The sequence below is a fragment of the Vanellus vanellus genome, assembly GCF_965231255.1.
Source record: "Vanellus vanellus genome assembly, chromosome: Z".
Taxonomy (NCBI): Eukaryota; Metazoa; Chordata; class Aves; order Charadriiformes; family Charadriidae; genus Vanellus; species Vanellus vanellus.
In genome coordinates, this window is record NC_138908.1 from 37,354,485 (window position 1) to 37,498,663 (window position 144,179).

Consider the following 144,179-nt stretch of genomic DNA (forward strand, 5'->3'; position numbering starts at 1 on the left):
AATTGTCTAAGGCAACAAAACTGAAGCAGAAAAAGGCAAGTAGGGATGCAACATTATTCTGATTTTTCCCACTGCTGCCCACCTGAGAGGTGATGTGACAGCTGTTACTGAACTAGGACAGAGCTTTCAAAGTGCTCATCCTCTGCAGCATTTGGCAAGACTCCCATTCACAGTATGCATGTTAGTGCTTTGTGCAGCTACTACTATCTTCAGGTGAAATGCCCTCAGGGAAACAGAACAGTTGAACTCACAGCACATCTGAGCCCCATGCTGTCGAGAACCCATGTTGCCACCAGACCAAATGGGATCGAGATGAGGAGGTACACTATTGAGAGCCAGTTGACCATCTCCAGGGAAATGTGGAAGTACGCAGCTGTCTTATCAGCCACAGGAGCAAATGTCAGCCACAGCTGCAGAGCAGAGAGAAAAGATGGGTAAGCATTAATACCAGAACTGAAATTCAGGATCCCCTCAAACAGTCTGAGTTGTGAAGGGGCTGGCTATCTAAGTCTCTCCTTGAAATTAGGATTGTAATAAAAATTCAAACCCCCAATGTCTGCAGTTACTCATGCTAGGACTATTTTACCACTGATACAATTATCTTGGCCCAGACCATCCCATCCATTTCACTACCTCATCCCCAATCCCCTAGTCCTGCTGCTGGGAGCTGGTAGAAGCAGAGGTCAGTACCTTTTTCTGTCCCCAGGTTGAACATGTTGGCCCCTGATGCACCTACTTACCTGATGTTAACCACAAGCAATCTTTCCAAACAAAACAGAGACTGCCATCTCCTCTCTGCAACTAAGAGCCTCTTAAACCCAGCCTAGTAATTATGGTTGCATTGGTAACCCCTAGATGTGGCCTTGTAAGAACAACTTTGCTATGTGTCAGCCAAGAGAGACATTATTCCATGCTACCGTAGACATACACTCAACGGCTAGGAAAGGGCCTAGAAATTTGCATTACTCAATATATCAGAACACATAACAGGGAAACACAAGAGGTACTTTAACAACTATCCATCTTTTCCTTCCAGTGCTGTATCTGAAAATAAACCTTGGTTTAAGCACTGGTTTCATAAGGCTGCTGTCTGCTTTTGGTTTCTTCTGGGAATGACAAGGCCTGCTTTGATCCTCAAATCAGGTCCTGACATCATGCCCACAAAAAAGAAATGAGGGTACTGCCCTGAAGTTAAGGATGTTTCTGTGGATTCTCTGTGAAGATGCCCTCTCTGATGCCTTTCAAAAAGACTAGCCTAAGCTGAGAACAGATTTCAATAATGTGGATATAAGCTACTCCACTGTTAGAAGATGATCTTGCAACTGGTGAATACTCAAGATGATCAAGTTTGCAGAAATGTGAACAAAAACTTCAGCTATAGCTTCAATTTTGGCTATAGCTTCCTACAGAACTCCAGCCACAGTTTCTTTCCAGGTACCCCCCCCTGCCATCACAAGCTTCCTGTTCACAGCCTGCATCCTGCCCACAGCATGAGCTGCCATGTTACTGTACTACTGAAAAAGGACTTGGGTAACCTCAGAGGAAGGTGTGTCCCTACACTCTGCTACTCCTTATTTCCAGTGTTCATATTTACTTCTTACATGCTGGACATCATAAAAACTACATTAAACGGAAGCAGAAGGGGAGATCAGCTTTTCTGCTTTCTAAATGTCCCTGTGCGAGTACAGCCACATGCAAATCATGGTTTACCTAAGCTTTTCTGCTAGCAGGGATGCAATGAGTAAATGGCAGTAACAGAGATGTTTTGAATGTATTATGCGTGTCCTAGCAAGGACTCCTAACATCAGCCCTTTCCTTTTCTGTGAAAGGAGCTGACATGCCAAATCTCCTGCATTCAACACAAAGCTCACATGGCCATGCTGGGCTCAGACACACCCATGTGGGATCAGCCAAAGGTCTGGCAGGGGGTGGATTTGGTGTTTACTCAGCTTCTACAATCAGGCGCATGAAGATACTGAGTGCTGAAGGAAATTGTACTTGTTAGACAACAAGGAAGCTATTACAGGTCACTGGAAGACTGGCAGTAGACTTCTAATAAAATAAGCTTTCAAAAAATTCCTTGAAATAATATATGTAGAATGATGTTACTGTCTTAACTCAGGAAGAAATTTCACCCACCTTTGTTTTTCCAAAACTGATCTCAGTCAGATTGGGATGAGAATTTAAATGTTTAATGCTAATGCACAGTTTAAATGTTACAAGCATCACTAAAGCATGAGCATTAGTTTGACTATGGGATGCTAAACTGCTGCTAAACAAAATGTAGCTGTGCATTTCCAGCAACAGTGATTCCCAGTTCCTCACTGCCTTCCAGATGGGGGTGCTGGTGATGAAACACTGTACCAGGAAACAGTGTAATTAAAGAGATGATACATCTTGTAAGCCAGCTTCAGGTACATTCTTGCCCCTTCTGTTCCTCCACACAAGATGCTCACCTATGCATGACATCATTAGGAGAATGACGCTACAAGCCAGAGCACAGCATTTTGTGTTTAGTGGCAGTACACATCTAGGCAAGGTGGGATCAAGCACTCTGGCGTGTTCCCATTAGACCTAGTAAAATCATTCCTTGCTGAAAACCAAGCATTTGGGCTGCCCTGTACTTCTATCCTGAGCAAGAGCTCCAGTTCTAGCATAAGGGTGTGAGAGCACAGAAGATGCGAAGTTGCAGGCTGTCCAAGCCTGAGTTTTTTCTTGAAAATAGGAAGTGGGTTTCTTTATGGGTCTGGAGAGAAAAAAGTATGTTTCTGCCTCCATTCTGCCTCAGTGTCAGGTGAAGAAGGCATCAAGGGGAGTCTGTGTTACACACTGCACTGCTACATTCATGTCCACATATGCTCCTCTGAAGGCAGCTCAATGGATGTCACAACAGCAGAACTGAGAGAGTACAGCCCCTTATCAATGTCTCTTCCTGCCTTGCAATGGTGACAAGAATTTCCATTCACCCATTATGACTTATGTCCTTTCTGAGTCCTGTCATGACTACAATTAACCAAAACCTTTTAGCAAACTTTGACAAATTTCCCAGCTTGGCACCCCACAGATAATGAATGCCTTGTCTCTGAGGCTTCAAATACACCCAGCTCAGAGCTCCGCACCCTGACCGCTCAACAACTACCCTGTGCAGTCCCCACAGCAGAACACACATGGGCTGCTTAACAAGTTGGATTGGATGACGTTGGAGGTCAGCAGGAGTCCACTGTCATAGGTCAAGTCATTTACACAGAAGCCCACTCAGAGTCACTCAAGCATAGGGACTCTTGCCTTTGAAAGCCAACCAACCACAACGGGTTTGAGCCCAACTCCCTAACACTTGGCAAAACTCACTTCCCATCATTACCTCACAGATTTTGCATTATTTGTTCTCAAATGACAGCTCCTGCAGTAGTATAATGCTATATCATTGGCCATGATCAGTCATGTTGTAGACCGTGGTATTTGATCCTTCAACTTTTGGGATGGACTTTTCCCTCCCTTCAGATATGCATCTAGCAGGATGTTCAAATAGCCACCGTAATAATATACACCATTTCTTCTCCAAATGCAGGAATTATAGTTCCCCCACTCGTCTCCTGAGCTCAGGCCTTAGAAGCATGTTATCTCACTGTGATTTCTTAATTTAGGGACAGCAAAAGCTCCAGTGCACGCTAGTCTGGACAGGAAGTCATACCTCAGCATAGACTCAGGCTATAAACCTGTGCTCTACACAGTGGGCACAGCAACTGATGAAGAGGACTTCTGGTCCCCTGAAGACTCTCAAGCCTGTTCTGGCTTGTACTGGAGTACAGCTGCAGTTCCCACTGCTTTCAGCATGCAGCTGGCTGATTGGGCAGCCATACCCCATCACCGAAAGAAAAGGACAAAAATGTTTTCCACCCAGAGCCTATTTATATCCTCAGTTACAGCACAGTGCCCTCCCCACCTCCTTTAACAATGGAGCACGTGGGAGCACCAGGGAAAGCAAGTGCACTGAAACTCAAACCATCTGACTGGTACTGATGTTTGAGGGGTACTGGCTCCACTTTCATCTCTCCCTCCCTTTGCTTTAACTTTCTCATAGCTGATGCTTTGTTTTCTCCTCTGCACCTCCCAGAGACAGCCTGCTCCCTTCCCCATTAATTGCAGGCCTGCTGGGGCACTCCTGTAACCCAGAACAGGTTACAGCTGTTCTCACCCTGCCCCCGTTTCTAAGCTTCTTTGTTGCTCTTTCTGATACCCTTGTAAACCCTTAACTGATTCTCAGACATGGATTCAGCCCTCTTCCTCGCAGAATCAGCCTAAACCCTTTAGTTTTCCTCCTGCTCTCATTCCCCTTCCACCTCCATCTTCTCCAGGTTCAGATCTTCTGCCCTATTGTCTTTACTGTTTTCACTCCCACACAGACTCTCCAGGACCTATTTCACCTGCAGAACCCAGTTTCCCCTCTGCCCATTCCAAGGGAGCCCAATATTTGCCCTCCCTCCCACTTCTGGAGGAGGTTACTGGTGGGCTGTGAGCCACCAATTCTCTGTCTGCAATGGTAGAAAGGTGACTGCGAAAGGATTCCATGCAGCATAAATAAACACAGCCCCAGGATTTTCAGGGCTCCAAGAGCAGTAATGATATATTGAGGCATCACAGGTATAACCAGGCACAGCCCTGCCAGAAGCAGTACTGAAAAATGTTTTTCATGAAAGGCAAGCTATTAACCAATGTCTACCTTCCTCACCACGAAATCAAGATTCTAAAAGTGAAAAGCAAAATAATTTGCAGAATGGCAAGCACATGCAACCAGGCAGGGTGGAAATAAAGCCATTTTGCCATGTCAGTGGTGGTATCAGATAGCAAACACGTCTGTATGGAACACTCTCCACTGTCTGGCATACGGTATAGCTGTGCACAATGTAGCAATGCCCCTGTAATACCTTTTATGTACAGCTTAAAAAGGAGGAGCCAAGGGGGAAGACTTACATGAGATGGGACCTTCTGCTTTGTAACAGGCACGTGCACAACTCGCCAATACCCAGGCAGGCACTGCCTGCAGCAGCTCTCCCAGTCCCAGCATGCTCTCTCCCATGCACCCAGACACTGCTTTGAAGGTGATGTAGCGTATCTTTCTTAGACATGCAGGCTGCCTTCCCCTCCCCTGGGACCAGGCTACAAAGCCCTTACACCAGACTTCTCATCTTCAAGATCAAAAGGGGCACACAGTCTGGAAGCAAACAGCCCCTGGTCTCAACTGAAGGCACCCATACTGACACAGCAGCCTAGGAAATAAGGACAGAGGTGTGATCTTCAGTAAGGTCCGATCCCTGCCTAGATGTCACTTCTGGCCTCTACAGGTCTCAGGAGGACTAGCAGGACAGAACAGCCAGGCAGCAGCAGCTGTGTGTGCATGCGTATCTACGGGGACACTGCTGGAGCAGCCAGGCGTGAGGGAGAAGTGTGCGCACCCTGCCCTGGAGCATGCCAGTCTCCACCTGTGCAGCTCTCCTTCCTCTCCCAAGTACACTAAGCAGTGGTGGAAGTCCTCCAGGCTTGATGAGTCAGGAACCACCCAGCCAAGTGTGAGCCAGCTCCAATCCTCTGATCTCCTCCTCCTCCCCAGCTTGCTCACACTGACAAGCACAGAACAGGGAAGGAAACACTCTTGGTTTCATTCTTCCATGCATTTCTGTCCCCAGCACTAAAGCAAGGAAAAGTTCCTTGTGAAAAATGAAGTTCCCAGCTGTTCAGCTTCACAGGAAGAAGGCAATGAGGAGGGAAGTATTTGCCTCAGGAGTTTACTGCTGACAGCTGTCAGCACACCGTGAATACTTTTAAACATTACGTTTTCAGAATAAAAACCCCACACACTCAAAACCACAGCATGTTTGACTAAACAAATCTGGGGAGCAACCACAGGCATAGTTATGTCACCCCTCACCAGGAGTGTTGCAAGAGACAGCTGGGGATCAATCATCTAAGCTTAGCTATAGTCAGAACAGCCTCTCTGCTCAGGACTTCAGGCAGCAAGCGAATTATACTGATGCCTACTTACGGCCTTAAGATAATGCAAGGGTTTCATTGTCAGCTAGGAATTTCCAGAATAGCCATATTTAGGAAATGAGAACCAATCTCGGGTAAAATAGTACCCACTTTGTACAGCAGGGAGAGACAGAGGCTTTTAAACTCAGGTCAGTAACAGAGATTCAGATACGGTGCTATTTACCGTTGGTGTAAAAGCCTCCCTTATATCATATTTACCCCACTGTGCTCTGGTTACATAAAGGATTTCACATGATGATGTGGACCAGGAGGAAGCAGGGAACAGTGCCCCTTTCATCACCACATGGTCTGGCCTGGCTTTGCTCAATCACAAGCCTAAAACAGACTGAACTAAGAAATACTCGATTCTCAGCCTGCCTTTGCTGCATGACCAAGTGTGCTTTCCTGCAGTGAAGTTGCTTCTACCTTGTCTTCCTGACACTGACATTCTCTCCTTCTCAGGACTGTCTTCCACTTTTCAGTGATGCTAAAGGCTACTAATAGAAAACTGCACATGTGCCTGGGTAAGAGCAGGGAATACAAGGCACCATCGTGGAAGCTTGGTCGAGCACATGAGGTGAGCTGTTCTTTCCAAGTCAGACAATTCAAAAGTCATGTGTCCTCACTATATGCATTTTGCAGATAGCCTGACATAGTAATACACAGAACAAAGTGCTGCATGCAACATTTGCACAGGAATTGAGGACACATCTTAACTTGCAAGGCAACTTTCATACCAGAGAACTGGTAAATTAATCTTTCCATCTGGAACTTTTAAACAGCAACCAACCAGTCTGATTTCATGGCCAGTCAACTACTCCCTCCATTTTAATGTGATTTTTATCAGGAACATTTAGGAGAAACTTTAGCATCAGGAACTGTTTCATTACAACTTTGTATGTCGGCATACTTGCCATTCCAGACCTTTGCAGTGGCTTAGAAACAATATTTCCACCCTAGGATATTTATTAAGCACCCAGTTTTGAAGTGGTGAAGGCTTAAGTTCTGGCTTAAGTTCATACTGTGGGAAAATAATACTGTGGACAGTCAGGAAGTTGGCAAGAGACAACAGTACAATCTTTCAGAGCTACCAAGTTTTCCAAAACATGACTCAGGACACAGCTGTAGTTGCAGATGCGTTGAAAGGACCTTTTTAAGTAACCCTCCAGTTTAAGGTTTCAGCAAAGTCAGTTCGACAAGACATCCTGGAAAGGTTTTTTACAGCTTCCTTCACCCACACTGTCACTATCCACTTCTAGCAGGGTGGTTTTTTTTCTTGCTACATAATGTTCTTGTGCTGTGTCAATTTAACTGCAAGCAAACAACATAGCTTCACATGGCTTTTCTCCAGGACACTTTTTTACACTTTTAAAGGATACGTTGGTTTTCCCGTGAGAATGCACATTCATTTATTATTTTCCATATACAGCCAAATTCTCACTATGTTTTTCCATTTCTCTACTCCAGCACTCTTGCATCATGGAATACCTACTCTTCCTTCCCAGCATTTAAATATTTGCAGGTTGCAGTGCCTGATCTTGGCTGCCAGACAGCCTGCATTCGCAGCATGATAATCCTCAAGCACATGAATAATTCTACATCAGTCTGATAATTATCAACAATGTCCTCAATGACTTGGTGAGCAACGATTTGGGCTTCCATCTTGCATTCTAAGACTTGGTAAGGGGAAATTTTATGCGTTTATATCAATAATGACTAACCTATTTTTAATCTGTTCAACAGGTGGGGCGTGATCTGGCATCCCTTTTTTCCCCAGGTCTTTCAGAATGAAGTACCTTTACACAATAAGTTCACATACCGGTATGTTTAGTGCAGAATCACTCCTATACTGTTCTGGATGTGCAACAGACCCCAAAAGGAAACCTACTTGCTCCTTTTTCTGGCCAGATAAATCTGCTCTCATAGGCCAGCAATAAGGCAGGGCAAACCCCTGCTCCTCTACCGAAGGAGTTTCAACACTGTTCTCTTATTCTTAGGTTTGAAACATGGGACTCTCACAGACACTGAATACTTTCTATTCCTCCCCGTGGCCTACGATGTGGACTCGGCAGCAATTTCAGCTGTGCTCCAGAACACATTTTGCTTCATCCCAACCTAGCTTTACACTGCGGTACTTCCTTCTGTGCTCTTCGAGATCACACACACCCGCCCCATCCTGCCCTTCCCCCATCACCACCCCTCTATGCCCCGGATCCCACCGGTTAGAAAGGGATCCGCGCAGGCCGAAGTTGTAACAGGAGAAACAAAGTTCAAAAGGAAAAAGCCCCTTATTGGGTCCCTAAGGCATGGCCAGTCTTAGGCTTCTCTGCGCTGTGCGAGTACAGCTGAGTCCCGATGTTCCAAGGATGAGGGGGTGGATCTGAGACAGGGCACTGAGGCAGAGCCTTGAAGATTGCCTGGTTGCTTCTAGGAAGAGACAAGAGGTAGTTTTGGCTCCGGCGAGCCCTGTCACCTCATCCTCCCTCGGAAGCACCAGCAGCGAGTTGTTCTCCAGAGCTCCGGCACAGGCAAGGCAGGAGAGGGGGCTGTTGGTCCTGCCTGCTCTGCGCTTCCTCCTGCGCTCAGGGCTGCTCGGGCACCCCGGGGCTGCCGGCGGCCGCCCCTTTTCCCCGGCAGCGCGGGGCCGCTCTCGCCCCTCCGGAGGAGCGTCCCCGCTGCACTGCGCGGAGGCGCACAACGCCCCCCCCCCCCCCCGCCGTCCCCACCACTTTCCCCCGGCTGCGGGGGCTCCGCCAGCCGCGCAGCGGGAGCCGCTCCCCGCGGCGAGGGAAGGCGGGCGGCCGGCGGGTCTCGGCCGGGCCGGTGCCGCCCCCGCGTCGCACTCACCATGGCGTTGGAGCAGTTCAGCAGGCACACGGCGGCCAGTAGGAACCACCGCCGCCGGTAGGTCTTGAACTGGGCCAGCCGCCCCAGGCCGTGCTCCCCCAGCAGACTCGCCGCCTCGGCACCCTCCATCGCGGCACAGTGCGGCGCGGCGCGGCACCGCCCGGCCCTGCCCCGCCCCGCCGCGCTCGCCGGCCTCCCCGAGGGCGGCCCCGGCGGAGCCACCGCCTGCCGCCCGGCACGGCCCAGCACGGCCCGGCCCGGCCCGGCCCGCAGCGTGGGGCAGCGGTGCGGGGGCGCCCTGTGGAGCCGCGCCAAGCCGGGCCACAGCTATTCCCCGCGGGTGCTGGGCCCGGCCCGGAGCTGGCTGCGCTCGCTGCCCGGGGAGCCGGGTTTGCCCTGTCGCGCTTGGCAGAAGGGAAGAGCCCGGTGCTCCGAAACGGTACTGCTAAGGCGCTCGGGGGAGAAAACTCCTGTCTTTCCCCGTATGTCGTTGAAACAACGACAGCAACATCTCTAATGCCCGTTGATAGCTCCACGTTATCCTAAGAGTCGTCGTTAACTCTTGCCTCAGGGCAGCGCCAGAGCGGCAGCTTCAGTGGTTTAGGGGTGCTGGTGTAGGAAAGAGAAGCCTTGTGGGAGCAGCCTTACCCGAGGGTGATCACTTACTGGAGTAGAAAAAGGACTAGAGGAGAATAAAGGGAGAATGCTGAGACCCACAGGGGTCTATCAGTCACGTGATGTACAGTTTGGTTATGGGTTTATATGACTGATTGTACCGCAGGCAGCAGTATTTTCTTCCCTCAGTGCAGAGACACCCACACTAGCTGTTACCTTCATCTCAAAAACTGACCAAGGAAAAAAAACTGACCAAGGAAAAAAGCCAAAGTGCGAAGCAAAAGCCTCCTCCACTCCTAAATAAGACTTGTGACTTCAGGTTGGTTGGATATTGATAGTGCCTGGATGTCTTTCTCCCAATCCTGAGATTTGATCACCTTCTCACACCCACCAACCCCCCAAACCTCAGCCTCAGGAATGCCCAATGGATTCCAGAAGAGACTCCAAGGCACTGTCATCCACCATGTCACCTCTTGCTCAGCCTTTTGAAACTCTTGTGCCATTCCTCACTGCAACTGTTAAGAGCACAGCACCCTCTCAGTCACAGGCTGCGCTCATTTACTGTGAGAAGGACTTTATTTCAAATGCTTTGGATATATTTGGAGGAGTGGATAAGGAGGGTTGTACTGCATGCAAGTATTCTCTCATGAACAATTTTAGCTGAAATTTTCAACGCTGGGGGTGGGGAAAGGAGAGAGATAGTGGAAGGAGGGAGAAGAAATCATTTCAACCCCAAGTCAAGCTTGTTGTTGCAGGGTAGAGAGATGCATGGGTTGTTTGTGCTAGTGAGCAAGCTTTACTGACTGGTAGATTACGCCTTCCAGTCTCCCTCAGCTGGAATTGAAGGTTGACATTGAGTAATAGCAAGTGGGACTGTTAAGTAATATTAACGATTGACCTGTTCCTATGTCTACAAGTGCCTGACTTGGTTTGCCTGGCTTATGAGCTGCTGAAAAAAGACCACTGCTATTCATATGCTGTAGGCTGAGGCACAGCAACTTCTGCCCTGCTCTGAAGAGACATGCTGTGACCTGGGTTGTGTGCATGACTTAACTGCCCTCCTGACCCGTCAGTGCTGACACATGGGGAGAAACTTGTACATCAATGTGCTAGAAAGAGGCCCAGGTACATGGGACAGCAGGAAAACCCAGCGGTCAGTGGTCACCAGGAGAACCATCATTTCCTCCTCTCCCCAGTCTCCTGTTGGCAGGCAAGACCTGTATGAAAATGAACTTCTCTGAGACCCTGCCCACATGATCTGTCCACCGTGTCCATTCCTTTTTCAGCTCAAAAATCTGTGTTATCATCAAAGAAGTCTGAATAATGCTGGCAGAAACCAGGATCCCATGTGAAATACCTTTACTGCTTCTGCTCTCTGCTGTCCATTTTTTTCAGTAAAATATATTAAAAGCTCAAATTGCACATATTTGTAGCACAGACCAGAATCAAGGCTGCTCTGTTTAGCCCCTTTCTGCATTATTTTTGATGTCAAGATAATATGGTGTGCTGTTTTCTACTTGAAATAGAATCCAGGGGTGAGTTGTAGCTGGACAGTGAAGGAGATGCTGTCTATGAAAACTCTCTCACCTTGGCTGCAGACATCAGAAAGTATGTATCAAGCAAGGCCACAGAAAGGGACAACTGCTGGAGGGAACTGCTTTGCTGTTTGGACCAGAAGTATCAGGAATCTCTACACAGATGTAAGTGATGCACAGTCACGTCTGCGAGGAAATGAATGTTTTTCCCCTAGTGCTTCTCCTAGATGTATTGCCTTGCTGTATGTACCCTGTGAGGACTAGTCTGGGGCTGCAGGGAGCTAAGAGCACTCAGAGTAGCTCTGCAACTTCGTTACTCTGCTTCATACTATGTCTTCCTTGAACAGGAGCACCACTTGTTACTACTGGCAGCATACCAAGGTCACCAGTAGGATTAGTGTTGAAGAACAGCCCCATCTGCCCAGCATCTCCTCATTCTTCCCTAGTGCTCTGCTTCTGCCTGATACATCTCCATCAGTCCCTTTGTCCTCAGTGTCACTCTCTCTTCCCCACACCCCAGCACATCCTATACCCTCTTTTCATGCTGTCTTCTGTTTTCAGGAAATGACAGCTTAAGCCAGATGTCACAGGTGCTTCTCAGTTAAGCAGTTTTTTGTTTTGTAGGTACTTGTACTGAGGTACCTGTCATCTCTATGTCTGAGTATATGTGATATACACTGAACAGACCCAGCTACACAACCTGTACACTGAACAGTCCCTGCTATAAAAAAAACAACCAACCAAACAAACAAACAACCCCCCCCCCCAAAAAAAAAAAAAAAAAACAAAAAACACAACAAACCAACAAAATACCCAAACCAAACAAAAACAAGTTTGTTTTCTGTCAGGGAGGGAAGCACTGAGACAGTAGGTACGTGAAAGATTTTCAGCAATGGGATTGTTGAAGTCCCTGTACCTTGGTTGTAAAATGGGTGTGTTGGGAGAGGATTATGCATCGAAAGCAGCTTCCCAGTATTGAGCATTCATGGTAGGAATTACAGGAACATTCAGGTTGGAAGAGACCTCAGGAGGTCTCTAGTCCAACCTCCTGTTCAAAGCAGGGTCAGCAATGAAGTCAGACCAGTTTGCTTAGGGTTCAATCTGGTCTTTAAAACATCCATTGATGGAAACTGCACAATCTCTCTGGGCAACCCATTCTACTGTTGGACCGGTCCTAGGATAGGTGCCACAGTACAGCCTTCAGATAGAGTGCAACTCATTAACCAAAACTCTGACCCAGTCCAACTAGTACTTAACCCATCCAGTTGGCTACTCGCCCAGACCATAATTTCCTAACTTAGATACAAGAACACTTTGGGAGACAGTGTTGAAAATGTTGCTAAACTCATAGTAAATGACATCCACTGCTCTCCCCCATCCACAAATCGCATTCTTTTATCAAAAAAGGCAATCAGGCAGGTTTACCAGGTATGATTTATCCTCGGCGAACCCATGCTGATTATTCCCAATTGCATACTTCTCCTTCATGTGTCCAGAAATACCATCCAAGAGAACCCAGTCCATGTTTCTTCCAGTGACTGACATGAGACTGGGCAACCTGCAGTTGTCCTTTGCGTGCTTTTTGAATGCAGCTACAACATTGCTCCAGTTGGCCTCTTAAAAGTGATCGAAAGTGCCCTTGGTGAGGCATCAGCCACGTCTCTCAGTATTTTTGGACACAGTCCTTCCGGCTCCATGGCCTTGTATGAATCGATTTCTCCAGCAATCTCTGACTCATCAACTAATGGTCATCCTTCCTCTCTGTGAATCCCAGGCCTTGAGGCCTGGGAGACCTTGCTGGTGAAGATTAAGGTAAAGAAGGCAGTGAGTTCTTCAGGTTTGTCTGTGTTCACTCTCACTAAATCACCCGGTCTGTTCAGTAACCATCTGCCATTTTCGTTGTTCAGCCTTTCACCACTAATTTAGCAGCTGAAGCTCTTCTTGTTACTCTTGACATGCAAGTTGAAGCTTTGGCTTTCCTGACACCATCCCTACATGCCCAGACAATGTTTCTAAATTCCTCCTGTGTAGCCCTTCCCTGCTTCCACCTCCTGTATGCATTCTTTTGCATTGGATTTCTGCCATGATTTCCTGCTTACCCAAGCTGGTCTGCTGATACATATCCTTTTTTCCTGAATACTAACTGACATGGCCTGTTCTTGCACTTGGTTGAAGCTTCAGAGACATCGTCACTGCTGGAGACAGTGAAAGGCTGCTTCTTCCCGTGCTGTGCACTGAAATAGATGACAAGATGTCCTGAGCTGCACAACAAAGACGACAGATATCTTAGGGGTGCACCTTTGGGTTGACTAGCATTGAGTAAGTTGAAACCTTTCATCATGGTTGGGGCATTAGTAATATCCCCCTACTGCACAGATTATCTGCTTGCTGTTGACACCACAGGTTTTCTATGCTGGGCTGCTAATAGGTTCTTTGCTCTCTTCAGCCACAGATTTTCATGAAACTGGAGAAACTTTTCTGGTTTTGAGAAGGCTGTCCCTCTGTCAAGTTCCATGAAAACTCACTAACATAAAAAAAAAAAAAAAAAAAAAAGGAAGGAGAAGGGAAAGGAAACAGGCAGACTTACTAGTTTTGTGTTGTGCTTTCCTTACTAAGGAGCCAGATTAAAATGGTATCTGAAAGTGTAATTAAAGATCATGCAGGCTTATTAGTTGCAGAGTGTGTGTATGGGTGTGGAGGTGGAATTAGGATTGCTCAAACAATTTTTATTCTACCATTTCCTAATGTTGAATAATTTTAATTCCACAAAAATATAGAGAAAAGTGCTGTTGTTACATAAATGGATCCATCATCCACTGCTGTTATATCTCGGCCTGGTATTAAAAGCATGAGACTTCCACAGGAATCATGGATTTTGGTTAATCTGTACCTTTTAATGCTAATTAAAGTCTGTATTTGTATGGTTTGTGGCAGAGAGGGCTCTGAAGACTCACTCTGCGTACCTGGCAGCCAGCATTCTGTTTGTTTACACAGTGCACACTGGAAAGTGAACTGGAAGAAACCAGCAAAATCTTCATTTCCAAGACTATCATGATGCAAGTCTAAGATCCTTCATGGAACAGCATATCATACATTAAAAAAAGAAGAAAAGGAAAGGAAAGGAAAGGAAAGGAAAGGAAAGGAAAGGAAAGGAAAGGAAAAAGGAAAGGAAAGGAAAGGAAAGGAAAGGAAAGGAAAGGAAAGGAAAGGAAAGGAAAGGAAAGGAAAGGAAAGAAAGGAAAGGAAAGGAAAGGAAAGGGAAAGGAAAGGAAAGGAAAGGAAAGGAAAAGGAAAGGAAAGGAAAGGAAAGGGAAGGAAAGGAAAGGAAAAGGAAAGGAAAAAAGAAAAGAAAAAGAAAAGAAAAGAAAAGAAAAGAAAGAAAAGAAAAGAAAAGAAAAGAAAAGAAAAGAAAAGAAAAGAAAAGAAAAGAAAAGAAAAGAAAAGAAAAGAAAAGAAAAGAAAAGAAAAAAAGAAAAGAAAAGGAGACCAAGTGTTAAGTGCACAGAGCAAACCAGTGAAAAGGATCTCCCAGACTGCAGGAGACTATTGCATATGCAAGTTTGGCATTACTGACAGATATGGAGAGGAAACAGGAATGCAGAAGTTACCACACTGGTACGTTTGCAGACTGCTGAAACAGACGCTTTCCTCCAGACGTAAAGATTAGTTGCTAACTTGGCCCAACGGAGGAAAACAGGCCAGTCAAATATGAAAAGTATCTTAGGAAACAGCAAAATGCATGTCCGACACTGGGTAGCAAACCAGTTGTCCAGGGGCTCACAGCAAGGCAAGTCCTGGGTATGGTTAAGAGTAACCAATATGTTCCCTGAGAGAACTGCAAGCAGACTAGTCCATTATGCAGTCTTATCTCTGAATATGCTTCTACAGAATGCAGTTTTAAAGATTTGTCTATACTTTGGCTTGCTTCTCCTTGTGAGGATGTTCCTTTTCTAAGGCAAAGTACAGATTTGTTGTCCTAGCTGTAACCATTCCTGCAAATGGGTGGAGCCAACCCAGTAACAGAACTTTTCTGGCTAAAATAAATTACATGTGCCTTAGAAAGTTTTGCTTGTGGACTCTATGAATGTGAAATAAAATACACTCCTGATTGCCGTATTTGTGCTGCCAATCTTTTCTGAAGCCGAAGATCACTCAATGAAGGACTTAAAACATGACCTGGTATTTTAAAGTGTTTTCTTATTTTGGTATTTAGTTGTCCTTCAGCCATTTTTTTTCCATTTATGTCTATACCAAACTTACCCACTCACATAAGACAAGTGAGTGGAATTATCAGTATGTCTACATAAAAATCAATAGTTTGTGCTCTGACAGCTCCTTTAGTGCCTTGTAGGATGAATCGTTCAAGGAGAGAAATTGAAATTATTTTATTTTATTTTATTTTATTATTTATTTTTATTTTCCCCATGGAAAACATAATCAATTTCATGGCTTTGCAAACATGAGTAGCTGAAGCTGTTATAGAATCATTATATCTGGCCACATTTCATGCTCCCTTCAAAATAAGTGAGTGCAAAATCAAAACAAAGTAGGTGTCCAATTTACATTTCAAAGTAAATGGAAATTTTAACAATTAGCTTTCCTGGTGCAGCATTGTCTTTTTTCTTATTTTTTAAATATTTCTTCTGCAGCACAAGCATGGCTCTCTGAATCAGCAGCATCTCCCGCTCGTGGTGTGGCCCTTGCCCCTCTGCAAGGCCGGTGACACCCCACACCACTCTGCCTGCCGCAGCTGCCATCAGGGTCCTGGCAAAGCAACCCAGCCAGCCCCCAGCAGAGGCAGACATGGACAGCACGACGAGTTTTACAGCAGCATCGGTGTGGTGCTTGCGCCGTGTCCCCCTGTGTCCACACCCCACTTGGGCCCCACAGAAGCAGCCTACAGAGAGGTTTTAGCTAGTAAGAAGGCATGAGGCTGGTGTGACACCGATAGCAACAGGCACTACTGGAGCACGCTTCTCCCCTGCCACACAGTTGGCTTTGCTCTGTACCACGGATCTCTCTTGTTTAGGTCATTCTAACCACAAAGCTTTCCTAGCTTCCTCCTTTCTTTTTCTTTTTCCTATTTTTTTTTTTTCTGTTGTAAGCTTTTAAAAATAGTTTCCTCTTAAATATTAGCAATCAGTGCTCTAGCATTACTGTATTTTCACAGTTCTTGCTCATTCTTACTTGCTATGCTGGTGCACAACTGCATCTAATTAGTACAACATTGAGTCACCTTTGCTTGATCCCTCGTACAATGGTGGTGTCCCATTCCAAAGTCTCCAGAGATGTCCTCAACACACAAGCAGCTGCTGCTGTCTTACAGGCACAGTGCTAATGAGATAAGCGAAGACAGTCTTTTTCTCAAAAATTTTCTCAGATTTATCCTCTGTTTGCTGCACAAATAAATGTGTGATATGGGAGCTAAAGAATGGAGTAAGGATCAACGTACCACTTCAGATGTAGAAAGCAGCTACAACTCCTGCATGAGGAGTATATAGGCTGATAGAGGATTCTAGACAAGTCTGTGCAAAGGACTATAAGCACATTTCTCTCTCTTCTGTTTTGCCTCTATCTCTGCATGCTGAAAATCCCCAGCAGGGGACTTCTTAATCCCTCTGCAGGAGAACACACAGGACAGACAGAATGTTCACACACCCACACCCCACAACACATGGAGGCATGCATGTTTACTTTACTCCTGGCCTTCTGCTGTCACTTTGTGTAATTGCAAAAGAGCAACTCAGTGTTTTTATTACATAGTGGCTGCAGGAAGCGGCATGTGAAAACTTCAGAGAAGTCCAGAAGTAATTTTCCTGTTCAAGAGTAGTCTCAGTCTGTCTTTTGTTTCTGAAATAGTTGTTGACTGGAACTGACCAGTAAACATGAAACAGGAACCAACTAGGTCCTAAACTAGCCCAGAAGGATCAGAAATGGCATAGTGACTATATTTGTCGTGCATATATTCAACACTACAGAAAATAAGAGCTAGCAAGTATTTGGGAAAGAATCACAATTTCCCTCATGCTGCACTAGAAGACCCTACCCTTTGCCAAGGGAAAAATCCGTGATCTATATGAGTAATTCTTGAGTGGCTATTTACTGATAACTCTACCAGAGTGCACCTCTGGGACCAGTGTTGTGCAGAGAGGGGGCCAAACAGGACACTTGGGACACAAATCTATTACTTAAGGTCAGAATGAAATTGAACTCAGTTTGTACTATTTCCCTACAGAATTATGAAAAAATTCTTTACATAGGAGGGTTTTGGGGGAAAAGTTGCACTTCATTTTGCAAACTTTGCACACTCCTGTTGTATTTAAATTTACTATTTTTGATTTAGTATTTCCTTAATATAACATAAGGTTATTCAGAGGAAAGAATCATTCAAGGTTCTTCTCTTGTTGTTCCCCGCCATCCCTCCAACTTATTTCATTGTGCGTTTTTTTTATACTACTACTTCCCTCTTTCCCATCCACTTCTTTTTTTTCCCCATCAGGCACATGTATTTTTCAGTGCTGACTGTAAAGCATAAGGAGCTACAGTTCTGTTTAGCTGGAAACTGCATGCTTTGTCCTGAGTATGTGCTGTCCCTTTGTCATGTGTTTTTTTTTTTTTTTTTTATAATGTGAGATTTTACTGCAAATTACACTCTGCTTATTTTTTTTCTTTTCATTGCTAACGGAGTGGTCTCTTCAGCATTTTAATATTTTTGCATGAGAGGCTGTCCTGAGCCTTTTTAGAACAGTTTGCTTTGGAAAAGGCGGTTATGCGTTCATGCTGTCTGCATGTATCCATTTACTTAGTCCCTCTCTGATAACTTTCATATCTGCTGGCCAGCTTCAGTCATGCTGGATGGAAGGGTGGAAATCCCAATGACTTTGATGTCTTACAAATTTTGTATAACTTGGTAGCTAGAAAGACAGACCACTGATACTGTGTGTAAGGGAAGGCACAGGGAAGTCAGGTATTCTCTCTTCTAGGCATTTCCCCAAAAGCGCGGAATCACAGAATCACAGAATCACAGAAGCAGGGGTAAGCTGGGCAGTTGGCACCCTGACTCCTATTCCAAGCCAGCCATGGCACATGCTGCCTCTTGACCCCCTGTCCACTCAACCAAAAAAGAGCTCAAAGTCATGGAAGGCACGCTAGGTGTTAGAAGGAGCCCAAAAGAAGAAATTAATGTGGCAGAGTGGATACTGGACAGAAACCTATGGAAAATACAGTTTCTGAGAAAGAACAATTTGTTTGGGCTTTTATTACACCAGACCAGAAAGTAAAAACCAGTTCATTAAAAAACATATCTATTTTCGTGGTGCTTTTTTCAGTCTTAATGATTCTTGGTTCACAGGATCACAGACTTGCTAAGAAAAAAGTAAGACCTATAGTCTAGGCCTTACTTTAAATCTATTAGACTAGAATCGGTTTTCACAAAGTACCTTTTTTGTAATATCATGCTGAACTTCACAGTTGCTTCTTACTTTAAGCAAATACCTATTTCTTGTTTCAATATTTAATTAACAGATCTGAAGGCAGAAATATTTTATAGAGATCCCAATTGTTGTAATTTGAAATTCCCTTTCTGGCCCTGCAGAATCATTGAGGTTTCTCTTGATGCTGTAGAGCTAAACTTACTTCAGAAATTAACCACCCAGAGGCTGATTTGTTTTCTATTCCATGCTGTCACACATACTAGTGTAGCTGAAAATGCAATCACACCATTTAAATGTTCTTAATGGCACAAGTTTTTAAAATCAGAATTTTTACAGCTAATTTTGAATATTTTTAGGGACTAATTAGCATCTGTATAAATGATGGGGTTTTTTACATCCTGTGGCTTCAGACTAGGAAGCTGGAATAATCATTTCACTTTTAGAAAACCTGATAGACTGCATAGACAGCAAAACTTCTAAGTGACAGATCTGAACGCATTTTTTATTCCAGCAGAAATCTCATTCAGATGTAACTGTCATTATGGCCTTTACATGTGCTCAGGAGACACATTATGGAGGTACACAGAGACAGCATAAGGAGTTGTTCATACAAATAGCATGGGATAAACTTCATAGCACAGAGGCTAGTAAACATAATCCATGTAGAACCGATTGCTTGTAAAACAAAAGTAAACTGTGACAGCAAAGCCAATGTAGTCAGCCATTCAGGCTGATGTTGCAATGTATTATGCCAACTCATTACTAATGCAAAGAAAAAGTACCAAAAATAATTTACTAAAATTTTACTACATTAATACTCTAAAATTCCACTGTGCCTTTCCATATGGAACACACTATCAATTGCATTTTTAGATGGGCTCCCTTGCTGACTGAAAGGTTTCCAAATAAGAACCTATATTTTTAATGTAAATGTGGAAGGGTGCATGCTCATTTCATAAAGTGACATTGCTTACTTTTCACCTACACACTCAGAAAATGAACAATGCTGTTGGAAAAAAGGTGTGCCCTTATCTTTCTTAAGTCAGAAGTACTGTGATTTACAGCAGAAGCTCCTGTTGCCTCCTGAGACACCAGATTCCCACAGTAGAAGAGGTGGCTTCCTGCTTACAATAAATCAAGCTGCTCTCCTCTGCTTTGTCTCCAAGTACAGTCAGCATGAGCTCCAAAGTAAAACTATTCAGTCTGCCTAGTTACTGAACAGTTAACAGGGCACAAGGAGTTTTGTTTTTCAATGTCAGCTAGTTTCAGTGTCTATCTAGAAAGAGGCCCGACAAAAAAGAATGAGTGGACAAGGCTGCATCTTATAATTAATTTTCTCCTCCATGACTTCCTTAATTTCTTGCCCCCACCTAGGGCAGAGATGATGTCTGCAATGGGCTGTAAATTACTGCTTTCTACAAGAGGCTTAGAGACTCCCTGAGACTACTCTTCACCACAGTGTGCTCACAAGCTTTCCTTGCAGTCAGCCTCTGTATGCTCATCAGTTCTGACACTGGAACACTTTATTTAGATCCCAAGGCTGGGGTTAAGACCCTAGCTTCTGATATCCTTTTTTTAATACATATAGGCCAGCTGGATGGGGTGGGGGCAGGAAATCCCAGCTTAGGAGCGGGCTGGGGCTTACTGGGTCCAGTCGATGAACGGTGGAACAGTACTCATGGTTTGTACATTCCTTCATTGGTGGTGGTGTTTTCCTCTTTCCTTTGCTGTTCTGTTAAAATGCCTTTATCTCAACCTGTGAGTTTTGCTGTTTTCTTCCGACTCTCCCCAAGAGCCCGGGGGGTGAGTGAGTGGCCAAGTGGTTCTTTGTTGCCAGCTGAGGCAAAACTGCGACAGTCACCCTGGTTGCAGTTAGGGTGGAGGTTGTCTACACTGTAACCCACCCAAAACCAAACAAAACTAACATTGGTGCCATCTTTTTAAGTAAGTAAAAGCAGACTTGTCATCAAAATGTTAAAAAAAAAATCCAGGAAACTTTAAGACAGAAGATACCTTTTGTTTCTTCAAAAGGGAGAAAATACTGTGGAAAAAACCCAAACCTGTCTACAAACTGTATAAATATAAACATATTGCAGTGATTGGAGGTGTCAGTGGAAGCAACACATCATGAAAATAACCAAATTATGACAATGGCTGCAGTGGCCATTCTGTCAGCTGTGATTGCCCCTTTGTGAGGGCACTGCATTCAAACACCTTTAGGCCTGAGCAAAGAGACTCAGGAAGCAGGACAGATACAGGATGAAAGTCAACAGCAATTATACCCTGGGACTACAGAAAACCTTCTTGTGCCTCATGCCTTTCTGAAATAGTGATTTATTGTCTTCCTACCTCCAGAGCCTCCAGAGCTGTTGTCAACTTCTCCCCTTCATCTACACCTCTCTTTGGATCAAGTTTGTCACAAGGACTCATGGCCTACCAGTGAAAACAAACTGTAATTTAGCTTTCTGGAGGTCTTTGAGGCTCAAGAAATTCAGAGGAGCATAAAGCAGCAGCTGGCATGTCCAGGTTCTTCTCGATACTCTGCAATCTTAAATAAAATAAACACCAAAAGGAACTAGTGCTTTAAACTCCCCAGGGAATTTTTTTCACATTTAAAACAAGGGGCTCTACTCACAGCTGCAATGTGTTTGCACAAGTTCCTGCTTTGCAGGCAGCTCCCTCAGTAATCCTGGCTCAAGTCAGGTGGTATAGGATGGAAGAAAATATATCCCAAACCACATGTGCTACAAAATGGGAACAACACTAGATTTCTTGTGAGGTTTTGGGAAAAGCAGCTCTGCTTCATCCTGTCCATTCTGCCTTTCTTCTCAATTTTAAAAAGAGATCCGCTCTAGTTTCTGCTCCCTCCAAAAAACCCAACCTCTCCCTGCTCCCTGCTCAAAAGCTGCTCTTTGTGAGCTAAAATGCCCCTTGCTCTCTTTGACATCCTTCCTTGTAATGAGAAATCTAGGCAGAACCACTTAAAATCACCAAAGCTTCACTTTAACCTCACTACTACTACTACTACTACTGCTACCGCCACCACCACCACTAATACTCCCCACTGTACCCCTCTTTTAAGATCTTTTATCTTCCTTTTTCTTTTCTTCTTTCTTCCTTTTCTTCCTGTAGCCAGGCTTTTTCAATCACAGCCAAGGAACAATGGCTCTGGCATTGGCAAAGACATGGTGTCCAGATCTGTTATTGCTGGGGATGGCTCAGCTGTGAGGAGGCTGGACTGAAGATGTCCTGTCAGCAGCACATCTGTGATTCCACTTTCCTGCGTGGGACTCAGCTGCAGAAAACAAGTGTGTGGTTGTTGCACTGAGTCTGTACCCTGAGTCTCCTTTAGTAACTCAACCATCACGGGCCCCAGACTTCTAGGATCTCTCTTTGCAGCTTGCGAATGATGCCAAGCAGTTCCAGCAGCTGACACACCACAAGTCCAATGCAGGGTGTCTCGTTGCACCTGCCCCACCATCAGGTATGAAACTTTCTAGGGCATGTTTAGATGGGCCAGGGTCTGGGCACTTTTGGGTCCAGTGACATCCCGCAAGGGTCCTCGTGTCTTGCACCCTCCGTGGCATCTCACCATACAGGGATCTGTAACACAGTTAGGGAGTTGTGTAACCAAAGGAAAGGTTGGTGCTACCCATGAATTACAAATGTGCTAATCAGGATATCATTAATATCAGTTTTTCTTAACTGCACATATAAGCGTACTTATCTACTGTAACACAAACAGTAGTCAAGACCTTTGTAGCACTGTGATGGGATATCCCAACACATTTTGTGGCTGAGTAGGTGAACTATGTAATCAGCAAAGGGGCCAGGATGGGTGGCAGGCACCTCCTGTGGCCAAAGCAGCAGCCCCTCTGTTTGGCTAGGTAGCCCTGGTGTGTCCCTGCTTCTCCTCCCCCTCCCTGCCCTGCCCAGCACTTTTCATCCCCATGGCCCTTACTTGCCCACAGCGAGGGCAGGCAGCACTTCCCACATGTTCCGCCTTAGTGCCTTCCATTTGCACCAAGAGCACAGACTACACACCCCCTGCACCACCCCATTGATCCCCTGGGTTGTGTCAGGGATGGGGGATGCTGTGCAGCTGAGGGAGCTCATCCCCAGCCTCCCCCAAAATGAGTGCCATGACACCTTGCTTGGAGGAAGAAGACTTACATAAATTTGAGCAAGTTACACATCCAAAAAAACAGTTGTAGCGTAAGCATCCGTGCCTAAGCCTATCACTCCATCACTCCGCAGCAATTTCAAGACCTTGTGGTAGCTGCCCTTCCTGTGGGCCACACAGAGCTTCCCAAAGGCTCTTGTTAAGACAAGGGCACTGCTGTCCCCAGCCAGAAAGCAGGAGGACAGCTACCTCCAGTGGCTGGCGGTGAGTACAGCTACGTGAACTGCAATATCTGTGAATCTGTGCCCGCTGCTGAATGCCTTCATTTTCAAAGATATTTTTAAAAACTCCAAACCTGAAACAAGAAAAGATGGCCAAAACTATGGTCCATGCTATACTACTGTGGGGAGGTGAGGAGACCAGAGGGAGGAGGAAAAGAGGAGAAGTTTTCGTACAGCTTCTCTCCAATCAGCACAACTGGCTGCAGGAACAGGGATCCCAGCCATGTCCCAGTGGGCTCTGTCCGAATGATCTCTCCTGCAGGGAGATGTGATCACGTATCAAATTTATGGAAAATTCTACAGAACCTGCCAGGTAATTGTAAAACTCTATGGCCATTGTGACCCTGTTTTGTGGAAAAGCAGCACACCACAGTGTTGAAAACGGTCCTCTCAGACCATCCCCCTTGAAGTCCAGGGAAGACAGCTGTTGCACATGCTCTTTTAGCAGAAAGACCACATTAAAATACTGAAATCATCAATAAGATGGAGGGACTTCAAGCTTAAGCAGAGTTACACGTGGGACAAATCCACTCCTTCAGACTCTGCTGCTCTTTGCAGTGCTTTTAAGTCAAAGACTAAACATCTACCCTAATGCCCCTTTTCTGCCTCTACAGGAACTCTGTACTGATTGCTCTAGTGCAGGGGACTGAATTAAGCTTTTGTAGTGGAAAGTTTCCCTGGCTCTGCAAGAAACCACAGCTTTTAATCACTGCTTGTAACCTGCCTCCCTGTACGCACAAAGCTTTGCCAGGCTGCTCTCAGCAATTCCCATCTGTTGCACACTGCTAAGAGAAGACTGATACCTCATCTGCAAAAGCCAAAACCTCCAATTACTTAGAATTAGCTAATCCAAAATGAAAAGAAGGCCAACTCTTTTGGGGTTTGGCAGGAATGCCCAGCTCTCCAACACATTGCCCTTCCAGGTTGCAAAGCCTGGCAAGAAGACTGATGATGCTGCAGTTTATGAAGCCATGCCGTGCCCAAAGACCCAGGAGGCTCTGGAGCACTCATGCTGATCGGGCCCTACAGCAGCCTTTGCTCTGCCTTGCTCCAGGGCTCACATCAGACTATGCTGCAGCTCATGGCAGTGGTCATTTCAGAAGGAGATACAGGCAAAAGGTCCAGGGCAGCTGGAGGGCGACTGGGGTAGTCCCCTCCAGTCTCTAGGCACCTGCACCTTTGCCCTCCCAGAAGGATCTTTTCCCTCCCTTCCAAACCCCCAGTTCATTCCATGCTGTCCTCCACAAAGGGGAGTTCCAAAAGCCATATGACCAGAGTTTCCTAGACCTAACAGCATATGGTCATGACCCCTGTGAAGCAGCAAGGTGCTTCTGCAGTACAGTCAATCACTGCTAGCCCTTCCTGGGATGCATCTGCAAGGAGACATAGGTATGGGTTATCAGGGTTGGTGCGAGGAGCCCAGGAGGGCAGGAAACCACAGCTAGGGCAGGCTATGGGTGTGTTCAGAGGATGGTGTTTGAGAGCTCTGAAGCAGTTTTGGATGATGTGGGGACCCTGGGACAGGTTTTGGTGACCAGTGACAGGGTTGGGCATCTCTGGAGGCACTTGGGCATCGTTTGGGATCTTTGCAGGGCCTGGGATATGATGTGGATGGGTTTGGGGGAAGTCTCCAGGGGCTGTGAAACAGGGTTGGATATTTGGGGGTTTGGGAGCAGGTTTGGGGTGTTTTGTGTCTCTTGTGAAGGGTTTGCCAGTGTTTGAGGGCCCTGGGGCAGTAGGAGCCACTTGGACTAGATTAGGGAGTGTTTGGAGAGCTCTGGGGAAGGATTTGGAGCTCATTGGTGGCAGTTGGGCAGTCTAGAGACTGATGACTGAGGTTTCTGAAGCAAGTTAGCAGGGTGTTTCAGGACCCTGATGCCAGATTGGTAGGGGTTGTGGGTATTTGGGCAGGGTGTGTGGGGGCGTTTGGGAGCCCTGGGGCAGGGTGTGAGTTGGGTTGCAGGAGGGCTTTAGGGGACCTGAAACTGGGTCTGGACCTATTTAGGGGCACTTGGGCCAGGTTTGTGGGTGGTTTGTGGCTCTGGGGCAGAGTCTGTGACTCTTTGGGGTAGGGAAGCTTAGAAGAAGGGTTTGTGTTGTGGGCTGGGAGTAGGTTTTTGGGGATTGTGGGGGCACACAGTCAGGGTTTGGGGGTGTCCATGGTCAGATGACAGCTCTGAGAGAGGGTTTCAGGTCTTTGAGTGTCCTGAAGCAGGTTTTGGTGATGGTTTGGAGCCCTTGGGCAGGACCTGGGACACTGGGAATATCTGGACACTGTTTAGAGCAAATGGGGTACTTGAAGCACAGTTTGGCAGTGTTTTGGGGAAGTCTTACAGTGACATGAAGCAGGGTGCAGGGATCTTTGGGAGAACTTGCACAAGGTTTGGTGGGACTGGGAATGCTGGCACAGGGTTTGGGAGTGTTTGGGAGGGATCCTAGGAGCCTGTGAAAGTTTTGTTAGTGAGGGTTTTTTTTTTGTTTGTTTGTTTTGTTTGTGTTTTTTTTTCCCCAGCACTGGGCCAGGTTTTAGGGTCCTTGGGGCATTTTGGCAGGCTTTGGGGGAACGTGGCACAGGATTTTTGGGGCTGGAAAACATCTCTGGAGGACCCAAAGCAGGATTTGGGGTGTTTGTGCAGGTTTGGAGATCTTTGGGGACTATTGGTAAGGGTTTGAGTGTCTTCAGTAGCCCTGGTCATGGGTTTGGGGTGCTTAACTAAAGGTATTTTTGGGTTTCTGGTGTACACTTTGGGGGTTTTGGAGCATGAGACGGGTTTGGAATCATTAAGGTCACTGGGGAGGGTGTGGAGCCTTCAGCACTGCTAGGAGATTTTGTGGCAGCATTTGGGGTCCTGTGGTAGGGTTTTGGGGATGTTTCTGAGTGTCTAGAAGCAGGGCAAGGTTTGCTTGGGAGCCCGGGTTCTTTGTGGAAAATTGTATAGGGTTGGGGGTCTCTTGGAGCCAGCAAGAATGTTTGGGGTTTGGTGGGAGCTTCAGGACAGTGTTTGGACCCTTTGACATGGCCTGGAAGAGGTTTGAGAAGCTTGGAAGCCAGGTTTAGGGTGTTTGGGGCCACTTGGGCCATTTTAGGTGAGTCTTTGGGGGCACCTGGATTTGATTTGAGATGTTTTGCTGGCTGAAGAGCAAGGTTTCAGGCTGTTTGGGGGAAGTCTTTAGGGACCTGGAGGCAGGGTTTGGGGACCCTAGGACAAGTTTGGGGTTGTTTGGTGGCTCCTGGGAAGGACCTGTGGATGTTTTGTGGCTTAGAAGAAAGGTTTTTGGGGTCTTTGGGGAAAATTAGGGTCTGGGGGTCTTTGGAGGACTTCCAGGGAGTGGGATTTTTGGGGGCTGTGAAGAAGGTTTGGGCAACTTTGGGGTGTACTTGGGTAGAGTTTGCAGGTATTCATGACACCTGTATTACATTCTCTGAGGAGCACTTGGTGGTATTTGGGGACCTCAAAACAGGTTTTGGGAGTGTACTGTGACAGGATTAGAGAATGCTGGGGATACTCAGGTAGGACATAGGGGAAAACAGCGGCACCCTGGAACAGGGTTTAGGGTGCTGTGGGCTGCTGGCATAGGAATGGGGGTGTTTGGGGGCATTTAGGCAGGGTGTGGGGCAGTGAGGGGGAGCCAAGAGCTGTTAAGGAAGGTTTGGAGGGGGACCTAAAGCAGCTCTGGGGATGTTTTGGGGGCCTGGAGCAACTTTGGGGTCTTTGGGGTTAGTCAGGGAGGAATTTAGGACCCTGAAACTGAGCCTTTGGGGCCTCAAGCACAGCTTTGGGTGTTTGAGGCCCTGGAACTGGTTTGGGTTTTTCTGGCAGCAACCGAGCTGGTTTGGATGTGTTTGGGGACGGCTGAGTACCCTGTGGCAGGTATAGGCGTCTTTAAACTAAAAGTATTTTTTAATTAAAAGTAAGCATGGGAACTGGCTGGCTCAGTGCTGCTAGGACATGTTCTGGGCTCAGCTCAGCCCACTCCCCCGCAGAAGACACCCCGACGCCGGCGGCCACCGGAAGGGCGGCGCCCGCCTCACCAGCGCCCCGCTGCCCCCGCCTGAACCCGCCCCCGCCCGCCGACCGTCCGGCCCCGCTGCTCCGCTACCGCCACCGCGCCCGCGCCGGCTGTGGGGGCGCGCGGGAGCCACCGGACACGGCTCCTGAAGCTGCGCACTTCCGCGGGGCGGGTGGGCCTCCGCGAGCCGGAGCTTACACAGAGGAGCTGCAGTGCGCAGTGGCCCTGTCCCTCCCCTGCAGGCTAGTGGCTGCAGAACGGCAGACGTGGTGCGCGGGCACCGCGGAGCAGCTCCGGGCTATGCTCACTCCTCACTGACACCGATCCGCAGCAATGCTGTGCTGCCTGCCAGCCGCGGCAGCGGTCACTGTTTTTGTTAACAGAGGCGCGGGAAAGCAGGAAACACTCTCAGTAGCAGCGGGCACGCTTAAGGGGCACCCAGCTGTGCTGCAGCTGTTCCCGCGTGAGAAGGCCTGCTTGGGTGCGCGTTCCCACGCTGCGTCTGCGCAGCGCTGTTCCCGCGGGCGGGGGGAGCAGTGCGCATGCGCTAGACTGTGGACGCAGTGCTGCGGGGAAGGGGGACTGCGCATGCGCGTGCATCTGCCCGCAGTACTGCGGTTGACTGCAAGGGGCAGTGCGCGTGCGCATGGGCCTGCTAGCGGTGCTGACGGCAAGATGAGCGCATGCGTATAGCTCTGCATGCAGTGTCTGAGGGCCAGAGGATAGTTCGCATGCACGTAACTCTGCCTGCAGGCTGAGGGCGGTGTAGCAGTTCGCATGCGTGAGGCGGCGGCAGCGTCCGCGCAGCGGGAGCAGGGGGGCGGGCAGGCAGTGGGTCCGGGCTTAGGGTGGCGGGCGGCCGGGAGGAAGCACGGAGCGAGGGGGAAGCACTGCCCCGGGGCAGGAACACCCAACGGGTAGCAGGCGAGAATAAGAGGGCGAGAGGGATCAGGGGAGTGGGAAATACGGGTGGAGGGAAGACACTGGCACCGAGAGTGGGAGGGACCAGGAGAAGTAAAAGGGATGGTGAGACAAAAAGTGGGGTAGCGAGAACAAAATAGGGACAAGGAATGGAGGAGGGCTGGGGAGGACAAAAGGGAGACGGGGATAGAGAAAGATGAGTGGTGTCAGATGCATAGGAATGTGAAGCCAAACAAAAGGGTAAAGAAACAAAGTCAGAGGGTTAGAGAAAAAAAATTGGGATGCAACCAGAACAGGGGCAGGCAGAGAAAACCAGGAGTAGGACAGAGATTGCAAAGAAAATGGATGGAGAGCAGGGAGGAGGGACAGGGGAATGGACACTGAGATGGGGAAAGAAGTGTAGAGGTGGGCAACAGGACATAGGGAGAGGAGACCCCCCAGTCCTGGGGTCTCTGTGGAGCGCATGCTTCAGGGCTGTGTCCTGGGGTTCACCATGCATTTCCCCTCCAAACCAGGGAAAGGACTCCCCTCCTCATCACCCCACACAGGCATCAGGTGAAGCTGTTGGCGCAGCTGCCCTTGGCAGGTGAGGCCAGGAGAGAGGTGTGGAGCTTCGGGTCAGCACAGCTGCAGCAGAAGACAGTGATGCTGCATCTCGGACAGTGTGTCCCTCTCCCACAGGTCAACAGAGAGCAGGGATGGGTTTTGGGCCCTGCCACGTGGGCAGAACAGCCTGGGCTGACTCCACACAGGAGCACAGCCTGCATCTTGGCCAAGCACTCACTGCATGGACCTCTGTCCCCAGAGAGCTAGCAGTGCTCCCTTAACAGCTGTGTTTCCACCAGTGGCACAGACGCTGGCACCTTGGCCTCCTACTCCCTCTGCTGCTTGCTGATGTCCACAGGGCTTGGTTGGATGAGTACTTCCATCACCAGGGGAGTTCCCCACTGCCACGTGCACTCCCTGGGCCCATGTGGCATAGCCGCCCTATTTGCAGCTCCTCTAACACATGGAGGACTTTTCTCATCCCCCACAAGGAGGCCGTATCTCAAGACTCTCATCTTCAGGAGCAGAGGCAGATGTGCCTGGAGCACATAGTGAAAATGTTACATGTTGTGACTCTAAACCTGGAAGGAAAATAATGCTCCAGGGCTGTGTTTTTTTTTTTCTCTCGCTGTGGCTTGAGGATACCTACCCATGGGTCAGGATGATGATAAGGCTCTTCTCTTCCTGCCACAGGGAGCAATTGCAGCTGCCTTTTCCTCTTCTGCTCTGCCTGAAGCGCTCATCCCCTCTGGGAGAGCTCTGGAACCCAAATTAACGTAGTGTCTGCCCAACTACCCTCCTCCGTTGTAGCCCAAGACCTCTTAGGAGGCTAGAGGTACAAGCTGATTGACAGCTAATTGCATGTAATTGAGAAACCAGTAAACTGCTTTGATTCTGGCTAGTTTTAAGCCATATGATTTGAGCACTGTTCCCCTGTGACAGCAGAGGAATCAGAATTAGCAAGCAGTTCTGGGGAGAGACAGCAGTTCAATTAGCATCGTTTCATGGGGCAGTGTTAGAGGATGTGGTTACCCCAGGGAGAACATGTGCCCTGGTCCCTAACCATGTTTGTGCCCACTTTGGTTTGTCTTGGGGGACACATCATCCTGTTGCTACATAGTACCACTCTTGGTAAAAGAAGCCCTTGAAGATTTGGGTTTGTGTCCAGGTATGGGCCTGTTTCTAGCATCCACAAGCTATAAACACTCAAGGACCAGGGCTGACGCCTTCATGCACAAGTAACCCTTCACATTTCACAATAGTTGTCTCCTAAAGGTGCATCACCCTAGGCTGCTCGTTAAAACTCGTGGCCTTCTGTCCAGGGATGCAAAGTTACTGAAAAAGGAACAGATGAGGAAGCCCAGATCAAAACGGGTGACATAATTAGCTGGGAGTAGCTGAAAGCATAGTTTTTCAACAATTCATTGCTCTGGCAAAATAATTTAAGTGTTTAAATAAGCCATGGATCCATGTCACCAGCAGGAAACATCCCCCTGCCTCCATGGGAGACAATGTGCTGCAGATTTACGCCACCTACAGCATGCAGCAACTTAAAGGTCAAGGGAAGAAAGAGATTTGGCCTTGTTCAAAGCTGTAGTAGAAGTCAAATACACTTGGGGAGTCTTGACTGGATGAACAGAGCAGGGTGTCTCTCTTGGTGTAGCAAAAATCCTTTTTCTTCCAGCTCCATTAGCAGTGTTGGGATTGCTCAGCATGTCATGTTGCAAAGGAATCCCTTCACTCCAGATATTGATGTGGGTAAAAATGCACTGTGATCCATTCAGCCATTAGTCTGAATGTGTAATTTTGGTGTTCTTGATTTTTTCATCTGAAGGTTCAGAAGAAGTCTTGGTAGTCTGCAGTCCTATGGTCTTATCTCTCTCTGGACCTGACCCCCCAAACATGGTGTTTTCTTCCCCTTCTAAAGAGTTGCTGCAAGCTGCAGCACAAGGCCTTTGTCCAGAGTGCGTGGTTACTCTTGCTCTGGTACTATTGTGTAACAGTCAGCATGGCTTCACCATGGGCAAATCGTGCCTGACTAATCTGGTCACCTTTACGGTGGAGCAACTGCATCACGATCCCATACAACATTCTTGCCTCTAAATTAGAGAGATATAGATTTGATGGGTGGCCTGTCAGATGGATAAGGCTGGATGACCACATCCAAAGAGTTGCAGTCAATGGCTTAATGTCCAAGTGGAGATCAGTAATACGTGAGGTCCCTCAGGGGTCTGCACTGGAACCCATACTGTTCAATACGTTTATTAGTAGCATGGACAGTGGGATTGGGTACACCCAGAGCAAGTTTGTGGATGACACCAAGCTGAGTGGTGCAGTTGATTGATAGGCTAGAGGGAAAGGATGCCATCCAGAGGCACCATGACAGGCTTGAGGAGTGGGCCAGTGTGAACCTTGTGAAGTACTACAAGGCCAAGTGCAAGGTCCTGTGACTGGGGGCAATCCCCACTGTCAATACAGCCTGGGGGATGAAAGGATTGAGAGCAGCCCTGTGGAGAAGGACTTGGGGGTATTGGTACATGAAAAATTAGATATGAGTCAGCAATGCGTGCTTGCAAGCCAGAAAGCCAATTGTACCCTGGGTTGCCTAAAAAGAAGCATGTCCGGCAGATCAAGGGAGGTGATTCTCCCCATCTACTTTGCTCTCGTGAGACGCCACCTGGAGTACTTTGTCCAGCTCTGTGTCCCCCAGTACAAGAAAGACATATGCCCATTGGAGCGGGTCCAGAGGAGGGCTACAAAAATGATCAGAGGGTTGGAAGACCTCTCTTCTGGAGAAAGGCTGAGAGAGTTGGGGTTGTTGAGCCTGAAGAAGAAAAGGCTCTAGCGAGACATTACTGTGGCCTTTCGATGTATAAAAGTGAGCTTATAAGAAAGATGGAGAGAGACTTTTTACCAGCGCCTGTATTGACAGGACAAGGGGCAATGGTTTTAAACTAAAAGAAGGTATATTTAGATTAGATGTATGGAAGATCTTTTTTTACAATGCAGGTGGAGAGACACAGTAACAGGTTGTCCAGAGCAGTTGTGGATACCCCGTCACTGGGAGTCTTCAGGGCCAGGTTGGATGGGGCTTTGAGCAATCTGATCTAGTGAAAAATGTCCCTGCCTACAGGAAGGGGCTAGGAGTGGATGATATTTGAACTTCCCTTCCAACCCAACCATTCTATGATTTGGGAGATGGAGATGTGGGTGTTGGGGGGGAAGTGCTCAGGGACCAGCTGCCAGTGAGATGGGTGTCTCAGAGTCAAGGACTTCCTCTTCTGTTTCATGTTACAGGAATCAAGCCCTTTACCTCACCACTGTGTTCAGCTGGCAGCATCGCCTTGTAGTTTTTCACCCAAATGTCACTGGGTAGTGGTTTATCTTTCAAAAACTGCATAGAGTGTCCCTCTGCAGGACTTGCTTATGACTTCAGAGGACACAGATTGTGTTCTACCATGCTTTCTACTTGAAAGCCAGTTCTGCCACTTGAAAGGCATCATCAGGCACAACTGGTGGCCAGATCCACATCAAAGCAGGCTCTGTGTGCTGAGAACAGAGTACTCAGGGCTCTGGTTTTCAGTACTGTCATCTTCTGTAGGAAAGCCCTTCTCTCATTCTGCAACATCCCCAACTCAGGGGCTTGGAGGAAATAGTATAGAATGTAGGGGAGGAAAAATACACTGTTTCCATTGCCACATAAACACACGGCAGCACTGTCACAACAGGAAGATCTGTAAGCAATACTGTAGCATCAGCAAAAAGACAAAACCAGACCATAGTCCATCACAATGGCAAATACTTTCCTAGGCCTCTGACTGAAAACTGCCCCATCTTCACCTGAAACTTAGAGCCAAAGACATGCTTTTCAGCCTGTTCACTCACAGAGAGACCAAAGAAATCATTCAGGCTTGTATAAATCAAATACATACGCAGTTTTCTGGTTTACAATTGTGTTTGTCCTTTGGAAACCTTTGGTGTCATGCAAATACAGTTTCTACAGGTTGTATTGTCAGTTGGGAAAACTGAAATGGAAAGTTTGTTTTCCTTCATCCCCTTCCAAATAAGCAGTTCACCATGCTGACTCATGCTGACTCATTCCCCAGTGGTCCTGGGTTTGCTGTGCCTTTACTTGATACTTGTGATGTGGTTGTTTTCATAACACCCACCATTGGTCAGCAGCTTCTTTAAACGAGTATTCTTTTTGGTATTTCTCATTTCTACCATTTTTCATGTTTGTCTTGTTAGTGTAGGTCAAGGCTGGCTATCTGCATGCTCAGATACACTGGTATGTCACATACACAGACCTTCCAGCACCATATACTTCCACTCTTCTCCCCAAACCTTGCTCTTCAGCAGAACAATGTCCCTCATGTTGCAGCATGGCTGAGTCACCCTGCACAGAGGTTTCATGTATGTGGCTATGCCTCGTTGCAGATCTCTACACAGCCTATTTATAGGGTGTTACACTGGAGGAAGGAGAAGATCAAGGAGTTAAAACATGCAAAACTCTGTAGTGTTCAGGATGCAGTAGTTCAGTGCCAATCCTACCTAGGAAGAAAGGTGGAAACATTTCAGAGAACCGTCAGTCCAGGAATGTAAGGGGCAATGGTTTTAAACTAAAAGATGGTAGGTTTAGATTAGATATAAGGAAAAAAAAAAATTATGATGAGGGTAGAGAGACACTGGAACACGTTGCCCAGAGAATTTGTGGATGCCTCACATCCCTGGACCTCTTTAAATGTCCCTTCCAACTCAAACTTTTCTATGATTCTGTGGTGCTGTGAACTGGAGAGCCTGCTACATGTTGTAAGCTGGTTTTAAATACTCATATGAATAAGCAAGGCTGCCTATCTGGTGCACTTGCCTGCAGGCAGAGTGGATGTCCTCCTCTGTCCTGACTCTTGCACTTCATCAGCATTTTGAGTTTGGCTGCTGCTTGCATATACATAGAAGTAGAGACTAAAACTAAGCAGGGGCTGTCAAAGCATGTGACTCAGCTTCAAAGGAGGCAATTAAACCATAGGAATTAGTCAAAGTACAATTTCCTAGTTATGGCTTTTGGAAATGTTTGTATGGAAAACCAACAGCCTTTCAGCTGCTCCATCAGCCCTTCATTTGGCCTGTTTATTTGTCTTCCACCTTGCAACTTACAGATTATCCAGACTGTTGTAACTGCTGAGAACTGAGAAGTGGGCCACATTACAGTGTCTTGCAGACAAGGTGTCTTGCCCAAGGGCAGGGGAAGTGACAGGATGTCTCTGAACTAGACTCAGTAGAAAAAGGGAAGCAAGTTTCTGAAGATCATAAGGTGGTTTACAATTAACAATAATCCTCACTGTGTTCACATCAAAAATATGCAAAGGAACTAGAACCCAAGCCTTCAGTGGGTAAAAAAAGCCTGGGAATGAACCAGCGGGAAGCAATTAGTGCCTCCCAGCTTTACTGATGCAATATTTTGGATTTGCTTTACCATGTAACCTGAGGGGATCAACAGTGATCTTGAGGTCAATGGGTATTGTCTTCAACTTTTTGTTTGTGTTTTTATGGCAACTTTCTGTGTGGTTTACAGAACTGGTGATATTGTAATTGACCTACTGGATAAAACTAGATAAAACTTAATACATTGCATTTGTTTTGAGAAATACACATTACCCATGTCTTTGTGCCAAGGTCTTTCTTTCCTAAGGAATTTTAGTTAGTAAGGAAGCATGCGATTCCCTGGAAACACATCTCTTCTGTCACTCCTTCACTAAGAGTTGGGGAGGCCCCACACAGGGTCGGCACTGACAGCTGCTCCTGAGGCGTAGCTGCACAGAGTCTCATCACAGTCAGTTTCTAAGCTTGTGCTAGTGCCACTGAGCATTTACTGCTGTACAAAGCTGTGCCCAGAGCAAATACAACTTACAGTACACTGATATCTACAGTTCTTCAGTGCCAAATGCCTGTTCTGTAATCCCTTTACAGAACTGGTCCTAAATCACTATCCCTGCACCCTGCTCAGCCTTGAATGTCAAGCAAGTGTCGGAAAGCCCAGCCCCAGGCAGCAGAATGCTCTGCCTGACAGACTACATTTACTGTCTCCTCGCTACTAGCTCAGCTTGCTTTAGAGAGCAGGGAACAGCGCCTGTACATGCACAGTTTCTAGTGCACCGTTGCAGTCCTGGCTCTGAGCATCAGCGTATAGTGAAAGGCTGTGGTTTCCTCTTGCTCTAAAAGTGTTTTGCTACACAGTCTTTTTCAAAGCAATACATTTGTGGGGAAGGAGGAGGTGGCTTTCCCAGGCTGGAGGCACTGTGAGGCCTGGGGTCTCACATGGAGCAATAGAAATAAATAGAAGAGAACAGAACACCCTTGAAGCATCATGAGGCCTGTCCCACTGCTCATGCAGAGCCTCTTTGCCCTGATTTGGGCATGATGGCCTCATGGGGCCCCTTTCCCATGTGCAGGCTGCCATGGGGCCTGGCCCTGTGGTCCTGCAGGCCCCCTTTGCCCTGATCTGATTACCATGGAGACAAACCACCTGGCCCTGCTGGCCTCCTCCATGGGGCCTAGCCCACTGCTCAGGCAGGGCCTCTTTGTCCTGCCTTGGCCACCATGGGGCCTGGCAAGTCACTCCGAGCAGGACAGAGGCCATGAACAACCCAGGCCAGGCTCCATGGTGCTCAGCTCTATGAAAGAGACAGTGACAGAGCAGAGGGTCAGGCCCCATGGGGCTCAGCTCAGAGCAAAGAGGCCCTGCACAAGACAAGAAGGATGACCATGCTGCTGCTCTCAGATACAGGCTTTCTTTCCACTCTCCCATCCCCAGCGTTGGTACTGGCATTTCTTCTCCCCCACTTGGAAAGAACCCCTCTTTAGCAGATGGGCACTGTCACTTCCCCAGCGCCCCTTGCCACCACTCATTGCATGGTCTCTGTGGGACTTCACCCAGCGCAGGCCCTCTCTGCTGCAAGTGAACCCTGCAAGAAATGGCAGTGTATCTTCCCCGTGCTCTCCTGGGCCCCTTGCCCTCTTCTCATACACCACTCTGTAAGCCCTTCTGCAGCCAAGCTGGCCATGGAAGATAAGGGGAGAGAAAGAAGGTGGCCACTGGGTTTGGCACCAAGAGCTGCTGCTAGGCTCCAAATCAAGACCGGGGTTCCAATGCCAGGCCCACAAGTGGAGAGAAGCGGAGTGGGGTGAGGCTCTGCGGGCAGGCAGGCAGAAAGCAGCAAGAGCAGGCCAGACCCCATTGCTCTGGGGCTGCACTAAAAGTCAGAGGTCTGCCCTGGGAGGAGAACTCAGCTGCAAGACATAGGTTCTCTCTGGAGACCATACGATGCATGAGAGCAGCCACCTTCAGGGGGGGTCTCATGGGGTCTTACTACATTCCTCAGGCTCGGGAAGAATTCGTATTCACTCTCATGCAATTGGCTATAGCAGTCTGACACAAATCAGTGACTTCTTTTGAAGACTTTTTCTCCCTCTTTATTCTCTTTATTTCCCTCTGGTTTTTTTTTGTTTGTTTGTTTATTTGTTTGTTTGTTTGTTTGGTTGGTTGGTTTGTTGGTGTTTTTTTTTTATTGTTTTTTAGTGTCTATACCCCTTTGCCCTCTCAATTTCCTTCTCAATTTCATGGCAAAAATCAAGATAATGCCAGTCAGCTACCAAATGATGGCAAAATTCAACCTGGATCACTTTGACTTCTACCACTTTTCCTCTTTCAAATCTGGGTAGTCTGCCAAATGTATTTTCTGGCAGCAGAAATTTGTTTAGAAAGCAAAACAGAACAAGCAAATAGTCAACCACACCACACTCCCTTCCCTCCCCCTCCCCCCCCACCCCGGTTCGGGGAGAAAGAGAAGAAATCTCTGAGAGCAAGCCAAATGCTGCCTTTGACCCTGCATGGAGCATCATAGCAATGAACAGATTAGACTAGGCTAGGCTAGGCTAGACTAGACTGGACTAGACTAGACTAGAGTAGAATAGTTCAGTTGGAAGAGACCGACAATGATCACCTAGTTCAATTGCTTGACTACTTCAGGACTAACTGAAAGTTAAAGCATGTTATTAATGGCATTGTCCAAATGCCTCTTAAACACTGACAGGCTTGGGGCATTAACTACCTCTCTAGGAAGCCTATTCCAGTGTTTGGCCACACTCTTGGTAAAGAAATGTTTCCTAATGTCAAGTCTGAACCTCCCCTGGCGCAGGTTTGAACCATTCCCATGCATCCTGTTGCTGAATCCCAGGGAGAAGAGCTCAGCACCTCCCTCTCCACTTCCCGTCCTCAGGAGGCTGTAGAGAGTAATCAGGTTGCCTCTCAGCCTTCTATTCTCCAAACTAGACAAACGCAGCATGTTTAGCTGCTCCTCACAGGACATGCCTTCCAGCCATTCAACCAGCTTTGTTGTCTTCCTCTTGACACATTGAAGTTCCTTAACATCCTTCTTAAATTGTGGGGCCCAGACATGCACACAGTATTCAAGGCGAGGCTGCACCATTGCTAAATACAGTGGGATAATCACCTCTTTTGATGGGCTGGCTTTGCTGTATTAGATGCATTGCTGCCAGGCCACACCGCTGACTCATATTGAGCCTGCTGTTGACCAGCACCCCCAGATCCCTTTCTGTGGGGCTTGTGTCCAGCCACTCCTCTCCCAATTTATATTTGTGTCTGGCGTTCCTCTGCCCCAGGTGCAGAATCAAGCATTTGGACTTGTTAAATTTTGTCGCATTAATCATTGTCCAATGCTCCAATCTATCTAGATCCCTCTGCAAGACCTTTTATTGCTCGAGAGAGTCAGCAGCACCTCCCGGTTTAGTATCATCAGCAAAACTTGCTAATGGTGTATTCATCTTCTGCCTCCAGATCATTAATAAAAGTATTGAATAGGGCTGGCCCTTGAACTGGGCCCTGAGGAACACCACTGATGACTGGTCACCAGCCAGGTGTAGCCTCATTCACTGCAGCTGTGTGAGCCCTGCTCTTCAGCCAGTTCTTCACCCAGCGCACTGTGTATCTGCTCACCTCACAGCTTGACAGCTTGTCCAGAAGGATGCTGTGAGGGACAGTATCAAAAGCCTTACTAAAATTAAGAAAAAAAACCTGTATCCATTGCCTTCCCTTCATCCCCTAGGTGAGTGGCAATATCATAGAAGGATATCAAGTTTATTAAAGAAGTGTCCTGTCAGTAGGGACCTCTCCAGACTCCCAAGATGTTTGGTAGATGATTGAGAGGGGTCCTGCTGTAACATCCTGTAGCTCCTTCCGTACTCTGGGGTGAATCCCATCTGGCCCCATGGACTTATGAACATTCAACTGATACAACTGCTCCCCTACAATTTCAGTGTCCACAAATGGAAAGTCACTGTTACCACAGTTGTGGTCCTCCAACTCACAGGACCAGGCAGCCCAAGGTCTATCAGTATTATTATTATCAGCATTCACCCCATCACCCTGCAGACTCCAACCAGGAGGTGCTGGGCTCCATCTAGCCTCACATCTGAGCTGGGGCCCAAGCACTACGTCTACCCTGGCCCAAGGGGCGGCAGGAGCTGAACACAAAAACCCATCTGGAGAAGCCATTGCATCCTTTGGTGTCTCCATCGGGGGTGATGGGTGCAACCACCTTCGGCAAATGGACACCTAGAGCTTGGAGTTGGAGGTGTTGGTTTAATGGCTCTACAAGTAGGAGGAAATCCCTGAAAGCAAGCCAAGTGCTGCCTTTGATCTCCCATGGGAGGAAGCAGGGGATCCCAGAGGGCCGGTCAGCAGTGCTGGGATGTGGGGAGAGCCTGTGGGACTTTGTCCTGCACCTTCCAGGGAGGTATGAGGAGTTATTGAATAAGCCTTCTTGGCACATGTGCCTGGAGATGTCTGCTACAGCCAGAGTGACCTGATGCGGCCCTGGAAAGACACTGCTGAGGCCTCAGTGACTGGCATGAAACGCCAATGCCAAGCACGAGACAAGTGATGGGATGGAGAGGGCAGTGGCGTTGTGGTAACCCCAAATGCGTGTGCTTGGGCTGCTCCGCCACCAGGGGGAGCGCAGCAGGCGAGCACGGCCCGTTGAGAAGTGCCTGCGTGATGGACGGTGACGTCACCGAGCGATGGGTTCTGATGTTAGTGAAGGGTGGACTCGCAGATGTTACACATCTCCAAGTGATGGACTGCGATGCCCCTGCGTAGTGGATTGTGACCACGCATCCCTCGCTGCTGATATCTGGGTGCCAAGTCTCACCCAGCTGGCTCTGGCCTGCACTCCAGCTGAGCACGTATGTGAGGTTTGGAGTGTCATGCAACACTGCTGTTGGAGCTGAGGTCATGCCCAGGAAGTTGTTGAGTGCAGATCTCAGTGCTTGACCCCAGAGTGATCAGATGATTTTCCCCAGCCCTGCCTGGTTCAGGCAGCTGGGGCACACAGGAGGCACGCTCGCAGCAGCGGAGGTGAGCTGTGCAGGGAAGCCTCACACTGGGGAGCTGCTAAGATTTCCTTCTTGAGGGACCTGGGCATTTCTTTCACCCCTCATTGGGTCAGACAACAATTGTGGCCTCTCGCTTTTCTAGCATGACACCTGCTGCTGCAGCAGCAGTGAGAGGAGGTGGCTCGAGATTCCCAGCTCTCCCCAGCCCACCACAGCACATGGAGAGGATGACCATGGAGCTGGAGAACTGCTGTCCAGTATGCCTGAGCAGCAGGGAGGAGGCCAGTTACATGATGCCATGCCTCCACCAATTCTGTTACACCTGCATCCTGTGGTGGGCAGAGGGGCCCAAGTGCTCCCTCTGCAAAAGGAGGGTGATATCAGTCTTGCACTTGGTAGGGGAGGACGGTGACTTTGAGGAGCACATCATCCCACCACCTGCAGCACCATCAGTTGCTGTCCACCTGACAGGAGGAGCTCCCAGATACCAAGCTGCTCATAGCCTCCACCCTGCAGCAATGTGGCCAGCAGCTGCCAGGCTGCTACTCTGGGCTCCTTCAATGCCTGTGTCTGGGCATCCCTCTTCCACTTTTACCCCACTGTCCTCCAGCTGCTACTGCCCTGGCTGCATCAGGAGCTGGGGTAGCTCTTTGAGGATGCCCAGGAAGCAGCAGAAGTGTAGATCCTCATCACATCCAGCCTGCGATCCTTTGGCCTGGATGACAACACTCTGATCCAGCTGCTGCAGACCTCCCTGGGCAGGTGCATAAGCAGCTTCGTCCACCGACTGATTGACACCATCTAGCGCCAGTGCAGGGGGGAGGCCCAATGTCAGTTGGGCCTGGGGAACAGCCATGCTGCCAGGGTGTGGGAGGACAACCCCGTGGCTGCCCCCAGCCCTGCTGCCTCCTGAGGGTGTGGTCCAGCCCTTTGTGGGGGTCCCAGCAGCCCCCCCCTCTGGCCCCATTCCCACCTGTGAGGAGCAATAAGTGGCCCAGGAGGACCCAGAGGAGGCTGTACCAGGGCCCTCCATCTGCAACTGGGGCAGCAAACGCTCACTTGGGGGTCCCCGGTGATCCCCAAAGTGGAGGGCTAGCAGGACACTTCGCAGCCACCCTGGAAGCCATGCTGTCTTTGGTGACGTTGGGAGGGTGCCTCAGAGGCTGGCTAAACTTGGGCTGGGCTGCAGCTAGGGCACACACCAGCCCCTTGTGGTCCTGGATCCCCAAACCCATTTAGCATTTAATAAAAGAAAATAAAATTATGAAAACTGCAGAAAAAGTCTCAGTGGCATTGCCAGTGGCATTGCTATCACCACCTATGCTGCTTTTCCCCCCTTTTCCTGGTGCCATGGCCACCATTTCCTCACGTGTCTGCTGGGCCCTGTGGCCACTGGGGTCAGCCTGGTGGGAGAGGGTGCACAATAATGCAGCCTTTGGCTAGGAGGGATGGGATTTTGGTGCTGACGTATGCCAGGTACTATTTTGTTGTTCCCCCAGATGATAAGTTCTGCCCAGCTCCAGGTCTGTATCTCTTCATCTGGTTCCAGACTAGGTGTTTCCAGCTGGGGACTCTCCATGGCCAGCCCATGCCCCAGGCCTGTCCTCCTCCCCACACTCTCTGCTCCCATGTCCCAGGGCTCTACTTTTCTACCAGCCTGCACTACCTGGTACAGCCTTGATACAGTGGTGCGCGAATCCCTCCTGCACAGAGTCACAGCTTGGTACTGCTCTCTGCATCAACCTAGTGTTGTACCCCTGCCACGGCAGGAGCCCCAAGAGCCCCAAGCAGTTCAACAAGACGAAGTGCAAACTCCCGCACCTGTTTTCAGTGAAAGTGGGTGAGTGTATAGAACAGGCAAAAGAGTAAAAGAAGGCCCAAATGATGAATGTCATTAAATGTATTCAGGTCTTTGCCTTGCCTTGCAAGCAGCAGTGGGCAGCTGGGGAAGAGGGCACTTAGGGCAGTTCCCTGCCTCTGGTGGAAGGGATTGCAGGAATGAGTGCATCAAAAAGGACAGGAGACTGGCTAGGTTTACCTTCCCCGGCTTCTGCACTGTTGAATCTCCTCAGCCACCTCTGCTGGGAGAAAGGCCAGGAATATGGCAGAGGGACTATGCCACAGGTGCTTGCTGCAAGTTACGCTGGCTGCTGAGAGAGACAGCAGTAAGGGACACAAACTCATTTAGCTTGCATACAGCTCTAGAGGCACTCGAGTGCAAGCAGTGGAAGTGCTGCAGACATGCTGTCTCGAGTTAGGTACAATCTGCGGGGATGTGGAAAGCATCTCCCAGGCAGCCTGCTTCCCCTCCTTGCTGCACGCTCACAGCTGTGTGCAGGGATTGGTAACATTTGCTTCTGACCAAGAAAAGGCTCAGAGTGCCTGGGAATGTGAGTCCCAAGCAAAGTAGCCAGCCCCTTTGTGTTTGGATTTACTGACCCGGCACTGAGCTGATTTGGCTCCTGGGGACTGGAGAAGCACACGACCAAATGCATTTCTCTCTCCTGGTGGGAAGCTGGTTTAATGCCTTATTACTGTAATTGCCAAATCCATCAGTCATTGCAGGCTGTCTTGAAGACTTCATCCTCTTTCACCCTCTGCTCAGGAAGCCAGATAGCCAGCCTATTCTGACAATGCTCACAGAAAAGTGCTTGGGATTTGTTTATTCTGGACTATATCTCTGGGCATCCTTGTTCCTGTCTTTCTTTAAAGGTAAGCTCATCTGTCATTGTCCAGTTTTGGGGGGTTTTGTTTGTTTGTTTTTCTTTTATTTTTTTCTAAACTCTAGTCACATCCTACCCCAACTCTATTTTCAGAAGGTCTTTTATCTGCTTGTAGATTAAACTTTGTTAGAGTCCAGTGCTGGTCCCACTCAGTTTTGTAATCAGTTTGAATAAGTTTGTGGATCTTACAGTGCTGGACACCTTCTTTTAAGAAAGAAAAAGGTGTGTTTTTTTTTTTTTTTTTTAATGAAAAGTGAGTAATTTTCACTTTCAGAAATGAATTGAAATGATTGTGTTTAAAAAGGAATATGTTCTTCCTTTCCTTTAAAAATTTAACCCGTCCATGTTTTTTGGGGAATGGAAAACTATAGCTCCAGGCTGGACGGGATAGCTGTGAGAACCATGTAGGTGTGAGGGTGAAATGTTATTGTTCCACAAAGAAAAATGACCAGAAGAAAATTCTTAACTGTTTACTTTCTGTACATCATTTGGGAAGATTTATAGCTGCCTAAATACATAAATTTACTACTTCTGGTTTGTTTTTCTCTTCTAACTCTTAGTATGTTTAATAAGAATACTTCCAGACAGTGATGGGAGTAAGTTGGAAACATCTAATAAAAATAACAGTAGGCTTCCGTAGTCTAAGGTGTCACCTGTGACCAAGCTATCTTGTGAAGTTTCAGCATGTTATGAAGAAAAGTAGAGACTGTGTGATTCTTCCAAAACATGGAGGATTGCAAGGCTAACAATAAAGAATTTTGGAATGAGAAGAGAGGGTGAAATAGCCACTGTCCTGAAAGATGTTCAGAATTCTACATAAAACGTGCTTTTATTGCTCCCTAACAGCTCTCATACATGCCTGCAGCAACTATAAATTCTAAAACTGAGTATTCCAGGTGTGAGGGACCATGTCATGTTATTCATGATTTATGCATAGAGAAAGGACGATTGTCTTTTTAAAGCTAAGTGGTCTACATATTTCAAAAGTGCAGGGGCATGGGAAACTTATGTATATGTGATGTTGCACTGGGATATTCATGCCACACAGATAATTTCTCACTAGTTTATCTGAATCTGCAAAATATCCATGCATTTCATTATAACAGCTCCACATTTCAGCTGCCTAATGTAGCAGTTGTATCGCAGAAAAAATGTTTCCCCACCTTGCTAAATTAAGAACCTTGCTGTCTTTGTAAGCTCTTTATGTGCTACTTCAGGAGCTGAACTAACAGGCAGGTGATGGCAGCTAGTCAATTCGTGTGCAGTCCCATTTTGAGCAGTTGTGTATCATGTAAATACTGCCTTTTAAATACTAAGTAATCACTGATTCATTGGGGAGGATGCTTAGTTTCTCTGAGTGGCACATGAAGACACAAACTGCTTTTATAAATAATTGGGTGGATTTTTTGTTAGGTGCTTTTACTCACAGTTTACAAGTTTGCACTTTTACAGAGAACCGCTAAAGCAGAATAAAATGAACCTCTGATTAAGGTGGTCTGTATTTGACCTCTGCTGTGGATAGTTTTTTTTTTTTTTTCTTTTTAAAGAAAAGGGGTGGGGGGAAGCCCTGGGAATTGTGTAGTTGGGGCAGAAGAGAAAAAAGCCAAGATTATCTTAGCATATTACTAGTAGCAGAGTCTTTTAACAGTAAGCTCCAAATGAACTTCCCCAGGATTCCTCAGTGCACCCACATGGAAGTCACAGCAAGTCCATCATAGCTAACATCACTCACTGAGTTGTTTCAACAGAATTCATAACAATTTCTCAACTACTGAAAACTTCTGCAGGGCTGTTTTACAGGAAAGTTGTGACAAGGACTAGGTAAAAAACAAAACAAAACAAAACAGGAAGAACTTGGCATTTTTTTTAGTCCTTTCTACAACTTTGTGCTTCAACTTAACACTGCTTGCACTACTGCTAGGAGCCCTGATAGAAATGTCATTCATGTTAGGTCATTGCAGACCTCCGTCCCAAAAAGCCTGGAGCTAGTGATGCTTTCCTGGGACATGGTCCCTACGGAAAATCTGGAAACTTGTTCTTAGCATCCCTGGATCACAGATGAAATCCCTCAGAGCCAGACATCCCTTCCAGGCCAAGTGCAATCCTTGAAGAAGCACCCAGAGGATGGAAGGACCCTGTGAGTCCCAGCAGCTACATAACCACCTCAGGTGGAAGGACTTGAAAACCCTGCTCCAGGGAGAGTTAGGAAGGTAGGGATCAGACCCATTCCTGATCCTTTCTCTAAGCATGGCTCAGTCTGGGAGCCAGAGTGCAGATGACCCTGCATGGAGTTCTCCTGGGTAACCACATGGGCACCTAAGCCTCTCTGAAGAGCATTACCTTCAGCTCAGTGCAAAGGCACCCGCTGGATTTGAACATCCAGGGAAGTTAAACATGCACTTTGCTAGTCAACCTAGGCATTGTGATTACTGTGCTTTTATGTCCTTTTTTTAAAGTGAGGTCACGAAAGTGCCACACATGCCACACAGAGCAAAGTCAGACCTCTTAGTTTCTTTGCACTGTGCAGCCTGACATCACGGTCATACTCTGGCCATGTGGCTAAAGGCAAAGGCAAGCTGAGGACAGAGCCTCTCCTCTGCAGTCCAGTGGGAATGTTAAGTGCTCAGCACTATGGGACAAATCCTATGGCAGGGGATGCTGCAAGCAAGCTAACCAGCTAAAAGATGTAAATTATGAAGTATTAACTCAGCCTGACTTGGTGAATCCAGCCACTGCAAAGCCACTTTTCTTTGGCTCACAGTACAGAATTGAATTCCTGTGCAACGCCCATTTAATGCTTTCTCACAGCTTTGCTGATTTGAATGAGCTATAGTGATCACATCAGAACACAATTTCTGACCTCTAGGAGAAAAACCTCACAAAGATATTGTTGTTGGTTCACTCCCATGCAAGCAGGTGCTGTTTCTGCAGCAGCAGTAGCATTGGCAAAACAGTCTCAAGGCCAGATTCTGCTGCCAAGCTACAATTTCTCTCGTGTGAGCTGGTTAGACTGAGGTGACGTGAGTTTAGAGATCTGTGTAGCAGGAAGAACCAAGGCTGGTACTCTAAATACCTATATATGGAGTCTAAACTTCAGGCATCAGCTGAGTAGGACTGATGGAACTGCAGTGAGCTGTATTAAAACTGGTTTACTTCAAAGAGTCACTGTTGAATAGATGTGAGAAGTCCTGTGCCTTAATAGAGTACAATGTAATGTCATTGGTAATTGAGGAGGTTGGCAAAGGATTTCTGCTTTTAGATCTCATAAATGTTACCAGACTAGAACCAGGTGTTAAAGTCAGATCATTTAGAATCTTTCATACTCTTAATTTGAGGCCTGAAGGTTGCATTCTCCTCAGTTCCCCACATTCTCTATGTTGATGTTCTGCATTGTATCGCCCAACTGAGTGAATCACAGTTTCAAAGATAATAATGCAGCTGATGCAAGTTTAAAATAGAAAAGATATAAGGAGGACCTTTGCTTCTAGGTATTTTCTTCCATATTGGCTAAAAAAGATGCCACATGTGCACCTTGCAGAGATGGGAAATTACTGCCATTACTATAATATCTGGGAGCACAGACACCAGAGTCTGGTCACTCTGGATGCTGAATACATGCTAAGACATCACGTACACATGGAGTTAGACAGGACTGAATGTACTTGTCATAGCACATGTCTGTTTCTAGATGTCACTCTGCTCTGTGATCAAGAACACTAGTGCAGAAACATGTGTCAACACATTCAAGACAGGCAGGCAGAGTCCTAGGCAAATCTCTGAGATTATTTCCTGTTAGTGTATGCTACAGTAACATGCTGTACATGCTTACCTCTTGAGATTGTCTTTTCAGTTCAATGAACTTCATGTGCGTCACTAATCTTCTATGTGCTTTCACTGGCACAGCTCTAAGGCTGCTCTGTATTATCAGAGGCACAGCTGCCACTGTGGAGCTCGCCCAAGCTTGTGATAAGTTGCCAGGCTCGAGGAAAGTTGGAAGTATTTTCATGCACATTTGCTGATAGTCTTCCCACCTGGGGCTTGTAATTAAATCAGTAAATTGCAATAGAAAGAGAACTTGTAGTCAGCATGAGTACTTAGCGTGTCAACAGTGAGGTGCAGGTGACCATGTCCTGCCTTGCTATCAATTGGTTTTGCTCAGTTAGAGAAGCTGTAGTTACCAGAGCACTGAAAAGGAGATCTGCAATCCTTATGACCTTTCAGAAATTGATATCTTCAGTACTTGCTGCATTCCAGAACATTGCAGAGAACGCCACCGTCCTCATTTCTGTCTTTAATGCAACATATATTTGGACAGAAAAAAGACGTACAGAGAAAGGTTAGGCTTGAGGAGATCTCATTTCGCATTGAGGACTCCAACAGCCTAAAGCCAGTTTGCAGATTGGGCTGACAAGACTGTACACTGTGTTCCCTGAAGCTCAGCTGTGGCTACATGGAAAAGAATCTCTGGTCAGTTAGATCTCCGCCATGCCAAGAGAGAAAATTAAGTTGTAAATTGGAAGAGATATGTCTGTGGTAGCTAAGGTGAGAGGCGATCTGGTCTGTACATACTCATGGACTGGTAGAATAACTTGGCTGGAAGAGACCTCCAGAGGTTGCCCAGTCAAACCCCTCTTTTCAGAGCAGGTACAGCTCTATTGGGATGCTTCTTGGGCAGTCAAGCTGGGAAGATCCCCAAGGATGGTGGTCTCCCTTATGGTGAATACCTTTCAGAGAAAAAAAAGGCTCCCCTGATACACTGGCAACGCCCCATGATGGAACTTCTATCTGATCAGTGCTGTCCCTGTGCACGTCCCAGAAGAGTCTGGCTCCTTCATCATACAGTCCTTCCTCACGGCAGCTGAATGCAGCCAATAGAGCTCCCCCTTGCTTTCTCATCCTCAAGGTGATCAAAGGCATGTTTCTCCACGTCTTATCAGATGTGCTGTGCTCCAGCAGAACGTTATCTTAGTGGCCTCCACTCAGCTCACTCCAAAGGGTCAGTGTATACCTTGTGCTGCCCTGAGGAGGCTTTATTAGGCACAGAGCTAACTGTGTGTCATGCAGTGGGTCTCACTGATGTTGAATATAGGCTGGCTGTAGAGGAGGATTCGTGTTTTCATCACCTCTGAGTCAGTAGGTTTGGGGGAAAAAACAAAATTAGGAAGTCATATAATGATGCACAAAATGCATTCCATAATTCTTAGACATCTTGTGCTCTTCTTGAAGAAATTCCTCATCTTGATTCTGCAAAGTGGCAGAGCAGATCATGACAGATGATGGAGTACATTCCCTTGAATATTGTGTCATTTTAGAAAAGCCATCAGCAAACTGAAATCTAGCTTAAGCAGCTGTAACAATAGGAATAGGAGATAAAAAGAAGGAATAAATAGTTCTTAGATGGTTTGCAGTTGTCACTGTTTCAAGTGGCAAATGGGCAACAACTTTGAATTGCGCACATTCTTGTTCAGGTTTCACACACAGTTCATAAAAGATAACTTGACAGCTTCAAGAGCTCTAAGCAAAAATCTTACCTTTCTAATACAGCCAAACCTGCAGCAGACTCTCTCTAGCAGTGTTTCATTCAGGGTCTAAGCCTTAGTCTCCAAAGATATTAGGGTCCCCAGTTTCCATTTACTTTATAATTCAAATTTGTTGGATTGGTATCTCAGCCCAAGCACTTCAGCATTCCTGCAATCATCAGATCTACTTACGTGTAGTAGCCTGACAATGACGAAGAAGGCAGAATGGTAGAGAAAGGATAGACTGAATGGGTCTGAGGATAAAGAGAGGAGACATCCTTCTCCAGAGGAGGCATCTTCCCAAGTGTGCAAATAATTTCCCCTTTGGGTCAAAATGCTCTAGCAGATTCAGGAAATCTGTATGCTGGGGAATACAAGAGGACAGGCCAGACATCACAGGATCACTTTCTGCTTTTCAGGCTAGTTTTGATCTCTCTCAGAGACCAGCATCCCAAATCTGCAGGCATTGCTACTGTATCACAACATGACAGTCATACTCCGCCTGGACACATAGAGCACCAATTTTGTTTTAATTTTGTTTTGTTTGCACTGACATAATGCAGGAGCATTAGATTGAAGTTACCAAAGCTTTAAATCAATGGAGTAAAGTTAAGACAAAATCAGGCTCAACAGATCATCATTGTCTGCAAGTACCTCATTTTCACTGTAGTTCATTTCTGCTCTTAGTCAGGATCAGTGACTCAGCCAATGCAGGTTTGGATGGCGGGGTGCAGCAAGAAGAGCCACATATTTCATGTCCCTGCTAATCCCAACAAAAACGGGACCTGAAGACAAGACAATAGCATCTGGCATTCCAAAAACAAACAGATCAAGGCTAACCAATGCTCAACTGTCACTGAGGCCTTGTGAAATTCAGAGTCTGGGGGGGGGGGGGGAACCAAAACAGCTGTAAACTTCATGATACAGACCGTACTCAGCCACTTTATATGCACATAAGCAGATCTGGGCTGAATCAGCCAAAACAAAGCACTTCTTACAATTTCAAGTGTTCTAGGTCAGATCTCCGCAGACCTTGTTTGATTGGTCACAAGTCTAATTTGCTCAGAGCCAGTCATTTACCTCATCAAGACAGTATTAGAAGCAGCTTTTTACTTCAGTGTCAAATACATTCAGACTCCCCGCTGAGAATTTTCATTCCTCTATTTACTATTTACAGCTTCGTTTTTCTTTGAATACCTGTACCACCAAAGACTTGGACTTCTTTCCCTTGGAAAAAATCCCTTGATAGTAGCCAATTCTGCTGCCAAAATCTCCAAACTATCACCAGCCAGCTAGCAGCACAGCATCTTTCACATAGACAGGCAGCAAGTGTAGCCTGACACAGTGAAATCTCAGCAGTGCTTCTTAAAACAGGGCTGAGTGTGATGTATAGACATTTTATGTAAGTTTTGCTTCAGAAATAGGAAACTTTCATATATGGGAAATTGTATGTCCATATTTCCCAGTTCAGGTACTAAGCACTGAGAAGGAGGATGAATAAGCAGCCATTCAAGATGCAGTCAAAATTTCCATCAGGATAGCCCGCATCCCTTTCATGGGAGTCTAACATGATGTGTCACATCATAGAGTCATAGAATCATCCAGCATTTGAGTTTCTAATTTTGGAAAGACAAGCTTGCAACCTTCCCTGCATTCCCAGATGCATGTTCACTTTGGACATTTATGCCTTGCATGTACCTTGCAGCCAGCATATCTCTCACTTTACTCACAGGCAACAAGCTTGAGCAATGTGGGAAGAAGGCAAGAGGAGCCCTCACTAGCCTTACATATTGCATCATATGTACATATTACCTTTGCTGCCTAGCATTGCTATGCAAGTACAGCTGGCAGACTGGCAAGGCAAAAGTTCATTGTTCAGGAAACTAGCCATCTCTGGGATCATAACCATTGCCACTCACCAGCTCTGCAGAAGGGGAAGGGGAAAGAATCACTGCAACATCTTTAGACACACTGAATGGTTCATTTCCACAATATTACTGTCTGTAACATTTCCACTCCAAGCTGTCCTCTGCATTGCCCAGAGAAGTTATACAATATCACTGCTGCTTCAGTAACAACACACTGAGGCAATGGTTTTGAGGCAAGATCCCTCCCTCACCTCTGAACTGTGAAAAAAGGAACAAACTTTCTCTGCCTAGTAAAGGCATGTCTGTGACTAAGGAATAATACTTGGGAGAACTAAGTTTGATTTTTTATCTTTGCTCTCTTCATGTCTTGGAGACAAAATGACTTATCTTTCTCTTCCTGGGAGGTTAACTTACCTTCTTCCTCTTTCCAGGGTCCTGTTGGTCCTGGTGTGGGCTTCTTTCTAATTAGTTTGTGACATTATTAGGGTGGGCAGTGGAGCCTGAAGAACTGTGTTGCACAGTAAACTGAACATTTCATTGCAGTCTCTATCACTGCTATTATTCATTTGGTTTAGGAAAATAAAACTCATTCTACCTATTGTTTTCTCAGACCTAACCAGACTTGCCTATCTGTATCCACTGAAATCATTATTACACCTGTCTGTTCACATATGGCTTTCCCAAATCCAAGCTCTCTACATGTGCCTTGCATGGTGTTGAGTGGACTTTTGGTGGGGATATGCAAATTACCTGTGACCCTCTTCAATGCCATCTGTGAATGCTGTGCAGATTGCCATGGTTACTTCATTGGCAACACTTGGTCAGTGAAATTCATAGTGCTTTCCCAAGAAGGGCTTTCCGTTGGTTTACTGCTTTTGGTGCTGCTCTGCAAGCTAATGGGAGCAGGGAGTCCAGAATCCCAGTGTAGTACACTGATGACAGCATCACTGGTATCCCACTTTTATTATATGATTTTGTTTCTTTCCATTGGCTTCCATTACTGCTCTTCCTGCCAAATCCCGAGATGGCTGGCAAGAGTCAACTTCAGACAGCCACAACTCTCTGTAATATCTAGCAAGGGAAGTCCCCCTCTTCACCAGTGTTCCAACTCCCTCTTCCTGTGTTCCCTTCACCTTCACATCTAGAATTGTAGTAATTACAGTTATATTGCATGGAGCTGAAGTAAACTAGCATTACACTAGAAATGCAGTTTTTTCTCTTCCTGCCTGTAACCAGTTATGTTTCTGACCTGGAGCAATGAGGCAGTTTAGATAACTATCGTACATTTGAGAGGTACTTCACAGTTAATATCTTAATGTGTCTCTTGACCTTACACATATATTTCAACCTTTGAAAAGTCTACACCAAGCCAGCAGAACCAAAAATATAATCCTATCCTTTCATTATGTAATGGCCTATATTCTCTTTTTAGCATGTTATCATGTGCCTAAAGTCTTTGGAGATGAAACCTTTCCTAGCATACTCTTTAATACCCATCTCTGCTGGGAGCTCTTTATCTGCTATGAAAAAACAGAAATGACCAACATCAGGAAGATTAGGTCCTTTTTGCCTAGGAAAACACGACGCTTCTCTCATTCCTCTGGGTATCTAATGAGTTTTGTGTGTAAGATGCAGAAACAATCTGCAAAGTGAGAGCCAAAGATTAGAGTCAAAGATTACCCAGAAGGGAAGTAGATTAAAAAGAGGTTTTAAATGAGAGGCGTTCAAATACACAGCACGCTAACACACATACACACACAGACACACACAGGGTTGAGGCAGCTGATGAGATTCCATTGTTTCTTATGTGAGTACTCTTCCCTGAAGGTGTGATGGCATGCATTTTAAATCAAAGGACATTGAAAGAAAGAATGCATTTGCAGCCACAGATAAAAGCAACAATGCTACACATAAGAACAAAAGCATATGGGACACATCTGTGTCTCTGGGGATTAAGTAACATATGGCAGTGACATGCTATACATTTTCAGAAATCTGCATAATATACAAAATAAGGTGAGTGCTTTTTTTACACCTACCAAAGCAGTAGAACATGCCACACTTTTGTAAGTGCTGTTGCCATTCCAATTCTTTATGTTGATGAAGTTGCTTGTGAAACAACTTGGTTTTTTTTTCTGATACTGCTCCTGTTACTTCCCCCATAATTCACAATTGCATATAGTCCATTCGTGTGTCTTTGTGTGTGTCTTCCTGTGATCATTGTATTTGCATTCCCAAAGAGATAGCTAAGAATCCCTGTAAGAGTACAGTGATAAAAAAAAAGAAAATAAATAATAGAAGATGAACTACGGCAGAAGAGTCTGCAGGTTGTTAGGAAAATACTTGGAAGTTCTAGGATTTAGCTCTGATACACATGGGTTTTCCTAATGGCTTTTTGCTCTGTAAATGATCCTATAATAACAAGATTGTATACAATCATTACACAACAAAATATAACAGTACTTCTCCATATAATGACACTGTTTTTCGAAAAAAGTCCAGAAGTCCACTCCTTTTCTTTTAGAAAACAGTAAAACAAACAAACCAACCAACCAAAACAGAGGGAATGTGGCAAAGTAACAATACATAGAAAAAAAATGACATAGATGTGTTGAAATACCTGCAGAAGGTACAAGAGGAGCGAATAAATACCACAACCACAATATTGCTGCAGTTTAGGACTTTTTAAGAAGTAGCTGGGGACAAAATATTTAAAAGCATCAATGTGATGGATGAGAAATATGCAAATGATTTTAATTTACTGTGCTCTGTGAAAAGGTTGTGTATGCAAATGATTATAGGACATTTTTGAGAAGGGAAAAAATGGGCATGTTTTGTATTTCAGAGACATGTTAACATGCATATATATGAATATAAGGTGATATGAGAAGAATATGATATTTGGTCTGAAAAGCTTTGGTCCTTTAGGTACCAATAACTCCCATAATCTTGTCTGAATAAAATAATAACTTGTGTGTAAGGCTTAGGCCTCTACCAAAAGAAATGAGCAACAGCTAGAAAGCATTCAGCTAGCAGCTGGCCCAACAAAAAGTTCAAAGATTATGAAAATAAAACCAAGGAACACTATGAACCAAAGGTCAATAAATACAGGTACTGTGGCTGAAAACCTCGTGGAATCCATGTCCTTCCACCTACCCTCTTGTTATTATTTCATTATTTTTTCTTTATTGTGCACAGCAAGCCATTAATGTGGCCCACACCAGGGATGCTCAGTCAAGGACTTTTTGGAACAGACCTGGGGAACTGGCCAGGGCTGGACTCTTATCTTATAGCCATACGTGACAGCACAGCTCCTAGGAGAGAAGGAAGCGTCTGGCTTTCCTGGGGATGGCGTATGGATAGTCTGGTAGACTGGCCAGAGCTAGCTGCAATTTTGACAGCCATTCCTACCAGACATCACTGAGCAGCCTTCAGTCACAACAAACACTTCCCCATATCTGAACCCAAACCCACAGAAGAAACAAGGAGCATTATGGTGCTCCAGTGGGGACAATGGGATGACAATCAAGCATGGAAGAGGTAATCCATGCCCAGAGGATCCCATTCAGTCAGAGAAGGTGGAAAAGGTTTGTTGACAGCTTGCAGCTATACACCTACAACCCTATGTCTCCTCAACAGGGCAAGTAAAATTGTAAAGGAACAAACTATTGCAACCAGTGAAACTATACACAGCACATAAGGAAGGAGGAAAGGTTATGGTAGTTTTAGTGAGGATTTTATTTTTCTCTTTTTTCTTCCTTTTTTTCTTTTCCTTTTCCTTTTTCTCTCCTTTTTCTTTTTCTTTTTCTTTTTCTTTTTCTTTTTCTTTTTCTTTTTCTTTTTTCTTTTTCTTCTTTTTCTTTTTCTTTTTCTTTTTCTTTTTCTTTTTCTTTTTCTTTTTCTTTTTTCTTTTTCTTTTTCTTCTTCTTCTTTTCCTTTTTCTTTTTCTTTTTCTTCTTTTTCTTTTTCTTTTTCTTTTTCTTTTTCTTTTTCTTTTTCTTTTTCTTTTTTCTTTTTCTTTTTCTTCTTCTTCTTTTCCTTTTTCTTTTTCTTTTTCTTTTTCTTTTTCTTTTTCTTTTTCTTTTTCTTTTTCTTTTTCTTTTTCTTTTTCTTTTTCTTTTTCTTTTTCTTTTTCTTTTTCTTTTTCTTTTTCTTTTTCTTTTTCTTTTTCTTTTTTCTTTTTCTTCTTTTTCTTTTTCTTTTTCTTTTTCTTTTTCTTTTTCTTTTTCTTTTTCTTTTTCTTTTTCTTTTTCTTTTTCTTTTTCTTTTTCTTTTTCTTTTTCTTTTTCTTTTTCTTTTTCTTTTTCTTTTTCTTTTTTCTTTTTCTTTTTCTTCTTCTTCTTTTCCTTTTTCTTTTTCTTTTTCTTTTTCTTTTTCTTTTTCTTTTTCTTTTTCTTTTTCTTTTTCTTTTTCTTTTTCTTTTTCTTTTTCTTTTTCTTTTTCTTTTTCTTTTTCTTTTTCTTTTTCTTTTTCTTTTTCTTTTTCTTTTTCTTTTTCTTTTTCTTTTTCTTTTTTCTTCTTCTTCTTCTTCTTCTTCTTCTTCTTTTATTTCCTTGTTTATTTTTTCCTCTTTCTTTTTCTCTTTCATTTTTTTCCCTACCCGGAGATTTGGGGTAGGTGTTTTATTTTTAGCTTGGCAGCTAGAACAGATATCTGAGTTACACCAAGATCAGCATGTCTTAGGTCACCATAAAACACGCAGGCCAGTTGAGGCAGCTGTCCTTGCCATCACTGGCAACAGGACATGAGTTCAGTCTGAGCTTGAGCTTGGGCATGTACAGCTGCTGACTTGGAGCTGACATCAGCTAGTAGCAGCTTGATCTAATTTAATTACAGTGTCTCAGAGAATTCAAACCCCTTTATAGATACCATGAAGGCTCACAGTCAGTATGAGACACCATCTGTACAAGCCTCATCAGAGCGGCCTCTTTCCCTCCAGCTATGAATCCACACTTCATCCAAATACATGGATGCAGTTATTAACTTATTTCTAGGCTTGCTCTGAGGAGTTCTCTCCACATTTTTTTTTTTTTTTAGTATACAATTATCCCATGTTTCAGTCCTACCATGTCTGGGACGTTTCAACGTGTCTGCTTTTAATAAAGAGGATGATATCTCACATGCAGACCATGCATGTGGAAGGAAAGACTCAGAAGCTCAGATTGTAAGCTAACAGCAAGATGACTTGCTTTATTTCCTGCTGAAATAATTCAAGGCAAGCATGTTGTAGGGGAACAAAATAAGCAAAAGACAGCTTCTCAGATACATTTCAGAAATAAGCCCACAGGGAAGCTGCAATCTTCTGTTTCCTTGCTACAGGTTCTTCTTTCACATCATAGGATTCCCTAATCCAGCACTGAGGGTACCACACAGTACCACCCTACCTGTGGAGTTCCTTTGTCTTACAGTAACACATTTGGAGGGAGCCACGTTTTCTTGTATCTTCTGTTAGAGGAGGTAGTAGCATTCTGCAATAGAGAAATAGCTCCTATGCAGGTTACCTTGCTGTGCAATTCTCTGCAGTTCCATCCTAGAAAGAAAGATGAAATTCAGCTATAGCATTTATTCCCAAGAGATTGGTAGCAGTTTATAGGTTGTGTAGATCAATCAGTGGGTTTCCTGCAGACTTCTTTGCACAAGCAGAAGCATGGGAGGAGATTTGGAGAGGTATTTACGAGTTGAATGTAGTCCACAAAACCATCAGGGGATTGGTTGCCCTGTGCCTCCCAATTGCCTGCAAATTCCAGGATCTGTTTAGGGGACCACTTCAGATTATTCAGAGAGTAAAGCTTGAGGGAGAATCTAGTCCTTAGTCTGGTAACTTCGTGTCTCCTTTCTCCTGAGGAGCCCAGAACTGGACCCAGCAGTCCAGGTGTGTCTCATCAGTGCTGAGTAGAGAGGAAGGATCACTTCAGTTGACTTAATGGTGAGGCTCTGCCTGATGCAGCTCAGGGTGTTGGGGCCTTTGCTATAAGGTATCTATAAAGACCCCCAGGGCTTTTCTGCTGACCTGTTCTCCAGCCAGTGGGCACCCAGCCTGTCCTGGTGCCTGGGGTTACTCCTCCTCAGGTGCAGGACTTTGCACTTCCTTTCATTGAACTTCATGAGGTTCCTGTTAGCCATTTCTTCAGTTTTTTCGAGGTCTTTCTGAATGGCAGCAAAGCCATGTGCTGTATCAGCCACCACTCCCAGTTTTGTACTATCTGAAAACTTGCTGCAGGTGCACTCTGTCCCATCATTCATAACGATGTTAAACAGCATTGGTCCCAGTATACACCACTGGCTGGCCTTCAGCTGGACTTTGTGCTGCTGACTACAACCCTCTGAGCCGGACAGTTCAGCCACTTTTTATCCACCTCACTGTTCACTTATGTAGCCTGTAAGGCATAGACAAATGTCTATGTGGTGTCAAAAAGTCTGGCTGAACTTGAGATGAACATCATACATGGGTCTTCCCTCTAATTTTAATGAGCTAGTATGTTTTCCTACTGCTTCACATATAATTCAGAAATGAAGGGGACACTGACTGAGGAAATGGGACATAAGACTCTCTGTTGCTCAAAGATCTTTTGTCTAGAAAGTGTCATGCCCTTTGCAAGTTACTTGTGCTTTCCTGTAACATACATAGGCAAGTAAGTCTAGCATTGCTTTTGGGAGACTGACCTGGCAACCTTAATGACATCCATCTTCTAGCCTAATTTAAAAGATGAAACAGTGCCACTGCTTTTGGTTAGGCTTCTGTGACTGAGGGGTAGGCAGTGGTAAAGCTTAGTCCACCTCTGCTCCTGAGAGATGTGCAAACTTCCCTACCACCAGCAAACACTCCCTTTAGCACACAGAGATGTCGTGTCACAATGCATTAGCGCAAGCATTAGAGGGGAAAAAAAGGAGAAATCTCTCTGGAGTATGAAACGTTCAGTATTTGAAGATTACAATTTAAAGAAAAAGTTTATGCAAATGCAAGTCTGACTTGTCACCCACCTCAGTTCCTTCTCCAAAACAGCTGTAGCAGAGGGATATCAGTGTGATTAGACTAGCCAGGTCTTTGTTGTACCAACAGCTGCCATGGCTATTTGCCAGGACACCCCAAAGGCTCCCTTACTTATGAATCTGTGTAATTTTGTAAGCAAAACCATGCAGCACACAAACATGTGGTCACCAATGCCAACTCAGCAGGCTTAGAATAGATCAGCTAAGGCTATGTTAACAATTTCTGATACAAGGGTTTGCGAAGTAATAGGCTTACATTACAGAGGGAAGAGTTGAAGAAAGGATGAAAAACCAGGTACAAAATTACAGTACTGGGCTATTTCAGCTCATTAACAGGGAAAGGGGCCTGGCTTCAGCATGATTGGAGCACATAGCACAAAGACAACTTCCTGAAGCACACAGCAAAGGGTTATGCTCAGATGTGTCCAAGTCAGACCTCCCTTGGGGACCTGCTTTAATGCACCATGACAGTGATGGTACTAGGGCACTCTAGCTGCCCAGCTGAATTCCAGAGACTGGTGAAGGGCACTTTTCCCTTGTAAAAGCTGAGACAGCCCATTTAAAAGGAAGATTAAAGGCAAATATTATATAAGTACTCAAGATGAGAGCAATAGTGCAGGCAGTCATTTCTCCCCTAAAGCACAGGAGCATGATGGGGACAGGGGGAGGTTAGTGAAAGGAGACCAAATTTGTTCAAAACACAGAGTGTCTGTCCATAGAACGATGTGTAGTGTTTTTCACTGGTTTGCTTTCTACAGAAGGATCTTACAAGGGAGTCGGGGTCTGCTGAGGATGTAACAGAGGACCTAAATCAATACCTTGCAGGGAAGCTTACTTAAGCTGGTGAAGGAGAGATACTGTGGCCAGAGCTTGTCTTTCCTGATGGTGAAAACACAACATACAATACTGACATGTCAGCAAGGGCTATTGGAGTAGTGCTTACAGCTCCTCTGGATCTCCGTGATCACATAATGTATTATGCAAGAGCAGAGAGGGCCCATTAAGATGGTGTAACATACCAAAATAAAGAAAAATATTCTTCCTCCACCAGGCACTACCATACTGGAAAGCTACAAAGTTCCCTTCAGTATCAGGAAAACTGAAGAGAACAGAAAGTAAACAGACTTACAAACTATGTTTAGTGTTAGCTTTAAAAGGCATGGCTGCTGTGTTGAAGAGCAGCTCGTTCCATGATTGCAAGGTTTGCTGAGCACAGTAAGAGTCTGGGGAAGGCAGAACTGGTTGTTATGGTTTGTTTACATTGTCAGAAATATATTCATCATAACCACTGTGACAGGAGTCCTGGTCTCAATGTGCAGAGCTCTGCTCAAGAGTTAAAAAAAGTCACACAGGAAAACAAGAAACTGCAGTGGATAAAAAATACTTCAGTCCAAAGTACTACTACTACTACTACTACTAATAATAATAATAATTTAGATTCTCTGACAGGGACTGGATTTATACAGTTCAGGGAATATGCAGTCATGCTGACAGGACTGGTTTGGCCTCAGGGAACCTGCAGCCCATGACCCTCTGTTAGATGCAGCTCTTAGGCAGAGCTCAGGCTGCCACTGGCCAGACCACTAACACCTACACTGTTCTGGGGGACCCAAGCTCCTGGGCAGTGTGTCCCAGCAAGCGCTCACCTTCCCGTGGGAAGAGACCCAAGCCATCACTGCTACCCTGCCCCATCCATGGTTGTTGTGGCAAGGAAACCTGATCACACAGATTAGATGGATGCTCTCCACACCCACCCCAAAGCCGGGAACAGGGCCATCTTGCAATTTAAGCATAGACTGAAAATCTGCTAGTCTTTAACATGCTCATATGTTTGCATGACAGCTTCTGTGTCGAGGGTGTTCCCAGTGGAAGTTGAGTTAAGCATGTAACACCAGAAATTCAATATCATTATACATGCCTGTCAAACTCTAGCCTTACCACCACCTCAGGTGTTAACAAAGTGTGCTGCCATCAGAAGGAAAAAGGGCAATGGAAATAACCCAAAGCCTGGAAAGACTACCACATAAAACTGCAGAGGTTATGAAGAAGGCTTGTTACTGTTTCCCGAGCACAAAAAAGGGCCTGATGCATCAGCTCCAATAAATAAAAACACCTGTTAATTATGCTGGGTAAACAGACAGTATGTCCAAGTAATTCTAGTGCTGGCTTACAGCAGCCGATCTCTAGGAAATAAGAACAAGCCAATAAAAGCACACTGACTGCCTTCCAGGAAGCTGTCTGGTGGTTTTGGAGCTACATCCCCACTGACCATCAGGAGGAGGGGCACTAAGGGAGGGGGCCATTTACTCAGAGCCCAAAAAGCTGTTCAGTAGTTTCAGAGTGTTGGCAATGAGTTAGAGTGTTGGTAGTATTTTTTTTTTAAAAGCTCATTAGTCAGGTATGCAGAAAAGCTGTGTCTGTCACAGCCATGTGCAGAATTTTGGGGATTTTTTGAGGAACTACTTTCAAATTACAAACCTATTAAGAAGGGTTTTTCAACAAAACAGACAAACAATGGGGACAGTGTGACCAGCCCAAATGACAGATGCCTTCTTTCTTTTCCCCTAGTCTCTCAGCCAGGCGAAAGCCAGAGACGCTTATACAGAGAACTGCTGAGAAACTACAATCGTCTTGAACGACCAGTAGTGAATGACTCTCAACCCCTTGTAGTCGAGCTCCAGCTTTCTTTGCTGCAGATAATTGACGTGGTAAGTTACTTGCTGTTCTGTTCTCTGTGGCACCCATTCAGCATAACAAATCTGATCTCTCATGTTGGGACCATACTTTTCTCTTAATCAGGTTATCAGAGATGAAAGCAGACTGTCTTTGGCTAAGTATCCTCCCTAAATGCTGGACTACATGCTTTTACACTTTGGAGGAGTGAATACCCTCCTAAAAGCACAGCGACTTCTGATACAACATGAGCTGCAAGGAGATTAATTATGTAGCTTTTTCCCATTCATTTTAAACAGAAAAATGAATTCAATAAATTAGAAGCCATGTGTTACTACAAATTATTAATGATATGTTCGGCTCAGAGGTATGCAGAATGCAATAACTAAAGACCATGTGCAGAGTTCAAAGGTAATATCGCTTCTCTTACTTACACTTTTTCATTAGACACTATAATGGCATTGGCCTCTTCTCCCATAATTTCTTTACCATGCACTGCAGGAGCCTGCCCTGAGATGAGGTTAGAAACATATAAAAGCTAAACCTGGAGGCACAGCCCTCTAATTCTCTTGACGGCAACATTCTTTTTCAGAATTGGAGATTTGAACCATGGAAAATTTTAACATAATAATCCAAATCCCTTTCTTCGTCATAAAGAAGGTTCTGTGTGACAAACCATGATATACAGAGAGAATTTCAGGGAAAAAAAAAACAAGTCAGGAGAACAATTTTGACCACCTTCATCCTGTCAACACAGCAAACAGCTGTGCTCCTTTCTTCATCCTACCCTTTCCATAGTCAGCATTATGGGCTGGTTTCCAATATGCTGTTGCTGTCATGGATGGAACAAGAAGTAGAGAGAGAGAGAGGTGCAAACCTCTATGCATTTGCAAACAAATTTGTCAGAGGTCTCAAATATTTAAACTTTTTAAAGGTCTCACAATCTTTCTGAAAATGCGTAGTGCACCAGGTGGTCACCCTGTAGGCATAAGCAGGCCCCTGAAAGTCTGCCCCCCCAGCATTGTACAGGTCCAGCCAGTTATGGTGTATCTGAAGGCAGGCAGCAACCACTGAGGCAGGGTAAGCAGCTTTCTGTTTTGATATGTTAGCAACTGCATTGAGCTGGAAGAAAGAAGAGATCAGTACTCACAACTAAAGTCACTCATATATGGAGGAAGCTCACAGCCCTCTTCATGAATGAAAGAGCAGAGGAATCCTCCAGCTAATTTCATGTAAATTTCAGCAAACAATTCCAGGTTTAGCAGAGGCATCTTAGCTCCAAAGATCTTGCCCCAGCCCTTCTTTTCCTAATGGTATTTTCATTCAGTACTTTGAAGTTTGTGAGTGGTAAAGGGGACTTTTTAGCCTTAGGGCTGTGACTGTACATTTTAAGGGGACTTTTTAGCCTTAGGGCTGTGACTGTACATTTTCAAAGTCAGTTAGTCATGAGGAGTTACATAAAACCTTTTTTTGAGTTGGGTTTGACATTCATGTGTGAAACCCGTCCTTTCAGGAAATCAGCATTTCTTTAAGCACTTTATCTACATTATGTCAATGTCCATTGCATCACATTTAATTCCTGTCTATAATAGGAATCATAAACTCATAGAATGGTTAGAGTTGGAAGTTCCAACTCCTCTGCCATGGGCAGGGACACCTTCCACTACACCAGGTTGCTCAAAGTGCCATCCAACACTTGAACACTTCCAGGGATGGGGCATCCGCAACTTCTCTGGGCAATCTGTTCCAGTGTCTCACCACACTCACAGTAAATAATTTCTTTCTAATAGCTAATCTAAATCTACCATCTTTCAGTTTAAAACTGTTACCCCTCGTCCTATCACTACACTCCCTGATAAACAGTCCCTCACCATCTTTCCTGTATGTCCCCTTTAACTACTGCAAAGCTGCTATAATGTCTCCCAGGAGCCTTCTCTTCTGCAGGCTGAACAACCCCAGCTCTTTCAGCCTGTCTTCATAGGAGAGGTGCTCCAGCCCTCTGACCATCTTTATGGTCCTCCCCTGGACTCATTCCAACAGGTCCACATCATTTTTGTGTTGCTGCATGCAGTACTCCAGGTGGAGTCTCATGAGAGTGGAGCAGAGGGGCAGAATCACCTCCCTTGACCTGCTGACCATGCATCTTTTGATGAAGCCCAGGATACAGTTGGCTTTGTGGGCTCCAAGCGCACATTGCTGGGTCATGTTGAGCTTCTCATCCACCAACACCCCCAAGTCCTTCTCCTCAAGGCTGCTCTCAATCCATTCTCTGCACAGCCTGTATTTGTCCTTGGGATTGCCCTGACCCAGGTGCAGGACATAGCACTTTGCGTCATTGAACTTCATGAGGTTGGCACGGCCCCACACCTCAAGCCTGTTCAGGTCCCTCTGGATGACATCTGTGTTGACTGCTCCACACAGCTTTATGTTGTCAGCAAACTTGCAGGGGGTGCACTCAATTCCCCTGTCCATGTCACCAACAAAGATGTTAAACAGCACCGGTCACAGTACTGAGCCCTGAAGAACACCACTCATCTGCACTTGGACATTGAGCCATTGACTGCAACTCTTTGAGTGTGGCCAATCAGCCAATTCCTTATCCACCAAGTCATTCATCCGTCAAATGCATGTCACTCCAATTTAGAGACAAGGATGTCGTGTGGGACACTGTCAAATGCTTTGCACAAGTCCAGGTAGATGATGACAGTTGCTCTTCCCTTACCCAGCAATGCTGTAACCCTGTTGTAGAAGACCACCAAATTTGTCGGGTGTGATTTGCCCTTTATGAAGACATGTTGGCTGTCCCTGATCACCTCCTTATTTTCCACGTGCCCTAGTATAGTTCCCAGGAGGAACCATGATCTTGCCGGGCACAGAAGTGAGACCGACTGGCCTGTAGTTCCCCGGGTCTTCCTTTTTTCCCTTTTTCAAAATGGGGGTTATGTTTCTCCTATTTTGTTCAGCGGGAACTTCCCTGGACTGCAACAACTTCTCAGATATTATGCATAGTGTCTTAGCAACTTCATCTGCCCGTTCCCTCAGGACCCACGAATGCATGTCATCAGGACCCACGGATGTGTACGCCTTCAGGTTCCTTAGATGGTGTCAAACCTGGTCTTCTACAGTGGGTGATACCTCATTCTCCCAGTCCCTGCCTTTGCCTTGTGCGAGTTGGGTGGTATGCTTAGAAAACTTGCCAGTGAAGACTGAGGCAAGGAAGTCGCTGAGGACCTCAGCCTTCTCCATATCCTGGGTAAGCAGGTCTCCTGTGTCCTTCCAGAGAAGGCCCACATTTTCCCTCATCTTCCTTTTATGACTGACATACATGTAGGAGGTTTTCTTGTTGCCCCTTTCCTCACCTGATCCATGGCTGCTCGGACAATTTCTCTCTGTTCCTCCCAGGCTACCTGTCCTTGCTTCCACCCTCTATAGGCTTCCTTTTTCTGTTTGAATTTGTCGAGGACCTCCTTGTTCATCCATGCAGGCCTCCTGGCGTTTTTTGCTTGGCTTCCTCTTACTTGGCATACATCATTCCTGAGCTTGGAGAAGGTGATCCTTGAATACTAACCAGATTTCTTGGGCCCCTGCTACCTCCAGGACTTTATCCCATGGTACTCTGCCAAGCAGATCCCTGAGGAGGCTAACATCTGCTTGCCTGAAGTCCAGGGCAGTGAGCTTGCTGTGCGCCCTCCTCGCTGCCCTGAGGATCTTGAACTCTACCATTTCATGGTCCCTGCAGCCAAAGTTGCCCTTGAGCTTCATATTCCCTGCCTGCCCCTCCTTGTTGCTGAGAACACAGTCCAGTGTGGCACCCCTCCTCATTAGCTTCTCTATCACTCAGAGAAGGAAGTTATCATCAACAAATTCCAGGAACCTCCTGGATTGCTTATGCCCTGCTGTGTTTTCCCTCCAACAGATATCTGTGTGGTTGAACTCCCCCTCTCTGAGAACCAGGGCTTGTGAATGTGAGGCTGTGCCTGTCTGTCCGTAGAGGGCCTCATCTGCTCCGTCTTCCTGGTTGGGTGGCCTGTAGCAGATCCCTACTGTAACATCACCTATCCCTGCCCTCCCTTTGATCCTGACCCCTAAGCTCTCTGTAGACTCCTCATCCATCCCCAGGAAAAGGTCCATGCACTCCAGCTGGTCATTGACATAGAAGGTGACACCCCTCTTTGTTTTCCCTGCCTGTCCTCCCTGAAGAGCTTGTATCCTTCTATTCCAACGCTCCAGTCATAGGAGACATCCCACCATGTCTCTGTGGTGCCAATAAGATCATAGCCCTGCAGGTGTGTGCACATCTCCGAGCTTCTCCTGTTTATTCCCCATGCTTACATGCATTCATATTGAGGCGTTTAAATTGGGCCCCCAATAAAGTTTCTTACTCTCTGGAGTGGCTGGAATTCCTTTGTGCTGCACTCCAAGTGCTCTCCTGCTGACCTGTGATCCTCCTCCAGGTTCTGGGCATCTATTGATGACATCGGCATCACACTGGTAGGAGTGAGAAGGATTGTGATTCTGCTCTCCCAGCAACTTTAGTTTAAAGCCCTCTTCACCAGCTTGAGAAGCCTTAGTCTGAAGATGCTCTTCTTCTCTGAGAGATGGATCCCATCAGCCCCCGGCAGACCTTGTTTTCTTAGCAAGTCTCATAGTAGACTAGTAGTCGAACCCCTGATTGTAGCACCAGTCCTGTAACTGTTTGTTGATTCGCCAGATCTGATGGGCCCTTTCAAACCCCCTTCCCTTTGATTGGGAGGACTGATGAAAAACTACCTGCACTACAGAGTCCTTTACTGCTGCTCCCAGGGACCTATAATTCTTCTTGATACTCATCAGACAGCTCCTGGTGCTATCACTGGTGCCCATGTGAAACAACAGCAGCAGATAATAGTCAGAGGACTGTACAAGGCTTGGTAGTCTCTCAGTGACATCCCTGATATGAATCCCCAGTAAGCAGCACACCTCTGTAGAGGGTGTGTCAAGTTGGCAAATGGGTGCATTCACACCTTTCAGAACAGAGTCACCTTCTACTATCACCTGTTGCTTGGCACAAGACAAAGCAACTGATGCACTGTTGCTTCTCACTCAGGGGACGAGATAGCAGCATCTATCACAGTCTTGGCAATGATGTATGCACTAACAGAGTGCAAATCTGTTCTTTCTGAGGACTTGTGTGTCCAGCATGCTACATTACCAAAACAGAGCAGGGTGCTAGGCAAGGTACCGGCCTGAGGGTAATTCATGCACTATGCTCCCTGGGGAGGAAACAAGGACTCCAAGCTCAGGGGAGTCTGGTGTGCCAAGGCATATACAACAGTACAGCTACACTCACTGGGGTGCTTTGCAAGTGGTCACTGCAACAAATGTGAGGCAGTTGATCCTGGACTGGTTTCCTTGTGGGAGAAGAGAATGCAAAGAAGATGAAAGCAAGTCTTCTGCTTTATTGTTACATGGAAGGAAGAAGGTGTCTGCTACTGATACTCACAAAAACTCACTCCTCACCCTTGCTAAGCCTGGCACATCTAATGCACAGGTTCCATGACATGCCTCTATAAGTCTGTTTCCAACATATACTGTATTATAATGTAATCAAATTTAATTTCATCTCCTGCAGCCAGATTGCTGAGAACAGCATTAATGACAATCTAGATTCACTTTGCTACATAGAGAGGAAAGACAGCTCTGAGGTCCCTCTGGTTTGCCCAATACTAGTGACAAGTCACTTGACTTAAAATCTCAGCTCAATTAGGTTTCCTGCTCCTACCAGCTTGTATTTACCTACACAGGATCTCTGTGGCTTTTAGCACTGAAAGACAGCCATCGTACTCAAAGCCAACTGTGCTTGTTACAGTTGTGGTAGACAAATGCAAATGAAGGATTTCTCTTCGTTAGGGTTAGAAGTTTTTCCAAAATTATATTATTTCAAAAATACAGCCAAGACAGGCCTCTTACATCCAAGAAAAAATGAGCAGAAATACGGCAGTTATAATGCCTGTTTAGCAGCAGGGCTCCGTTCAGTGTGCCTTGTCCTCTATGTGGAAGAATAACTTCATGCTGAGCTGTCTCACACGTATGCAGTTTATCAGGGTCAGTTTTGCTTGGAGCCTGCCCACCACCCTTCCCTGGCAGAAGTCAGGTGTTCCCTGTGCATCACTAGGGCATTTGGCTGGTGATCTCTCCCACAGAACACTGTCAGGCTCTGCCAGCCCAAACAAGTATAGATCACAGCCAAGAGTACCTGGAAGAAGAATTCTCTTCTTATTTTGTCTAAGAGCCCAGCCAGCTCTCCAGGCTAAAGCAATTAAGAAAAGAGGCATGACAACTAGAAAAATGACAACTAGGCAAAGACAGTGCCTCAAAATCCCCTTCCAAAAGCAAACACACCTCTGAGGTTTCCAGTAACTGTAGAGTTGTCACCTTCCAGAGGTTGTACACTGCTAAGCACACTCATTATCCTTGTTCAAGAAGGAGGGCCTAGCCACTATCACAGAATCACTATGCTGTCCCTGACAATGTTGTCTTCTGCAGAGCGACACCAGGGGTCTGGCTGTTTGGCTCCCTGTGTATGGCAAAGTCCAACAGTACTTTCTCCTCCATGTTCACCCTTCCAGCTGCCACTGACCCAGAAAACTACCCCATCAGCTGACAGGTTGTCCGAGTATGTAATGCCCCATGGTTGTTCAAGTGCTCTTGTGGAAATTTCATCCTGTTTCAGAAGGCATAATGACAAGAAAAAGGGACTGTGAGTGCCCATTGGGAAGCCACAAAAATACTGAAAAAAAAAACTCCTAACCAACCATAAGTCATTTTGCACTTCTAGAAGCTGAAAAATGCATCATTTTACTGTATTGTGGGCTGCAAAGCCCCCAGAAATCCTGTATCTAGAAAATTTAGTATGTACTATTTTGATTTGATTGAACAATGTGTAAAATGATTGTATATCCTAGAGACTGCAGGATCATCCCAAACCTGATCATGTGCCTGCTCACTTAAACTACAGCTTTTGTTGCTGAAGGGTGTCAAAGCTCTTGACATGTTTGGAAAGCAGCAAGACAAGATAAGAGAAGTTTAGGTGGGCAACAAAGAACAAAGATTCAGGTTTTCTCCTGCAAACTGGGTGTGTGCCTTGCTGTGCAGGGAAACCAAGGGAAAAGATCTGCACGTACTTTCCTTGAGTGCTCAGATACAGTCATTACCACTATAAGCAGCATTCTAGCTTAGCAGCACAGCAGCTTTTATCTTCTCTACCAGGAATTCATTAAGCTGTTGGGACTAGTTTCCACCAAATCAGAGACTGCAGCCCTGAAGGGATTTATGTTTTTTTTGATTTTGTGATTTTGGGTTGTTTTTGGTTTTGTTTTTGTTTTTTTTTTTAGGAAGTGTTTGATGAGAGAACAACTTTTAAATGCAGGCATCTCTTCACATCAGAGATGCCCTCATCAATCTGCTCAGTTCCTAGGTGATCTGCTCCTCAATTAGCGGAAAGCTCAAACTCAGTATCCAAGAGCTGGTGTGCATCAAGCTCTTTGCTAGAGAGTTCTCCATTTGAGTGAGAATTGCCAAAGCTAGAGGCTGCCTGTCAGTAGACTCCGTGCCATCAAGTGAGGGTGAGAAGACAGGACAGAGGCGATGCCCATCCTGTGGTACCTTCTGTCTGCCACAGCCCTCGTCGTATCAGTTTCTTCACATAATTTCTGTAAGATCTGAATGCCTTTAGCAGTTTTCCGTGGTTCTAAGTGCTTTTGTTTCATAAGCTGCAAGATAGAAAAGGGCCTTGTTAAACTGTGCTTTGTCATCTGAAGATGTGCTTATTCACTCCACCAACCATCAATGCAGCACAGGCACTCTTTCCAGATTTGAGAACTGTGGCTGGAGTCTAGAAGTGCTGCAGGGCTGCAAGGTGGCCAGTGACAGTAGTGGTCCTGGCAGCGGGGCTGAGGAGGGTGGCAGCCATCCATCCTATCTTTGGGTGCTGCCACAGGGGCAAGCCAGGCCATCAGCCTCCTAGCCATCCTGTCCTCTAGGACAGAGGCTTTCTAAGGCGGGTTCTGCAGGTGAAGTTAATGGCCAGAAAGTTCAAGGGTTAAATTTCTAGCTTTAATTCACTTCTCCCTTCCTAAACTGACTTTACAGCAGCTAGGTCATCCCCTCCCACCCTTCATCCCAGCATCATCACATGTCCAAATCTCTCTGCTGTATGTTATGTAGCAAACCCAGATCAAAAGGCAAGTGATTCAAGGAAACAAGTGTAAATATGCCAGTACACATAAGCACGTGCTCACATATTATTCCCAGTAGAGTATTAGTGTTCACTAGATTAAACCATAATCCTCATAGTACATCCCCTACAAATCTTTTTTTGGATAGATAACTTCAACGATGTAAGCGTGGCCACTCAAGACTAAAACACAGTGTATATGAAAGAGAGAGAAATAAGGAAAGGATTATGAGCAGGTATTCTGAATTTTATTTAATTACAAAGCATTGATAAGTGCTAGAGAGAGAAACTGACTCTTTCAACCTTTCTAGCTTAAAGTGTCTTTCTTTTTCCTCTCCTAGAGGGAACTTTGCATTTATTTGCGGGCTTCCTACATAGCCTTTGAGAGCTATGTTTACTCTCTTTCTCCTTGTATAGACCTACTCTACCAAACCACGTATCTTTCCAGAAAACTTTTTTCTCCACCAGAAGTTTCAGTCTCATCTTGTAAGACCAAATTCAGTGAGACCAGAGCAGAGAGACTGATGCAAAACAGTGTAACTGAGAAGGAAGACAGACTGGACATCATTATAAAAGCTGAAAATCAGTAATTAGTGATCATGAATAGTAGTCATTAAAATTCCAGGCAGAAAAATTACAGAAAACTTGCTAGACCAACAGATTCATTGAAGTTAAATCCCAAACTCTGTCTCTTGGTCATAAAGCTCAGTTAGTGTAACCAGTTTTGAACTCTGGCAATAAAAACAATAAATAAATTGGCCTCTTCATTAGCATAGAAGGAGCTTGAAAAGTGGGAAAGTCAGGGCTAATTGAACCATGAATTATTATTTTGGCTGCCTTCTAAGTACCAGACATTATCAAAATCTCAGTCCCACTAAACCAATCAAACACATGATATGTAAGTTTGCGAGCACAATTAAGTTAGGCACTGATTTCCTTCTGGGGTCCTTTCTGTTATGGTCATCCAAGTTGGGCATTTCCCAATCACTAACCAATTTTCTGCCTGCCTGTGAAAAGACTGTTTGAAGATGTGGGAATTTAGATCTTGAAGCTGTGGATATTCCTTAATCTTGGGTAACTAACTTAAGCCATGAAGGATTTTTGAGAGACTTATACATCAGCTGCCCAAAGTGCACAGAGGCAAAATTTATTTAAAGTGCAATTTTCCTGTTTATCACTCAGGAACTTAACAGAGTGGTAGGAAAAGTCATCCTTTAAAGAAGCACCAAGCTGCTTAAAATGGAAAACATTTCCCACCTCTTACAGGAAATGCAGCAGGGTCCCTAGAAATCACAGACTTCTCCTGGCCATGCCTTGCTGTTGCCAGGGGGCATTGGAAGCTGGCATGGGGCAGGGGCACTGCACAAATGGTCATCTTTCTAAAGCCACCAGTTGCAATAAAGCAGTTAAAGCAAAGTTGTTGGTGTGACCTTTAATTTAGTATTTCTTAGTTTCTCAGTGTTTGGAAAGTTAGTATTTTAACACTGTGTTCTCCAGGTATAATTCCTGAGAGACAGTGACTTCAGCTCCACAGTAAAAACCATTGTCCTCATTTTCCACCTGAGTCACAGGCTTTATGAGCTCACCTGAGTTTTGGAACAGGCAGGCCTATGCACTTTGCTGTGCTTTCATAGCAGTGTGCAAATACAGGAAGAAAATGCAAAGGCAGCCTTGCAGACAGCCTGAGTGTGTCTCAGGTTTGGCCTATTTGGGACCTTTCTCTACCCTTCTCCCAATGCTTTCCCTGTGACTTCAAATGCTGAAAAAAAGCAATGAATAATAAATAGCTTGGAACAATGATTCGTGTTTAGTCCGGTTTATTGAAACACCTGCTGGCTTTGCACAAAACACATGGAGGGCTATTTCAGGATGAGGTATTCACCCTGGAGAAAATACAAACCAACTACATGCTACGTGTAGATGACTCAGGGTTTTAATGGAGGACTGACTGCTTTTGGATGGTGACATAACATTCTTTCCCCAGGATCCAAGCATGTACATCAGTTCATCCAAGCAGACAGAGAGCAGTGCTGTGCTGGAAAGCCATGTGAAGCCTCTGACACAGCTACTGGGGTTTCCATAAGCATCTGTTAAATAGTGGGACAAAGCTGGTGGCTTCTCTCTCCCCAGACAGGGACTACCTGGAATTTGCTGGTCTTTGTTGAAGGATTTGTGGTCAAACAGTCTCAAAACCAGTCTATAATGTGACACACTTCTTAGCAGTCCTGACCTTCAGGCACTGCTGAGAAGCTGCATCTTGGAAAAATTAAATTCGTTTCCTAAGGCAGGTACCCACAGACCCAGACTGTAGTTGAATGTCACGTCACATATTCAGGACTGTCACATGTGCAGAACAAATTTGCCTTTTTTTCACCACAGCGGCAGTCTAAATTGGAAAATGTGGGAAAAAAAGGCAGGGAAAGCACAAATCTGTAGGCTTGGACCACTCTCAGTCGGCAATTGTATGCGTGAGTGGGAGGGTTGCCTCCTCTGATGCCCTGGCTGGAAGCAGAAACTGTCATTTCTTCTCTTGTTCCTTCCTTCTGCTCTCACCTTTGGGGGACTGCTCAGGTTCAGTACTTCCTGCAGTAGCTTTTGAGTCCAGGTCTTTGCATTTAACATCCATACCAAAGCAACTGCTTGGTCTCTGATGTATGGCGAGCCCAGGCCTTCACAAGGAACACATTTCACAGGCTTTGTTGGCCATGCATTATGTTTCCTGAGGAACACGGCTGGCATCCCTGTGTTTGCAACCTGTTCTCACACAGCCCTGTTTGAATGCTGTGCCTCTACCAGTACAGGGTTCTCTTGATCTCTCTGCACTCACCACAAGTATTTGCTCCTGGCTTCAGGGATTTGCAAGGGGAGGAGTGTGTTCTCACAGTGGCCAAACTCTCCAGCATGTAAAGCTACTACTATGAAAGCAAGTGTGTGCATGGCTGCTGTAAGCACCAGGTAGAGGTGCAGTAATACTCCCCCCAGAACCCACAGAAGAACAGTGTGGGTTGTTAGAAGCAGTGGGACCAGGCAGCTTCATGCTGCTTCCCAGTGCAAAGACCAAAGGCAGATTGGGCTGCTTCCCCACAGTGAAGGGACACGTGCCTCTACAAGGTAGCAGAGGGATCAAGAAAAGCATGACTTTAAGGAGAAGCCAGTGGCAACGTGGCTAAACCTCAGGTGAAATACACTTATCATCATCTCTAACAATTCATAGGAGAAAAGGCCCGAGTAACAAAATAAGAAAAGCACAGGAGAGCGTGGGTCTTCGGCTATTAGCTCTTAATGATATCCTCCTTGGCTTGACAACACTGGCCCAGCTGCTTCTTCATGCTGATAGGCAAAGAAATTCTCAGCAGGTGTCTGTGGATGTTTCTTCAACATTTGTTATTCTGGTGTACTTTTGTATTTCTCCCCAACATTTCACCTTGACTCTGGGCCATCCATTCTGATTTCTGTCTTTCTCCTGGGGGTACTTTGTTAAAGGCATTGAGGCTAAATACTTAAACATCAGGTATCTCTTCAAAGTTGGTGTTACCATGGCAACATTTATTCCAACCTTTTAATGAGACCTCTGAAATATAAAGACTGTCCAGTAATGCTTACTGAATGTTGCCAGGGCAACCCGTGTTTTCCTCAAACTGTCTGGTTTTGTGGGACTTCAACCATGCAATGCATTTAAGCTCAGTTTTAGTTAATCAGATGAAGGTTGTGGGCAGATGCACCCATCTGCATTTCAGCAACAGACACAATGCCTGCTGCAGTCCTAGACTGAGTGTACAAACATTCAAAAGTCTCATCAATTCCTTTTGATACTCTTGATCAAAATCCCATGTGGAGGTCAATGCCTCTGCTAACAAAACTTTCCAAGTCTCCATGTCAATGTCTACATTTATCTTGACAATATCCATCCTCATATTCAGGCACATAAACACTGTAAAAAAAAAGAAAGAAAGAGAGACAAGTGGTAATATGATGTGACTACTAAACCAGGAAGGGCTTTGGTATTTTTGTCCTAAACTATGCCAATGTGCTATGACCCGGGTAATTATGTGGCTGAGGGCAGTTACATTTTACCTAGATGTTGGCCTGGCAAGGGAGAATCTGTTCACAGTCGGCAGTGCAAATGTCAGGCAGGCCTGCATACATCGTAAGCTTTTGCTTGAGAGCAGGGAAAAGAAAACCAGCCTAAAATATTCACATGTCGCAGCATATGCACTGGAGCAAACCAAACTAATGCTTTCACTCTCCATGGGTCAAAGGTGGCTGTAGGAATAAGCAGATATTCAGGGCAGAGGATTAACTGGGGTCAGGCTGGAGATAGAAAGCAGAGAAAGTGACCCAGATAAAGAAAGGAAGGATTTAGAGGACAACGGTTGCACTATCTGGTGGCCACAGCATTAGCTTTTCTATCATTTTTGAATACCAGAAGCAAACAGATTTGTCTGAGCTGATCGTTTGCAACCCAGGGGACCTGCCAGGGGAGTGCTGGAAAAGCATCTCTGGGGGCTAGTGATCTGCAGCCTCACCTGGGATCTTAGCAGGGTTGCTTTGCAGCAGGGAGAGCCAGGAAGGAAGGCCGTGTTTGTGCTGACAGTACCCAGTGAGACAGAAACCTTACACAGGAAAACAAGTGTGATGGATTACTCAAATTTTCTCATGAGAGGAAAAGCGTCATCACAACCAACCTCAAATCCCTCTTCACAAACCAATGACACACCGTGAGGAAACCACCTCCAGTACTGCCCAAGTTCAAGAATTAGGTATTACTTAGGCAAAACAGCACCAGCCAGTGACCTCTTGGGACAGAGTAAGGCACGCATACTCTCATGGTTGTCCGTCAGTATCTTTGTAACATAAAAATATGGTCCCACCTGTGCCCAGGTATCTCAGACGTGAACACAGTCCACAGGTCATGATGAAGCAGCAGAAGCTGTGATTCCTCCACAGCTCTGGAAAGGCAAGGCAACCAGTCCACTCCAAAGGCCAAACTATTTCCTTATAGGATGCAAAGCTACATGGCTCAGTGAACCACTACACCTGCAAATATGGAAAGTTCCATAAACACCTCTGCCCTTAAAAGCCTCTTGCTCTAACAGGGGTTGGAGTCAGACTCTAGACTGCCACAGCCCTCACCTCCTGGGCAGCCCCAGCAGGCACTCTTCCCTTGTCCAGGCTCCTCTGTGTCCTTCTCTAGAAGGGAGTTAGCAAGAGACCTACACCTGTATAAATCCCTGCACAGTGTAAAGTGAACTTTGGTACTCCTGCAAATCAGGAACTTCTGGCAAGGAGCTTCCTTGTTTGGAAAACTTGCTGTTCCATCCTGAGATAAGAAGGACCCATCAGGCTGCATCTGTTGATCAGTGCTGAATATGGAAATAACATTTTCCATGTTTTGCTGGCCATAAAGCCAAACGCCACTTGGAAGCTCAGCAGCCTGAAGGCAAGGCTGAGCCTAGACTCTAAATGGCCATGAAAATACCCTGAAGTGACATTTTTTCCACCCAAGCTAAGAGAGATGTAAGTAGCCTAAAGCCCTGGTTACACTTTGTGCTTTTGCTGACTGCTGTTATCAAAAGGCGAGATGAGGAAGACCATGCTGAGTGTAGTTACACTGTAGATAAACCTGTGAGAACTCAAATAGACAAGCTTTCCTTCGACTGCAAAATAAATCTGAGAAGCAGGACAAACATGGTGACCACAGTAGACTTGTGAAAAGGAGGCAAAGTGTAGCCAAGATAATAAATTCAACGCTACCTGAAATACCTGGCTAATGAATTGCTTGGATTCATAGCTCATTACCAAGGTCGTTAGCATCTGACTTTGAACAAGGAGCTCACAGAGGTGTGATGGGGACCTGGTAAGAGCAACTGACTGTTTTGTGAAATACAGAAGTCAGCTCTAAATGTTGTCTTTTGCAATCTGACAAGTATAAACATACTATGTCAGGTAAATCCAGAGCCACAAATGAAAGGTTCCTCCTGACAGGGGGCATCGCCACATGCAGGACATGCACAGCTCTTAATCAGGAGAGAGCCTGAGCCTGGACCCATGGGTACGCAGTGGATATTCTCCTTAGGCATTTATTAGGACAACATATCTTGCATGTTGGTGAAGCTCCCTGGCTGGCTGTTACAGAACACTTGCCATGAGTGTTTGTATTCTGTTGGTGCCTCCACGTTCCCACACTTCTGCATTGTACCCTGAGGTTTGATTGCTGCAGTCCAGCACAGGGCTTGCTGCAGCGTTTCCTAGCAACTTTGTCTGATGCTAAAATATATTTCTGTCCTTCAGAGATATCCTTATCTTTCTTGTAATTTAGCTAATCTTTAGTCTATACCTGAGTCCTGTGTTTCTTCTCGGCTGTGGAAGAAAGGGAAGGAAACAACCAAATAAAAATTTTACTTCTAACTAAAGAAGAGTAGTGGTCCAAATCATAATTTATTTCAACTTATCTATAGGGAGGGAAGTCAAATCAATGCATCATAGGGTGGCAATTCGGGAGAAAATGGGTTGAAGGTATTTACACTTTGCTGTGGACAAGTGAGTCACCTGGGGCAGGCCATAGTTGTGCCTTGCACCAAGTGCCTAAGAGAGCTGAGCGAAACTGTTGCTTCCTGGTATGCCTTTTGGCGAAGAATGTGGTTTTCTTGGAAAGCGTCTGCATTGGTCATCACGGCCTCCAGCTGCAGCATCAAAACTAAGCTTCAGGATGCACCTCAGTCAAAGCTGTAGTGCACTCTGGAGAGATAACACAGGTTATGCTCTGAGGGGGAAGAAACACCTCGCCGTGGTGTAGGGACACCTGGCCATACAGTAAGCCAGCCCAACTGAGTACCCCAACCTCAGCTCCTGGGAAACGCAGGGCATGCCTGTGCCAGGCAGGGTTGTGGATCTGGGTATCTGCGCCACAGTAACCCTGCTTCTCCATCCCCACTGTGGCTGTAGCGCCGCGTGGTACTGCACCTGCAGGCTAACTGCAGCAAGCTGGGCACTCTGTGGCTCACCAGAGCATTTGAAGACCAGCTTAGTGAGGGCTACTTTGTTTCTGTTATGAGTCAAAGCTGCTTCCCCATGGCCTCTGTGTAAATCCAAACCTAGGGACTCTTCTGTGGCAGCACTGCATGAGCTCCCTCTCAGACAGCATTTGTGTCCTTTTGCCATGTTCTAGCTTTTGCCCAAGGGCAGCCCTTTCTTCCCTTTCATCTTGAGCTAAGCCACGTAACACCGGAACTCCGAAGGAAGAGCACTTCATCATGGTTTCACCATTGTTTTGCAGCAGCAGCAAATGCAATGTAAGATCTCTCCAACTGCTGCATTCTGTGTGGTACTGAAAATCATCTTGTTTTGACCAAATAGCTAGGAGGAAAAACTTATGCTTTTGGTAAGCAGTCTGATTGTCAACAGCAAAATAGAGCAATTTTCTATTATTTTTGCTTCTGTTGTTGATCGGTTATGATAAATGCATGAGGTCTGTAGGTTTAAAAGATAGAAAAGAGCAATTATTGTTTGGGCCATACAATGCAGTTCAGTGGTTTTGCACTGAGCTCACAATCTACTCCATAAAGTTTATGTGTATTTACCCCAAGAGTCTGGATTTTCTGAAAGAAACGGAAACTCTTCCACCTCTCATCAAACTGTACTTTGTCTCTCACCTCTTTTTCTCTTCTCTTCTCTTCCCTTTTCTTCCCCTTTTGTTCAAAGGACGAGAAGAATCAGGTGTTGATCACAAATGTTTGGTTGCAGATGGTGAGTAACCTGTGTCAAAAAACAAAAAAAACCTTTCCAATAGCAAACTACTGAATGTGATTTCTTATCTGACAAGCAAGATTGCTGTCTTGTAACTTGTCTATAATATGAAATAAGCAGGCGTTTTGAGTCCTTTGAAATTTCTCTATGGCTCCTTTTAGCATTGAAAACGAAATGCAGGAGACTACCTTAATCCTTTGGGCAGACCTGTTGACTGTTGAAGGGTGAAAACAACTGTGTTACTAGGCAGTGGTGTAGCGATCTAGTAACAAAGAGCCCAAAGCTATGGGTCCCGCCACAGCTGAAGGAGAGATTCTTCAAGGGGCTCAAGGTCCTCTCCAAGGCCACTGATTATGACTTGTTGTGAAGGAGCCAGAGACACAGTAAGACTGGGGCATGCTGCACTCATGGCTTCTGGGCAAATCCCCACCTCTGTCTGAAACACGGAGCCAGGGGTGCCCCTGTGAAGGGCAGGGCACAGAGATGCCCAGCACATGCCCCTGAACACAGAAATGTTGCAGGAACACTGGACCATGCAGAGACTGCTCAGGTGGGGTGGGGTGGTAGCCAAGGACCACAGGCAGCCCCATGCTGAAGAATAAGCAAACTTATCTTCACTGAGGGCTTTGGGGGAGTGAGTTTCCCATCAGATCTGCAGCAGGCCGTGCACAACAAGAGCTGTAGTCTTTTGTTTTGTTATTACATGTAAACCGATCTCCTTTATGGCTTGTGCTCAGTCAAGATGAAGCTATGGAGGGAAAAGCCTGTGGGAGACTTGAATTATTGAATTAATTTTGCTTTGACTTTAGCTGCCAAATAGTATCTTATGTTAATGAGCGCAACTGAACTGGCTGTTTCTTCCTCAGCTACCTGCTGGGATTTATAGTAGAAATGATTTGTTTTCTACTCCAAAAACTAACCCAGACCAACAGGATTGTTAGGTGAGAACTTTTGGGTGTCCTGTCCCTTGCAGAGGTGTTCTTCAGTTATAGCACTGATAACTGTTTCTCTGGCTGGTCTCCCACAGAGTTTTGTGTAAGCCGTAAATTTCAGCACAAAAGCCATGACTGTACTTTTCTTGAATTAATTGTTTGTGTTGCGTGGAGGAGAGAGGATCAGAAACAACCCCTTGGAATTTAAAGTTCATTTGCCTACCTCTTATAGCAAGGTAGTTATTAACAGAACTACCCAACTTTGTAACAGATTAAGTTATTTCCAGCAAAGAGGGACTGTTAGACTGTGGTCAATGTACTGACGATACCCAAGTCATTCAAACCACCTCAGCTCAAAAGCAGCATGCCACATAGACAGGCCTACTGCTAGTGTTTCTGAGAGCCCACCAGCAAAAGTGTTGGATGCCTGGCTTCAGGCCACAAATTGGAGAGGTTAGACACTAAATTAAAACACATCTCACAGCATTCAATCATCACACTGTGGATTCCTTAGTATATATGCTGGCCTTTCTTAATAATTAAAACTGAAGATTAAATGGTAATTGTACTACTGCTTCCCGACACGTAGGAAGTCAAGGAAGGGAGCCAGGAGACCTGTGTGGCTAAACAGGGAACTGCTTGGCAAGCTCAAGTGGAAGAAGAGAGTTTATAGATCATGGAAGGAGGGGCTGACCGCTTGGGAGGAGTACAGGGCTGCTGTCAGGGGATGTAGAGAGGCAACTAGGAAAGCTAAGGCCTCCTTAGAGTTAAACCTGGCAAGAGGGGTCAAAGACAACAGGAAGAGCTTTTTCAAATACATGGCAGATAAAACTAACACCAGAGGCAATGTAGGCCCACTACTGAATGGGGTGGGTGCCCTGGTGACAGAAGATACAGAGAAGGCAGAACTATTGAATGCCTTCTTTGTCTCTGTCTACTCTGTCGGGGGCTGTCCTGAGGAGTCCTGTTCTGCTGAGACCCCAGGTGAAGATGAAGTCAAGACAATGGATGGGTTTGCCTTAGTTGATGAGGAGTGGGTCAGAGACCAGTTAAGCAACCTGGACATCCATAAATCCATGGGTCCAGATGGGATGCACCCGCGGGTGCTGAAGGAGCTGTCTGAAGTCATTGCTGGACCACTCTCCACCATCTTTACCAAGTCTTGGGAAACGGGCGAGGTGCCTGAGGACTGGAGGAAAGCAAATGTCACTCCAGTCTTCAAAAAGGGCAAGAAGGAGGACCCGGGTAACTATAGACCGGTCAGCCTCACCTCCATCCCTGGGAAACTGATGGAGCAGCTTATCCTTGGTGCCCTCTCAAGGCATATCAAGGATAAGAGGGTTATTAGGGGCAGTCAGCATGGCTTTTCCAAGGGGAAGTCATGCTTGACCAACCTCATAGCCTTTTATGAGGAAATAACGAGGTGGATGGATGATGGCAGAGCGGTGGATGTGGTCTACCTTGACTTCAGTAAAGCATTTGACACGGTCTCCCACAGCATCCTCATGGCTAAACTGAGGAAGTATGGACTGGATGACCGGATAATTAGGTGGACTGCGAACTGGCTGAAGGAGAGAAGCCAGAGAGTCGTAGTCAATGGGGCAGAGTCCAGTTGGAGGCCGGTAACCAGCGGAGTGCCTCAAGGGTCGGTACTGGGGCCCATATTATTCAATATATTCATTAATGATTTAGATGAGGGAATTGAGTGTACTATCAGCAAGTTTGCTGATGACACTAAGCTAGGAGGAGTGGCTGACACGCCAGAGGGCTGTGCTGCCATCCAGAGAGACTTGGACAGGCTGGAGATTTGGGCAGGGAATAACTTAATGAAATACAATAAGGGAAAGTGTAGGGTCCTACATCTGGGCAGAAACAACCCCAGGTTCCAGTATAGGATGGGGAGCTACCTGTTAGAGAGCAGTGTAGAGGAAAGGGACCTGGGGGTCCTGGTGGACAGCAGGATGACCATGAGCCAGCACTGTGCCCTTGTGGCCAAGAAGGCCAATGGCATCCTGGGCTGTATTAGAAGGGGGGTGGTTAGCAGATCGGGAGAGGTCCTCCTTCCCCTCTACTCTGCCCTGGTGAGACCGCATCTGGAATATTGTGTCCAGTTCTGGGCCCCTCAGTTCAAGAAGGACAGAGAGCTGCTGGAGAGAGTCCAGCGTAGGGCAACTAAGATGATTAAGGGAGTGGAGCATCTCCCTTATGAGGAAAGACTGAGGGAGCTGGGTCTCTTTAGTTTGGAGAAGAGGAGACTGAGGGGTGATCTTATTAGCGTTTATAAATATATAAAGGGGGAATGTCATGAGGATGGAGCCAGGCTCTTCTCAGTGGCGACCAGTGATAGGACAAGGGGTAATGGATTCAAGCTGGAACACAAGAGGTTCCACTTAAATTTGAGAAGAAACTTCTTCTCAGTGAGGGTGACAGAGCACTGGAACAGGCTGCCCAGGGAGGTTGTGGAGTCTCCTTCTCTGGAGACATTCAAAACTCGCCTGGACACCTTCCTGTGCAACCTCGTCTAGGTGTTCCTGCTCCGACAGGGGGATTGGACTAGATGATCTTTTGAGGTCCCTTCCAATCCCTAGCATACTGTGATACTGTGATACTGTGATACTGTGATACTGTGATACTGCTATAGTTACTGGCAAAATCCACTGTTCCTGTAATATTCCAGACAACTTAGAAGACTTTTACCAGCTCATATAATCTGATTTATGTATTTGCCAACAGTACTGGGTTGACGTTTACTTGTCTTGGGATCAATATGAATACCCAGGAGTGCAGAACTTGCGATTTCCAGCTGACCAGATTTGGGTACCGGACATTCTTCTGTATAACAGGTAAGCAAGATGCACAACACCCAGTGGGAGCCTAGAACTTGAGCTTTAAATGCTGGCAATCAGCCACAGTTTACTGATATTCTGGGGCTTTTGCCTTCTGGGGATTTAGGTCTTATATTGGAAACAGTAACAATAAAAGCAAACAAGTGCTAGACAGTAGGTTTTTCTAATAGCCAATCTAAGTCTTCCTTCTGTAGTTCTGCAGATGTCATCTTTACCTTTTCCCACTGAACAATCCATATTCTCCTTATAATCACCATGGCTATCTTGGAAAATTATTATCATGTCTCGGCCCTAGTGTTCCTGCCTGAACTAAGATTTTCTTCTCACTTACCTCATTACTCATATTTTATAATTACATCCATAGTTTGTCTTTCCCTCTGAACACACTCTAATCTGTTTTTCATGCTCCAGAGCTGAATCCAGCTCTCTATTTAGCACTTCTGCAGTGTTGGAGTGGATTGCTCTAGACAGATGTTTTCCAGGAGGAAGGGATTTTGCTTTTGCTCTAACACCTTGGTTTTGGATATATCACAAACCTCAGATGCTGTACTTCAGCCTTGCTGTCTTACTAGTTTTTCACCAACCTTTCTTTTTCTGATAGTTTTAAGGGTAAAGCTTTCTAATCATCATAGAATCATAGAATGGTTTAGGTTGGAAGGGACCTTGAAGATCCTCAAGTTCCAACCCCCCTGCCATAGGCAGGGACACCTCCCACTAGAACAGGTTGCCCACCTCCAGATTGAATTTCATTCTGTTGTTTTTCCCCAGTTCATCAAGATACGTTTTCCATTCTAAGGCCTTGCTACAAGATAGCCAAAGAAAGCTTGGAGTGACGTGGATTGTTTAAGAGGTCTTCTTTACTTCAACTTTACTCCTCATGGTTTCTATTCCTTTTCAGTCTCTAAAAAGGAGGCATATATCCTGGTCCGTATTACTGTAGTTTGTTTATAAGAACATGATGTGGCAAAGGCTTTCTGAAGTTCAGATGTATCACCTGCATCCTCTTACTCAGTCAGTAAGAAAATTAATTTGATTTCGTTCAGTTTTCACTGCATTACCTTTGAAGTTAGGCTGACGTATCTAAAATTTCACATTAAAAAAAAAAAAAATCAGAATCCTTTTTGATCTTCCCTAATTCACTGAGAATTTCCCTGTTCTCCATGAGCTCTCACAGATAATTGTTAATGCTTCAGAGGGTATTTCGGCCAGTTGCTTCTGTTCTCAAGAATAAATTTCTTCAGCCCTGCCAACTGGAATCTGTCTTATGTACACTTCTTTAACCTGTTCCTCCACTATTCTGCCTTGGACTCCTGTTACTGTATGAGAATTAATTATGGTGAAACACAGAGGGTGCAAGATATTGCAGCGGTCTGCATTCTGTTTTTTCCTTTCCTTCCACAGTAGTTAATGGATTTATCTGGTCCTTTTGTTTTTTCTTTGTTTCTTTGCATTTATAAAAACCTTGTTGCCTTGTCTCTTGACAGTTATCACTCATTCTGCTCTTAGCCTTTCAATTTTATCCTCTTTGTTTTGTGCTGAGGACAATACTGAGGACAGAACTCAGACATGAATAAAGAGTAGGTCACAAGAGAAACAGAGGGTCTGTTGTGAGACATACACACCTGGTTGTAAGATGGGGTGTATAAGGTGGTGTAGTGATGCAACACGGACCTGCACATAGCCATGACAGGCAAGGCTCTACAGCATCATCTAGGGGAACCCACTGTAGTTAATCTCTTCCCAAGAAACCCTCTGGAGCAACACCCCCAAGCCTAATCCCTTGAAAAATTCTTATCCTTGACCAGGTCATTACTCCTTTATTTTTCTCAGAATTGCTTGAATCTTAAATAATTTCTCTTTTCTTTGTCCCTTTCACCTATTTTCTGTTCTTAGAATGTCAATGAATCCCCTCCTACAAAGCCCAAATCTAAAAAAACTTCTCCCCAGTGCCTTCCTCCACTGTTTGAAGCAAACCCTTGTCCCCTATGCATCCTAAGAGACTGCAGAATTGTCGCCTCAGACCACCATTACTCTTACAAGAAATAACTTGATTGACACAGTGAACTGTCTGATTCTGACAGCAGCCCCAGAAAAGCCTCATCGTCCTGACTGTCAATCTTTGGATACAGCTAGTGTGACACTTCTGCTCCTTTCACTTTTGCCTTTGCTCCGAGACATCCAACAGCTCTGCCTGTCACTTCTTTGTGGACATTGCAGCATGCAGCCAGCATGCCTGGGCTCAGGCTGAAATACTCATCAAGGGTGGACTCTTCACCCAGGGTTAGCATCCTAATGCAGACATCCTGTGCATTAAATTCAGCCAAAAGATTATATTTATGTTGGCAGTTACTATACCTTTACTCAAACATCATCTTGCTTTTTCTTAGTTTTGTTTTGTTTATACTGTGTTACAGTGCGGATGAAAGATTTGATGCGACATTTCACACGAAGGTGCTCGTGAATTACTCTGGATCCTGCCAATATATTCCTCCAGGTAGGGCACAGAGAGCATTTGTTTGGTTTAAGTCAATGTGTAGCTTTGAATAAGTACAAACAGTTTTCCTTCATGAATCAAACCAAGGTGTTTAGAAGCAGTATGCAGAAATTTTGCAAGCTTTGTAGTTAGGGGACAGACCCACTGAAATAACTTAGGTCCATTATTAAGGGTGTATTTCCACTTCACAAGTCAATCTCATGAATAGTTTGCTTAGAACTTTCAGAGGCCCAACTGAGGTGTTGTCTAAAGCAAGGTTGTGTGCACCCTCACATCATGGTTCATATATAATCCAATTAGATCTTTCTTGACAATGGAGAGGTGTGTGACCATAGGAGACCCTGACAGCAGCACCCCCTCTGTAATAAAGTCCTGCCTGCTGGGCTGAGGCTAGAACTCCAGATGAAAAGACAAACTGATACTGGTCTCAGCCTTCTTTCCATCTGTATTGCTGTTTCAGTGACTGTAGAGCCCGAAAGCTAAGACCTACACAGGCTATCCTCACAGTCTCTCACTGTGGTGGACAAGAAATGCCCAAACCTCATGTATCATAGCTGCTGGCAGACTGACCCCAAGCATTTCCACAGGGCGCACCAGTGAACAAGTGGGTCTTCCCTGATGGCTGGGTCGTCTCTTGATCGCTACAGCTGAGACCCCCTTAAATCATCCCTGTGGTTTGAATGTGACAGACCCATGGGTAAGGTTACTTTTCAGGGACCAACATGAGACAGGAATAAAATTAGCATGTAGCACAGCAGAGCATTTTCCATCCTTCCAGGCAGGGAGGTGCTGCAGAGGTTGTCTATATGGGCAGATCTCCTGGTGTGCTACAAACTCATGGTGAAGAATTTGTTACTTAAGAATCCAAGGAAAGAGTAAAGAGGGAAAAAGTAATAATGCAAATGTGTTGTGTAAAGCACAGGAAATCCTTTGTTACAGAAATTTAAGTGCTGCTAAACTACTATGCAAAATTTGAGAAGGAAAAAGTTGGTAATCAGCCTACTGACTGCAACAAGGGCTCACAGAAGCAGCTAGTTTGATCAAGACAGTAGAAAACATGGAAGAGTGGAGAAGATGGTGTTTCAAAAGCCTCATGAATGTTTTATTTCCCATGACTCCTAGAGCAGGCTGTACTCACTGCTGCTCTGCATTAGAGAAAAAAGATGGGTAGAGGAGGAAAGAGAAAGGATGAGAATGGGAGTGCTGTCTGCTGTCAAGGAAAGGAGCAGAGCCAAGATTCAGGAGAAACTGGGAGAAAATCCTCTGTGTATTCCAGCCAAAAATGGCCATGACAGTGGGAGTCAAACCTTCCAGACTATAAGCGGACAAATAAAATGAACCGAGCAATCCCCGAATAGCAGTGTTTGTGCAGGGACGTGATCTTGCACACATGGTTATGCCACAACGCCCTCAGCCTTTGCAGCAGCAGCAGTCAAAGACAGTAATCAAGGATCTCTGGTTTGTGATTTTTATCTTCAAAAGGCACAGCCCAAGAACTTATGGCAAGACAACAAACTCTGCTCAGTTAGGTGACAGAGCTGGGATTCACATTAGCTGATGTTTCAGGGAGCACACAGAAACAATTGCTGCAAAGAGGCAGTCTAACTGCAGCACTGGAGACAATTTTCCAATGAAGCAGAAGCTGTCTGTCCTTCACATAGTGCCTCTGAACTGGAGAGCACACAGTGAGCTGGTGAGGTAAGGTGAAGGCTGTAAAGCCACAGGCACACAGGGATAATAGTTTGCAAGGGTGAACTCTACTTTGTCGCCATTTGCCAGTGGTGCAGGCTATGGAGATCATCTTCCCCACTCTGCATACCCTCTATGCTGCTGGACGGCTGGTAAAGATCCACAGCTACAGCTGTGTGCCCAAGAAGGAAGTTTGGAGCATCTATTAGTTTTTTTATTCTTCACTGAGCTGAATAATTAAAAAAAAAAAAAAAAAGAAAGAAATAGTTAGTTTGTAACAATATACAACTACTAATCTCTTAAACTGCTTAAAATAATAGACTCATAGAATCATAGAATGGTTTAGGTTGGAAGGACCTTGAAGATCATCGAGTTCCAACCCCCCTGCCATAGGCAAGGACACCTCTCACTAGACCAGGTTGCCCAAGGCCACGTCCAGCCTGGCCTTGAACACCTCCAGGGATGGGGCCTCAACAGCCTCTCTGGGCAACCTGATCCAGTGTCTTACCATCCTCAAAGTGAAAAACTTCTTCCTAATGTTTAATCTGCCCTCCCTCTTCCAGTTTAAAGCCATTCCCCCTCATCCTATCGCTACATGCCCTAGTAAAAAGTCCTTCCTTCCCCAGCTCTCCTGTGGGCCCCCTTTAGGTACTGGAAAGCCTCAATAAGATTGCCCCCGAGCCTTCTCTTCTCGAGGCTGAACAGCCCCAACTCTTTCAGCCTCTCCTCCCTCATAGGAGAGGTGCTCCAGCCCTCAGATCATCCTCGTGGCCCTTCTCTGGACACGCTCCAGCAGGTCCATGTCCTTCTTATGTTGGGAACTCTGGAGCTGCATGCAGTTCTCCAGGTGGGGTCTCACGAGAGTGGAGTACAGGGGCAGAATCACCTCCTTTGACCTGCTGGCCACACTTCTTTTGATGCAGCCCAGGATACGGTTGGCCTTCTGGGCTGCGATTGCACGTTGCTGGCTCATGTTGAGCTTCTCGTCAATCAGTGAACCCGGGTCCTTCTCCTCAGGGCTGCTCTCCAGCCATTCCCTGCTGAGCCTGTATTTGTGCTTGGGATTGCCCCGACCCAGATGTAGGACCTTGCACTTGGCCTTGTTGAACTGCATGAAGTTGGCTTGGGCCCACGTCTCCAGCCTGTCCAGGTCCCTCTGGATGGCATCCCTCCCCTCCAGCATGTCTACCTCACCAAAGAGCTTGGTATCATTGGCAAACTTGCTGAGGGTGCACTCAACCCCACTGTCCATGTCGCCAACAAAGATGTTGAACAGTACAGGTCCCAGTACCAACTGCTGAGGAACACCACTCGTCACTGGTCTCCACTTGGATATTGAGCCGTTGACTGCAACTCTTTGAGTGCGACCATCCAGACAGTTCTTTATCCACCTAGTTGTCCATTTGTCAAATCCATGTATCTTCAATTTAGAGACCAGGATATCATGTGGGACAGAAAAAAAAAGTTACATGAAATAATGATAGCAGACTAGAGACATCCAGAGTAAAATTCCAGTCCCAGGTTAACATACAGAAGATAAAGGCCAGTACCAAGCAGGGTTTAGCATAACAATGTATTTTACAAGGGACTATGGATCTAACGCAGGGCCTGAGAAGGAACTCCTTTCAAAGAGCTTGTCACAGTACTTTTAGCCACAGTGCATGGATATCTATGTACTCTGTGCTTCGGTCAGGCACTGCCTGTGATTTGCTGGGACTAGCCAGGCCTAGGAGACAGGCTGGGCTGCTCCTGGGTGACCAGATTGTCCTGGGCAAACTACCTCAACGATGCAGTGAAAGAGAGAACAATCTTTGCTGGTGGTCGAGGAAGGGAGGTTATTCCACTCATGGAAGAGTCTTCCACTTGAACTACTTGTTTGGTCATTCCATGACTACATCACACAGACTTGTGGAGAAGAAATTTGCCCACAATCAGTAAGACAGATGAGTGTAGAGATGAATTGCAGCCTGCACACATTTGATTCTGACTGATTTCTGTCCACAGGCATTTTGAAGAGCACATGTTACATTGATGTCCGCTGGTTCCCCTTTGATGTGCAGAAGTGTGATTTGAAGTTTGGCTCCTGGACTCACAGTGGCTGGTTGATTGATCTGCAGATGCTTGAGGCTGATATTTCCAACTACATGTCAAATGGAGAATGGGATTTAGTGGGTAAATAGGAGGGCCTAAAAATTTCTTTAGTCTAATTTTGAAAGGCAAACCCAAAATATATAGAAATAACCCCACGGGGACATGAAATACAGATATTAAAAGTTTCTATATAAAAGGCAGCAATAAAAAAAAAATAATCACACATCAGAAGCAATGTATCAGCTGCATTGATTGAACTGTGTCTGAAAACACTGTTCTGAAGCAATTGCCTGCAACTGACTACATAAAGTAAATCTATTGGTCCTGATATATCTGAGCAGTTTTTCAGTACTAAACTTGGATGTGTCTTGTGTAGGTCCATGGAATGCTACTATCACATCTGCTCTAACATGTCATGCAAAAATTGATTGGTGTAAAAAACACTATTTCAGCAAAACTGGAATGAGCTTTTACAGAGACAAATCTGTCTTACCAAGAAAAACAATCAAAGTGTCAACCACTTCATAACTGCAAATAATTGCAGTTCAGTATGTCTCTCTTTGTTTCTGTGCTTTGGAAGATATGTGTATTTTTAAAAGAGGAATCTATGCTCAGAACTACTTACTTGGAGTGAGCTGCTAGTGAGTCATTTTGAACTCATGTATGCAGATGTAAGTCAGAAGCAACAACATGGAAATTGATAGAACTTAGACCACCTTAAGCACAGCTTGCAGAAGGGATATTTCATCTTCTAGTCTGCATACGTAGACAAGGAAATAATTGTCACTGACCAACTGCATGCAGTAATTTTACTATTCATGGCATCTGAGAAATAGTACAATAAGAAATGTAATCAGTATTCAGTTTCATGAGATGCTGAAGGACACCCTAGGGAAGTCTTTCTAAAATCCATTCCCAGCACACTCCTAACTTTCCAGTGTTCCTTTATAGTGGTTATTTCTGTCCAATAACTTTTCCTGTCTGGTTAACAGACTGACCAGTGGTTTATCTACCTTCAACTCTGACAAGGGGTGGACAAAACAGGCCATTATCTAGCTCATACAACAAAAGCATTAAGTAACACCTCAGGCAAGCCATGGCCATGTCCTTTATAGAGACTTTGCAATGCTCCTGCCAAAACATATACATTGCCACATCTTCTGTCATGTGCACAGAAACACAAAAGAGGTGAGCAATGCTGTCATAAAAGATACAAGATGCTGAGTTCTGCCAGCACCCTGATGTTTCCTGTGTTGCTGCAGTCCTTGCCATGCAGCATGTATGTCTATGGTGACTATGGCCAAACCTGCAGTACAGCTATTTTGGACAACTATGTTTCTTAACCTTCAGATATGACAGACTTTAAACCTACTTTAAATGTAACCTTTTGAAAATTAAGCCATGTCCTGTTTGTTGTTCCTGACAAAACAAAGCAAAACATGTAAGACAATGACAGCAAAATAAGAAACAGTGGCACAGAAAATATGTTGCATGGGATCGTGAACATGACATCAGCTGTTTGTCACTGTTCCCTGGATCTGGGAAGGCAGAATGCATGTTTTACTGAGTTTTACTTTGACCAGTGCTTGCAAATGTTTCTTTGGTGAGTTTGGGATGCCCAGAACTGTTATAATCTGGCCCAGATGAGCTTTCTTTGCTGAGTCAGGTTCTAATGACTCAGAAGCCATGGAAATAAACTCTAGAAAACACAGAAGGTAGGCTAGGAACAGCAGACATCTTGCACTGTTGCCTCAGATGTTGCTAAAAGGCTGAACACTAAGCATTACCTTGGCTCATTTAACCCTGTATTTCAGCTTTCAAACAGCATTGAACTAAGGCACGTTGTCCTTTGCCTCATTTGGTTTATTCATCCATGTGTGCATCATTTGCCACAAGTGTTACAAAATTACTTTTGCCTGGTAACTGACTTGGGGGGTATCTATTCTCCCTTATCAGTTGCCACAGGACACTTCCAAGTGCTCTTCAATGCACAGTGTGGCAGAGGTGCTACACATTGGCTCATAAGCCATCAGTTCTTGGCCCATTCCACGAGGATACCTGGCAGTCCTGACATCTCCCCACTGCTCTGATCTCCCTTTCTATAGGTGTCCCAGGAAAGAGGAATGAGTTGTACTATGAATGTTGTAAAGAACCATACCCAGATGTGACATACACCATCACTATGCGCCGACGCACCCTCTACTATGGCTTGAACCTACTCATTCCCTGCGTTCTCATATCCGGCTTGGCACTGCTTGTTTTCCTTTTGCCAGCTGATTCGGGGGAGAAGATTTCTTTAGGTAAGTGCTAAATAATTAATTTCTTTTGTAAGCACTTCCTATAAAATGGAAAATGAATACCTTCTAGTGCTTGGTGAATAAAGATTACCCCGGAGAAGCAATACGAGCACTGTTTGGTTGCAGAAACCAGGGCAAGAGCTTTCTGTATGGAATTCACACATTCTATGCAAAACATTCATAAAATCATTTGGATTTTAGCCTGGGATGAGGTGGAACTTGTCGCTGGCACAGGCAGCAGTAATAGTACTGTGTCGTCTCTTTTCTATTCTTTAGTACATCTCAGTGCATTTCACAGCTGATTAACTCTGTTTTTCAGATAGGACATACTAAGACACAGAGAGTGAAGGGTTTTGAGCAGCAGCTGGTCATTGGATATTCACCTTCCAAGTTCAGCTCCCAAACCACCAAGCCATGACTCCCCCATGAACGCAAAGCAACGACAGCTAAGGAAGGGCTAAATGAGGTTTGCTGTTGTGCGTACTGATAAAGACAAGAGGGGTCCTTCCAAGAGAGGACAGGGGAGAAGTGGAAATGCACAAGACTGACCCAGGAGAAACATTAAGATTTTATTGTGCACAATTCCAATCACCACAGAGACCTTTAAATCATATGACGTGCCCTCAGTGTTAGTAGAACAATCAAGGACCTGAGCAGTCTGTCTTACAGGAAGTAAAACAGAGGCTACGGAAGGTTCAGTTGCTGAAATGTAGGATGAAGAAAAGGAAAAGAGTTATCTGAGCTACAGAACAATGTTGACTCAAAAATAGGAGATAATGTTCATGCTATCACCTTGGATTTCTCAGTACCAGGACAGTTAGGTTTAGCAACAGTCTTTGTAGACAAAACAAAGTACTTCTTTTAAACCTTCTTTTAAAACAGGCTGCAGCTCTTTGAAGGGTTTTATATAATATGCAATAGCCAAAAATTTGACTGTGCAAGTGTCTCCTAGCCATTAATAACCATCTGGGCTTTGTTTGCGCTATGTTATGGAAAAGCAATGTAGTTTACCACTCGGCACGAAAGATTTCCTCATTAGTTTAAGAGAAGCAAACGTTTGGGTCTCATTGAGAAAAGACATCAAAAAATGCTTTCACTTTGTGGAAGCATATGCACTGACAGACATGAAATCATGCGTTTGGGTTAGCCGTACATCAGGACAAAGATATATTTAACACCAAAGACATCAGAGGAGCAGCTGCAGAGTTAATGTTCCTCATACTTCCCCTCTGTGTTCACTCCCTGCAGGTATCACTGTCCTGCTTTCTCTGACTGTATTCATGCTGCTTGTGGCTGAGATCATGCCTGCAACTTCTGACTCGGTTCCACTAATAGGTAAGTTGATTTTCTTTGCTCTGTGAGCAAGGTATGATGCTTTTCAAGAGTTGTTCAAAGCCTATTTGAGGACTGGCTCTTTTTGTTACTCTAGTTTTGCATTTTAGCAATGTCAGGAATAAATCTTTGCCTGGGCTTTATGGTTTGCATGTATGAGAAGATCCAGCATGAAGCACACAAAAAGGCTCTGGAAATATCACATAAACCGGTAACTGCAAGGACTGAGGGGACAAAGAATCAACATATGTCTTGGAGGTTTGGGCAGGCAAAGCACAAAGCTGGCACCAGCAGTGCACAGGCACAAGTGGGATACTGGAACAGTGCTCAGCCCTGGCTCTGGATTCATTGATTCTGCCCATAAACTCCTTTCAACAGCACTTTGGCTGAAGCTGTGTGCACAGAGAGCTTTTGAAGGTCTCAGTGCTGCTGGCTGGAGAAAATTCATCTTTATTCTTGCATGTCACCCATCCTCCCTGCTGTTATGCATCTCTTCCCTGCCTGTCCCCTTCTCCTCTTCTCTTCTCTCTACCATGTGAGCAACTTGGGTGACTACAGTCAAAATGCAGATGTATCACTGGAGCATTTTTAACATATGCTGAAAACTATGGGACAGATTATCATCTCAGACGCACAAACCAGCAAGTCACTGTTGCATCCTCTGTTTCATAGGACCATCCCTTTACCTTGATCTTATGGGGCCTTAGCCTCTCAGCTGTGAACTGGAGAAAACATTGTTCCCTGTCCTCATAGCAGGGTAGAGAAAATAAACTTGTTCTGGTTTATAAAATAAAGAAGAATGAACACCACAGAAAAACTGAGACCCTGTTTAATTATCAGCTCCTGAGCTAAGGCCTAATATTTGCATACAAATCATGACTAAAGTACACATTCCAGACAGTAGAAATAAATAAAATGTTCAACAATATAGCTAGGTGCTGATGGAAGGTGCACCTCACTATAATTGAAGCCTCACACAAGTTATATCATGAGTAGGACAAAAGAGCATTTACTCAGACAACCTCATTATCTCACTGAGGAAGGAAGATGACTATGCAATGTTAGGGCCATAACACCCACAGGCAAGAGTTTCTGAACGCCTTCAAATAACTTGGACATCTTACTGAAAGTCAGCAGGACTCTTGCCACTGAGTCACGCAGGAGCTCCCAAGAGACTAACAAATCCTCTCTCTGAACATATACCTAGGACTCCACAGAGGCAGATACAATTTTAAGAGAAACTTTGTATGTAGGGAGGAAACACAAGGTATCTTGGACCAGGCTTGACATAATTTTGCATTTTGTAATACCTAACAAAAGCTGTTTAGAATTAGTAAAAGGGTGCTCTTGCAGTGCAAACCCAGTCCACTAGCTTTAATCAGACCAGTTTCCACTGATATACTTCCCTATCATAGAAGGTAAGATTTGTACCAAGAAAAGCTATAAATAACTATATATTCTTACAGACTCTGATGCTGTAATAACAGATTAATTTCTACTTATCACAGCATAGCTCTGTGAACATAATGTATCAGGAGAGGGTGAGGGACAGTGATGTTGGGGAAACCTGTTGCATCAAGTCCCTCTTCTCTAGCTGACTATTGGCTCCATTATTAGCACCTCTCACCTCTTCTCACTCTTTTTGGACCACAAAGTCGAGGCAATGATAGAGTATGACTCGTTGATAGCGTGTATTGTTGAAACTTTTTTCCTAATGCCAAAATAATTAAGCATATAAAATGTATTAGATGTGCACCTTTCAAAGTTGTCATGTAGGTCAAACACAGTCAGTTTCCTTCTTCTGCTCATTAGACAAATTTTATTTTGTGAAACACTAAAAGATTAATCCTTGTACATGGGTGCTTTGTAATACCCTGTAAAATGGCTTTGGATATCCTAAGGAGGGATGTCTAAAACAATCCTGTTGGTACTGTATCTGATGATAGCTTCTAGATAGATAGATAGCTTTTTTTAGCTTCTAGAGTTAAAAAGCAAACTGAACTTTGACACACTGGGGTCCACTCACGCTGCATGCTATGAAGTTTGACTACCCCCTTGCAATGGAAGCTGTTGTTTCATAGGATAACAAGATAGTTCAGGTTGGAAAGGACTTCAGGAATTTGAAGACTGTGTGAAAAGCCTTGCTAAAGATGATGTAAATGACATCTACAGATCTCCCCTTGTCTGCAAATATTGTAATTTTATTATAGACGGCAATCATGTTGGTCAGACATGATTCATCCTTTTTAAAAGCAGACTGGCTGTTCCCAGTTCCTACCTTCTCCCTCAAGTATACAGAAATGTTCCCCAATGACTTGATCCCCAGTTTACCCAGAATCCTTCATGGTGAAAACTGAGGCAAAGTACACGCTGGCTTGGGCTTTTCTTTGTCCACTGTGACTAAATCGTCCTCCCCCATTCTGCAGCAATTCCACGTTTTCCTTGTTCAGCTTCTTACTGTTTGTGTAGTGGTAGAAATTTTTCCCATTGCCCTTGACTTCCTTGGCAGTCTCAACGCCTGAGCTAGCATTCCTAACTCCAACCCTAGTCCCCAGGTAACGCTTTAAAATTTTCCTTTTGCAGCCTGTCCCTGCTTCTCACATTCCTCCCTCTTTTATACTCCACCATGAGTTCTCAGCATAGCTGCTGTGCTTACCTCCTTATGTGTTTGCTTATTTCTCTCAGTAAAATAATAGAGTTTTCTTGCATTTGGATGCTGCCATACTTTAAGCCCTTGCAGTTTTCTTGTGCTGCTTTATCTTTCAGAGCTTTCTCCAGTCAGATCCCAGCTACTAGTTTGCTGAAAAGTGAGAATTCCGTTCACCTGAAGTCCAAGGTCTATACTCTGGTGTTCTCATTCCTCACTTCCTTCATAGACTCGAACTCCATTATTTCATAATAATTACAACCAAGGTTTCTATATTCCCAACCAGTTCTTCACTGTTACTGAAAAGCAGAGCCAGCTGCACACCACCTTTGGTTGGCCTGTTCTTGTATCAAGAAGTTATCACTGACATCCTTCAGGAATCCCTTTCATTGCTTGCATTACATTTTGTTGCCTTTTCAGCAGACATCAGGGAGGTCCAAGTCCTCTGTGACAACCACAATCTGTGATACAGATGCCTCCCTGGGTCATTTTCAGAAGAACACCCCCACCCCCCCCATGCCAATATCCACTGTGTTTGGGTGGTCTATAATGTACTTCCACCACAGCATCACTCTTATTGGCCTCTTCACCGAAAGTGACCCACAAGCCATCCACCAGCTCTCATCCATCCCATAGAGGAGAGCCTCACATCCAAGTGGCTCCTTCCCATAGGGGGCAACCCATGTTGTCTTCACTGTCTGTTCCCCATGAAGACCTATGCATCAGAGCATTCCAGTAGTGAGACAGGTGATGCCACGTTGCTGCAACACTGAATGTGGTCATTTAAATGTGGTCAGTTGATCCTGCATATTTCCCAACCTTCGTGCATTTGTTCACTCTGGAGATGAGCCCCTCCACCTTCTTTTACCGTTCCTGAGGTTGTTCTTTTTCTGGCCACCCAGCACCATTTTTTCCCCATCCTTGTCCACAATTCCTCCATTTAAATTTGGGTTGTAATCTCCCTTCTGCATATTCTCAGCATATTCAAGCCTTACTCCTAACTTCTTGTTCCACTCCAAATAGTCAGGGAAAGTCTGCTCACCCACCTGGCTTCTGCACCCAAACAGCCCAGTAAGTGCTCGAAGCTGATCTGTGTGGTTTTACACGATCTTGACCTCTGAAAAACTTATCCTTACTTCACAGGGTAAAAATTAACAGGGTAGCACCGCATCATTTCTCCACAGTTATCTTGCAGCTGATCCCAAATGGGATATTTTAGCTGCTGACCTCTATATACCAGGTCATGATCACAGTTGTTCAGAGCCATCTCTCGCCCAGTTGAAAATCCTCAGGAATGAGTGGGAGCAAAAGGATGACACGTGGACAGCTTGTTCAATTTTTTGAGAATGAGCACAGTTACCACCCACTTACAGGAATAAACAAATAGCATGTGGGAAGGATTCAAGTAATTTGAACTTGAAGTAGAAAGATGCATTGCTGGTCTGCAGAAAAGCCACAGTTGCTGGTCTTCATGCATGTCAGAGCAGAGATGCTCTGAAAAAGTGACTGCACGCATTTTAAAGAACTCCATTACACTCTTATGGGCTGGGTTTTTGAAAACAAATATACATCCACACCTACATGGAGCTGGATGAACACTCCCAGCCTTTGGCAGTGCAAAACCACTAGTGCCTAATATGCCGTAGCTCTTACTTATATCTGAAATCTGACCTCAACTTTTAACTGTAATAACATGGAAAATTCTGACAGCTGCTGTTTGGAGTGTCTTTGCTGGGGGAGCAAAGGAAAGATGCTCTAATATGACACCAAGAAAAGGACTAGCTTCTGAGGTCTGGTGTATTTGCAAAGAAATGTGTAAATCATAACTCAGTTCTTGAGGATGCTCTCCTTTGACCTCATCTTACATTTATGTAATGAATCACATATCAGCCTAAAGAATCAGAAGAAGGCAGGTGGGGCAAGAGACTTGTTTTTTTTCTACCTTTGTGCAAATTGGCTCCCTCCTTCCTTGGTATGTCCTCTACATTGTCTGTCTCTTTGTAAAGCTGACCAGAGCAGAGACTCTTACTCCACATGTGCAACTTCCCCACATGATGGACTCCCATTGCTATGTAGCCTACTGTACTAATTGCTGTGTTAATTGTTAATTGCTACATAGACTGCTGTGTTAATACACATTAAAAACAAATCAAATTATATTCTGAAAGAGCAAGTGTCAAAGCTTGGCCTAGAAATCAGGAGCAGGGTGCTCAAAATATTTGAACGCCATGACTGCTGTTCTGCACTGCAGGGTCATGGGTAGAGCTGGCCCTTTCACAGTGAGCCATCCCCTTTCCATGCCAAGACATACTCCTGCTGGACAGGCTGGGTCACTACATTTGCCCACTGCTCTCACTCAGCCTTCTTGGGGGCTTGCATTCATACCAGTAAATAGCTAATCCTTGCCCAGAACCATGTCTGCTCTTGTCCTTCTCCAGGAGACCCTCCCTTTTTTGGGGAACAAGATATTTCCAAACCCCAGTTTTCAGCAGCATGCATATGTGCGAAGCAAGGAAGAACAATCTTCCAAAAGTTGAATCCTGCCCTTCTGCAAACTCATCTGTGATGCCAAAGAATCATATCATAGAATCATAGGCTATCAGGTTGGAAGGGATCTCAAGGACCATCTGGTCCAACCTGTCTCCACAAAAGTAGAGTCTAGACAAGTTGGCCTAGCACCCTGTCCAGCTGAATTTTAAGATGGGGAATCCACCACTTCCCTGGAGAGATTATTCCAATGGCTGATTGTTCTCATTGTCAAACATTTTCCTCTTGTGTCCAGTCAGAATCTCCCCAGGATTAACTTGTACTCGTTGCCCCTTGTCTTTTCCATGTGACTCCTTGTAAAAAGGGAGTCTCCATCTTCTTTGTAGCCACCCTTTAAATACGGGAACATGATGATAAGGTCTCCCCTAAGCTTTCTTTTCTCAAGGCTGAACAAACCCAGTTATCTCAGACTTTGCCCATATGGCAGGCTTCCCAGTCCTTTGCTCACCTTTGCGGCCCTTCTCTGGGCCCTCTCCAGCCTGTCCACACCTTTTTTGTATAGCAGGGACCAAAATGGAACACAATATTCCAGGCGTGGCCTGACAAGCGCTGAATGGGATAATGACTTCTTCATCTCTGCTGGTGATGCCCTTGTTGATGCAATCCAGCATCCTGTTGGCTTTCTTTGCTGCAGCAGCACACTCTTCACTCATATTGAGCTTGTTCACCAGGGCCCCTTTCCACAGAGTGGGTCCTCAGCCAGGTAGATTCCAGTCTGTCTGCAAACCTGGATTATGTTTTCCCATGTGCAAGACATTACATTTGTCCATGATGAACTTCATAAGATTCCTGTTACCCCACTCTTCCAGCCTGTCTAGTTCTTCCTGCAGGGTGGCTCTTCCTTCTGAAGCATTCAATTCTCCACTCAGTTTGGCATCATCAAAGGAAAAGAAAAGGAGATGTCTGGCAACAAGAGCAAAGATGCTTTTGTTTCTGTTTAAAATATTAACCACCCAAAGCAACAGAAACCGGTTCAGCCATTTGCATGAAAATCAATTAAATCCCATGACATCTACAAACACAACAGTTTGGTCCGAATCCAACAAAGTCGATTACATGAAAGGATTGTTTTACTACAGGGTCCTGGACTAACCTCCTGGCACTTAAAATCTCTAGAGTGTAGATCTGCAAAGACTTTGAGACCATGACTATGCAGCAGCTATGTCCTAAACCTACAGTTCCTAGTGTAGCTTTATCATGCCTTGTGAGAAGTGTGCACTCATGATTTGAGTTACTTTTAATTTCTCTCTTCGCAAATACTTTTATCAAGGGTCTATGGAAGTAGACAGCTGGAGTTCGTTACTTGAGGAAAGGATATACAGAAATGCAGAGAACTTCAGATGTGTTAAATATTTGATATTACAGGTCTGAGTGCACTTATCACTGAGTAAAATCATAAAGCCTGTATGATACAGCTCAGGTATATGACAACAGCTGTTCTTTCTGCCCCTAAAACCAGATTTGTCTTGCACTTTAAATGCCACTAATTTAATGGGGATTTCATGCACCTTCTTGCCCCTACCACACAGTACCATTACACCCAGTGTAGTGTATTATGTAAGAAGGGATATCCATGTCCTGCTGTGTTGATTGGTTCAATCACAAAATCAAAATTAAACAAATACTGTTATTTCAATTAGAGCTTTTGTACAAGCTCAGGTCCTGCCCATTGAAACTAAAAGCTTAGGTATTTCACCTGAGAGCTATATTTGAGGTATTTAGATCTAATCTGGAAGGGCTTTTTTCATTTCAGTGCAATCCTTGTAAATGGCTCTGCATAATTAGATCCAGTTTTGGTAATGGTTATATAACCACCTTTGAAGAAAGAATGAGTTCCTTTCTTAGGCAATAGACATATGCTTGAATTCCTTTTTTTAAAGAGCACTGTGCCTACCTTGTTACAGACTACATATCCCTGACCTGTTTCATTAAACTGTTTTCCATTTGAATGCAACCTTGTAATTAAGGCTAGGAAATCATGCGTTAAGAAATCACTAAGGAAAAAGTTCCCCTAAATCAAGAGAGATTCCTAACTGTAACTCTTCCCCTTCATGACTGTCCTTTCACTGGAACCTCCTTAAGATAACACGGTGGTCATACTTACCCACATCTGGAGGTATCTCATAAAGTAGTGAACAGAATCTCATTCATCTTGTACTGCTGTAGGAATGTCTTCAACAATCAATGTCTCAGTATAAGCTACTAATTTGTACTCACAGACTTAAAAAAATTCAGCTTCTAATATAATGTTTAGTTACTATCAAAATCAGACTGTTTTTCAGAAAGATCAATCCACAGCCCACATTAAAGTCAGACATGGCGAAAAAGCCTTTGCTCTGGAAAATTGAGAACAACAATTATGAACATAACCAGCATATCTTCCTCACCCTTCTTATTTCCCACCTGCAATATCACCTCCAGAGGGGGAAAACATTTGGGGCCACATGGCACTGAAAAGTTTGTAACTGTCCTCACTTTTTCCCCTCTCCCTCTGTGATCCCGGCTGCTTCCAGGAGCAGGTGTTTTGTTTTTAAGAAAACACATTAAGCCCTCAGCCCTAGTAAGCACCAGGTTCAACTCTTTTTCCACTCTGTAGTGAGACACAGGCTGTTGGATCCCTTCTCCACCCACCCACGTCCACCTTGCACTCATGTCTGGTTTACTGTGCTGCAGTCTCACCACTGTGGGTACAGGGTGAAACTGTGCAGACACATACCCTAAAATGCTTACTTTGAAAACCCCACCCAGCCCTTTACTCTTCTATTGGTCCAAAGCTTTTTCAGTCTTTGAGCTCAGGCCACAAGTGGCATTGAAAGTACAGTCACACAGAGAAACAGCTAGGAGCACTTGCAGCTGGACGCCTTCTGCTTGAGACTAAACCTGCAATAAGGTCTGAGTTGCCTGTTCTCCCTCCACTCCAGCCAGAGCTCTGAGGAACTATGCCTTTCTGAGTATGTTGTTCAAAGCAGGAAAATTATTCTTCTTGCCAGAAGCCAAATCTTGAAATGAAATATTCACAAGTCTAAGGCCAGTCAGATGATTTGTTTCTTAGAATCATAGGATCATTTAGGCTGGAAAAGACCTTTAAGATCATGAAATCCAACCGTTAACCTAGTGCTGCCAAGTTCCCACTAACCCATGTCCCTAAGCACCATGTCTACATGACTTTTAAATACCTCCAGGTATGGTGACTCAACCATTTTCCCAGGCAGCCTGTTCCAATGCTTGACAACCATTTCAGTGAAGAATTTTTTTCTAATATCCAGTCTAAACCTCCCCTTCTTCCATAAACACTTTTTACACCTGGAAATTCAAAGCATCTCCTTGCACAGGAGAAGTGATTCACTATTTCTGATTTTTTTCCATGTCCAAACAACTCTAAAGTGCTGAAAATAGTTATTTTCTTCCAGCTGTCTCCAAAATAACACCATTGGTTTTGGATCAATGATCTGTATTTTCCTCTAAAGGTCTTCTAGCAGAAAGTCTGGAAGACCTGAAAGCTGGTGCATGCAGTGTCCAAACGAGGAACACAAGGATCTGAGTATATGAGGAACTGTCACTTCCTATGATTAACATCCTAGTGATGCTTGGCACCTTGGCTTTATGTGCACAATAAAAATTATTATCTTCACTTCAAGATAACAAAACTGCATTTCTTTCTGCTTTCTTTTCCCGCTCTCCTTTGCTTGCTTCTTTAAAACCCACAACACTCACTTGCTGCTTAAGGCTCTACTATCAAAACATTATTTCAGCTGTGTCCCCTCCTTGCCATTCTTTATCAAGCCTATGTTATTTCAGTAAGAACGAAGGTTTTGTGTTGTAGATAATTATGTTTGAAGCAGATGTTTAGGGTGATTTCTTGCAGTCAGTCATACAGCAAAAAAGGCCGTAAATTACTACAAGGGAGCAATATGGTGCTTTGCCACCTCCAGGAGATACAGATTGTTTTGTTATGAGCAGAAGGCATTAGTGGTTATGACTAGAGAGAGAAAATGAGTTTAGTCTCCTATTACATTTTCTGTCATCTGCCTGTGTGGTCTCAGCTGCTGCCACTTCACTTTGTCTCTTTCTGGTTTTGTGGAGTGCTTCCCCCCTTCTTACCTTGCGAATGCCAGAACCCTGCTCAGCCTCTTCCGTCAAACAGTATGCAGCATCTCTTATAGTTTCATGCCCTGTGATCAATGTGACTTTTCTCAAAGCCAGGAGTCTTGGATGGGCGCTTTTCTTTATTTAAAAAGAAAAAAAGAAAAGTTTTACTTTTCACACACCCACTTCTATTTTTCAAAATCATGTGTGAGGAGAAGAGTTTCAAAACGCTGCCAAAAACACTGCTTCTGTGCCTTCTTCAAGTACAATAACTAAAAGTGTGACACAGTGTCCAATCCTGAAGTCTCTCACTCTTTTAGGACATTTCATGTTTATGAGAGACCAGCTGGACTGAGATGATGTGTTTTGCTTTCTACTGTCAATGAGAGCTAAACAGCACAAGGTATCTTGACAACAGTGCAAATTGTTTTCCTGCCTACATCATAAAATCATAGAATGGTTAGAGCTGGAAATGAACTTAAAGATCATCTAGTTCCAATCTCCCTGCTGTGGTAAGGGACACCTTCCACTAGACCAGGTTGCGCAAAGCCCCATCCAACCTGGTCTTGAACACTTCCAGGGATGGGACATCCACGACTTCTCTGGGTAACCTGTTCCAGTGTCTCATCACCCTCAGAGTAAAGAATTTCTTCCTAATAGCTAATCTAAATCTACCCTCTTCCAGTATAAAAGTGTTACACCTTGTACTATCGCTACACTTCCTTATAAAGAGTCCCTCCCCATCTTTCCTGTAGCCCCCCTTTAAATAGTGGAAGGCTGCTATACCTTCTCCCCGGAGCCATCTGTTCTCCAGGCTGAACAACCCCAACTCTCTCAGCCTGTCTTCATAGGAGAGGTGCTCCAGCCCTCTGATCATCTTTGTGGCCCTCCTCTGGGCTCCCTCTAACAGGTCCATGTCCTTCTTATGTTGGAGGCCCCAGAGCTGGATGCAGTACTCCAGGTGGGGTCTCACAAGAGGGGAATTGAGGGGCAGAAGCCTCTTCTGTGTTTACATCCTCTTCTGTGCTTCTTTGCTGTTTGTATATAACCGTAAATCAGCCTGCAAGGGAATCTCTCCTCTACCTTTGGTATCCCTGGTCTCTGAGAAACTCCGCCATCACCTATTGTAGCATCTGCCCAGCACCAGTCCCTGTCACAGGAGAAAAGAAGGGTGGTTGGAAGCCCCTCTGCTGGTTCCTGAGGTTTTCTGCATCCTTCATATGCTTCAGTTCATTAACCTGGACCATTTCCAGAAGGAGGGGCAGTCAATATTGCATTCTGTTCATTCTCTGGAACACTTCTCCTATTTTGTGAGAGTTTACCAGAAGCAGGATGCATTTGCCACTGAATGAAATGGCCTGACTTAGAGCAGTCCATTATTTCATTTCATGCTGGTGTTTCCTGCAAAGAAGGAACATGAACAGCAACACCTGTGCGAGGGTTCCAACTTGATCTCTGTGAATATCTAAGCACAACACTCTTCTTCTGCCACTGTTTCATAGGAACAGCAAGGCTGTAACTAGTCACAATGGAGAAGGTCTGCCTTTCCTATGATTAACCAGGTTAACAAATCTGGATACTATACTGCACAAATCTGGATACTATACTGCTTGCTCAGGCAGTGATCAGTGATAAAATCAACAAGACAAAGCATCCATCTGGAATCATCTTGCTCCTTTTTGGGTTTTTGTTTTATTTAACCTGCTCCTAATCAGTCCTTAAAGTTAATCCTGTTAAAAACAAGAAGAAGACCTTCCAAAACACCACAGTAATAATCCTAAAATGCTAATCTAACATCAGATAATGGCACAGAATTTTGAAAATTGTAGTGGAAGCCCCTTGAGTTATGAATTGGAAGTCATTGCCATGCTTTTGATATAGGTCATATCAGGCAATGCCTGCAAGAACAAATAGCTGCTGTCACTGACTTTTTTTTATAAAAAAAAAGACCTCCTGGCTACCTGTGTTTGTGCTAAGTCCATATTTGTTATGAAAAGAGCAGCTGATCATCTTCTGATAGTGCTGCAACAGACGTTGACAACTCCCAGATGTTACAACAGCTGTCCAGGTGGTATATTGCATCATGCACTCTTTGGCAAAGAAAGGGAAGAAAATAAATTGTAAAAGCATGAATACTTCATATCACTTGATATAGAACAACCAACCATCCAAACCATCTTTTCCATTCACACACAACCGCTGAAGAAAGCAGTGTGCAAGTTTGAAAACAAATGAAGAGCATCTAGCTCTGTCTACTGCAAACCTCAGTATTCCTGGGGAATGTCACTGTTGAAATCAATGCTCCAAACACGTGTCTTCTAGCCCCTTTTCCTGGCCTGAGGCAGCTGTCCAGGGCAGAGAGGGCAAATAAGGCAGTTGCCCTCCAGAAGGGGTCAGTCGTTTCCCAGCTGTGCCTCAGAACAGCTGACATACAGCAACCAGCCCCTTGCTCTTTCAAATTCTCTGCAATTTGGGATTGCTGTTTCTGACTCTGCCTATGGTGAAGCAATTTGTTAAAGCCTGCAAGCTCACACTTCCATACCAAGGACAATCCTAAGCTCTTCAGTAAGATACACAGAGGTGCTTAATGAGCGTTGCTGAGCGTTTCCCTTTTGCAGTTTAAATGAAAAGGGCCCAGCTTCATTCTAAAGTTAGATTTGCATTTACCCCTGCAAACAGACAGACGTGCAGTAGGACTTTGTGGGACTCTCAGATTTGAAGACCTAACTGCATAAGAGATTTAGGCTTTGGGATGGACCCTAAAATACTGGTGAAAAAAGTCTAGTGGCTGGGCTGTGGCTGCTGCTTGGGAGACCAAAGCTTAGTTCTCACTCCAGTGCTTGTGTCCCATGCCACATGTCACAGAAGAGCATCCTATTTCTGCTCTTGGCAACATCAGTGAGTGCCCAGGAAGTGAGTTTGCTATTTCAAGGCTATGTGGGGCTACGTTAGGTTGAGTGAAGCCTGAGTCCTGTGGCTCCAAGGAATGTGTTACATGTGCATATTGTAGCCTGATCCTTCCAGCAGCTAAGCTCCGCTGCTCGCAAGGCTGCTGGAGAAGGCTGAATCATGGGGGCTGGTAGAGGTGAAAAGGGACAGCAGCCCTTGTAGCTTTCACCAAGTCATGGGTTTGATCTGGTTATTGTGAGGGATGAAGACTGCCAGGAACAGAGATGCCAAGCCAACAGACTGGAAGAGAATTAAACCATGCTTTTAGGGACGTGCATGGTAGACAACACAGGAGTCTTTCACCAGTTCTGAGTGCTGCAGGAGGACTGTGTTTGTCTTCTGCTGGAAAAGAGAGTATGCAGGGCTAAACCCTAGAAGGAAAGATCAGAAAATGCTGACTGGGTATGGGAAAAGTTTGCGACAGCATCATTTTCCTCATGGACATGCGCACTCAGTTCTGGAGCCCTTCATTCCTTACAGATGAACTGCCAGTGGACCCAGGCCCAGTCTTGGCTGTCCTTATCCTGCCCCAGTGCATGGTCTGAATTGTGATCACAGCATCATGTTTTGAGTCATAGACCTGTGGGCAGAAGATCTAACAATTTTTTTGTGAACACCACCTACTAGGCCTATCTTATCTTGCCATAGGAAAGGTGGCAACAGCCTTTATAATATCGCAAATTAGAGATGTGAAAGGCTAATGTGACAGGTGTGCCAGCCAATGCTACTTCCTTCTTCCCCTTTCACTGCTGGTTCTTCAAGGCTGGCAAAATACAGCTTGGAGTAGGTCTGGGCTGCTCCAGGGCTTTGGGGCTTTCTCCCCCTGAAATGAATACATCACCTGCACCTACCCGGGATGAATAAGTCTACCTGCCTGTTCTCATTTCAGAGCTATTTTGTAACATTTGATTGCCTGACGCTGATAACGGGGTTGAAGTACCATGCCCTGTTTCCTCCATCCTTGCTTTCCTACTGAAAACTTCACTGTACCTTGAAAGGCCCTCCTGAAAATGCAGGTTATGCACACTGAGCCATCTTCCTTGCCTATCACCAGACAAAAACATAAAACATCTTTCTTTATGGTTCCACATGTCCCCTCCAGTTCCCAAAGTGTTCCTGAGAGAACTGTTTTCCCTGTTGACTAGCAGGTGTACACAGCAGTTTCCTGACTGCTGTTCTTGACTTTACAGCACAAAAAATTAAAAGTGTGAATTGCTCTGCTAATCATTGGATGGGATCTTGAGCCAGATAATGCCAAATTGTATCCAAGGTCAACCAGGTAACTAAGGATCTGTCAAAAATCCTCTCCAAAGCCATTTTAAATGGACCACTTCAGGCCTCTGATATCTGGTTCTGTCAAAACGCATAGAAATTACAGAAGTTGTTTCGTGACTTATGGCAGTAATTAAACCAGCAATATCAACACTGCTGTGTTTCTGTTACATGGGGCATAGTGGAATCAGGTCAGCCAGCTTCCCTGAAACATGAGTTCTTGGTTTGCTCTGCTTCTTCTTGGCTCTTGGCCCTGTTCTCTCATGAGAAAGTGCAACAGAGATCTATCAATTCACCTCACCCTTGGGACATTTCTTCTAATTCAGCTACATAATTCAGTTTGCCATGGAAAGCTGTGCCCAGCTTTTGAAGCAACTGCAGCACTGCTTTCAGGAAGGCATGAGAACCTCAGTATTATGAACAAGCTTTTTTTTTTTTTTTTTTTTTCTGCTGGAGCAGTGGGAATTGGTATTAAGAAACCGAGATGGAACAGAACTTGCCTTGGAGCTTGTATTGAATTTTTTACTTTTTCTGCAAGCTGCAGGAGGGAGAGCTGGGGGTCAGTGGATGCTGCAGCATCACATGCTCTCCCACATTGCCCCATCGTAACAGCCAACAGTAGTTCTCCCTGGTATTTTGCCACAGCGCCTTCAAATATCATTAGCCCTGTGGGTAATTCTGCTTTATGCTCCAGTGCATCAATCTCCCTGCTGGCATAAGGAAGATGCACTCATTTCAAGTCTCACTTCTGACTTTCAAGTTCTTTATTTCTTTCCTGCATGGCAGGACTACATTTAGTACTCAGCAAAGGTGTAGCAAGCTTTCATAAGACACAAAAGAAACATTCTTGAAAACTGAGGAGGGTGCTGAAAAATATGCTTAACCCCTTGTGAGCACTGATGGGGCAAAAGAATAGGTCTGGTGATACTTTCTGAGCAGGGAGTCCAGTGATACCATGAGAACAGCGTTTCCCTCCAGCGCCTCTGCTTGTACTGTGGGGCACCCCAGGATTGGAGATGCTGGTGTTCAGTGGGTCTGGTCACCTCACCTTCTCACTGTCGTGGCAACAGGCAGGGAGCAGGTCCTTACCAAGAAACCTACATTCCACTCTGAGAACAAAAAGGCCATTTATGCCTTTCACTGGTTCTAGCCCTTCTCTTGCTGGAGAGGAGGGTGCTGAGCAGGTACACTGAAAACCTCAAAGGCCTCAAATGCTCCAGTGTGAAGACCAGAGAAGATGTTTGGATATGCTGCAGCCCTTCTAAAATGTACCTCTTGAGTGATGGCCAAGGAATATAATTTGTCCTTTGTTTTTTCCCCTCCTAACCAATTTCTTCTTCTACCTGCAGCTCAGTATTTCGCTAGCATCATGGTCATTGTTGGTCTGTCTGTGGTGGTAACAGTGCTGGTTCTGCAGTTTCACCATCATGACCCGCAAGCAGGAAAGATGCCCAAATGGGTAAGCAGCTTTTGTGGTAGATATTCATCAGCCTACTGTAAGAAAAAATTAGTCTAAAAGCTATAGTAAACTAGTTATAGATGAGGCACAGAAATTGTTAATCTGAAGAGTCTAGTACGTTTGACACTTATGTTTGCTACTGGAGAGAAAGAACAAACATACTAAATCTGGTTTTCCATTAAAAACAGTGTCTGTTGTTTGGGTTATCTATTTAAACTTACAACGGGCTGGTTGACTCATGGCAGAATAATATTGCTCAGCACCCACTTTGCCTCTGATAACCCCATGCACAACACCATTGATTTCTTATCCAGCAGACATTAGTACTGATAAATATGTGCCGTTGTATTGCACTAACCAAACACTTACTGGTTTCTGCTGAGCAGTTTGTCTGCCTTGTTTCCTTGTAGAGATTCTTACTGCAGTTCATGATGGAGCTGTTATCTCCCAAAACAAAGACAGGTGGTGAAGCCACTTTAGTTCTGTCTTGCAACTGTTCCACTTGTGAGCTGACTCCCTGAGCCGCTGGGAGATCAGGAACCCCAATACCTCAGTTTAGTAAGGGTGTTGAATACTGAACCCAGATATGCTCTCACGTCACTGCTACTGCACCACTAGCAGAAACAGAAAGGCAACACTGTTGGGCTCAGTCTGACTGTACTGAGGAGACCCTGGACTTCCCTGGCCTTCTTCTGAACCCACAGCTTCTGCTGAAGCCTATGCAGAAAAACAATTTTGACTGCTGCCATCTGACCAATTCTCAGCCTGTGGGCCCTCATCTCTCCACAGTAGCAGATTCTGTTAGCCCAGTGAGGTCTGGCACCGACGGCAGCTGGCTTTCAGGAGGAACGTGTTTCCTTTAGCTTTTCAAGTTAAGAGAAAATGATGCTTTTTTCCCACTCCTTTTCCTAAGAATAGGTTTTAGAATAAGCAAGATATGCTTTGTATTTACAAAAAGAAAAGAAATGAAAGCAGAAGCAGATACAAATAGTCAGAGTCAATTATCTATGCAGCATGGTTTCACAGAAGTCTGGTTGTACAGCATCTACTCTTATCTCATTCACATTTGTTATGCTAGACAATTAGTCTGACATGATGTTGACTGTCACATGCTTACCACTGTCAGCCTGACTACAGAACCGCTTTCTAATTTAGCCTCTCTAAAAAATAATCTGCAGTATCAGTGCAAATTTAAAGAAAAAGTCCGATTGCAATTAAGGATGCAAACAAGTATTCCTTAAAGTGTTGCATCATTTAAAATCATCTTAATTTCAAGACAGCAGAGCTTGTTAATTTTAGATGAACCTACATATAAGCAAGACTTGAGTGCACAAATCTCTGTAAACATACTTCAGACACTTCATCCACATGTCTACGTGGGTGGACTAGGCAGCAGCAAAACAGGCCTCATGGACAATTTTATTGTTTCATCTGCTTTTTGAGGAGCCTAGATAAAATGGGTCATGTTTACTCGCCTCACAGGCCCTGCAAGTCAGCTCTTGCTCTCTACCATTCTCCTTGTCTTGGCTGCAAACACAGTGTGCAACAAATTCTCAGTCTTGTGGAACCTTGTTCAATGGCATGACAGCTGAGCTGTCATTCATTAAAAAAATGCCATAAGGAAGCAAAGACTGTGGGAAGCATTAGTGGGAAACACAGCTGATAGACTGTGATAGCTATAGACCAGGCAAGCTGACAGGACTGAGAGATCTCAAGAGAGAAAGGGTGAATGCTAAGTGTGTAGGGAAGGTGATGACCACTGAAAAGTGGGCATTAGTCTGCTGCAAGCCATGGGAAAGGCTCAGTCATTGGGATTCATGGCAAAGTATCTTTTTTTTTTTTTCTTACAGAGACACTCTGAAATATTTTTTTTTCTCAATAAAAACCAGGAATCTAAAATACCCATCTGCAAAAAGAAGGAAAATGTTTACCTGAAATTTGTTTTCTGCAAATCCAGTCCCAGCAGATACCCCTATGACCCACTTACTCGCTGCACCCTCCTCATCCTGGCAGAGCCAGACGTCAGTTTATTGCAAAGCTCTAATGATGATTAATTAGATATTGTTACAGGACTGTTCTCCCCTCCTGCTCAAAATGGAATTAGCTGCTGGAGTAAGTTGCAGGACCAGGCATTGGCCTTGTGTGGGAGCAGTTCCAGACCTAGAAGATTTAACTGACTGCATTGCTTAAACACCCACTTTCTAAACTACTTCAAGTTGAGCAGCTTCTTTTCCTTGCCTGTCCCTCAAGTCCTCTGTGCTTGGCCCTTGAACCACAAGAGGGAGGCTGATGTACATGTTAGCATTTAGCCTTTCTGTAGGTGCTCACTTCTTCCCTTACTGGGAATTCTGTAGTTGTTCACTTCTGCCCTGATGAGAATTGTGCCTTTCTTTCTATTAATCTTTGATGACTTACTAAACTCAACTTTTTCCAAGTCAGGAGTTTCAATTGGAGGGATTCAGTCAGGGCATTTGCTTGTTACTCAGTTGAGTGCTGAAAGCTGCTGCCTACTTCACAATTCTGATAGTGTCTGGTGAGCTAGCATGGAAAAGACTAATAAAGAAGGCCCATCTCAGGAGCAGTTTGGGAGTGGTAACATCAGGCATGGGTTACAGCTCCATCAACCTGCCTTTGCTGAAAACCAAGATTGTTGCATAGTTGAGAGATATGGACAGACCAAGCACAGAGAGAAGAAAGGGTTTTGTGGGAAAGGCAAGAGCACTCTGGCTCTTTGTTGTGCCTAACTGAGGTTCATTAGGTTTCAGGCTTTTCTTTTTATATGCTTTAAACCTGCACGTGCACAGATTTGCTCAGGTGCTGATGCCCTTGTCAGGAGGGCTTTAATGGGAGATTGTCCCCTGTGAACTAAGCCAGGCAGGTGGCTGTGATGCAGGGTAGTACTACAGTTGTATTATGGTTCAGAGAGGACCTTGATGGAGATGGTCACAGCAGGGTTAGGCTGTTGACCTCTGAGGGCAGCAGTACCTGTGTCCTTTCTTCACAGAAACCCAGATATGATAATACAAGTGAGAACTTGCACTCATACTATCATTTCTGGCTGTTTTGCAACAAGCTGTATGCTGCAGCTCTCTCGTGAATTAATTGGTAAGACAAGAACACATTGATGACTCAGTCCAAGGAAATAGGTTATTTGGAAGTTCAAGCAAATTAAAAATTGTCTTGTTGTCTTCTGTGTATTTATTTTTCTGTGGGAAATGGTTTTGGTTGTATTTATAAATGCAATTTCCCTCAGGAAACTGCCTAAGGAGTAAATGCTTTGCCTTGAAAGAAAAAGTATCACTTCTTTAAAACAGAACTTTTTCACTTCATGACTTCTTTCAGACCTAAAGCAGTCGTATTAACATTTTGTAATACAAAAATTTGGCTGGCTTAGTATTTTAGAATTTCACAGTGGTGGAGAATTAATTTCTCTCTCCCCTTTGCCACTGACACTGTTTAAATATTGCTAGCAATTAACACCTTTATTTTGTTCCATGATGTTCTATTTTGTGTCCATAAGCATGCAAAGGAAATTTTCATTAACTAAGTTCAATTAAATGCAAGATCGATTTTTAGGCTGCTACATTATAGTTTTCTATTTGTCTGTGGTGACCATGACGGAAATAATTAAATATATAAAGATCCTAAAGAAAGCCCAATAATATGAATCACAGGAAAAAGGATGAAGATTCATTAGTGGGACAGAAGCAGAAAAGCTTGCAGAAAATGGCACGGAGCTGTGTCCTGTGACCATAAGAGCTCACACTAGCATTTAAAAATTGGTTAACTATCTTCCACTAGTCATGGTTTTTGGCTTTTACTATTATTTCCACCTGTGTAATTAATGCTTCATCCTTTCTGAAATTACACTTGTCATTACAGCAGCAGCTCACAGTGCTATCTGTAACTTCCCCATCCCTGCATCCATACTGTTCAAACACAGGAGACAACTCATTCTTACATCTAAAAACCCCCTGGAGGCAAAGTGTAGTCCAGAGGCAAACATGGCCAAAGTGACTGGAGCGGGATCACACAGCTTATTTCACTTGCAACCAGAGCTGAAGTCATTAAAGAGGCCACCTGTCTTCCTGGAAGAAAGGTCGCAATCAGTTTGCAAATGTCCACATAATACATGAAGGACTCCATAATTTCTAGATTTTACTGATCTTATTTGCTGCCCTCCACACAAGAAGTTACTGATTTCACAGACTTTTTACTGCCTTTCAGAGCAAAGAGTGTTAACAACAGGAATCACAGCAGGCTCAACTTTCAGACAAGACATCTGATGATTAATTCACTGGGAAAAAATGCTGGCTGCACTCTCTGGAGTTAGGTTATTAGATGACCCTGACAAGAAACATATGGGGCACAATCTGCCATGTGCAGGTTAGAGCACTTTTGTGATGCGCCAGAGCAGTTGTACACCAGAGCACAGGGAAATTACATCAGTTAATACTACATTCAGATTTTGAACTGCCCAATTTAATTGATTTATTATTATTCTTTTGAAAAAAGGCATGCTGTATGATGTGGCTGAACTCTTCAAAGGAGGATCAAAATGTCTTTCAAATAAAAAATACCAGCCAACAGCTGGGACTGTTAATTGAGACTTAAACAATAGAGTTGAGGTTACAGAATGTGCTAAAACCAGCTGTTAGTCTGTTGTATAGGTTTTTTTCAGCAGAATCAAAACAATGTCCCCCAAAATATTTCAGTGTATATCTTTCCATACTGTCTGAGAAATGGTTAAAAACCATGCAGCCAATTTTATGCCCTCTACTAATTTACAGAGATCTGGGATTGTTTGTGAAAACAAGACTTCAAAAAACATTTTGTAAAGTAAGATTTTACATCTCTTTTGCTTTATAAGGTAAGTAGGCTCTGAACACCTATATGTTCAAGACATAAGAAAAAAGAAAGGTCATTCTTAGGAAGAAGCCAGACACCAAAAATAACATTTGAAGGCAGATAGCTAGAGAACACTGAAAGCAGTCAGTCTTTCTAAAGGACCATACACACTAACTGTAATAGTAATTAAATGTTTCAAAAATGCAGAAAAGTTCTCTTTATTTCTATTATCATCACTCCTTTTCAGGTCCGTATCATCCTACTGAATTGGTGTGCTTGGTTTTTAAGAATGAAAAAACCCGGAGAAAATCTAAAGCCCCTCTCTTGCAAATATAGCTATCCCAAGCACCATCTGAGAGTAAACAGCATGGAGATGAACGTCCTACCTGGGCACCAGTCCAGCAACGGCAACATGATCTATAGCTACCACACAATGGATAATCAATGCTGCCCCCAGAAGAATGATCTGGGTAGCAAGAGTGGAAAGATTACTTGCCCCTTACCAGAAGATACTGAGCTTCTTCCAAAGAAAGCTTTAATGGATACTATTCCTGTGATTGTGAAGATCCTGGAGGAAGTTCAGTTCATAGCAATGCGCTTCAGGAAACAAGATGAGGGTGAAGAGATCTGCAGTGAGTGGAAGTTTGCAGCTGCTGTCATAGACAGATTATGCCTGGTTGCATTTACACTTTTTGCCATCATTTGCACATTTACAATATTCATGTCTGCTCCAAATTTTATAGAAGCAGTTTCAAAGGATTTTGCATAGCCATTTCAAAGATGAGCACAATAATATAAGAGTGAATATTGCCAGTAATTTTGCTAGAAAATTGAACTCAGATAGAGAATTGTTCTTATATGTGCTAACATACACAAAAGGGGATGAAAATAATTTCAGGAAGTAATTATTCCTGATGTTAGTGATTGTAGTTACTGAATAGTAAAGATACTGAACTCTGTTACTTATTTCATAGACTAGTGTGATGTGTAATTGTGTCATTGTCTGTGACTAATGATAGATAAGAATTCAAATCTACAAGGAATTTATTACAAATTTACACTAGTATCAATGTGTCACTATGAATTTGTGAACTTTTAGATACTATTAAATGTTTAAATGGTCATTGATGACCATAAGCTTTACAGCATTTTTGGTTTTTTTTCAGTATATTTGTGGTTTATCATTTTTGTTTAGTGTGGTTGTGGCATTCACTTCTCATATTTCACAGATATATCTCCACAGTGTAATGATGCTGTACATTGTATTTATAAAAATAAACTATCATCATGTTAGCTCCTTACTAGTGAAGTGACTTGAATGTTTTTTTCAGTAAAAATGTTAACAGAATGTATTTTCCCCAGAATATTACGTCTTTTTTGTTTTGTTTTGTTTTTAATTAGGAAATACTGGTGTTGAGGTTGGAAAAAATATTCCTTCTCCACACTGACAATCATATAATATCATTAATGGTACCTTCTTAACTCTCCCACTTTTTATTGTTGCTGTCATCTTGAAAGTTAATTTTAAATATCTCTTATCTCTTGGGACATGGGTGCCAGCCTAATACTGACCAATGCTGTATAATTAGAGGAAAACTCTTGGCTCTGCATAATTTGTGGGAAATTCGCCACTGATTTCATCGGGGTCAGGTTTTGTATTTAGTCTACACCACTGAAGTAGTATTTTTTGAAGATTCTATTAGTACAGTCCCCTTTCCAACTTGGTCAGAATGGCTTTCTTAAAAGAAGTGTAAAAGACTAATTTTATTTTGCTAAATTTTAATGTAGCAATGTTTATGATCAATTTGCTGTCCATAAGTACTCTAATATAATGTCTGTGTATTAATAAAAAATAATCTAATTATGTCACTTTTCTGGAACATAAGGGTGAAAAAAACCACTATTCTCAATAGCAGCTTCTTGCCACCCACTACTGCATGTGGGAATGACACCTCTGTTGCTGTGATTTTTTTTTGTTTACTGATCACTGCAGACCTACAAAAGGACATCTCTGATGTAGACACCTTTCCTCTTTGGGCAAACTAAGCACCTCTTTGAATGTTCAGTAAAAGAAAACAACAACCTATTAACTTCTCTGCCAGACTTTCAACTTCCTGTTCTTGCAATATTAGAGTACCAAAATTAACATTTCCCATATCTGCATGATGGGATCCTTGCAACCAACACTGCTGGAGAGAAAGAAGGAAATCATAGCGCTATTACTCAGCTGAAAGTATTTCCATCTAAAAGGTGATGTTGAAGCTTGTAGTTCTACAAACTGAAGGAATATGCAACTATTTCTTTTAGGATAAGGTGCTTGGTTTTTTTCACTATTAGTCTTCATTAGGTGGTAATGGCTCCCTTTAAGGAGAGACTCCACTGTAATGAATGTTGCCGCTGTAGCTGTAAGATTAGATTATTGCACCAATGGATTTATCACACTGTTTGGACTGATGTTTGAGAAAGCACCTAAAATTCAGGAGGTCCTGACTATAGTGATCTATTTCGAATTTCACTTAGCTTTTGTGCTTTACTTCAGTTCTGTTTGCACCACATAGGGTTAACAACGGCTTATAGTAAAAGCCTCTACTGCAAATTCAATCCATATTTCAGAGAGATCTGTTTTCCTTCTTCGGAGCATTAGTGCTCTAATTAGCTCTTTCTGAGCCTGCAGGAGAAAACTCCCATGAGCTCTGCTTCTTTCTCTTGCTGAAATGCTTATTGCAATGTATTGCTTTAGTCGGGGGGAGAGCCAATATATAAAAATTCTAAATATTCAACAACTCATGCAGTTTGTGATGCAGGGTGCTAAATGAACTTCAGAACACTTTTTCAAGGATCACTAATATTTTTGCTTGAAAATCTCAATTTTTGAAAGTCAGCTCCAGTGACAGGGTAAAAAGATAAAAGCTAATGTTAAAGCATATAGTCAAAAGAACTTAACATCCTGATACATAGCACATTTCCTTACATGAAACACAGAGTTGTTGTGTAAGAGTATTTCTAACTGGATGCATACATCTTAGGATCAGAAGAAAGATGGAAACTACGTGTGAAAAACAGCATAAAATTAATTTTAATAACATTTTTATTTTATAAAAGCCAGTGCAAATAATAATTCAATTTGTAGATTACAACCTTATACTGTTAGATGGCCAGGACAGGCTTGCCTCTTCTAGAAATGTCCTAAAACTCAAATTGTGTTAGTAGTATGTAGTTTACAAATCCTTACACTGCATGGAAACAGCTTGGTGCTTACTTTTTTAAATTAAAAAGTAAGGCACATCCTTTTCACATCCAGTTTTCATTGCCCTTGGGAAAGTAATAACATTGTTACAACAAAATTTGTTGAGTGACATAGTATAAAATGGCACAGGAAAAAGGTAACTATACATACAAAGGGCTGTGAGCACACATTGCTGGGTCATGTTGATCTTCTCATACACCAACACCCCCAAGTCCTTCTCCTCAAGGCTGCTCTCAATCCATTCTCTGCACAGCCTGTATTTGTGCTTTGGATTGCCCTGACCCAGATGCAGGACACAGCACTTTGCCTCATTGAACTTCATGAGGTTGGCATGGCCCCACACCTCAAGCCTGTCCAGGTCCCTCTGGATGACATCTCTTTGTGTTGACTGCTCCACACAGCTGTATGTTGTCAGCAAACTTGCAGGGGGTGCACTCAATTCCCCTGTCCATGTCACCAACAAAGATGTTAAACAGCTCCGGTCACAGTACTGAGCCCTGAAGAACACCACTCATCTCCACTTGGACATTGAGCCGTTGACTGCAACTCTTTGAGTGCGGCCAATCAGCCAATTCCTTATCCAAGTCATCCATCCGTCAAATGCATGTCACTCCAATTTAGAGACAAGGATGTCGTGTGGGACACTGTCAAATGCTTTGCACAAGTCCAGGTAGATGATGACAGTTGCTCTTCCCTTATCCAGCAATGCTGTAACCCTGTTGTAGAAGACCACCAAATTTGTCGGGTGTGATTTGCCCTTTATGAAGACATGTTGACTGTCCCTGATCACCTCCTTATTTTCCACGTGCCCTAGTATAGTTCCCAGGAGGAACCATGATCTTGCCGGGCACAGAAGTGAGATCGACTGGCCTGTAGTTGCCCGGGTCTTCCTTTTTTCCCTTTTTCAAAATGGGGGTTATGTTTCTCCTATTTCATTCAGCGGGAACTTCCCTGGACTGCAACAACTTCTCAGATATTATGCATAGTGTCTTAGCAACTTCATCTGCCTGTTCCCTCAGGACCCACGAATGCATGTCATTAGGACCCATGGATGTGTATGCCTTCAGGTTCCTTAGATGGTGTCAAACCTGGTCTTCTACAGTGGGTGATACCTCATTCTCCCAGTCCCTGCCTTTGCCTTGTGCGAGTTGGGTGGTATGTTTAGAAAAGTTGCCAGTGAAGACTGAGGCAAGGAAGTCGCTGAGGACCTCAGCCTTCTCCATATCCTGGGTAAGCAGGTCTCCTGTGTCCTTCCAGAGAAGGCCCACATTTTCCCTCATCTTCCTTTTATGACTGACATACATGTAGGAGGTTTTCTTGTTGCCCCTTTCCTCACCTGATCCATGGCTGCTCGGACAATTTCTCTCTGTTCCTCCCAGGCTACCTGTCCTTGCTTCCACCCTCTATAGGTTTCCTTTTTCTGTTTGAATTTGTCGAGGACCTCCTTGTTCATCCATGCAGGCCTCCTGGCGTTTTTTGCTTGGCTTCCTCTTACTTGGCATACATCATTCCTGAGCTTGGAGAAGGTGATCCTTGAATACTAACCAGATTTCTTGGGCCCCTGCTACCTCCAGGACTTTATCCCATGGTACTCTGCCAAGCAGATCCCTGAAGAGGCTAACATCTGCTTGCCTGAAGTCCAGGGCAGTGAGCTTGCTGTGAGCCCTCCTCGTTGCCCTGAGGATCTTGATTTCATGGTCCCTGCAGCCAAGGCTGCCCTTGAGCTTCATATTCCCTGCCTGCCCCTCCTTGTTGCTGAGAACACAGTCCAGTGTGGCACCCCTCCTCATTAGCTTCTCTATCACTCAGAGAAGGAAGTTATCATCAACAAATTCCAGGAACCTTCTGGATTGCTTATGCCCTGCTGTGTTTTCCCTCCAACAGATATCTGTGTGGTTGAACTCCCCCTCTCTGAGAACCAGGGCTTGTGAATGTGAGGCTGTGCCTGTCTGTCCGTAGAGGGCCTCATCTGCTCTGTCTTCCTGGTCAGGTGGCCTGTAGCAGACCCCTACTGTAATATCACCTATCCCTGCCCTCCCTTTGATCCTGACCCATAAGCTCTCCATAAGAACAAGGTCTGACATGGCACCTTTCTTCATTGGCTTTTCTATCTGTTTTATCTACCACCATATGATGTATGGCTGTATAACTTCCATCAGTGAATATCAATATACTATAGTAAAGCTGCGTAGTTCTTTCATTCAACATTAACTTTTTAGTGGTGACTATAATAAAGAACTAGAGAATCATGAGCTAAAACCATCTCCTTATTCTAAATTATGATGTGCCCAGCATAAAAAGATGGTATAAATCAGAAAATTAATGAAGAACAGGTTTAATCTTGGATTTTAGACAGTAAGAGTGTCAAATACTGTGAAATCTGCACAGAAATAAACAGAGATGAAACCAATTTAAATCCCTTTCATTTTCTGAGGCTCCTATTGGCAGGATTTGGAAGAAAACTTGAAACTCTTTAGAACACTTGGTGAGATTAGTCTGGGTTAAGAGGTTGGGCTGAACAGTAATCATTTGTCTGGAAGCCTTCCTCTTCCCAGATTTATATATCCAGTTTGGAATGATAGGCAAAACAAGGGGGTTTTAGTCTTTTTTCTCTTGATGACATTCAGACTAAGAGAGAAAGTACAAAATGCATATGAAACTCCAAACTTCAATTTAGTAAGAAAGCGTGTGCTTAGAAAGCTGGTTCCCTTTCTTTTTTGTTGAATAAAATGGAGGCTAATAAGGGCCTACTTATACAGGCTTTTTACAGACAGGAGTAGATGCTTTTCTTGTGTTTACATTTGATACCACAGCTGTTTTCTGTCACCATTTAAGATGATCTTCACATCTCTAACGCCAACTCCTTATTGAGTAGGTTGAACCATCCAAATCATTCACACGATCTTTCTCCTGTCCCAAGTATGGGAGCAAGGGTAGCTGTGTCTCAATTGCTTTCAAGAGACGCCTAATCTAAACCTCCAATAACAGTTAAGCTTCCCAAATGTGTCATTGACATATTTTCTCACTGCTTGTTAATGTCTAGCATATAATTGAATCTACTTGACTCACTCACTTGAAAACACAACTTTCATATGTCAGGATCATTAGCTGACTCAGTATCAGTAAAAAAAAATTATTTATGGAGACAATCATGACCACTATTACCAACCAAAGTCCTAATGATCATCCATCATTACACAGTTATTTTAGTATTGGGAAGATCTTGATCATGTCACAGTTATTATATTGGAAAAAAGTTTTCTACTGTTTCAACATATAGCCAGTTTCTTTTGTGAAAAGAAACCTCTGAGTTTTTATGCAGGCTATCAGTGCCTTGCTGCTGTAGATTTTACTTTGCTGTAAGAAGTGAATGTCTGTAGTTTTAACATAGGCTCAGTAGACTTGCTGACTAAAGGAAAAAAATGGCAAGACAAGTGTTTGAACAAAACCAAATGCAAATACAATTAGAATGTAGAAAAAGGATAAAATACTAGGAAAAAAATGCAGTCATTCTGATGGTAAACTCTACAAAGAGATATTATTGCAGGAAAGAGAACTTTAATAGATTAGCCTTTTCAGGATGCATGCTTATCTCATGCAAGCATTGTATCTTCTTGGTTTTTTTAAATCCATTTATCAGAGAAAGTGGGATCTAAGTTTCAGATCAAGAATAGGTATATGTTAGCGTTGCTTTAGGAGTATACATTTACTGTTACAGAAAATTATTTTTATTGAAATAATTTGCATGGTTATACAACATCCAAAAAGTGAATGTATCCACAGCATGGTACAGTGAGACGTCCACTAAGTTCTAATCAAAGTAAGTGTTACGATCATATTTGTGACATTCTTAGCTTTTAGGAGCTTAACGTAGAGGTCTTTAATGGAGGGGGCAGGGTGTCACATATACTTTTGCCTTTTATCACATACTTGGTAGCTGAAAAGATACACACCCTCAGGGATCACTTTTTATCCCATTAGTTCTGTTAAGCTGTTGCAATTAATTCCTTCAATTTTTGATGTATCTACGCTACAAATGAATGCAATTAGTATACTTACAAATAATTATTGTTAGGTACCACCAACTCGAAAGCAGCACTGATAAGGTTTACTATGTCTTAATTGTGTGAGTCCTTGTTTTTATACATTTGAGTTTCACTAGAACCAGTATTACAGGAAAAGCATACAGCCCCGGTCCATTCTCCAGGGTTATTTGCTTAGAATAAATGATGTCAGGAAACACAGATCTTTAAACAAAACTATCTGTATCCTTCCCACTGCTTCTGAAAAGCCTAATGCGTAGTCGTCTGATCCAAACTGGACACCCTCAGCATCTTGGTCTCCTTCAAATAATGCACAGCAGTAACTTCTATCACAATGGCCAGAAATGTAACAGCAGGGAAACAGCCAGGTTGTTATGAGAGAGACATATATTTTGTGTATTTCTGGCAAATAAAGAAATTTTCTTTGGAAATACTTGTAGCATAGTTTTCATAGGTTTCATTCAACATCCTAACAAAGGTTTAGATTTGATCCAACTCAAATAACTGATGGTTTTGAACAGAAAAAGGGAATTTCAAACAAACGCTTACTTATCTTTGACAGTGTACATGCTCTGACCGCAGTTACAGAGTGCTGAATGCTACAGTTGCTGACCAGCTTCATTGTTCCTCTGCAGTTCAAAATAGATCACAGGCAACCATGGATTTGCTTAGGCAAGGAATCTTCTTATTTCATCATCATGCCAAGGACTTGCAGTAAAAACCATCCCATGAACTAACACACCATCTTTGGGACATGGCCACATCAAAACCTAAAAATAATAAGTAACCTGTCACAGAGAAAAAAGTCAAAACAAAACTAAATCCACTCAGCAGGAAGACAAAAGGTCAAAGCCACAGAAATAAATTTACCAAAATAGTCCTAAATTTCATTTTGGTTAGAAATAATTCTGATGAAAAACTTTCCCTTTTTTTTTTATGTGTTACTAAGAAGAAATATGGTCTGGAGTTAAAAGAAATATTTTTAATTGATTAGCACTGTTAGTTTTATTTTGTTTATTTATTTCTATGCAAAAAGCCAAGATTTTTCATTTTTGACTCAATAGAAGAGCGGTAAAGAATGGCCTTTCATCACTGCCAAGAGTTTGTCAGCTGCTGGCTCCCTTTTTCCTTTTACATAGGGGCAATGAAAAGGAAGCATCCTGTGAGAAGAATAATACAGCGAACTAGCACCCATGACCCTGAACTCTGTGGCAAACAAACACATTTCCATATAGGATGTTGGGTTTTTTTCTTTTTTACCTGTTGAGAATCTTCGTGGAAAAGAAAAAACAGAGAACCAGAAACACTTTGGCTGACCTTTTTTTGATCCAAGACTTTAAAACTCGAGTGTTTCAGTTAATGTTTGTTGCTAAGTTTAGCATTGTGTACCTAAATCGTACTTGCTAAAATTTAGAAGTTCACGGCTAAGTTCAGCCCATCTGAAGCACTTTTAAAATAGCCATAGTGGAGTGGATAACAGACCCTTCTAGTGCTCTATCCAACTTCTAAGAGGATCAATGCCTATGATCTGACTATGTCTTCCTAAACTGAAATTTGTTTCTACAGCTTTACAACTAGTAGTCCTTAATGAATTAACAGGCCACATGGCATCTGTTGAGAAGTATTGAGAACATAAAACATGTTTATGGCTAATGTGAAGAGTTCTGCATATGACCAGATTGTTTTCATAATGCTTTTTCTCAGCACTCTGAATCAGAGATGCAGCATATTTTTTTTTGCCCATTCTAAAAGCTTCCGATTTTATAATTACATACAATCAAATGTCAAAGTCTCATTGCTGAAGTGTGCCAAATGTTACATAGCACAGCCACACAACAATAAGAAAAATGAAGTGACAAAAATGATGTTTCTAGATTAGTGAGGGGGGGGACAAGATCCTGAACAGGCAAAGTCGAGGTTTTAGGACTGTGGAGCAGACATAATCTCAAGCACTTGCCCAGCTCCAAACCCAACATTTGAAATGCCCTGTTTACCAAAGTCCTTTGGGTATTTATTGAAGATGGCTCCACCACATACTACCGCTCTAGCAAATCCCTCTGCTAAATTCTTGCCGCTGTTGAATTTAAAATTACTGTGCTCTGGGATTAAGTGAACCAGCATATGCCAGCAAAAACAGATGTAACATCAGACTGCCACAGTTTCAGGTTCTCAGCAGGGTATGTTTGAAAGGCAAAACATGTTTGTGGTAATGAGGAGGACAGCTAGAGACTTAGGTCTCTAATTATCTTACAGTGACATAAGTGTAAATTGGAATGCTGCTGCCAGAAACCTGCTAGATGACGCATTTGGGAAACCGCCATTAAGCAAATGCTATTCAGAGGAAAGGGAAACAGTAGCCACAGATAGATCAAACAGACGAAGGGAATGACCCGATCTCAGAGATTGGTGCAGCGCAATGACCTGGAAGATTCAAGCTGTGGAGGTGCTGACTACCAAACTTGCCACAAGGACCATGCTTCAGCATGTTCTTACCACTGCCCAGAAGTCTTAGCCATGAAGAAATGCAGCAGACTGAAACCAAGTCTCCAGAAACAGACGTGACTAATACAATGGTAATAACAAATATCAGACTTTTCAGTGAGTGCACAGTATGAATGTTAGATTTTAATTCCAAATTACCTTTGGAGAAAGAACTACACAGCAAATTTGGGTCAGCCTTTTCTTTCATATCTCTAACCAACTCCCATAGTTAAACTAGGAGAGGACAAGGCCAGGCTGGATGGGGCTTTGAGCAACCTGGTCTAGAGGGAGGTATCCCTGCCTATGGCAGGGGGGTTGGAACTTGATGATCTTTAAGGTCCCTTCCAACTCTAACCACTCTATGACTCTATGAAATTCCCGTATCATCTAGAGAGGGTATCCTGAGGACAAGATCTTGTACCCAGCTTCCTAAAGGCTTCAGAGGATATGCTGCATTGTCCCACAGAGCAGGAACCTGATTGTTCAGAGAACTACTGTAGATGTTCTCATCGCTGCTGACATAACCACAAAACCAGCAATAGCTTTTCTGAGGCTTTCCAAAAATGCTCTAAAAACAAGCTTTAAAAGTGTTGCCACAGAATCAGAAGTGGACCACTTCTCCCTTAATTGTAGCTATGTTTTTGTAACAGTGGCCTCTATAGGATAAGAATAACATGTTTTTTTATTCAAAAAACAGTTTCAGCTTTTGTTATTTGGGTATTTCTGGGATGATGTCAATAGCAAGAAGCAGCCAGATTTCCATCATTGACAACTAAGATTGCCAAGTGAAAATCTGGGCTTTTGGAAAATTAAGAGTCAATGATAACCATCTGCAAAGGACTGATGATTTCTGTGAAACTGGCAGAGTTCAGTAGGTGAGGAAGACCTGTTTGTGAGGAGAAATGTGTTTTCTGCAGTTCCTAGAGCTGCATGTCAGGGCCTGTAGCTCTTCTGCACGTAAAGAAAGACTAACTGATCTTCCAACAAAAGACAAAAAATCAACCATACGTCTGTCCATGCTTTTCTTCCATGGCTCTTACAGGATGGAAGCAGTAGGCACTGTGAATGATTGCACAGCAACAACTTTGTCATTTTAGGTAGGTTTTGATGTAAAAATACTATGTAGCGGCTTTTGTCATTACTTTTATTATTAATTTTAGATATGATCTTCCTTCCCATGGACACATCAAAAAAGCCTGGCTTTTACCTCATTCACGAACCATTACAAAATAGTTCTAGCTTTTTGTAGGTCAGTGAATATATGTTTTCTACCACATATTAGCAGAGTCCTTTTGGCAAGATGACAAAAGGGGTTTTCTCTCAGACAGATTGTATAGTTCCTCTCAGTTGAGACTTTTTTTTTTCCAGGTGGCACAACTGAAGTCTGTCTGATGGAATTCCCAAACAGACAAATGTAACAGGTGAAATGGGGGATTTGGCCAGTGGCTTAACCAGGTGTTCAGGGTTCAGTGTACATCATGGACAGTGTTTTGTCATACTATTCACCACTTTTAAGGCACAGAGGACCAATAAATTATTACACCTTCCCAGAAGGGCAACATATGAACTCTTCTAGAGTAAAAACTCCCTGGTCTGCTCCTAATGTTCTCCTCCACATCAAAAGGAGATCTCACTAAGACCTCTCTATTATCTTGAGCTCAGAGCTAAGAGTATGGCAAATACATGACATGGGATTACTAATTTGTGAACATTCTAAGAACGGGATACCATATATTAGCAGTGGTTCATTGTGCTCACAAGGCACTGCATCCATCAAGGCAGTGACAAGCTCCCTTGGCTGACATCAGAGTTTATACATAACCAAGCTCAACACCAGTATCACCGATTATCTGTAAATCTAAGGATTAAAGGTGAAGGTTTCCTGACAGGAAAAAACATTTAGAAATCACACATCTCAAGAAATGATGATCTGTGGTTAAATCTGGGCTAAAATGCCCAGTGCTTGCTCTGTGGCCAGGAGTCCGTTCCCCCCTTCTGTCTTCCTATACAGTTGGTGGGGTCATCATAGAGTAGCTTCTGGAAAACAGAAAAGATGGGAAGAGATCAGCTACAGAAGTTGTTGAAGCAAAGTTATTCACATTTTTCATTGCTTCCCTTGTCTAACAACAATTCTCTCAAGAGCCTTTGCAGCATTTCTGATTAAAGAGACTGATGAAATCTTGAAAGTAGGCGCTTAACAAACTGAATTTACTCTGCATTGAAATTGTGTCACAATGCTTTTCTAAGTTGTGATCTGTTGCTGACTACGTATTCCCTGTTGTACCTGCAAGAGCACAACAGGAAATTAACACACTGTTTTATCCAACCCACCTATTTTCTGTCTAGCCAGATACGGTTTACAGTATTGGCCAGTGTGGGGCACTTTGAATGAGACCCTCAACACTGTAATTTGTCCCAGTAGCACTCTTTTAATCATCATTCTTGACACCGGTTAATTTTTAGATGTCTTACTTCTTGGAGCATTTTAATTATTACTTCCAAATGTTTATGCTGTGCAGAAGTTGTTTATACTTAGCAAAAGAATACTTTTCTTTAAAAAAAAAATGTATTTTGATTAATTGTATGTGTTTTACACTCACTGATCAAAACAGCTTTGTGAACATGTTCAAAAATGAAAATGAAAATTTCTTGCTCAGTGATGCTATGCAACAACTCCCATGGGTTAACCATGAATTATGATCAGGTTTTTTTTCCAATTGTAACATTCAAAGTACAGAAAATTTTCATGAATATTAGAATCTTTGGGTTTTTATTTGTTATCTGTATATTTACTATTTCATTAGGGAATACTGGCATCAGCACAAGTACGGTTTTGTTAGAAGTGAGTTTATTAAAGAGTGAGACAATTTTCACCCTTTTTAACCACCTATATTACAATATAGAGCAACAGCACTAAGAAGAATAGAAGTGAGACTGTCTTATTGAAAGTCTGGACAAGAAGGTGCTAGCAAGTGAGAGGAGAGGTGCTCCAGCCCTCTCATTGTCTTCGTTGCCCTCCTCTGGACTCACATGAGCCCATGTCTCAAGCCTGTTCAAGTCCCTCTGGATGGTATGTGTTGGTACATGTAAATACATGGCTCCCTTCTAAATTCTGCTATTCTGCACTAACTTTGTACTTGCTCTCAGTTATTTAATAAAAGAATAACTAAACAGGAAAAATATATTTCCTAAATTTCATTTGGAGAAATTAAGATACAACTTTTTTTTTAATTCTGCATATCTGTTCCATTGAATTTTAGCCTATGAATACTATTTAAATTCAAGATAGATGCTTAAAATTAGATTGAAGTGTTCACTAATACTTTATGCTGATTATTCTAAAGAAAATCATACACTATTTTGTACACAAAGAAGCTTATTCTTCTCAGTATGTTTCTAATTTTGCCATTAATCTTCTTATGTATATTCTTGAATGAGACTTTGAACATAAGGAAATGAGTTAAAATTTTAATGCTTTTTCTTAATAATCTGAGTACTAGATGTTATTAAATACTTGTTTCAAGCCCAGAGGAACAAAGTTTATTAAATTTTGTGTTCTTTATCTTTCCTGTTTTCTAGGGGGAGGGATCTCCTTTATTTTGCTAGGTTATTTTTAGGTTATTGCTATAGAAGTCTAGTTTTTATGGTTAATATTACACTACGGACACAAACTGGAACTGTTTTCCCAAGCAGAGAGCTATCATGCAAGTAAATTTATTTTGTTCAAAACCAAACTGTTTCCTGTATTCACAAAGGGACTAATATGTGTTTTGTTGCCTGATGGATTTAGACTAGAAAGGTAAAGAATTAGAAATCTTGGAGAAACTGCCAGATAAATTGTAAAATTATGATTTACAGATCAGGTTATTCAGAATGATGCAGGGAGTCGTAACATACCAGTATTTCTAAACTCATGGGTTGTCATTACTGAAGACACAAGAAGCACTCAGAAAAAAAAATCAAAATAAATTTCTTACGTGCTTTGCTCTCTACAATCAATCTGAAGAGCTTTCAAATTAAATAGAACAGGTATAGCAAGAAGGTAAATCTCATCATCTATTTTGATGAGTGGAAGCAAAGATAAAAAGACATCAAATGACTTATCCAGGGGATCTGTATGCAATCAAGAATTGTACAAAGTCACCACAGTTCTAACCGAAAACCTTAAGCATAAACGATCATTTTTTTTCCTTCTTGTTTATGCATCCATTAGTCTGTATTGAAAACTCCTTATCCTAAGTATTTCTAAGCATATAATATTATTTTGGTTCAGCTGCTATAAATGTCCTATTTAAGCAGATTTTAGAGGATTACTGGGGGTCCCCCTAGGAAAAATGAATAAAATTAAACTAACACAATATTGAGAACTTGGATCTGAACAGCTTCTTAGTGTTCCTTTAAAGTGTTCCCTTAAAGTGTTCCCTTGTGAAATCAGAAAGCATAAAACCTCTAGCACATGAAAGTGATTGATGTTTGCAAAACCATGGATAGCATATATGCTAGTATATAACATACAATGTAAAAATAAGTATTTGTACCTCATTAAAACGTGAGTTGAAAGGAAATGGGTTGAAGAGAACATCCGAGAATACTGTATTACATACATACATCAGTGAAGCCAGATCTAACGAGTAGTACAGCCGTTCCTCCTTATTATTTCTGCTTAAGAAACTGTGATTGTTAAATCAAATTTGCCCTTTAAGCTACAAACTATAATTCATTTAACATAATTAGTTTAGAAATGTATTTAAGAAAATCGTACAAACCTGAAACACTAACTTGACATTCCCATGCACTCTGAGGATTTCTGAATCAACAGTCAGAGGAAAGTTTCAATGTATTCTTTAAAATCTTGGAAAGTGCCATCCATATGAACAAAATACACATCTTTTGCCAATACACATATATACAATATATATATTAAAATATTTTCTTGTGACTTAAATAAATAAAAATTATGTATCAGGGAAAGGCTGTTGATATAGTATACCTGGACTTTCAAAAAGCATTCAATACTGTCCCCCATATAATTCTCGTGGAAAAACTGGCTTTGCACTGCCTGGATGAGCATACGATCCGCTGGATCAAGCACTGGCTGACTGGAAGGTCCGAAAAAGTGGTGCTCAATGGATTTAAATCCAGCTGGCGGCCAGTCACAAACGGTATGCCTCAGGGCTCAGTGTTGGGACCATTTCTGTTCAACGTCTTTATTGATGATCTTGATAAGGACATAGGGTGTATCATCAGCAAGTTTGCAGATGACACCAAGTTAAGCAGGAGTGTTGATTCCCAGGAGGATAGGGAAGCTCTACAGAGACTTAGATAGATTGGATCACTGGGCCAACATCAGTGGTATGAGCTTCAACAAGGGCAAGTGCCACGTCCTGCACTTGGGCCACAATAACCCCATGCAGCGCTACAGGCCTGGGGAGGTGTGGCTGGAAAGCTGCCTGGCAGAAAGAGACCTGGGAGTGCTAATTGACAAGCGGCTGAATATGAGCCAGCAGTATGCCCAGGTGGCCAAGAAAGCCAACAGCATCCTGGCTTGTATTAGAAATAGCATGGCCAGCAGAAGTAGGGAGGTGATTGGGCCCCTGTACTCAGCACTGGTGAGGCCACACCTCGAGTATTGTGTCCAGTTTTGGGCACCTCAATACAAGAGAGATATTGAGGTGCTGGAGCAAGTGCAGAGGAGGGCAACGAAGCTGGTGAAGGGCCTAGCAAACAAATCATATGAAGGGCGGTTGAAGGAGCTGGGACTGTTTAGTTTGAGGAGGAGGAGGCTGAGAGGAGACCTCATCACTCTCTACAACTATTTGAAAGGACACTGTAGAGAGGTTGGTGCTGGTCTCTTCCAACAGGTAATTAATGACAGAACAAGAGGCTTCAAGCTCCAACAGGGTAGGTTTAGACTGAACATTAGGAAAGAATTTTTCACAGAAAGAGTGGTCGGGCATTGGAATAGACTGCCCAGGGAGGTGGTTGAGTCACCATCCCTGGATGTGTTTAAGAGACGATTAGATGTGGTGTTGGGGGATATGGTGTAGGGGAGAACTTTGTAGAGTAGGGTAGATGGTTGGACTCGATGATCCCAAGGGTCTCTTCCAACCTAGACAATTCTATGATTCTCTGATTCTATATAATATACTATCAATATAAACCAAGGATTGTCTTTAAAGTATCTGAAGGTATACATAATTCACCATAAGAAAACATCTATAAGAAGACACTTGCAATTGCACATTGATGCAACTGCACTTTGTCATAGTCAGTGACAGATCCATAGCAGCTTTTGCCATCCTCAAATTAACATAAGCAGTATTAAAAAAAATATATTTTAAAAATGTATTTTCACGTATCGTATTAACATGCATTAACATTTCAGGAGAAAGATTTCGAGCCAGAATACTTATGGAATCATAGAATCATTATGGTTGGAAGAGATGTTTAAGATCATCATGTTCAATTGTTAACCTAGTATTGCCAAGTTACTACCAAACCGTGTACCTCAGTGCTACATCTACACATCTTTTAAATACCTCCAGGGATGGTGGCTCAGCCACTTCCCTGGGCAGCCTGGTCCAGTGCTTGACAACCCTTTCTGTGGTGAAATTTTTCCTCCCTCTTTCTACACTTTGAAACAGAAAACCAGTTTGATGCTTTAGGGAACAATACAAAAATAATAGCTGAATGCAAGATGTGGTTTCTGATATTATTTACACAAAAAAAAATCATACACAAAATAAAAAGAACAATACAGCTTTCCAAAGCTTCACTGCTGAGCCTGGTAAGAATCAGCTTATATACCTTGATCATTCATCTGCCTTGCCTTCCAGATCAGCTGAATTATTCTGAAACATGCGTAGGGAAGTTTAGGGCACCTGTGCAAGTATAGGAAGAAATGGATCTGAAACTGCTCCATCCCAGACATCCTGGATAACTTCATCAACTCAGAAAATGTGATTTTTCAGCAGCCAAAGATATCAGAAGTGTCTCCTCGGCCATCTCTCATTGCTCATTTTCTCTGTTTTGCTCTGTTCTTCTATAACACAAGCTGCTGTCATATCTGTTGTGCTGGAACAACTGGATGTGTTAAAATTACAGTCTGTTGTATCAATGATAAAAAGGAACCCATACTAGCTCATCAGACAGTAACCTGCTGTGGATCAGCGACTGCCGCACTAGTACCTGGGCCACCCCCTGTAGCAGCCAACCCTCTTAGCAGGCACTGTCATGGAATGGGTACACAGCTGCTGGCAGGAAGCAGGACAGATGCTCCAAAACAAGCCATTGCCTTCATGATCCACAAGTCCTGTTCTCATGTTCTAAACATGTTTTTCACATACAGAAAGTCAATGATGTGCAGTGACTGCAGCTACACTCTATGTATTGGGGGGTGCACCTCAGCCAGCTGCTGAATGTGGTGTTATGTACCATGTCAGTGTTTTGTGGGGCTCTGATGCCTTCAGGGTATCATCTCTGTCTAAATTTAGCCATGTCAAAGAAGGGATGCATTCAAAGAATGCACTGGCACTAGGATTCGGGGAATTTCTGAACCTTGTAGGAACATGTAAACTTTAGTTGTGCGAAATCCAACAGGATCACTAAGGACTAAAAAGCATTTGTAATATACAATAATCTGTTTAGGATCCATACAGCCTGAAGAGCTGTTAACTTTTTTCCTGATTTTTCACATCAGGCTCGCTCTGATCTGGAATGTTGCTCTGTAAAACCACCAGTGAAGTACCATACCTGCTGCATACCCTTTTGAGTTTTCTATAACAGGTAGTCTCAGAATGCATCCTGAAATGGAGGGTTTAGTCCCCATTTCCCATTGCAGCTGTCATTCTAGAATACTCTGCCTTGACTATGGTGACAATATGAAGTTTGCCACTCTGTCATGCTTACAAACTGTTTTGCAGACAACATAGAGGTACCATACAAAATTTAGAAATCCGAGGACCTGTTTCAAGTTTTAACACTTAAATTTAAAACCCATAATGTAACTGAGCCAAATGAAACGCCTGCTGTCACTGAAAGGGAGGGGGATTATTTTTTCCTCTTCTACTCTCTGATATGAAGAAAGAATTAATCAAAACAATTAGGTCGGTTTAGCTATTTGCAGTAATGTTCAAAGAATCTACAAGCAAGATTCATGACAGAAGATTACTAAATAATGCCAAATTTGAGTGAAGAGTGCCTCCTTGCAACGCTACCTACTGATCAGAAAGTTTTGCATGTGGGAAGGCAGGGATACCACCAATATCATTCACCATAGGAAAAAAAACAGTTTTCTCCATAGATATTTGTAAAGATTCAGACCGAATTTTAACATATTGCTTATGTGCATTGAATAATATTGATCCTAGTTGAACACTATCATTACTGTATATCATATAGAACAGACATGAAAATACACAATCATTCACATTCATGGAGCACAAATATAGTACCTGAGACTATTCTTCTACTTGGATTTTCATTCAACTCAAACATTTTCAGCTTTTCTTTGAAATGTATTTGCCTGATTCTGTATATTTGGTGTTGTCTTTCAATGTCTCAGCAAAAAACACCCTTAAGACCGCACAAAGACATCTTCGATTCCACCTTGCCTTCCAAGGTAATTTCAGTTGCAGTATTGACAGATTTCTACTGAACGTTAAAATGCTAAAGAATAATATTTCATATTTCCAATTCTCCTGTTTTCTCAATTTAGGACAGATTGTTTTTTTTCTGTCATGTACACAGAAGTGGAAGGGGTTTCATATCATAATCAGTTCCTTTCAGTTGTTAAAGTATAAACCAGTACTAGTAGTACTAGAAAATTTCTATGTCAAGCAGTAAAAGTCTTGAAAATATTGAATTTTCAACATCATACATAAGCAGTTGTGTACCTGACTTGACTAAGGTCATTGCTGCAGCAGCATATGGATACTGTATACCCTTTCTTTGCCTCATTACCCACGTGGATGAACAACTAAGTTTGCCCATCTACTTACTCAAATGGCCAATTTCCTATGTGAACAGAATCAATACACATGGAAAACAAACACTTGTTCTCACATTTGTGACTTGCAACCTCAAAACTTTGGTCCTTAGTATGATCATCATAATTCTTAAACTATTTTTGTCTTAATTTCTGATAATGATTTTTTTTTTTAAAAAGGGTTTCGAATTCTATACAGAAATACTAGTTTCTTAGTAAGAGGTAAATAAACCTTAGTTAGACATACAGACCTTCTAAAATCAATGTTACATCATCACTGTTTACTTATGTGTACACAAACAGTCTCTATCAAAGACATCAAAAAGCATTTTCATGTAGCTTGACAAATTAAAAGCAGAAACATTTTCAAGGGGACAAGAAAAATGAAGACAGGTATTATTATGTGCTCTGACTTTTATAATAAGGGGCAAATATCTGTGACACGGTAGACAAGATGTAACATTTAATAAACCCATGAATATGAGAAAGCGAAAATAATTGTTATATGTCCTAAATTTGACAGGATTAGTCTGTTTTCAAGACCAGTGCTAGAAGCAGAATTAAAACCAAGCCAAGAAATCTCCATATGGTTTGCAGTGATTGAATATGCTGTTGCTTTGCAGTTTGTCTTCAAGAGTTGATACGTGTCTTGCTTATAATTTAATTCTCTGTTACCATGTGGTTTTGCTTTTCCACACGTATTTTTATGGCATTAGTAACTTTTCCATTTTTCAGGATCTGGCAATTAACAAAAAAAAAAAAAAAAGAAGAGATAATAGAGTTGATATTCTCATATGCTATTTGAAATCCTTGGGTAACACCTAGGAACAAAAGCTATCCTTTTTCTCTAAACTAGTTTAGGATACGGGACTACAAAATCCCAAAGTAATGTGGTTGTCTAGTCATATTTCAAAAGGGAAAAGAACAGAATAAAAGGAAAAAACCAAAAAGTTAATTTTAAGATTTCAGATGAGGAGACAATTCATTCTGCACAAAAAATATCATTAGAAGAGTCATATATTCCTGTATATACACGTGTCTAATATAGTAAAAAGATTGTCAACGACATTGATGTCAAAATATAATCAGTCATCTGTAAAGAAGCATTTACTATTTGACGGTGAATGAACAAATCCTTTGCAACTCGTATTGGGGTACAGTTTGGAAGTCAAAAAAGATTTTGCTTAGAAGGGATACTTGAAAGCACTTGTTTTCATTTCAGCAAATATATAAGCATCTTAATCTTCAGCTTTACAGAACAGTTTGGAAAAATATGCCCAGTTTTCATTTGTATGCCTTAGTGTATAGGGAAGGTAACTAATATAAAATATGTAAGACTGGACAGAAATTAGAACTTTAAGAGTCACACTCAGGTATCTGTCTGATAAAGTATTTGTTTATGAAAAAAGCAATTTCAGTATAATGGAAATACAGACAAATTACAGGAGGTTTGATAAATACAAGATTATATAAAAGGTATAAACCCCAACAAAGTAGATTTGGAGAAAGCACTTTCATATTTCAGCAGAAATCCAGGAGATGTATTTGAATAAAAGATCAGTCTCATCAGATAAATGTGCATTGCCCTAAATCTTTGTAGCTATTTTTATCTGTTATAGTAAATTCCATTATATCACATCCCACCCTTCTCTTATTATCACAAGTTGCCAAATTTGTTCCATGTGCTTTATACAATGCAAAGCAAAATCTATTTATCACAGCTAGTCAGAATCATAAAAAGATTCTTTCACAACTAAAAATTAATTAATTAAAATGATAGTTAAATAAAAATAAAATTATTGTAGAACTTACAAAAATTGAGGGGACTATCCGCAACAGTGATACTTCACTTTTCTGCGATAATGACTATGAGATCGACATAGTGACTCATGGAAGATTAAAGACTCTATGAATTACAGAAAAATTTTCGCAAATAGAAAGAATGCATCTGCAAAGAGGATTTAGTACTATATTTGGTATTTTGTAAGTTAACTAATATTTTTTAACCTGTCAGTTTGAAAGTATTTATTATTTTCTTCATTGTTAAAGAAGAGCTTGAAAACCTTTATTTCAATGTACAAATGTTTATCTCAGTATAAAACAATATATAATGTTAGTCAAAGGAAATTTGGTAGTACCTAAAAATGTAGCCTGCAGAGAATTTTATACCTGACAAAGGTGAAAAAAAAATCCTTTTACATACTCATCAAAGCAACACAGTGTATAAAAAAGAAAGCACAAACATTATTTGTTATAGGAAAAATGCCACATTCTGCAAACTAATAATGAATTGATTAATAAAACCTTGGAGGGATAATTTTCAAAGAAAAATTAATGAGAGGTGATGGAGAAATTATGAACAAGAATATGCTGCAGAGATATGTAGAAAGAAGAGTTTTGAGGAATACTTATGAACATATAAAGGCAGAACAGCCTTTGGCCATGTAAGATGTTAGGAGATGCACAGAAAATTAAGGGAAAGAAAGGTTGTCAGGTATCTTGTGAATTCTACATTTTTCAGATGGGGAATATGGAGAGTGAAGGCTTTGCAATGTCTCTTTTTAAACATATAGCAAACACCACTCAGGGAAGGAACCATTTCAGACTCTCCGGAAATTACTAAAAATATTCTGACCGGAACTGCTGAAATCTGAAGTGGATAAAGAAATTCATCCTGGGCAATCAGCAGCTTAAATGTACTATACATCCCTGTTGACAAAACTGCAGACTGCAGTTGGTTAATACTTTCAGAGAATCTGTTAACGGCGTACAGGTATGAACTTAGAAAGCTAGAGAAATGTAATGGAAGAATAAGTCTGCGTTAGGCAGTTATATGTAAGAAAAAAGCAGTGCTCATATCAAAAGGAAATGGGCTAGAATAGAAAATATAGACTAAATGATGATGCATAGTTGAAGACAACATTGAGCCCTTTCAGTGTTTTCATGATGGTAGCAAAAGTAACACAATTACCTTGGACTGCAAGGTTCACTTACTATTAGTATTGCAGGTGGAAGCTATGACTCCAGTGGAATTTTGGGCACTAACAACGCAGTCTTGAGCAGTCTGAATTTAGCATCAATGTTGGCAGGTATGGAGGCTATGATATTTGAGTGGAATAATACGCCACCAATTCTAAAGCAGAATGTAGGAGAGGTATTTGTAAGAGCAAAAAACTGTAATAAACAAATGACTGCAGTACTGCGAGTGCCGTCTTGGGTAACTTGTGGTACCAGAAATAAATTATGCAAATCTTGCTCATTGACTCCCTCAATACATCGAGCAGATGCTTGGTTAGCCATGGCAGAAAAAACTTCAGATATACAAATAAGCAGAGAGCATTTCATTGCAAATGCAATGAAGGTATGAAATCGTGCAATTGTGGGTTGATCCTGCCACAAAGGGTGAGGGTGTACTGCTGCTAGCTGCTCTGCAATGACATGAAGATTCTGCTATCTGGTGGCTCTTTCAGTGAAAGCAAGAAGGAAATAATCACCTGGGTGATGGCTAACACATTCGGTGTACAAGATAATAGTAGAGTTCAAAGAGGAAAACAGTATGGACAGTGACAAAAAAGTGTGAGCTATGAAAGCTCCTTACTGTAAGAAAGAAAAGATATTGCATTTTTTGTCAGAAGATAAAAGGTAGAAATCTGTTTTTCATCTTGGAAAAGGGGTAGACGGGGTATAATTGGAAGAAATGCTGTTAATGTGAGAAATTTAACCTTTTTCTATATTTATTTTTGGATAGGATATTTCAAGAAGAGTAGCTATGAGTAGACTGGCAACAGGTAAGAGACTTGAACTGTTCTGTTTATGAGGACTCTATGTCTATGTTGCCCAGAGCCTTTAGGTTAGAAAACTCTTCATCTTCCTGAGGATAAAGAGCTTTAAAAAAATCAAAACTTTTGAGTGATATTAAGAATATTTTGAATATTCATATAATTTTGTAATTATGAGAATTAATTACAGGGTAATTCCTGCCAGTTTGGGATGAAGCTTAGTAAAATTACATTGGCTGTTTTACATCTAAACTCCTGCTGGCTTAAGTGGAAATTGGTATACTGCAAAATCAGTAAAGAAACCATTAATGGTATTCTTTTTTAAACACACTTTCAACAATCAGGATGAAAATAGACTAATTATGTAAGCATCTATATCCATGTGTCCACTGAAAAACTGTGAACTTACACTTCAAAAATGTAGTTATTCATTGAACTTCTTGGAAACACAAAGACTTTTTCCTTACATGTTTCATTCCTTTGTACTGTATATTTAAAAGTTAGCTTTAACTTGTAACAAGTTTTGCATAGACCTTTCTATTTTATCATAATTAATCCAATTGATGAGAGGCTTCACAGTAACAAAATGAATACAAAACTGATTCCTTTAAACTAGTCACCATATCAACGTTGCAGAAAATTGTGAAACACTCCTTAAAGAAATATCCAAAATATATGAGAGGCAGAACACATGTTTTTTATAACTGCCTCCTCCTATGTGCTCCAGTACCATCAAACATTGCTGGATAAGTACATGAAAAAAACAAATGCCAAAAATTATTTTTCTCTGTGTTTTACAAAGTGTATTTTCCTCAAAAAATGTAGCTCTCATTTCTGTGAGTGCTCACCTGATGTTTGCATGAAGTCCTTTTTCAGGTTCATTATTTACCTGAATCAAAAGAAAAAAAAAGACTATATATTTAAATTTATTTTCTGTTTTTTACTGCAGTGCTGTGAAGCTAACAGCTGTGCTCTAGCAATATGTAAACCATATTTTCTGAATAGAGTAGATTTATTTTCAATAGGATTTAGTGTTTAGTCAGATTAACATGCTGATTATACAACCAGTGAAATTAGAAATTTGTGAAATTAAAATATGGAAAAGAAAATATTTGGAGCAGGAAAATAAATGGTCTTGCAGACATGAGTATAACCATGCAATAAATTGGCTGAAAGTTGATTGAGTACAACCTATTGTAATTTAACTCTTTTGTTCAGCTATTATAACATCCCATTATCAAATCCTGGTTCAGCAGATATATATGCTGCCTGGCAGAAAGAATGGCCAGCCAACACCTTAATTAAAAAGATACGGGTTACAAAGGAAAGCAAGTGGAGAAAGTATGAAGAGAGGGTGTAAAATCATAAAGATCATATAATATTTGTTGCTCATAATGTTCTTCCTGGCACCCATGATTTGTTGCTTATGTTTTCCCAAGCCAGAGGTGGTTTCTTTGCTTTTTAGATTTCATATACTAGTTGTAAGTAGGCATTTTTACCTGGAAATATGCCCAATTGCTTTTGACACCATGTAAACTTTCAGCTTTCACAATGTTTTCAGCTAGAGCACTACTGAACATTTTTTTTTTTGGGGGGGGGGGTGGGTGGGTGTTAATTTGCTATCTAATGGCTTAATTTTATGCCCACATTCCACTTCCTGGGGAAAAGTATTCCTCATTTCAGCTTTCTGCTATTTCTCTTCTAATTCCCTTGATTTTAGCATCATAGGGTTCTGTTATTTCTTTCTCATCCATCTCTTTTTGGGGATTAAGGTTTCTAGTCTATTTAATTGTTCCTTATTAAAAAAAAAAGGTGTTTCATAGCTGTGATGATGCTTGTTGCTCTTTTCTAAACCTTTTCTAACGATGCTGCTTTTGACGGAGGAGGAGCAGGCTAGCACACAGAACTCAAAATGTGGGGTCACCACTAATTTGTACACTAGCACCATATAGATTTATAGTCCCCTCACTGATTTTTCCATTGGCTTTTTTGCCCTTTCCTGAAGGTTACTCTTACATCTTCTGCCACTTTACTACCTTTTTACTGCACAAGATTAGTCAGCAGTTCTTCAGTTTGCATTTGGTTTTACTTCTCTGAATATCTTCAATGATGTCATCTCATTGTTCATCACCTTTTACACAGCAGTTGCAAATGAAATGAACAGCACTGACCTCAGCAAAGAGATGCATAGGATTTCACTAATTACTTGCATAGCTATGAATACGGACTGTTTATTTCTGTCCTTGGTTTCTGGTTTTAACCAAGCACAGGCATTCCTTCTTATTCAATGGTAGATTGCTTTACCTGTATTTGTTTGGAGACTTTGCTGGATATTTTGAATGCCAGAAGTGGTACCATGCAACTGCTCTACACCTGTTGAGTCTTGAAGACCTCCCGTTTGTGAGGCCTCACTTCCCTTTAAAACAGGGAATTCCCTTACACCATGACCCTTCCCCATTTTTTCCACTATTTCTATTCTTTAGAATTGTTTTTTCAAATTCTTTCAGTCTCGACAAAAACTGATTTGTAGCTCCCCAGAATGAAGCTCCCTTGAGTCCTTTTTAAAAATTGCAGTCACACTTGCCACACAGCTAAGTGTTGATATCAAGTCAATATGAACTGGTCTATGCTGCCAGTCTTTCATCCCATTTCATGTATTTATGAAAAGAACCAAGGACACAAGTATACCAGTGCGTAAAATCAACATCCAGAACTATATTAATTAGAAGGCAACATAAATATTTTCTTTGAGAGATTCTATAAAGCAATTGGTTTATGTTTTGTTGTACATTTTCTGACCACATTACCTTGGCGGGATTTGGCAGCACAGGAGCAGAAAAGGTTTCACATAGCATAGAGCTTAAATGGAGCTGGAAATTCTCATGAGCTGAAATATCTGTAAAACAAATGATGTGAATAGATTGCTCTCTTAGTAACTTCAATTTAGTATATTAACCAAATTTTAGCCAACATGGTATTCCAAAATTAATTAAATTATTAGAGTAATTTAGTAATATATAGTAATTTCTCGACCTGTGATCTGGGAGACAGAAGAAGCAATACTGTAATTGCACTTTGAAAGCCCAATTGTACCTAGGCAGCTTGGAATTGGTTGAAATTAGCACCTGCCAAATTAGTGAAAATGAATATTGGCAGAAGATCAGATTTTGCAAAAATGACAGTTTGCTCTACGTCATGTAGGCCTTCTGGTATTTCAGTTCCCAGACTTTAAAATGGAATAACAGTTCCCAGTTTTCCAGTGGATAGTCATTCATTCTTTGATAAAAGAACCATAGCTAAGTAACACGGTATATCTTTAAAAACCTTAAAATGCCTGAAGACCACTACAGCATAGGTTCTGTTTTGCAAATACCATCTTTTTAATCCTAAAGCAGCTTTCTGTTTACCCCATACTGTAAGTGAGAACTAGGAAAGTACAATTCTCATCTGATACCAACTTTGTGAAAACATATTGCAATGCAGTATGAATATTATGTACTTGGTTCTGTTAAACTTTTTACAAGCTCTTATAGAACTAACATCCATGAAATGGCAAGTTGACAGTTTTGCAGATATATGGTTTCCCAGTCTCATTTACCCTGGATCATCTTTTCTGCAATAGATATTTGGCCTTACCCAGCGAAAATGAATCCAGTCTGCAATAAAGAGTAAATTTTACTCTTCTGTGTTAATACTAAGTACAATTTCATATTCAGTCACCTTTAAAATAGTAGAAACTTTAGAATTTGACGTTTTGAAAGACACTAACCACATTTTTGGGCTTGAGTGTTGAAATCAGGTTTCTTAGCCTCATATTTAGACCTCAAATGAAAGTGACTAAGTTTTCCAAAGAGCTAAGCACCACAAAATCTCTAAGTCCATCATTTTGTCTGTAGTGGTTTAACAACCAGAAACCAAGGGATCATTAGGCATTTAATTGCTGAATATGAATGTAGGTATATTGTTTGAAAACCGCATACACAGCAGTACACAGTGTACATAAACTGGGCAGAGTATATATCTACACTTACATATACAGATGAAATTTCAGCTTTCTGTAAGTCAACAGTAAAACCGCATCAGCTGTTACATGACTAAGATTTTGTGCACAGGCAATGTACAATTAAATATTTTAACATAATAAAGATACATTTAGAAGAGATTGGCATTTCAAAGGCACCTACAGAAATTCTTTTTCAAATAAGCCTAAAAAACTAATTTGCTAAATATCACTACAATATTTAGATATTTATATTGATTTCTGAAAATACCTGCCCGACAGCATGTTCAATAAAAAAGTCTAATTGATACCATTCTGTATATCCTTGCTCTTCCTCAGACTGCTGAAATGCTCCTATTGAGTCAGAACCTGTTCTCAAAACAAGCACTAGTGCAGCTGAAGCAGATATATCTTCATATAGGGTTCAAGTCAAGTCTGGGGATTCTCCATGAATTGTTTTCCAAGATTCTCTATTACAAACTCAGCAAGTGCCCAGGCCACCAGAGGAAATAATGATGCAGTAGTATATAAATGGAGAAAAGTTGAGGAAAAAGAACTGTACCTTAGTAGAAAATCCACTGCTTCTTGTACAGTACCTGACAAAATCAGATGTATCAATTTTTTTCATCATGATTGAATTAATAAAAATTCAAGAATGAAAAGAAAAATCAGTCATCTACAGTACTAAGCTGAAATCTTACCATAGCTAAAAACAGCTGCCTCAGTGTATCCACAAGCAGAAAAAAAGAACTCTCTGCAAGGTAGTAATTCTAATAATATTATCTTTACACTATAAATGCTTCAAGAAATTGAGGTTATCTTCTAGAAGCTGGGATTGTTCTTTAACACAGGGTTGAACTACAAAAGAGCAGTCTTTCCAAGTAGTTTCACTGAAGCCACAATTCCCACTGCATTCACAAGAAAAGACAACAAATGGTTCTGTTGGTATTTCGATCTGCAAAAAGCTCAATTATTCCTCTGTGCAGGAAGTACAGGCAGGAACCATCCTGCAGTTCTACAATCCTCCTTAACAGCTATGAACCTACAAACTAGTCTGGCTCTACCTTACACCCAGCTTGAACTGGCTCGTAGAGAGCCTATGTTCTCACTGTTTCAGGACTACTATTTCATTATTCCTCTCACAGAAAATTATTGCAGGTTTGGAGCAGGTAGAATTCAAGTGGAGCCATGACTTTTCTGCAATAAAGAAATTTACCACAATTAAATTTCTGAAACATGCTGTCTCATGTCTCAGGAAGATTTTGATACGTTGTCATTTTTTTCTTCCTCATGTTGCTGGATATGAAGTGGTTCCAAATCATAGTATCCCCAAGTTTCTGGAAGAACATATATTTCAAAGTACTCTACATATTAAACTACCATTATCTGTGCCATGAATTTGTAATCCATGTCGTATCAATAATCCAGTACACCTAGGTCATATTCATGACCCAAACATAAGAAACACATTTTTTGTGCTTTTAAGCCAAAATGCCTTTGAACTTTCTTAAAGTGAACACATACATGTTATTACATTCATTTGGAAACACACTAATACACATTAAGGGATAAAACAGAAGCCACTTACTGCAAAAAAATCAGTATAGAAGTGTTTGACCCTGCTCTGAGCAGGGTGGGGTTGGACAAGGTAACCGCTAGAGGTCTTTTCCAACCTCAGTGATTCTGTGATAACAAATAGGCCCTTCTCCGTGGACTTACAAAAGAGCGCTTGAGAGAGTGAGCTTCAAATAATATTACTGGAAGGGATATCCTGCCCCGCTGATTTACGGAAGACGTGAATTATACTGTCACCTGATTGACAGCCCTACCCAGCTTACTGCTGGAGAAAATTTTGTGTCTGTGGAGAGTATACTACAGCATGCCTCACCAAACCAGGGCAAAACCAGATATGGACTGAGATTGAGAGGACAGAAAAGTGTGGGAAGAAGGGAGGAGGGAAGAAGTGCTCCACAGACTCTTCCTATATTGCCTCTATGGAGGCAGAAAGAGGAGTTTTTGAGAGCTATGTTCTCTTTAGGAAAGACAGGCCAGCAAGGCGAGGTGGTGGAGTCAGTCTTTATGTGAGAGAGCAACTGGAATGTATCGAGCTCTCCCTGGGAGCAGACGAAGAGCAAGTTGAGAGCTTGTGGGTAAGGATTAAGGGGCAGAGTAACAGGAGGGACACTGTTGTGGGTGTCTATTACAGGCCACCTGATCAGGATGGGGAAGTTGATGAGGCCTTCAGGTGAGAATTGCCTCACAATTGCAGGCCTTGATTCTCATGGGGGACTTCAACTACCCTGATATCTGCTGGGAAGTCCACACAGCTGGGCATGTACAGTCCAGGAGGTTCCTCCACTGCATTGATGATAACTTTTTGAATCAGGTGGTGGAGGAGCCCACCAGGAGAGGTATACTACTGGACCTAGTACTGACTAACAAAGAAGGACTGGTGGAGAATGTTAAGGTTGGGGACAGACTGGGCTGCAGTGATCATGAGAAGATTGAGTTCAGGATTAAGTGCAGTATACACAAAATGACAAGTAGGGTTGAAACCTTAAACTTCATGAGGGCTAACTTTGATCACTTCAAGGAATTGTTTGGACAAATCCCATGGGAGAGGACTCTAGAGGGTAAGGGGGCTCAAGAGAGCTGGCTGCTATATAAGCATCACTTCCTCCAAGCTCAGGATGGGTGCATCCCGAAGAGCAAGAAATCAGGCAAGGGAAGGAGAAGACCTGCATGGCTGAGTAGGGACTTTCTGAAAAAGCTCGGGTGGAAGAAAGGAATTTACAAGAGGCAGAAGAACGGACTGACCATTTGGGAAGAGTATAAGAATGCTGTCAGGGCATGCAGGGAGGAAACAAGGAAAGCCAAGGCAGCCTTGGAACTGAACCTGGCAAGGGATGTCAAGGCCAACAGGAAGGGTTTCTTTAAGTATATAGGAGACAAAAGGAAAACTAGGGAAAATGTGGGCCTGCTTTTGAATGAGACAGGCGCCGTGGTGACAGATGATGCAGAGAAAGCGGAGTTGTTGAATGCCTTCTTTGCTTCTATCTTCACTCCTCGGGCCAGTCCTTGGGAGACCCAGGGTTTGCGGGTAACAGAGAAAGTCTGAAGGAAGCACGACTTTCCCTTGGTTGATGAGGAACAAGTTAGAGATCAGTTTGATAAACTGGATATCCACAAGTCCATGGGGACCGATGGGATGCACCCTCGAGTGCTGAGGGAGCTGGGGGAAGTCATTGCTGGGCCACTGTCCATTATCTTTGAAAGGTCCTGGTAACAGGTGAGGTGCCTGAGGAATGGAGGAAAGCCAATGTCACTCCAGTCTTCAAAAAGGGCAAGAAGGATGACCCGGGAAACTACAGGCCAGTCAGCCTCACCTCCATCCCTGGAAAGATGATGAAACAGCTTGTTCTGGGTGTCATCTCAAAGCACCTGGAAGAAGAGAAGGTTATCAGAAGTAGTCAACACGGATTCACCAAGGGGAAGTTGTGTCTGACTAATCTGATAGCATTCTATGATGAAGTGACTGGGTGGGTGGATGAGGGGAGGGCAGTGGATGTTGTCTACCTTGACTTCGGCAAGGCTTTCAACACTGTCTCCCACATCATCCTCATAGGCAAGCTTAGGAAGTGTGGGTTAGATGAATGGACAGTGAGGTGGATTGAGAACTGGCTGACAGATAGAGCTCAGAGGGTTGTGGTTAGTGGTCCAGAGTCTAGTTGGAGGTCAGTAACGAGTGGTGTCCCTCAGGGGTCAGTACTGGGTCCAGTCCTGTTCAATATATTCATCAATGACCTGGATGAAGGGATAGAGTGTACCATCAGCAAGTTTGCTGATGACACAAAACTGGGAGGAGTGGCTGACACGCCAGAAGGCTATGCCGCCATACAGCGTGACCTGGACAGGCTGGATAGTTGAGCAGAGAGAAACCTAATGAAATTCAACAAGGGCAAGTGTAGGGTACTGCACCTGGGAGGAATAACCCCATGCATCAGTACAGGTTGGGGGCTGACCTCCTGGAGAGCAGCTCTGTGGAAAGGGACCTGGGAGTCCTGGTGGACAACAGGATGACCATGAGCCAGCAATGTTCCCTTGTGGCCAAGAAGGCCAGTGGCATCCTGGGGTGCATCAAGAAAAGTGTGGCCAGCAGGTGGAGGGAGGTCACCCTCCCCCTCTACTCTGCCCTGGTGAGGCCACATCTGGAGTACTGTGACCAGTTCTGGGCTCCCCAGTTCAAGAAAGACAGGGATCTGCTGGAGAGGGTCCAGCAAAGGGCTATGAAGATGATTAGGGGATTAGAACATCTCTCTTACGAGGAAAGACTGAGGCACTTGAGTCTTTTTAGTCTAGATAAAAAAAGATTGAGGGGGGATCTTATTAATGCTTACAAATACTTAAAGGGAGAGTGGCATGGGGATGGGAACAGTCTTTTTTCAGTGGTGCCCAGTGATAGGATAAGAGGTAAGGGGCATAAACTTGAGCATAGGAAGTTCCATCTTAACATGAGAAGAAACTTCTTCACTTTGAGGGTGGCAGAGCACTGGAACAGGCTGCCCAGAGAGGTTGTGGAGTTTCCCACACTGGAGACATTCAAAACCTGCATGGACACCGTCCTGTGCAACTTGCTGTAGGTGACCCTGCTCTGGCAGGGGGGTTGGACTAGTTGATCTCCAGAGGTCCCTTCCAACCCTGACCATTCTGTGATTCTGTGATTCTGAGAGTCTGAAACTGACTTATCAAAGTGTGTGACAAGACCCTTTCACTCAAGTAGAGGAAACATGGAGAAATGGCCTTTAGGAAACCACCTACAGACAGAGCTGAGCCACTGTCTTTGAAACTGTTTAAAAATAGATAAGATAAGATAAAATAAGGTAGTGTCAGTATATATATAAAAAAATCTCCTTGAAACCAATGGGTTGGCAATTACAAAACGATCTTTGCATCTAACTTTCTCCCCTACCTACAGACACCACTGTGAACTTCAAATATCTGATCTCTGACAATTGTCTTTGACCTGAGCCTGTTGCAGGGTACCTTAACCTAAGCCAGCAGGTCCCCAGATACAAAATTCTGTCATGCATCTCCAACTTCTCCCTGCCACAGGGTTTAAAGGCACAGCATAAAGCTATACAGGAATTTGTGTTACTCAGAAAGGCCTTGAGGATCTGTTTATCATTCTTTTCAAAAGTCTTGGTCTGAATAGTTGAAAGAAGACCAGATTAATTTTAGATGAGGTCATTAACCCAATATTAATGACAGCAGAATCCTGGGGTCATTCACTAGGCTGGAATAATTATTCTTACTTTCATATGTCAGATTACAGTTTAAACTAAAGGTCTCATAGGTCCTCACAAATTCTCACTAGTGACTCCCTCATTTTTTCTCTAGAAGTAACAGTGTATTAGATGCCAAACTCATGTAACAAGATCACTAGGGAGGCAAGATGACAAGAAAATTAACTTGTTTTAGTATGGGGACAGCTCCAAGGTTACATATTCTTATTTTTATTTTGATGACGATAAATCACTACCCCACCAGAGATACACAAAGGGATATATTGGGGAAAACAGGAGCAGAATAACCTGGTCCCTTCTAGAGAGTTAACTCCAGAGAAATTTGATTTAGTCAAATCTTGCTTGATATTGTCTTAAATTCATCATTTACATCACAGTAAAAATGACCTGATTTTAAAAGGTGATGAATATTAATCAGGTATGGCAATAGATTGTGTGAGGAACTTGCAGAATTTCTGTCAGTGAAGATTGCTAATAATAGCTTAAGCAAATGCCTGTAGGGACAGATCTAGGCATCTCCAGCCCTTCTTTGAAACAGGGGATGTGCACTAAAGGTCCAAGAGCATTTTCTAAGATTTATTTAAGTATCTTGGCCTTAAAAAGTAATTTATATATATGTGCTTTGGAAATGAGGGAATTTTTATCTGTCACCTAAAGTAAGGCTCAAAAAAGAATCTGTACTTGGAGCAAAGCATGAACATTTTTATAATTTTAATGATTTTTACTAATTTCTGATGATACATTTACAACTAGAACGAATGCTTTCATGATATATAGAACAAAGAAGTTTGATCTACATTTCAGAGTAAATTCAAAAGATCCATACTAATCCCAGCTTTTAAGAAACACTTTTAACTTTTTTTTCTACAAATATTCTAGTTTGTAAGTGTGAAATTTTTACTGCAACTTAATAAGATGCTATTTTAGGGCATTGTAGGTATGGGTACTGCAAAATGCTATTTTCTTAAAAGATATATTGAAATAACCTGCTTAAAATACTTCAAAGAAAATTGATACATGGGATCTGTCTCAGGCAGACTTGCAATTACAAAGTACATGACAGATCCTTGAGTGGTGACAGCCCAGTATTTCTCAGGAGCAGCACTTATTTTCTGTTACATTGCTTTTGCCTCTTGCAGCTTTGTAGTAACGGCACCTCATGTAACCTAAAAGAAGTGTATTTTTTACAGCGTTTTTGCAGTGTTTCTACAACTAGGAACAGAACACCGGGGACAATGGAGAAAATTTTGTCCTCTCAAGGCTCCAGCGGTTACAGGGACTGCTCCCCTGGACATAACTCTGTAGTAGTATGTGAATGTTACCTCATGCTGAAGGAGACCTGACTGCACTTCAAATGCTATCTAGCTTTTCTGTTCACCACAGACAGTAGCTCAAGACCAAGGGATAATTCTGTCTTGGATACCGTGCAATTTTTATTACAGAATAATTTTATAAACTTAAAAACAAGAGGATTCCAGCATTTTGTTTCTTCAGAGCTGCACAAGTTAGTCCCAAGAAAAGGGAGTAGTTAGTATTTATTCTACAGGCACTATCCCAGTACATCATGAAAACTGAGTCCAACTTTCTGATCAAAAATTCTGACTAGAAGACAGCAAAATATATAATATGTTCAGCATGTTTTTTAAAAAAATCAGTTGGTGACTGCTACTCAAGCAAAGGAACTTCTCAGCTCTGTTTTCTGAGTAGTGTGGAGATCTCAAAGTTCTTTTTTAACTGCAGAGGGGCGGCATAAATTCTCAAAATATCAATTAAATTATGCCAGATTATATGAGTTGAGGAATGCCTTCTATGGTGAAATCTATGCAACCCTATCTGCATGCATGAGTGATTTTCTGAGAAGGGGAAAGGTACTTAACTGCTTAGGGCTCCCTTAGCTATGTGAAGGCTACACACAAGCCGTCTTTTATTGGTTGGAATGAGATTATAGTGCAGACCTGAGTCTATAAGGAGGTCAGCATAAGAGCTGGCTGTATATCATGAATATCATAAATATTACAAAAATGTCATGTTTACTCTTATTCTGCCAAAAGGCCCATTTGATCACTAAAATAAAACTAATGATGAACCAGCATGGCAAGAATAAAACTTACTGAGCCTAATAAAGCCACAAAATAAATATTGCCATTAATTCAAATAAAAAAATAATGTAGAAGTGCAATTCAGACATACTCAAACTGGGTATATGGAAAGTTTTCATTTTTGAACAGGCTTTAGAAATTTAACAGCTTTTCTCTGTTCTGAGGAGGAACTGTGTTACTGCGTAGCATAAGCTAGTGTAGCCACTGACAAATAGTTGTTTTATTAACAAGCATTATTTAAGTATCTTGGCCTTAAAAAGTAATTTATATATATGTGCTTTGGAAATGAGGGAATTTTTATCTGTCACCTAAAGTAAGGCTCAAAAAAGAATCTGTACTTGGAGCAAAGCATGAACATTTTTATAATTTTAATGATTTTTACTAATTTCTGATGATACATTTACAACTAGAACGAATGCTTTCATGATATATAGAACAAAGAAGTTTGATCTACATTTCAGGGTAAATTCAAAAGATCCATATTAATCCAACCAAATATGGTTGGTTTATTAACAACCATATCAGCATAATGTTTAAAACCTTAAATGTGAAGATTTGCAAACATTAATAAAATACCCTGTAAGGAAGCACTGTGTGCAATTCATGTCAATTTTCTATGAGAGTTTTATTCTAATTAGCGGTATTAACATGACACATTTTGAGAAGCTAGATGACACTTCCTCTGTAGAAATAATTCTATCCAGGAGAAACATGAAACCAAAAATCATCACATCAATCATTTACTCTGATTTCTGACCACGAACTGCAAGCATGTCTCCTGCATTTGATTCCTGCAGTAGGTTGATGAGTTCTTCATTTTCCAGGGTGTTTCTCTGAGAAACAGAGACCTTTCTAAGAGTTTTGTTTTCAATGGCCATGATTTCTATATTTTTTGTCAGCATTGGTGCATGTAATATTTGAGTTCTTTGATCTTCAAGGTCTGGTTCCTAGTGATGAACAACATCACTAGGGAATTTTGAATTTCTGTTCGTTGTTCTGTCAATTGTGATCATTGCTTTCCTTGTCTTCAGTTCAGGGCTCCAGTGATTCTCACTCTTTCCCACAAAAACTAAATCAGATTCTTTTCTGTTTAAGCTTCACAAAAGGATGACAGCAGGAAATCTTACACCACCATAGTTTGCTGTTTCAACCTGGTGCTGTTGCAGGATCCCAAGCTCAGCCCCATTGGAGGCTTCATTTGACAGAGCAGTCAGCCCTTGACAGCTGAAAAAGCATTGCACCTACTCCGTATCTACAAATCTGCAGGTGGAGCAGAAGCCATCCTCCTGATGTCAGAACTCATAAACTTTGACCTCTTACCACAATGAGAGTGTCTGTTTTCCAAAACAGTAAGTACAGACTCTACCTGCATTGCATTCAGTACACTTTCAGGGTCAGGCTCTTGAAGCTGCAGAGTCTTGGAGAATACCTGCTCACTCTCTTTCTTGTGACCCCTGATGCTGCACAGCCTGCTGATCTCCTCCTGCAGCTTCTTTATTTGGCAACACTCTTCTCAACCAGGGCACATCTGCAGTGTAGGAACCCTTCTCCCACTGCCACAGGCTCTCGTGGAAAGCAGCATCCACCCTAGAGAGCTCCAACTGGGTCAACAGCTCAGATGATACAAGGGCGGTTACTCCAACAGCTGTTGGGGACCATGCTCTCTGGTGTGGCAACACCATTGCTGAGGGTACATGTGGTTTTCTAAGCCAAGAAAAGCCTTTTTGTGCAGTCTGCTATGCAAACCGCTGCATTTGTTGGCTGCCCATCAACTGTTCCTCTGTTAGCTGGCCTCCCTTATGCATCATTTGTAAAAAGTACATCAACTAAACAATAGCCTGCGAAGCAGCAACTCTGTGAACTACATCCTTCATATGAATATGAAACTTGTGTCAAATGTACTAAAAATGGCACAGTATTAACAATAAAATTAAAACTAATTTAAAAAACATTAAAAAATTAGAAATACACAGCCTCAAGAATCAACCATAGCAATGGCATACGAACAAAATACATGCAACGTTTCTCAGAGTTAGAAATTAAGAAGGGATTTATGGACAGCATAAATGTGCTATAAACTCTTCATGTAGAATGGACTTCAAAGACTAAACCTCATGATGGAAACTGCTTTACACAGTAGATTTTCATTTTCTGAGTAAAATAAATTTAATGTAAAAAATAGTGAATGATCTTTGGTACCCATGTATTAAAACTACCTAATCAAACATGGACAGCCTGGTTGACTTAGAACTTTTTGCATGTTTCCAAA

The 144,179-nt window shown here is 43.3% G+C and overlaps 2 protein-coding genes across 2 annotated transcripts in view; one reads left to right on the plus strand and one right to left on the minus strand.

Annotated features, from left to right (window-relative positions):
- Positions 1-9,003, minus strand: part of SLC49A3 (solute carrier family 49 member 3) — a gene marked incomplete at its 5' end in the record, with an annotated part of 26,534 nt that extends 17,531 nt beyond the window's left edge. Inside the window, 2 exons of the mRNA XM_082497829.1 lie at positions 252-410; positions 8,875-9,003. Of these exons, the coding sequence (XP_082353955.1) occupies positions 252-410; positions 8,875-9,003 (288 nt within the window). The remainder of the gene's footprint in view (positions 1-251; positions 411-8,874) is intronic.
- A 32,379-nt stretch (positions 9,004-41,382) lies between these two features.
- On the plus strand, positions 41,383-108,741 carry LOC309683451 (neuronal acetylcholine receptor subunit alpha-7-like; the record flags this gene model as incomplete). The annotated part of the gene is made up of 10 exons (XM_082497738.1): positions 41,383-41,461; positions 58,418-58,557; positions 74,439-74,483; positions 78,149-78,258; positions 80,676-80,755; positions 84,449-84,616; positions 86,641-86,835; positions 88,081-88,167; positions 103,015-103,124; positions 108,220-108,741. 10 exons carry the CDS (start codon positions 41,383-41,385, stop codon positions 108,739-108,741), a joined length of 1,536 nt encoding a protein of 511 aa, XP_082353864.1.
- Between the last annotated feature and the right edge of the window lie 35,438 nt (positions 108,742-144,179).